This window comes from Plecotus auritus (assembly GCF_963455305.1).
Source record: "Plecotus auritus genome assembly, chromosome: X".
In the NCBI taxonomy this organism is placed as follows: domain Eukaryota; kingdom Metazoa; phylum Chordata; class Mammalia; order Chiroptera; family Vespertilionidae; genus Plecotus; species Plecotus auritus.
Window position 1 is genome coordinate 83,195,653 of NC_137784.1, and position 144,179 is coordinate 83,339,831.

At 38.1% G+C, this 144,179-nt stretch overlaps 1 protein-coding gene across 10 annotated transcripts; it reads right to left on the reverse strand.

The window, feature by feature from the left end:
* Window positions 1-12,032: 12,032 nt before the first annotated feature.
* On the reverse strand, window positions 12,033-109,409 carry RBM41 (RNA binding motif protein 41). Of its 10 annotated transcripts, none has more exons than XM_080653552.1 (9): window positions 109,360-109,409; window positions 106,681-106,797; window positions 105,921-106,113; window positions 105,426-105,630; window positions 102,987-103,058; window positions 46,977-47,380; window positions 21,091-21,238; window positions 19,094-19,274; window positions 12,033-12,535 (listed from the first exon to the last, which is right to left on the reverse strand). In XM_080653552.1, the coding sequence occupies exons 1-8, from the start codon at window positions 109,365-109,367 to the stop codon at window positions 19,108-19,110; spliced, it is 1,314 nt and encodes a 437-aa protein (XP_080509678.1). In that variant the 5' UTR covers window positions 109,368-109,409; the 3' UTR covers window positions 12,033-12,535; window positions 19,094-19,107. The 10 variants fall into 10 exon arrangements, with proteins under 10 accessions (XP_080509678.1, XP_080509681.1, XP_080509676.1 ...); XM_080653550.1 differs by lacking the exon at window positions 12,033-12,535 and adding an exon at window positions 12,941-14,118; XM_080653551.1 differs by lacking the exon at window positions 12,033-12,535 and adding an exon at window positions 16,856-16,998.
* Between the last annotated feature and the right edge of the window lie 34,770 nt (window positions 109,410-144,179).

A 144,179-nucleotide genomic window follows, 5' to 3' on the forward strand; every position in this document is an offset into this window, starting at 1 on the left:
AGAGGCTGCACCGGTGGGGTCCCTCGGCCTGGCTTGCAGGGATCAGGCTGAAACAGGCTCTCTGACATCCCCCGAGGGGTTCCAGATTGCAAGAAGGCACAGGCCAGGCTGGGGGACCCCATGGGCATGATCAGGGCCAGGGAGGAGCTGTGGGAGGGCTCCAGGGCGTGTCTGGCCTGTCTCACCCAGTCCGGATCAGCTGGACCCCCAGCAGCAAGCTAACCTACCTGTTGGAGCGTCTGCCCCCTGGTGGTCAGTGCACGTCATAGCGACTGATTGAATAGTCAAACCAATGGTCAGACACTTAGCATATTAGGCTTTTATTGTATAGGATAGTATTGGAAGGCCTAGCCATAGCGATCAGACAAGAAGAAGAAATAAAAGTCATCCAAATTGTAAAGGAGGAAGTAAAACGCTCATTATTCGAAGATGACATGATATTGTACACAGAAAACCCTAAAGACGCCACCAAAAAATACTAGCTTTAATAAATGAATTTGGCAATGTAGCAGGATACAAAATCAACACCCAAAACTCGATGCTTTTTTATACACCAATAATGAATTCTCAGAAAGAGAAACTAAACAAACAATCCCATTTTCCATTGCAAATAAATATTAAGATACTTAGGAAAAAACTTAACCGAGGAGGTAAAAGACTTGTACTCAGAAAACTACAGTACATTGAAAGAAGAGAAAGAGGAAGATATAAACAAGTGGAAGAATATACGGTGTTCACGGACTGGTAGAATTAACATCATTAAAATGTCCTTACTACCCAAGACAATCTACAGATTCAATGCAATCCCTATTAAAACACCAACAGTATATTTCACAGATCTAGAACAAATACTCCAAAAGTTTATATGGAACCAAAAAGACCCTGAACAGCTGTGGCAACCTTGAGAAAAAAAAGAGGAAAGTTGGATGAATCACAATGCCACATATCAAGTTATACTAGAAAGCCACTGTAATCAAAAATAGCCTGATAGTGGCACAAGAAACGGTATATAGATCAATGGAACAGAACAGAGAACCCAGAAATCGACCCAAGCCATTATGCTCAATTAATATTTGACAAAGGAGGCAAGAACATACAATGGAGTCAAGACAGTCTCTTCAATATAGGGTGCTGGGAAAATTGGATAGGTACATGCAAAAAAATGAAAGTCCACCAAGTTACACTATACACAAGGATAAACTCAAAATGGATAAAAGAATTTAATGTAAGTCGTGAAACCATAAAAATATTAGAAGAAACCATAGGCAGTCCAGCTGGCGTGGCTCAGTGTTTGAGCATCGACCTATCAACCAGGAGGTCATTGCTTGATTCCCAGTCAGAGCACATGCCTGCATTGCAGGCTCCATCTCCAATGTGGGGTGTGCAGGAAACAGCCAATCAATGATTCTCTCATCATTGATGTTTCTATCTCTTTCTCCATCTCCCTTCCTCTCTGAAATAGATAAAAACATATTTAAAAAAAAAGAAAACAAATAAAGGAAGAAACCATAGACAGCAAAATCCCAGACATCTCTTGTAGCAATATGTTTACTGATACATCTCATAGGGCAAAGGAAACTAAGGGGAAAATAAACAAATGTGACTACATAAAAATAAAAAGCTTCTGCACAGCAAAAGAAACCATCAACAAAATGAAAAGACAGCCCACTGCATGGAAGAACATATTTGCCAATGATTCATCCGATAAGGGGTTAATTTCCAAAATATATAGGGAACTCATACAACTTAACAAAAGGAAGATAAACAATCCAATTAAAAAATGGGCAAAGGACCTAAATAGACACTTAGACATACAAAAGGCTAAGTGACATATGAAAAAATGCTGGAAGTCTGAGAGATGCAAATTAAAATGACAATGAGGTATCACCTCACAGCTGTCAGAATGGCTATCATCAACAAATCAACAAATGAAGTGTTGATGAGGGTGTGGAGAAAAGGGAACCCTATTACACTTCTGGTGGGCATGCAGATTGGTGCAGCCACTGTGGAAAACAGTATGGAGTTTCCTGAAAAAAATAAAAATGGAACTCCCATTTGACCCAGTGATCCCACTCCTAGGAATATATCCTAAGAATCATGAAATGCCAATCGGAAAGAATATATGTGGTCCTATGTTCATAGTAGTGCAATTTACAATAGCTAAGATTTGAAACAGCCCATGTTCCCATTAGCAGATGAGTGGATTAAAAAAGCTGTGGTACATTTACATGATTACTACGCAGCTGTAAAAATGAAAGAACTCTTACTATTTGCAACAGTATATATTGATCTGGAGAGTATTATGCTAAGCGAAATAAGCCAGTCAAAGACAAGTATCACATGATCTCACTCCTATGTGGAATCTAATGAACAAAATAAACTGATGAACAAAATAGATCCAGAGACATAGAAGCATGGAACAGACTGTGGAATCTCAGAGGGAAGGCAGGGGTGGGTGGGTGGGAAAAGATCAACCAAAGAACTTGTATGCATATATGCATAACCCATGGACACAGACAACAGGGTGGTGAAGGCCTGGGTAGGGGGCAGGGGCAGGCTAGCAGAGATCAGTGGAGGAAAAAGAGGACATATATAATACTTTCAACAATAAAGATTTTTTTAAAAAGATGCTTATAATTTTAAAAAATAAAAATGTATTACCATGTAATTCATGCTATTCCTCTTTTGAGAACATACCCACCGAAATTTCAAGCAGTGCCCAGAAGACGTATTGGTACACATATTCATGGTGGTATTATTCATAATAGCTACTAGTAAAAAGTGGAAGCAATGTAAGCATCTATTGACAGATGAATGGATAAGTATAATCTGATATACACATACAGTGAAATATTACTCAGTTTTTAGAAAGGAAGGGATTTCTGACATATGCTAAAACATAGATGAAGCTTGGGTACATTATGCTAAATAAAATAAGCCAGTCAAAAAAGTCAAATACTGTACGATTCCACTTATAAGAGGTACTTAAAGTAGTCAAATCATATAGATGGAAAATAGAGTGGTAGTTGCTAGTGTTTATAGAGTCTCAATCTTGCAAGATAAAGAGTCCTAGACATGGATGGTGGTGATGTTCCACAACAACATGAATGTACTTAATACTACTTAACTGTACAGTACACTTAAAAATTGTTAAGATGGCAAATTTATGTTATTTGTGTTTTATCACAAAAAAAAAAAAAATGGGAGACAGGTTTGTTTGGCTCCATGATTGAGTATTGACCTTTGAACCAGGAGGTCACAGTTTGATTCCTGGTCAGGGCACATGCCCGGGAGACAGCTGGGATCAATAATTCTCTCTCATCATTGATATTTCTCTCTCTCCCTCTCCCTTCCTCTCTAAAATCAATAAAAGTATATATTTTTTAAAATAGCTGCTTAGGAGGCCACTCCAGTCTTGAGTGAATTTGGAATGCAAGGGCAAAACAAAGTCAAGTCCTTGAACTGATCCCTCAGGGAGCCACCAGGTGGGTCAAACACAAAACCATAACTCTTTGAGAACAAGGTCTGTATTACCCCCCATTGGCACCAGTAAGCTGGCAGTTCCACGGCTGTAGCTGAGTTGTTGATTTGGGGATGGCAGGCAGGAAAGTAAAAATGCCATAATACTCTCTTACTGAAACTCAGCAGCCCCCCCCCTTTTTTTTTAGGAAAGCAAGCAAGAATTTATTGACCTCAGCAAAAATATACTTAGGAGAGTGCAACAAGGAAGAGCATAGAAGAAGCAACAGGAGAGCCCTAGACTGAGCTGCCTTAGCTCACTGGCAAGTCAGAGAATAGGGGGCCTTGGAGACAGGTTCAGGGGGTTAGCATGGGATGAGCTGCCACTGCCCATTGCTCCCCTGGTTGCAAGTCTCATGGGGCCCCTTAGAGGCAAGGGGATATGTGCCGGGGGAGGGGGGAGGGAGAAGGGAAAGGGAATGACATGGGTGTGTTCCCTGGAGAGCATGCTGGGACCTTCATTTTCATGGGTTTTAAAGTCTGGACATTTAGGAAAGGTCTTTGGGTGGATCAATATAATATTCATTAGCTTTATGCTGATGTACCAAAATGAAATTTATTCTCTTAATTTGTCTGTCTTTGGATGTGGTTGGCAAATGGCTCTTAATTGGATTTCTATTATCTGTCTCCCTGAGTACTGTGATTGAAGCAATTTACCCACTGGTGGGGAGGAAGTGAAAACCATTTACTTTTTTTAAATTTAAATTCTTTATTGTTTAGTGTATTACATAAGTCTTCTTTTTCCCCCATTGACCTCTCCCCGGCTGCCCCCAACCACCAGCACATGCCCTCACCCCCCACCCCCCACAAATCTGTGTTCATTGGTTATGCTCATATGCATGCATACAAGTCCTTTGGTTGATCTCTTACCCCCTCACATTTACTCTTAAGTGTCCCTGGGTTAAGGAAGATAAGATTTACTAGGTGGCTACAAACCCCTATTTAACTATATGCCTTAGTTTCCCTATTTTGCTTGTCCTGGAATTTTCCTAGCCTCTTACTATTCTATAACATATCCCCCTCAGAGACTTCCACCCATAAAATCTTTTAGGGTTGATGAGGGCAGATGGTCTGTCTTTAGTAACTGCTTCCTGCTGATAATGGGTATGTTCCCTACCTACATTAGGGTATGGAAATCTCTCTCCCTGCCTGATCTAATGGGGACCAGGGAATGGGATTTGAGACTGAAATAGAGAGGCCATTGGTTGATTCTTCTAAAGTAGGGATGGGCTGGAATTCTGGAAGGGTCATCATTTTGACATGGAGTCTCACTTCAGGATATGGTGATGTAGAAAGTATATTGTGTAAACAAGTAATTATGCATTTAATAATGAGTATGTCTATGAAAACAGAAGACAAAACAATGGCTAATGAGCATTAAAAAATTATAAACCAGTTTCTGAGTCTGTAAGACTGTCAGTCGAGAAGGCTTAAAGTTTCTTTGCTGGAATGAAAGCAAGCAGTGACAATTTGACAGCATCAGATGCTCAGGTAAATTCTGTATGGTTGATATTATATCAGGAGTTTATAATAATTCCAAGTCAAAGGATGGAAGAAAAAATGAAACATTAGCTTGGAAGGTTGAAGACAACCAGAAGAATTAAGAAATCAGTTTAGTTTATAGGTAAAAATAAAATTTTAAACTTTGAAGACAACCAACTGCACTAGAGTCCAATATCCACATTTGGACATTGTGATTTCCATGGAAACACAATTTTTCTCCCTAAAATTACCTTCATTTTTTATCAAAGAGATTGCATTAAATCTAGTTTTAATCTGACCCAATTATTTGTATAAACACAATAAGAATAGTAACTGATTACATGGGCTTTAAAAAATCTGTTTTGCTAGAATTTCATTCACAAGAAATCTTCACATAGGGCACAGAAGCCAAGCCACACAGTTTTCATCCAGCTTTGCCTGCAATACCTATAGGTTTGGGTGAATTGCTCAAGTTCTTGAGGTCCCCAAACTGTCTTGAGGTTCTTTCTTTGGCATCTTCCAGGAAAGTAGCCTTCATCCCTTACCTGGAAAGACTGCCATGAAACGTGAATAAGCAAGGTACCAGGCCATTTTTTTCAAGGGACATTTATTGGCTTCAAAGTCAATCTTAATTCCGTAAGTCTTTTTGGTGACATCCAGAGTCCTGACATGTCTCCCTTGACCATGACATTCCAGTCAAAGACTTGGTTAATAAAACCACAATTGGGACCTGGTTTTATGTGTCCTATTATAAAGATAACAGATTCTTATTGGATTTATGCAAATAAACATATTGCCATGAAAATAATATTCACTCATTGCAAGTTGCTGAATTCTGGAGGGATTAGGTAGGGAGAAAACTATTAAATGTCTCAATATTGCTTATGAGGGTATAGCTTACCAAATTGCTTTAGAGAAAAACAACCAAGTTTCTTTATATCTGGAAAACAAAAGCTTGTGTTTTTTTTAAAAAAAATCAGCATTATTTTGAACAAAGTCTTAAGAATAATAATTATTCTCCATTCATATACACAAGACATTACATCAACAGTTTCAAATCCCCTTACAGACTTTCTGCAATAAAAAAGTCAAAAGCAGGCAAACTTAAAACTTGTCTAGCAATAAATGTTTTAGTATTTAATATCTAGATCTATTTTGATAAGATTTACCTTCCAGAGAATTGTATTTTTAAAAAATGGCCCAAATAAGAGTTCTTAGTGAAGTCCAGGTTTTTGCATTTCAAATGTTCTGGGACTTTGGTTTCATAAAGCCAAGTATCTACAACTCTCTTGAGATAAATAGGGGAGGTTTGGGGAAGGTAAAAGGAGTTGGTGGGCTTTGAATTGTTTCTGGAGGCACACCTCTGGCCTTGTGAAAACAAGAACAGTTTTTTAATATCTCATCAGGGAGGCCATGATTCCCCACCGAGGATTTTATATTGTGTTTAGACCAGATTACTGGTCTTTTCTTTTTTTTAAGGTTTGGGGGTGGAAAATTGTGCCCAGTTAGCCAAAATATAGGCCAGGGAACTTCCATCCTGCATAGAAGGGTAATTCCCCAGTTGGAGATTAGGAATTAGCTCAGCATCCTCAGGTCAATTTTAGAGCCTGGTATCCCAGCACTCGAGGGACAGAGTCTGATGTCTCAGTGGTCTAGCGGGGATGAGACCATGTAATCTCACCATAATCTCAGAGGATAGGAAGTCAAACCTTACTGGATGATGGTGTCTCCGCAGACCTGGTTGGGGTGGGATATGCCTAGGAATTCGGGAGCAGCAAGTCTGCTCAACCTAGGTAAAGGAGCAGAAAGGAAAAATAGAGCTTGTGTGTCCAGAGGAGAGAACAGAGTAAAGGAGTTTATAGGTAGAGGAGGGTTTTGATAAAATTCTCTTAACATAAATAAGGTACTAGCCAGTAAATGGAAGGACTAATGGTTTGAGGTAAATTTAGAGTGCCCTTCACCTCCTAGTTGTCTTGTACCTTGGACTTCTGCATAATATTTTATAGTCTGTGTGTCTCCTATTCATTTGATGATGTCTATGCCATTTCTGCTGAACCCCTCTAGGATCCACACTGACAGGGTGAACTCCTACTCTGAGAGGTCATACATTGTCCAGATTGTAGGATCACTGTGCCTGCCATAACCCATGATACTATAAAAATTCTACCACAGTACTTCCCTCCAAGTGCTATAGAGACTTGACCCTGTTAAACCCTGAGAGATTTTGTCGGTGATAATTAAAAAGATTTACCCAGTAGTCTGTCTGGCAGAGGACAGGTAGATTTCCCATTTTAGAGTTGGCTCATTAATATTATCTGCCCAGATCCTTTGGGGTTTCATGCAAAGTAAATGACTACATAGATGTAGAAGGCCTGCAGGGCTGAGTAGAAAAGTAGGTAATAAAGACCTTGGGGTTATATATATATTGATTTCAGAGAGGAAGAGTGAGAGATAGAAACATCAATGATGAGAGAGAATAATTGATCGGCTGCCCACTGCACGCCCCCTACTGGGGATGGAGCCTACAACTCTGGCATGTGCCCTTGACCAGAATTGAACCTCAGACCCTTCAGTTCGCAGGCTGATGCTCTATCTACTGAGCCAAACTGATTAGGACAAATTTCATATTTTTTAAAATATTCCTCTCTATGCTCTTTGGAGACTATATATATATTTTAATTGATTTCACAGAAGAAGGGAGAGGGAGAGAGAGATAGAAACATCAATGATGAGGGAGAATCATTGATCGGCTGCTTCCTACATGCCCTCTACTGGGGATCGAGCCCTCAACCCCGGGCATATGCCCTTGACTGGAATTGAACCTGGGACCCTTCAGTCCGAAGGTTGATGCTTTATCTACTGAGCCAAACCAGCTAGGGTGAGACTCAATTGTTAAAGAGACAAGAGTGAAAAGAGTCAATCCAATCATGGATTGTTCTATATACTACCCTTTATCTCTTTGCACACAATATGCCACAATTGCCTAATCCTCACAGCTTCCAACTACACGGTAACATTTAGTCTAGTCCAGTGGTCGGCAAACTTAGTCAACAGAGCGGCAAACCATGGCTCACGAGCCGCATGTGGCTCGCGAGCCGCAGTTTGCCAACCACTGTCCTAGAGTAAATAGAATTAGTAGTAAAGTTGGAGAAAAATGGGTGATTCTTGGTATATTTTTGCAGATTACCGCCAGGTAATCTCCAGGACTGCTTATGGATATATGTAGAAAGTGAGAGGAAGCTAGGAATGAAGAACATAATTAGAAATTGGATGGTAGTGCCATTTACTGATGAGGGAACGACTAGAAAAATGATGGGTTGGTGGAGGTAAATATTCAAGTCTTCTATTTTGAACATGTTTCATTTGAGATGGATTTAGACATTCTGGGGGCCTTGTTAGGGAGTCATTGTATATAGGAATCTGGAGCTCAATAGAAAGGTCTGAGCTGAAAATAAACAGTAGATTTAGAAGTCATAAGCCTATAGATAGTAAAGTTGTGAAACTAGATGACAGCTTTAAGGGAGAGTAAAGTCAGAAAAAAAACAGACTAGGAAGAAGGGAGTCCTGGGGTGCTTTAAGATTTAAAGAAGCAGAGAAGGAGACATAAAGGAGATTGAAAATCTATCAGTGAAGTAGGAAGGAAAATTATGGTGGTACAAAACTCAAGAGAATAGAGTGTTTAAAGAAAAGAAAGAGTGGTAAACTGCATTGAATGCAGCTGAGGAGTTGAGATAGAGTATAGGGACAGAGAAATTACCATTTCTTTGGGTAAAATTGGGGGTTACCAAAGACCCCATCAAAAGCAATGCCATATTAAAGCAGATTTAGGAGAAAAATACAAGTGGAGACAATAACAGAGTACTTTAAGAAATTTTGCTGTGAAGAGCAATAGCTTGATGGGAACATGAGGTTATGAAGTTTTAAAAAAATAAATAGGACATACTAGAACACATTTTTATGCTGGTGGAAATTACAGATTGGTGGTGCAGAGAGAAATCAGGGGACTGGAATCCAAAGTACAAATGAAGGGGATGGCCTTTGATAGGAGAAAGGATACTTTACCCATTATAATAACATAACATTTATTAAGTTTACTATGTACCAGGTAATATTCAAAATACCTTACATGTATTCATTTAATCCTCATAACAACCCTGTGAGGTAGATACTATTATTGTCCTTATTCACGTGAAAAATGAAAAGAAAAAAAAAACAAACAAAACAATAAAGAAAAACCCACAAGCTCTAGCTGGTTTGGCTCAGTGGATAGAGCATTGGCTTGTGAACTGAAGGGTCACAGTTTGATTCCCGTAATGGGCATGTACCTTGGTTGCAGGCTCAATCCCTGGCCCCTGTCAGGGCATGATATTTCTCTCTCTGTGTCTCTCCCCGTCCCTTCCACTCTCTCTAAAAAAATTAATAGAAAAATATCCTCAGGTGAGGATTAACAACAAAAAAGAATGCTAAAGTTAGTGAGGAAAAATATGATTAGAAACAGAATATTTGAATGGTCTCAATATATCTTCCTACAATATATTTATTATAAAGAAAACTAGTGGCCCGGTGCACAGATTCGTGCACATTGAAAGGAAATTAATTAGAAGAAATATTTTAATATCACTATTTGCCCTTTCTCTATAATAGAAGTGTCAGAGATGAAAGGAAATTAGTAAAATGTATATGAAAATATATAAATTGATTAATAAATAACAACATGATATAACATTTCTGAAATTTGATGTCATGAATTTTAGCTATTACTTTGCCAAATAAATCAAATTTATATATATAATTTAAAAGAGCATTCAGCTTAATATTATAAGCCCTGGCTACCAAGTTGGGACTGTTTTCAACTTTTTGCCAGCATTTTATATTATTTATAACTAGAGGCCCGATGCACAAAATTCGTGCAGGGTGTGTGTGTGTCCCTCAGCCCAGCCTGCACCCTCTCCAATCTGGGCCCCCTTAAGGGATGTCCGACTGCCCGTTTAGGCCACAATCCAGGACTGCTGGCTCCCAACTGTTCGCCTGCCTACCTGCCTGCCTGATTTCCCCTAACCGCTTCTGCCTGCCAGCATGATCACCCCCTAACCACTCCCCTGCCAGTTTGATCAACGCCTAACTGCTCCCTTGCTGGCCTGATTGCCCCTAACTGCCCTCCCCTGACAGCCTGGTCACTCCTAACTGCCCTCCCCTGCAGGCCTGGTTCACCCCAACTGCCCTCCCCTGCAGGGCTGGTCCCCCCCAACTGCCCTCCCCTGCAGGCCTAGGTCCCCCCAACTGTCCTCCCCTGCAGGCCTGGTTGCCCCCAACTGCCCTCCTCTGCCGGCCCGGTCACCCCTAACTGCCCTCCCCTGCAGGCCTGATCGCCCCCAACTGCCCTCCCCTGCTGGCCTGATCGCCCACAACTGCCCTCCCCTGGCAGCCATCTTGTGTGTTGGAGTGATGGTCAATTTGCATATGGATATCTGCCCATTTGGGGTTGCATGTCATGGTTATGACTAAATTGGGCTTGCCATAATCATTATAATTGCCATAGCATCCTGATATTGCTGCTGCATATTTCTGGGACTACCCTCAAAAGATGATGGAAGTATTATTATTTTACCAATCGACACAGCCGAAGGTGAAATCGCGCGACCCTGCAAGGAATTGGGCTCCTCCTCTCTGGTTCCGGGTTGCTTCACCCAAGAACCACTGCTGCCAAGTCACTGCAGCTTGGCAGTTCCAGTGTTGAGTGTCTGCCCCCTGGTGGTAAGTGCCCGTCATATGTACCGGCTGGTTGGACAGTCAGCCTTTTACCGTATATATATGTAGACAGTAACTTTACAGTGAAGAGGTACAGTAGACACAGCCTTAACCATGTGATAACCAAGGTTAACATCACCAGTACTAAGACATATCAGCAAGTACCTCCTTATATAATGCACTAAAAAGGGCACATCACTTCTGTGGTATTCTTACCTAAAATACATAACCTCAATCTAATTACAGAAAAACATCAAACCCTTATTTGGGACATTCTACAAAATAACAGACCAGTACTCTTCAAAATTTTCAAGGTCATCAAAGACAAAGACTGAACTGTCACAGGAATGAAATAAGGATACATGATGGCAAAATGCAATGTGTAATCCTGGGTTTGATCCTAAAATGATTTAACCACTATACTGTACACCTGAAACTAATAAAAAATAACACTGAATGTAAACTGTAATTAAAATAAAAATTAAAACAAAGTTTCCTGGATTTGGATCGTTAAAGGACATTAGTGGGACAAATGGAAAAATCAACTGTAAATTATACACTATTTTATCAATATTAATTTCCAGGTTTTGATAATTGTACTACTATATGAGATGCTAACATTAGGGAAGTTGGGTGAAGGATATATGGGAACTCTTACTTTTTTTTGTGACTTTTAAGAGTTCGTTGTCCTAATGTGTATGTTTTTTCTTAGCTTATCAGTAATTTATATTTCAGTTTCTATAAATGTTTTCATTTACCTACATTTTAATTGGATTGTTGACTTTTGTATATTAAGAAAATTATATACATAAATCCTGTGTGTAGCAAATTATTTTCCTCTTTCTGTTGATTTTTTAAATGGTAGGTTTGCGTGTGTGTGTGTGTGTGTGTGTGTTTATAGGGTGATTTTAACTGACGATTTCTGCTGACCTGTGGGCAGAAAATAAGAAATAGCCAAGTGGCCGAAACCGGTTTGGCTCAGAGGATAGAGCGTCGGCCTGCAGACTGAAGGGTCCCGGGTTCGATTCCGGTCAAGGGCATGTGCCTTGGTTGCGGGCACATCCCCAGTGTGGGGTGTGCAGGAGGCGGCTGATCGATGTCTCTCTCTCATCGATGTTTCTAGCTCTCTCTCACTCTCCCTTCCTCTCTGTAAAAAATCAATAAAATATATTAAAAAAAAAAAAAAAAAAAGAAATAGCCAAGTGGCTTTCAGTCTTCAACTGTAATCAAAAGACCACAGAATAGGAACATTATGTTATGGAAATGACTTTGAGAAACATTTTCCTTTCTCCATTAAAAACTACATTTATTTTAAAGTTTACATACAGTAAAATTCATCCTTTTTGGTATACAATTATATAAGTTTTGACAAATGCATACACTCAGGTAAATATAATCAAGATACAGAAAATTCCATTATTAAAACAAATTCCTTGTGCTACCATTTTGTAATCAGTTTCCCATTAACCCCTGGCAGCCACTGATTTTGTTTTTCCTACAGTTTTCTTTTCTAGCATATCATATAAATGGAATCAAACTGTAAGGAGCTTTTTAAGTTTGGTTCTTTTACTTAGCAAGATGCATTTGAGATTTGTCCAAGTTGTTGCATGTATTACTGTTCATCATAGTTTTTATTGCTGAGTAGGATTCCATTGAATGGATATACCAGTTTATATATGCACCAGTTGAGGTTCATCCTCCACTTTTATTTTCCTCCATTGTTAGTGGTCATAGATCTAGTAAAGGGCATAGGTGAGGTTTTCCATTCAATAGGAAGAAATTCCTCCTGAAAAGTCAAGGTTAGAAGTATGACCCTGTGTAACATGTGCAAGAGGTTATAACAGGATAACTTATTTCTGTCCCTTAAACTATATTTAAAATTGGAGATTTAATCCTAAGTGAGCAATATATCAAAGAAATAGAAGTTTGCCCTGAGTATAGCTAGATGATATCCTCAGAACAGGTCTGATAAATAGTCCGGAAGCCATCATTGGCAGAGTATTAAAAAAAAAACTTTTTTAAATAAAAAAAAATGCTGAAAATAGTAAAAAAATCACCTCAAACTATACCACTTAAAAAATTTCATAGTGCAAAAGTCCCCTTTCAGCCCATCCAATCCCACCTCTAAAAGATTTACCAGGTGTACCAGTTAATAATGCAGATTCTATAATCAAAGAAAACACGACAATTTCAAGAGAAACATCAAAATTGCTTTATTCAAAGTAATGTCCATCACTAGCTACACATTTCCCCATCTTTCAGGTAATCTGTAGATACCATCCCAATAGAACTTTTCTTGTTTTGAGGCAAACCATTCAGAGACCCAATTTTCCACTTCTTCATATGTTTTGAAGTGCTGCTCAGAAAGTGCATGTGTCATCGATTGGAACAAGTGGTAATCTGAAGGAGCAAGGTCTGGTGAATACAGCGGATGGGTTAATACTCCCAGGCAAGATCTTTTAACGTGTCTTTAACTGGTTTTGAAGTGTGTGATGGTGCATCATCATGAAGCAAAATTACTTTGCTGTGTCTTCTGGAACATTCTGGTCATTTCATGATCAAAGCATGGTTCAAATTGATTATTTGCTGTCAGTAGCTATTAGTATTAACGGTTTCACCTGGTTTTAGAAGCGCATAATACACCACACCTTCCTGATCCCACCAAATGCAGAGCATTGTCTTCTTTCCGAAGAGATTTGGCCTTGCAGTGGATGTTGATGGCTGACCTGGATCAACCCATGATTTTGTGCATTTGGGATTCTCAAAATAAATCCACTTTCATTGCCAGTCACAATTTGATGCAAAAAGACTTACTTTCATGCCGCTGAAGCAACATTTTACTGATGATTTTTCAGTTTTCCATTTGTCTTTCATTCAGTTGATGTGACACCCATTTTCCTTCCTTTAAAATCTTTCCCATTGCTTGTAAACCATCAAAATTGTTTGCTGAGCAATGTTTAATATTTCTGCAAGTTGTTTTTGACACACATCTTCATCCAATAATACTTGTAACTGTTTGTCTTCAAACTTTTTTGGTTGACCTGGAAGTTCTTTGTCTTTCACATAGAAATCATCACTTTTAAAGTGTTTACACCAGCGTTCACAAGAATCTTGAGATGAAGCATGTTCACCATAAGCTTCCCAAAGTATATAACTTTCAGCAGCACTTTTCTTCAAAATAAAGTAATGAACTAAAACTTCCTGCAAATGCTTTTTTTGGCATGAAATTTGACATTTTTAAGTGTAAAAATATCTCTGATGTTAACACCTTCAGCAAATTTGACAAATGAAGTTTTGAAGCTTGCTGTCAATACAACAAAATAGCATACATATCAAATCGCATATATATCAACATATGTGTAACTCCATCTATTGAAAAAAAAACAACAACGCATTATTAACCAGTACACCTGGTACAATTTGGTATGTATATTTCCAAGTTTTTCCCTAAATTTATTTAGAAATAGCTATATATACATATACTATATATACAAATTCTTTTGTTTACAAAAATGTATTCATATTATACAGTTGACCTTTGAACAATGTGGGAGTTAGGGGCACCAATATCCCACGCAGTCAGAAATCCAAATGTATGTAACTTTTGACTTCCCAGAAATCTAGTTGTCTCTGGGTATCCATGAGGGATTGGTTCCAGAACACACTGCAAATACTAAAATCCATGGATGCTCAGAAATAAAAAAAAATAAAAAATAAAAATCTGTGGATGCTAAAGTCCCATATATAAAATGGTGTAGATTAATGCATAGTCAGCCCTCTGCTTCCATGGACTCCCAACCACAGATAGAAACATCACAGGTATTTATTGAAAAAAAAAATCATGAACAAATGAACCTGCATAGTTAAAAGCCATGTTGTTTAAAGATCATCTGTACATATTTCTTGCTTTTTAACCTGATATAAAACCGTGGACACCATACAATTCAGAATGTATTCATAGAAATGCCCCATTATTTTAATGGCTGTATAGTATTCCATTAAATGGATATTCCATAATTTATTCATCCATTCTCTTACTGCTAGACATTTGGGTTGCATTCAATTTCTTTTTTGTGTGACTGAGATATAATTCACATACCACAAAATTTACCCATTTAAAGTTTACAATCATGGTTTGTAGTATATTCAGTATTGTACAATTGTCACTACAATCAATTTTAGAACATTTTCATCATCTAAAGAAATCTTACACTTCAGTTATCACTCCCAGTCCTAAGCAATCACTAATCCATTTTCTGTCTTTATATTTGCCAATTCTGGACACTTCATATACCAATAAATGGAATCATACATGTAGTCTTTGTTACTGTTAATTCATTCAGCATGTTTTCAGGTTTTTTCATGTTGTAGTACATATCAGTAGTGTTACTTTTTTGAAGAGTTTGTGAAGAATCTGTATTAATTCTTCTTTAATATTTACTAGAATTCATTTGAGAAGCAATTTGAGCCTGGCCTTTTCTTTGTATTTAAAAATATTACTAATTAACCTCTTTACTTGGTACAGGTCTTTTCAGATTTTTTTTCATTCGCTTCAGTAGTCTGGGTATTATATTTATTGGCAAATGATTATTCAGTGTTCCTTCATAATGTTTTATATTCCTATAAGGCTGGTATTAATGTTCCTCCTTAATTTCTGAGTCTAGTAATTTGGGCTTTCATTTTTTTCTGGTCAATCTAACAAAAGGTTTGTCACTTAAGCATTTTATAAAACCAATTTTGGTTTCATTGACTTTACTGTTTTTCTATTCTCCATTTATTTAAACATTTTTTTTCTTCCTTCTGCTTACTCTTAGTTTGCTCCTTTTTCCAGTGTCTTAAGGTATAAAGTGAGGTTAGTGATATGTGATCTTTTAAAAATATAGGCATTTGTACTTACAATTTTTAAAGTATTGCTTTAAGTGCATCCCAAAAGTCTTGGTATGTTGTGTATTCATTTTCATTCACCTCAAAAGATTTCCTAATTTCTCTTGTGATTTGTTCTTTAACCCAGTAGTCATGTTAAAGTGTGTTTAATTCATATTTTTGAGTTTTCTTTCTATTATTGATTTCTAGTTTCATTCTATGTGGTCAGAGAAATACTTTGTATGACTTCAGTCCACTTATATTTGAGGTTTGTTTTATGGTATATCCTGTAGATGTTTCATGTGCACTAGAGAAGAATATGCATTCTGCTCATGTTGGGTAAAGTATTCTACAGATCTCTTTAAGATATATATGACAGCATTTCTCAAGTTTTCTAATTTTTTGCGTATCTTCTGTATAGTTATTCTATTATTGAAAATGGGGTAGCAAACTCCGCAACTCTTATTTCAGATTTGTATATTTCTCCCTTTATTTAGTTCAGTTTTTGATTCATGTATTTTGGTGCTCTGTTGTTTGGTGCATACATATTTGTACTTTTCATATCTTTCTGATGTATTAATTCTTTTATCATTATAAGATGTCACTCATTATCTCTAGTAACAGTCATCATTTTAAAGTGCATTTTGCCTGATATTAGTATGGTCACTCCAGCTTTCTTATGGTTGCCGTTTGCCTGATATTTCTTTCTATCCTTTTACCTTTAATCTGTTTGTATCTCTGAATCTATATGTATGACTCTGATAAATTGCATACAGGTAAATCTTGTTACCCCCACCCCCAGGCTGACAATCTATGCCTTTTGACTGCATTTTTTAATCCATTCATAATTATTATTATTCATATAAGTGTATTTAGGATTGCAATTTTACTGTTTTCTATATGTCTCGTATTTTTGTTTTTCCATTTCTCCTTTTGCATTACTTTACATTGAAATTTTTCTAATGTAACATTTAAATTTTAAATATTTTCACTATGTATTTTCAGTTATTACCTTGGTTGCTCTAAGAATTACCATGCATATTCTAACTAAATTGTCTTCAGATATGTCCTAATTCCAATGAGATATAAAAAACTTATTCCTATATAAACCTACTCCATTTCCTACTTCTTTATGATATTATTGCTATATATATTATTTCTACATGTTATAAACATAATACATTGTTATAATTATTACTTAACATAATTTTATGTCTTTTAAAGAAGCAGAGAGAGAAGAAAGCAGAGCTAGTATATATTTATAGCTTTTTATATTAACCTTATTTCCCATTTTTTTGTTTTCTTCATTTGTTCCAGTGGATTTGAGTTACCATCTGGAGTCACTTCTTTAGTTCAATAGTTTTGCTTCCACCCACTTCCTTTGTTCTGTAATAGGCAAATATAATTTCATATGTTATAGGCCCCAAAATGCAACTACATACATACTGGTCTATAAAACTTTTCAATTAAAAGGAAAATTAACTTAAACTGGCTTTTATAATTACAGTAGAGGCCTGGTGCACAAAATTTGTGCACTCTGGGCGGGTCCCTCAGCCGGGCCTGCACCCTCTCACAGTCCAGAAGCCCTCGGGGGATGTCCGACTGACAGCTTAGGCTGACTCCTCAGGCCTAAGCTGGCAGTTGGACATCCTTAGTGCTGCCATGGAGGCGTGAGAGGCTCCCACCACCGCTGCTGCACTCACCAGCCATGAGCCCAGCTTCTGGCTGAGCGGTGTTCCCCCTGTGGGAGTGCACTGACCACCAGGGGGTAGTTCCTGTGTTGAGTGTCTGGCCCCTGGTGGTCAGTGTACATCATAGTGACCGGTCGTTCCATTGTTCAATTTGCATATTAGCCTTTTATTATATAGGATAATTAAATTTACCCATGTTATTTTTTGTATGTTTAGATTCAAATTACTGTCTGAGGTCACTTGCTTTCTACCTGAAGAACTTTCTTTACTATTTCCTATAAATCAGGTGTGCCAACAACAAATTCTCCATTTTTGATTACATGGGAATGTCTTTGTTTCATCATTTTTGAAAAATCGTTTTATTGGATGTAGGATTCTATATTGGCATATTTTTTCCTTTGAGCACTTTGAATATGTTATCCCACTGCCACCTCCATTGTTTCTGATGAGAAGCCAGCTGTTAATCTTATTGGCAATCCATTGAGTCATGTTTAATTTTTCTCATGTTGCTTCCAAGACTTTCTGTCTTTGTGTTTTAGCATTTTTATTATAATGTGTCTGTGGATTTCTTCTTGTTACCCTACTTGGAGTTCACTGAGATTCTTGGATGTGAAGATAATGCTTCTCATTAATTTGGGATGTTTACAGCCATTATTTATTAGAATATTTTTTTCTGTTTCTTTCTCTTCTCTTTTTTTTCTGGTACTCCCATTGCAAGTATGTTGGAGTACTTAATGATTGTATACTCTGTTCTTTTTTTTTTCCTGTTCTTCAGCGTGGATAATACCATCTCATTTAATTCTTACAACCCAATGAGGTAAGTAGTATTATTATCTTCATTTTATAGATGAGAAAACTGAGGCTCAGACTAAGTGACTTGTCAAGGTCATGGAGTGGTAAGTGTGGCTATGAAGTTCACAGGTGTGATTCCAAAGTTTGTACCACTTCCTCTATACCATACTGTCTTTCATTTCTCCAGCAACTATAAACAAACAAGTGGGGAATTTGGGAGTGGCCGCCTCTCTTCTAGAGAACTCTTTCTTCCCATATCCCTTTTAGTATTTTTTCTAGTATGTTCCTCTTTTAGAATGCATATACCTCATACCTAACATATATTAGATGCTTATTCGATGTTTATTGCTTGGGATTCAATGATTACTCAATAGTAGCTAGTTTAATGACCAGGGGAACATCACTATATAGATCTAGATGCTTTCATTAGAAAAATATATGGCTTTTTGAAGACACTGATAACTTAATAGAAAGAATTCATTAAATATGTGTACTGACATGTGTCTTAGATCCTACTGTTATTGCTGATATTTCTCATTTAACAGCATTTGTTGATGTTTAGGCCCGGGGCCTAGTCATTCATTTACTATGTGAATACAATTAGGGACAAATGGGCTCTAGTAAATAAATATTTCAACATTTAGTTTTTTAGTTCTGTATATAGGTGGCAGTCTTGGAAATAATGTTATCTCTAGGGATAAGTATTTAAGACCACAAATAAAGTATAAAGATTTAAAATATGCTTGGAAATAATCCTTTGTAATTTATCCTGAGAAAATGATACTCTTTGTACCCTACCCTTCACACTTGGTATCTTATTTGTCCTGTATAGTCTTTGATTATAAAAAATGTTTTCTACCAATTCTTTCCAAAAGCTAAAGGGATTATCTTAATTAGATTTTTCTTTCTCAGTTTCTCTTCAATTTCAAACACACTGTTATCTATATAGAAATCCTAGACCCAAGATTCTGATGCAAGAAAGACTTCCTGGGACTCACAATCTATATATCTTCTAGCTGCCACTGTTTTTTGTAGTGTTTTCTGTAGAAGACGATCTGAGAGAAGCAGCCTGGAGATCAGACTGTTGTTTTTTGTTCTTTCCGAATTCTATCACCAAAATTTTCCCATGTAGTTTATATCCATTTATTAGATGAAATGCTTGCCATGCTATCTCCTTATCTAAAAGAAAGAAAAAAAAATCAATTTACACAGGGTTTAATAATACAATTCTATTTCCAGTTTATTGTTTGTTTGTTTGTTTGTTTGCCTTGGAGTCAAATGTAGGCTACTAGGCCACATAGGTATTTGATTTTATTATCTTTTCCATAATCTCATATTTTTATAATTCAGCAAGATTAAACTAATGGCTAAAAATAATGACTAGAAAAACTTGAAGTGGCTGTTTTAGAGTGCCTCATAATTTAAAAATATAGATAAAGAAAAATCTAGATAGTGTGCAAAAGAAGGCTAAATTATAACTACTAATACACAAGTCTCTATCTTAGATAACAGATTATAGGTATTGTGAGAATTAAGTCATTTTCAAAATGGGTAACACAAATAAAAGAGGTTATCATGGTATCAAGGTCATTTTGCTTTTATCTTGTGATGGGAGAATGACTGTAGCAGCCATTATGGAGATAAATAAGTGTAATAAACCTTGTAAGTATGTGGAGATTTGCAGAGTAACAGTACATAGTGTACAGTAGTAGTATTCAACTTATGTGTCTCAGACCCTTGATGTGGGAAATCAGGAAGGAGTGCAATTATTGACTGGAGTCTGTGAAATCAAAAGTAGACAAGCAATATCTTTAGACTGAACCAATTTATGTATGTACTACAAATTTTAAAATGTGGATAGCTGCTATTATGATTAGTAAAACAGCTATCCATTTGAAAGTACTTAGTTTATAAAGCCTTTTTATTACATATTTTTCTCAATTAATTATCATATTAAGTTTAAAAAGGGTCCTCACACTTAAAAAGTCTAAAAACCACTACTGTAGAACATCCACAAACCTTCTACAAGATAGCAAAGATGGTACAAGACTAGTAGAGTTTGGAACTGCTCAAGTGTAAATTACTCGCCTGTGTATAGATTACTAGGCTGTTTATAAATGATGATAATTTAGAAATAATGAAAGGAAGAGCTAATAACCATCCTGCATCAAAAAAAAAAAAAAAAAAAGTCTGGTCTGTCAGAGAAACTGAAATTCCTGCATTATTTGCTCCCTTTAGATTAGGATACTGAAATCATGTATTAAGATGTAAACTAGTTATAAGAATATAACATCATCCCCTAATTATGAATTACTAGTGAATTAGCATATTACCTTATAGTTTCTTAATCCTAAAGGAATAGGGCATCAAGCAAGTGTAAGTGTTCTGATCAGAATCCAAAAAGTAATATAATTATAATGGACTACAAACATTATTGTGAGCAAGGGTAAAATAAATTTTTTAAAGGTAAAGTTAATTTTGCCCTGGCCGGTTTGGCTCAGTGGATAGAGCATTGGCCTGCGGACTGAAGGTTCCCAGGTTTGATTCCAGTCAAGGGCACATGCCCAGGTTGCAGGCTCGATCCCCGGTTGGGGGCGTGCAGGAGACAGCCGATCAATGATTCTCTGTCATCATTGATGTTTCTATCTCTCTCTCCCTCTCCTTTCCTCTCTGAAATCAATAAACATATTTTTTAAAAAAGGTAAAATTAATTTTGATAAAATGAGAAGAAAGTTTCAAGACTGGGGAAAATTGAAGACAACAGAGTAAGGTGGTCATGCACAGTCAATGGACGAGAGGAAGCACAGAAGGCAGGACAGAGGAATATTGAAAACATTTTGCTTAATTCTCTTCCATTCTTCCCATGTGCTTGTTTAAGCACATGCTTCTCATGTGTTATAGGTAAATCAAAGGACTGTATCTAAATTAGAAAGGGTACACATAGTCTCTAATGCTGATGCTACAACTGAGTAATTATCCAGATAAAGCTACTTACTGGGAAAGGTGATAAAAGCTTGCCCCCTCATTCGTCCAGTCATCATTCGGAATTGAATTGGAGGTCCTTTTTTCTCCTGGAACCGAGCGAACAATGATACAAGATCTCTTTCGGTCACCCGAGGGCTAAGGTTCTTCAGGTATAACACCTAATATAAATCGAAGATCAACAAAAATATCACATAAGGGAAATAAAGCAACTATTTCATTGTGGTTAGAATTCATTAGTTTTAGATAAAGATGGTAGATTGAACACATGCATCTAATTTCACTCTCTCCAGAAAAATCTCAAAAACTGTAGTATTAAAAACACACACACAACTCTACAAGATTAGGAAAAACAAGGAAAAGAAGCAATAGCAACAATATTCTGGAAGCTGGAAGCTTGGATAAGCATACTCAAGAAAACTGAATCTTCAATCAGCAGTGGGGAAAGCCAGAAACCAACCCAATCTACACCTAAGAATTCTCAAATAGTTCAGATATTGATAGTTGTAGGTATCTCTGGAGATGGATGTAAAGGCGGGGTTAAAATAAGGTGTTTGGTTGAAAGCTGTTTAAAAACCAACTAGACTTTAAAATATCCCACCTCCTCCACCCCCCTTACAATAATGCTGCTGGGTAAAGGCCACTCTCAATCCTGGTGAATACTGGAGGTTTATTATCTGAATATGGGGAATGCTAGATACAGTTGAAGGTGTGAATACTATTTCTGAAAGCAAGATAATTAAGATAAATACTTCATATTGAATACTGAGGATACCCCAGACAGTTTCCCCCATTTGGCTCCTACATTGCTGGTAGTATTCTCCCAAGCAGTAGTTTGTGTCCTCTCTGAAGAATTTGACTAGCCCCAAGAGGAAAGATCTAAAAATACTAATTTGGGATGGGGAATTTCTCTAACAAATGGACCAGCCAGATGACTTTAAAGTGAAGCTCATAGTCAACAAGAACCACTCATGTACTCAAAGCTTCTAATCTGTTTTTGGCTCCTACTCATAAATATGAGTATGGATCATCAGGCATCTGAGGAAAGACTCTAACATGAAAGACAGAGAACAGAACAAACAAACAGAAAGGAAAGCAAATAGGAGAAAACAGAGACCATGCAAAGAAAAAAATATCTTCAAAAATTATCACGAATACCCTCAGAGAAATAAGAGACACTATTCTATCTATTCAAGAACATTTAAAAAAGCTCTTTAACGTGATCCAAGTTAAACTCTTATTTGCTTAAAATAGATTGTTATAACTCTAAGAAACTTGTTAAAAGTTTAAGTAAGCCCGGACTGTAAGCATAAAGAAAATACCTATAGAAGATACACAAAAGAAAATGAGAGAGGAAAAAGAATATCACTACAAAAAAAAAAAAAAAAATCAATGAAACACTAAGGTAGACATTAAGAGAAAAAAAGAGGGATGAAAGAGTTACAAGACAGAAAACAACTAATAAATGGCAATAGGGAGTCCTTCCCTATCAATAATTACTTTACTTGTAAATGGGTTTAACTCCTTTGTCAAACACATACAGTGGCCAAATGAATAAAAAACAAGATCAATGTATGCTATCTAAAAGAAACTCACTTTAGATTTAAGGTCACATATAGGCTGAAAATTGGAAGGATAAAAAAATATTCATGCAAATGGTAACCAAAAGAGCAGGGATATCAGAAAAAAAATAGACTTTAAGTTAAAACTGTTGTAAGAGACAAAAAAAGGACATTATATGGTAACAGGGTCAATGCATCAGGAAGATATAATAATTATAAATATATATGCACCCAACATTCAGAACACTTAAATATATGAAGCAAACATTGAGAGAACTGAAGACAGAAAATAGCAACACAATACTATTAGATTTCAATATCTTGCTTTCAATAGCAGGAGGAAAACTAGAAAATTCACAAATATGTGCAAATTCAATAAATTACTTTATAAAAAACATATTTTCATCGACCTCAGAGAAGAAGGGAGTGGGAGAATCATTGATTGGCTGCCTCCAGCATGCCCCTACTGGGGATAGAGCCAGCAACCCAGGCATGTGCCCTTGACCAGAATCGAACCTGGGACCATTCAGTCCACAGGCCGACGCTCTATCCACTGAGCCAAACCAACGAGGGCTCAGTAAATTACTCTTGATTAACTAATATGTCAAAGAAAAAATTAAAAGTGAAATTAGAAAATATCTTGAGAAAGCCCAGCCTGTATGGTTCAGTGGTTGAGCATCGACCTATGAACCAGGAGGTCATGGTTCGATTCCGGGCAGGGCACATGCCCAGGTTGTGGGCTCTATCCCGTGTGGGGTGTGCAGGAGGCAACCAATCAATGTTTCTCTCTCATCATTGATGTTTCTATCTCTCCCTCTCCTCCCTCTCTGAAATCAACACACACACACACACACACACACACATACACACACACACACACAAAGAAAATATCGAGATTAAAAAATGAAACCATAATATAAAATGTGATATGTAGCAAGAGCAGTACTAAGAGGGAAGTTTATAGTGATAAATGCCTATATTTAAAAAGAAGCAAAGCCTCAAATGAACAACATTATACCTCAAGAAATTAGAAAAAGAACTAAGCCCAAAGTTAGCAGAAAAAAATAAAGTTTAGAGCAGAAATAAATAAAACATATATTAAAAAACAATTTTTAAAAATCAACTAAATTAAGTTAGTTTTTTAAAAAAGAGAATATTCTTTTAAAAATGTTTTATTGATTTTTAGAGAGATAGAAACATCAATGAGAAACGTCATCTATTGGCTGCCTCCTGCACGCTTCCTACTGGGAATTAAGCCTGCAACCCAGGCATATGCCCTGACCAGGAATCAAACTGGTGACCTCTTGGTTCCTGTGTTGACGTTCAACCATTGAGCAACACGGGCCGGGCAAGAGCTAGTTTTTTTTTTTTAATTATTTATTTATTTTAAAAAATATATTTTATTGATTTTACAGAGAGGAAGGGAGACGGAGAGTTAGAAACATTGATAAGAGAGAAATGTTGATCAGTTGCCTCCTGCACACCCCCTACTGGGGATCGAGCCTGAAACCAAGGTACATGCTCTTGGATCAGAATCAAACTTGGGACCCTTCAGTTCATGGCCTGATGCTCTATCCACTAAGCCAAACTGATCAGGACAAGAGCCAGTTTTTTTTTTTTGTTTTTTTTTAAATCAACAAAGTTGACTACCTTTAACAGTACTAAGAATAAAAAAGACTCAAATAAAATCAGAAATGAAAGAGGACACATTACAACTAATGCCATATATATAAAAAGGATTATAAAAGATTACTATGAAGAATTCTTTGCCAACACATTGGTTAAACTGGAAGATAATACTAGTAAGTTCCTGGAAACATACAACCTACACTAAGACTAAATTATATAGAAATAGAAAATGTGAACAGATTTATAACTAGTAATGAGATTGAATCAGTAATCAAAAACCTCCCAACAAAGAAAGCACCAGAACTAGATAGCTTCATGGGTGAACTCTATCAAACACTTAAAGAACTAATGCCAATCCTTCTCCAACTCTTCCAAAATATCAAAGAGGAGGAAACAATTCCAATCTAATTTTATGAGGCCAGCATTATCCTGATACCAAAAGCAGAAAAAGATATTACAAGAAAAGAAACCTACAGGACAATATCCCTGATCAATACAGATGTAAAAATCCTCAACATAAAATTAGTAAACTGGATTCAAAAGCACATTAAAAGGGTTTTACACCATGACCAAGGGGTGTTTATCTCTGGAACGTAAGGATGGTTCAACACATGAAAATCAATAATTGTGACACACCACATTAACAGAATGAGGAATAAAAATCACATGATCATATTAATTGATGCAGAAAAAGCATTGACAAATTCCATGATAAAAATGCTCAATTAATTAGGAATAGAAGGAATTTACCTTAACATAATAAAGGCCATATATGAAAAGGCCACAGCAAACCTCTTACTCAGCAGTGAAAAACTTAAATCTGATCCTCGAAGATTAGAAACAAGGCAAGGATGCCCACTCTTCTCACTTCTATTCAACATAGTATTACTAGAAGTCCTAGTGAGAGCAATTAGATAAGAATAAAATAAAAGGCAACCAAATTAGAAGTGAAGAAGTAAAATCATCTCTGTATAACATGATCCTATATGTGGAACACCCTAAAGACTTCATAATAAAACTGTTAAAAGTAATAAATTCAGTCAAGTTGCAGGATACAAAGTCAACATACAAAAATTTGATGCATTTTTTATTTTTTTATTTTATTTTTAAAAATATATTTTATTGATTTTTTCACAGACAGAGAGGAAGGGAGAGGGATAGAGAGTCAGAAACATCGATGAGAGAGAAACATCGATGAGCTGCCTCCTGCACACTCCCTACTGGGGATGTGCCCACAACCAAGGTACATGCCCTTGACCAGAATCGAACCAGGGACCCTTCAGTCCGCAGTCTCCCTCTCCCTTCCTCTCTGAAATCAATAAAAATATATTAAAAAAATACATATTGCCCAGCTGGCATGGCTCAGTGGTTGAGTGTCAACCTATGAACCAGGTCACGGTTCGATTCCTGGTCAGGGCACATGCCCAGGGTTGTGGGCTCAATCCCCAGTGGGGGGTTTGGGGGGCGGCATGCAGGAGGCAGCTAATCCATGATTATTTCTCATCATTGATGTTTCTATCTCTCTCCCTCTCCCTTCCTCTCTGACATCAATAAAAAAATATATATATATAAAAGACATACTGACCAGTATAACAGAATAGAGAGCCCAGAAATAAACCACACATTTATGGTAAATTGATCTTCAACAAGGGGGGCAAGAATACACAATAGGGAAATAATAGTCTCCTCAATAAATGGTGTTGGGAAAACTGTATATCCAGTGTAAAAGAATGAAATTGGATGCTATCTTATACCATAGACGAAAAAAATAATTCAAAATGGATTAAGGACTTGAAAATAAGACCTGAAACTCTAAAACTCCCAGGAGAAAACACATGGAAAAAGCTTATTGGCCTTGGCAATGATTTCTTGAATATGACATTAAAAGCACAAGGAACCAAAGCAAAAAAAAAGACAAATAGGATTATATCAATAAAAAACCTGTACAGCAAAGGAAACAATCAGCAAAGTGAAAAGGCAACCTATGGAAATGAGTAAATATATTTGCAAATCATATATCTGATAAAAGGTTAATATCGCTATATAAAGGTATCCTATAACTTAAACCCCCCAATTTTAAAAAAGGGCAAAAGTCCTAAATAGGCATTTCTTCAAAAAAGACATACAAATTGCCAATAGGTATACGAAAGGATGCTCAGCATCAGAGAAATGCAAATCAAAACTTCAATGGGATATCATCTCATGCCAGCAACAACGGCTATTATCATAAAAACAAAAGTGTTGGTGAGGATGTGAAGAAATTTTAAACCTTGTGCACTCTTGGTAGGAATGTAAATTGGTACAACCATTATGTAAAACAGTATGGAGGTTCCTCAAAAATAAAAATATAACTACCATATAATCCAGCAATCCCACTTCTGGGTTTTTAACCCAAAAGAACTGCAATCAGAATTGGGAAGAAATATCTGCATTCCCTTGTTCACTGCAGCATTACTCACAATAACAAAGACATGAAAACAACCTAAATATCCACTGAGAGATGAATAAAGTAAATATGGTGTATAAATACAACAGAATATTATTCAGCCTTACAAAATAAATGAATCTTGTCATTTGTTACAACATATATGAACTTGGAAGACATGCTAAATGAAATAAACAGAAGAACTAATACTATATGATCCCACTTATATCAGGAATCTAAAATAGTCAAAGTCACAGATATAGAGAGTAGAATTGTATTTACCAGGGGCTGGGATCATTAGAAAGGTATTCATCAATGGGAAGATAGTTTCACTTAAGCAAGATGAGTAAGTCCTATAGAACTAGAGTAGAGCATAATGCATATAGTTAACAATATTGTACTGAATACTTAAAAATTTGGTAAGAGACTAGATTTTATGTTTACTAGTAATGTTATCAAAAGAAAAAAGATGAAGGGAAGAAATCCTGGAGGTGATGATTAAGGTTAGGGCATTGTATATGGTGACAATTTCACAGTGTATATTTATGTTCAAATTCATCAAGATGCATACATTAACTATGTACAGCTTTTTTGTATGTCAATCATATATTGATTTAAAAAAGAAAGTAACCAAAGAGATGAAGGACTTGTACATTAAAAACCATGAAACATTGCTCAAAGAAATTAAAGACTGAAATAAATGCTTCCATGGACTGAACGACAATATTGGTAAAATGTCCACACTACCCAAAATGATCTATAGATTAATGCAATTCTTATCAAAACCAGAACAGTATTTTTTTAAATATTTTTTATTGTACAAAGTATTACATATATTAGTACATATATCTCCTTATTTTCCCCATCTCCCCTACCCCATCGCATGCCCTCATCCCCGCGCCCCCCCCCCCCCCAGTGTCTTGTGTCCATTGGTGTGCTTATATGCATGCATACAAGTCCTTTGGTTGATCTATTTCCCTCCCTACCCAACACTCCCCAGCCTTCCCAATGTAATTTGACAGTCTGTTCGGTGCTTTACTGCCTCTGTATCTTTTTATTCATCGGGTTATAATGTTCTTTATTTTCCATAAATGAGTGAGATCATGTGGTATTTTTCTTTCATTGCCTGGCTTATTTCACTTAACATAATGCTCTCCAGGTCCATCCATGCTGCTGCAAGTGGTAAGAATTCCTTCCTTATTATAGCAGCGTAGTATTCCATTGTGTAGATGTACCATAGTTTTCTAATCCACTCATCTGCTAATTGGCATTTATGCTGTTTACAAATCTTGGCTATGGTGAATTGTGCTGCTATGAATATAGGGGTGCATATATCCTTTCTGATTGGTGTTTCTAGTTTCTTGGGAAATATTCCTAGAAGTGGGATTACTGGGTCAAATGGGAGCTCCATTTTTTCATTTTTTGAGGAAACTCCATAATGTTCTCCACAGTGGCTGCAGCAGTCTGCATTCCCACCAGCAGTGCATGAGGGTTCCTTTATCTCCACATCCTTGCCAGCACTTGTCCTTTGTTGATTTGTTGATGATTGCCATTCTGACAGGTGTGAGATGGTACCGCATTGTCGTTTTGATTTGCATCTCTTGGATAATTAGTGACTTTGAGCATGTTTTCATATATTTCTTGGCCATCCTTCTGTCTTCTTTCGAAAGATTCTATTTAGGTTTGTTGCCCGTTTTTTTATTGGATCATTTATCTTCCTTTTATTAAGTTGTATAAAGTTGCCTGTAGATGGTGAGGATTAAACCTTGATCAGTGATAACATTTGTAAATATGTTCTCCCATACAGTGGGGTTTCTTGTTGTTTTGTTGATGGTTTCTTTTGCTGTGAAATAGCTTTTTATTTTGATGTAGTCCCATTTGTTTATTTTCTCTTTAGCTTCCATTGCCCTAGGAGTGGTATCAGTGAAGAAATTGCTTCGGCATATGTCTGAGATTTCTCTGCCTGTGGATTCCTGTAGTATTTTTATGGATTCCCATCTTATGTTTAAGTCCTGTATCCATTCTGAGTTTATTTTTGTTTATGGTGTAAGTTGGTGGTCTAGTTTCATTTTTTTGCATGTATCTGTCCCAATTTTCCCAACACCACTTATTGAAGAGACTGTCTTGACTCCATTGTATGTTCATGCCTCCTTTGTCAAATATTAATTGAGCATAGTGGTTTGGGTTGATATCTGGATTACCTATTCTATTCCATTGGTCTATATGTCTATTCTTGTGTCAGTACCAGGCTGTTTTGAGAACAGTGGTTTAGTAATCTTGATATCAGCTATTGAGATCCCACCTACTTTGTTCTTCTTTCTCAGGATTGCTGTGGCTATTCGGGGTCTTTTTTTATTCCAGATGAATTTTTGGAGAGTTCTTTCTAAGTCTGTGAAATATGCCGTTGGTATTTTAATGGGGAGTGCAGTGAATCTATAGATTGCTTTGGGTAGTATGGACATTTTAATGATGTTAATTCTACCAATCCATGAGCACGGTATGTTCTTCCATCTGTTTACATTTTCTTCGATCTCTTTTTTCACTGTCCTGTAGTTTTCCGAGTATAGGTCTTTTACCTACTTAGTTAAGTTTATTCCTAGGTATCTTAATTTTTTTTTTGGTGCGATGGTAAATGGGATTGCTTTTATAGTCTCTTTCTGTGAGTTCATTATTGGTGTATAGAAATGCCATATATTTCTTGATGTTAATTTTGTATCCTGCTGCATTGCTGAATTCATTTATTAAGTCTATTAGTTTTTTGATGGAGTCTTTCGGGTTTTTTACGTACAATAACATGTCATCTTCAGATAAGGACAGTATTACTTCTTCTTTTCCAATTTGGATGCCTTTTATTTCTTCTTCTTGTCTAATTGCAATGGCTAATATTTCCAGTACTATGTTGAACAGGAGTGGTGACAGTGGGCATCCCTGTCTTGTTCCTGTTTCTAGCGGAAATGGTTTTAGTTTTTGCCCATTGAGTATGATGTTAGCTGTGGATTTATCATATATGGCTTTTATTATGTTGAGATATGATCCTTCCATTCCCACCTTGTTGAGAGTTTTTATCAAAAAAGGGTGTTGGGTTTTGTGAAATGCTTTTTCTGCATCAATTGATATGACTATGTGATTTTTATCTCTCAATTTGTTTATGTGATGTATCACGTTTATTGATTTCTGGATATTGTACCATGCTTGCATTCCTGGGATAAAATCCTACTTGGTTATGGCGTATAATCTTTCTGATGTACTGCTGGATCAGATTTGCTAGAATTTTGTTGAGGATTTTGGCATCTATGTTCATGAGGGATATTGACCTATAATTCTCTTTCATTGTGTTGTCTTTATCTGGTTTTGGTATTAGGGTGATGCTGGCTTCATAGAAGGAGCTTGGAAGTGTTCCTTCCTCTTGAATTGTTTGAAATAGTCTGAGGAGGATAGGTTTTAGTTCTTCCTTGAATGTTTAGTAAAACTCTCCTGTGAAGCCGTTTGGCCCTGGGCTTTTGTTTGCTGGAAGAATTTTGATGACTGCTTCGATTTCTTCCATAGTTATTGGCCTATTGAGCTGTTTAGATTCATCCTGATTGAGTTTTGGAAGGTTGTATTTTTCTAGGAATATGTCCTTTTCCTCCAAGTTGTCCAGTTTGTTGGAATAGAGTTGTTCATAGTATTTTTTAACAATCCATTGTATTTCAGCGGGGTCTGTTGTTATTTCACCTCTTTCATTTCTGATCTTGTTTATTTGGGTCCTCTCTCTTTGCTTCTTGGTGAGCCTGGCTAGAGGTTCATCAATCTTGTTTATCCTTTCAAAGAACCAGCTCCTGGTTTTGTTGATCTTTTGTATGTTTTTTTGGTATCAATGTCGTTTATCTCTGCTATGATCTTTATTATTTCCTTCCTTCTGCTTACACTGGGCTTTTCTTGTTGCTCTCTTTCTAACTCTTTGAGTTGTAGGGTTAAGTAATTTATTACCATTGTTTCTTGTTTTTTGCAATAGGCTTGCAGAGCTATGAACTTCCTTCTCAAGACTCCTTTCGCTGTGTCCCATAGATTTTGGATGGTTGTGTTTTCATTCTCATTTGTTGCCATGATGTTTTTTATTTCTTCCTTGATCTCTCTGGTAACCCAGTCATTGTTTAATAGCATGCTGTTTAGTCTCCACGGGTTTGATTTCTTTGGATTGTTTTTATTGTAGTTGATTTCCAGTTTTATGCCACTGTGATCTGAGAAGATGCTTGATATGATTTATATCTTCTTGAATTTGAAGAGACTTTGCCTATGACCCAACTTATGGTCTATCTTTGAAAATGACCCATGTGCACTTGAGAAGATTGTATATTCTGTGGCTTTGGGGTGAACTGTTCTGAAGATGTCAATTAATTTCATCTGGTCTAGTGAGTCATTTAGGGTTGATGTTTCTTTGCTGATTTTTTGTTTAGAGGGTTTGTGCAATGGTCATAGTGGGGTATTAAAGTCTCCTACTATGATTGTATTGCTGTCAATCTCTCCTTTGATATCCCCCAGGAGTTTTTTTTATGTATTTGGGTGCTCCTGTATTGTGTGCGTATGTTTACCAGAGTTATTTCTTCTTGTTGGATTGCTCCCTTTAGTATTATGAAGTGGCCTTCCTTATCTCTTGTCATGTCCTTCACTTTGAGATATAATTTGTCAGATATAAGTATTGCTACTCCAGCTTTTTTTTCATTTCCATTCGCCTGAAAAACCTTTTTCCATCCCTTCAACCTCAGTCTGTGTGTGTCTTTTTTTCTGAGGTGGGTTTCTTGTAGACAGCAGATATATGGGTCATGTTTTCTTATCCAATCCATTACCCCATGTCTTTTTTTTTGTTGTTGTTAAATATACTTTATTAATTTTTTACAGAGAGGAAGAGAGAGGAGAGGGATAGAGAGCCAGAAACATCGATGAGAGAGAAACATCGATCAGCTGCCTCCTGCACACCTCCTACTGGGGATGTGCCCGCAACCAAGGTACGTGCCCTTGACCGGAATCGAACCCGGGACCTTTCAGTCCGCAGGCCGACGCTCTATCCACTGAGCCAAACCGGTTTCGGCTACCCCATGTCTTTTGATTGGGGCATTTAATCCATTTACATTTAAAGTTATTATTGATAGGTACCTATTTGTAGCCATTTTTATTTTTTACCCCTGTGTTCCTTCTTCGCTTCCTATCTTTTTTTTTTACAGCAGACCCTTTAGCAGTTCTTGCATTGCTGGTTTGGTGGTAATAAATTCCCTTAGTCCTTTTTTGTCTGTGAAGCTCCTGATTTCACCTTCAATTTTGATTGATAGCCTTGCTGGGTACAGTATTCTTGGATTCAGACCCTTCCTTTGCATGACTTTGTATATTTCATTCCATTCCCTTCTGGCCTGATGAGTTTCTGTTGAGAAATCAGTTGCTAGTCTGACAGTGGTTCCTTTGTAGGTAACTTTCTGTCTCTCTCTGGCTGCTTTTAAGATTCTTACTTTGTCTTTGGTGTTTGCCAATTTAATTATAATGTGCCTTGGCGTCGGTCTTTTGGGGTTCATTTTGCATGGGACTCTGTGAGCTTCTTGGATTTGTGTGGGTTTTTTATTCTCTATATCAGTGAAGTTTTCTGTCATTATTTCTTCAAACAGGTTTTCTATTCCTTGCTCAGTTTCCTCTCCTTCTGGAACCCCTGTCATGCGGATGTTGTTTTGTCTCGTGTTGTCCCAAAGTTCCCTTAGGCTCTCCTCCTGCTTTTTAATTTTTTTTTTTTCTAGAAGCTGCTCTACTTGGGTCTTTTTTCCTACCTTGTCTTCTAGCTCACTGGTGTGGTCCTCTGATTCTTCTAGTCTACTCTTGATGCTTTCTATTGAGTTCTTTACAGCAGCGAAGTCATTTTTCATTTCTTCTTGGTTCTTCTTCATTTCCTCTTGGTTCTTACACATATTGTCGAATTAGTCTTCCATTCTTTTCAGCCACCTTATGACCATTTCTCTGAATTCTTTCTCTGTCAGGTTGCTTGTCTCCATTTTGTTTACTTCCTTTTCTGGTGATGCCTGCTTTTCTTTCATATACGGGCTGTTTCTTTGTCTCCCCATGGTCTCTCTTCTCCGCGTGTCTGGTTATGTAGTTCTCTCTCTCCTGCGTTGATTTAAAGCCACAAAGTACAACACAACCAGGTACAACTCACAAGGCACTGAACAGAAATATATTCACGATAATAATAACCCCAAATAAAGGTGACCACCAGAGAAAGGCAAATTAGAGGATAGGAGAGAAATAAGAGAGAGAGAGAAAAAAAGAGTGCAATAATGAAATTGGGAAAAGGAAAAAAAAAGTAAGAGAGAAAAGAAAGAGAATAAGAAAGAAGAGGGGAACAAACTATATACATGGGGAGAAAACTCCAATAGAACAGCCACTAATCCCAACAAATTACAGCAACAAGTACCTGGAGATGAATACAAACTACAAACAACAACTAATATCAAGTGAGGCAAGGGAAAACAGAAGCAAAAAACCAACAAAAACAATACAAACAAAAAAAATAAGCAAAACAAGCATAAAAAATCGATATAATCAACAATCAAGCAAACAACAACAAAAGGACAGAGAGAAAAACAATTTTTTGGATAGTGAAGACAGAGAAGAGAGAGGTGTGTATGGACTTGGAGCAGGGGGATTGGAAATTAGATATATAAGTAGGGTGCAATTTTAATAGGGGGTAAAAAGAAAGAATAGGGAAAATCTAAAGTAGGAAAATGGTAAGAGAAACAGGACAACAAAAGGGGAAAAGTTAGGAAGAGAGTGATGGAATAAAGGTAAAGTTGAGATAGAGTAAAATGATACTAAAGGAATGATGAAAATAGAATGTAGAACACTAATCCCAAAGTAAAATAAAGAGAAAATAAAATGACACTTTTTTTAAAAAAAAGGTAAAATAGTAGTAGTAATATAACTGATTGAAAATAAAAATGTAATAATTAAAAGGTAAAATCAAGTGACGAAAAAAGAAAAAAAATAGTTTCTTAAGTAAAAGATGAAAGAAATAAAAAATAAAAATAAAAATGTGCAGTAGTGAAGGTCATTCACTTCTTCTACTGTTCTGTTTGGCATGCCTGTTTCCTAGTCAGGACAGTATTGCAGTTTCCTGCATTCCACTGCTCCTCAGTATTGTAAGCCAGTCCTGATTTTTAAGCAGGCAGTGTGTCTTAATTTCTTGTATTCCTTTATTTGTCTTTACACAAGAGTCAATTTGTGATTCAACCCCTGGGTGGCAGTGTTTCTGGATTGACCTCCGGGTCTATAGGTCCTCTCTAGCCAGTGCTTAGATCCTGCTTTCCCTGTGGCAGTCAATACCGGTTTGTGGGAGTGGGTTGCCCCAGAGCTGGTTCTCTGATGGTTATTCCCTGATCTGATCCTCAGGTTCCAGAAAACAACTTTCTCCTCCAGTCTCTTAGGCTGTCCCCAATTAGGTGATCCTATGTATTGGGCTATGTATTGGGCTTAGTAATCAGAAGCAAGGATTTAAAGAGGAAAAGGAAAAAAAAAAAAGAGCCAGCATAATTGTGGGAACTCCAGGGCTGCGCGCAAGTCTTTGCAGTCTTTTTTCCCCCCTTGGGTCTAAGCAGCTGGCACACTTTTAAAATTTTTAGGCTGTCCTTTTGCGTCAGATCAAAATGGGTTGCTTTTTAGAGTTCCCTTCTGTTAGCAGCTCTGAGGACCCCCTTCCACATTCTCGGATCACACCAGCCCCAACAACCACGGATTTTCCTAGGCGCAGATGTCCCCCAGTCCTCCAGCTCCCGCAGTGCGCGTTTCTCTCTCCTGCCAGGACTAGAGACCTCACCTTATCCCAGGCGAAATCTGACCTTTCCATGGTGGAGTGTAGAGCTCCTCTCAATCCATGTGTTTGAGCCAATTGGGGACCGGTGTTCTGGGCTTCACAGTTGTTCCGTGGGTGCCACAGTTGTAGATTTTCAGGCTTCCGATAACATTCACTTTCTCCTTCAAGATGGTGTGGTCTCCGCGTCTGAGCCGGTCACTCCGGGAGGGAACCCAGCAGCAGTGGGGGCTGCCTGGTCAGGGGAGCCCCGTCCAGCAGTCCCCCACCATCTCCTGGAGTATAGCTGTCCCTCAACCCACCAACAAACACTCCCCGTGCGACCCTCAACTGTTCTGTCTATCTGCTCCGGGACAAGGCTCGGGACACCTCTGTCTATTCCGCCCCCATTTTTTCGATCAAACCCCAACAGTATTTTTATTGAAATAGGAAAAAAAATCCTACAAGTCATATGGAACTACAAGAAACCCCAAATAGCTAAAGCAATCCTGAGAAATGAAAACTGGATGCCTCACACTTTTTCATTTCAAAACATATACAAATCTACCAAAACAGTATGATACTGGCATAAAGGCAGACATATTGTCCAATGCACCAGAGGGCTCAGAAATAAATCCACAAGTATACTAGTATAGTCAACTGGTTGACAAGAGGGGAGGGCAAGAAACACAATGGAGAAAGGACAGTCCCTTCAACAAATGGTGTTGGGAAACACTGATATCCATATGTAAAAGAATAAAATTGGACTCTCATACAGAAAAATCAACTCAAAATGGGTTAAACATAAGAACCGAAACTCTAAAACTCCCAAGAAAACCTAGAGGGAAAGATCCATGACCCTGATTTCTTGGATAGTGCATTAGAAGCATAGGTAACAAAAGCAAAAATAAAGTGAGACTACATTAATCAAAATGCTTCTGCACAGCAAAGGAAATAGTCAGCAAAGTGAAAAGGCAACCTACAGAATGGGAGAAAATATATGGAAACCATCTATCTGATTAGAGGTTAATATCTAAAATATATAAGAATCTCCTACAACTCAATAGCAAAAAAACCACTCGTTTTTTAAAAATGGGCAAAATATACATTTTCTCAAAGAACACATGCAGAAAGTATGTGTTGAAAAGGATGTAACGAAATTGGAACCCTTGTGCATTGTTGGTAGAAATATAAAATGGTGAAGCCTCTATGGAGAACAGTATGGAGGTTCCTCAAGAAATTAAAACTGGAACTACCATATGATCCAGCAATGCTACTTCTGGGTACTTATTCAAAAGAATTAAAATCAGGATCTCTAAGAGATATCTGAATTCACATGTTCATTGCAGCACTGTTCACAATAGCCAAGAGATAGATATAACCTAAATGCCCATCATGGATGGATAAAGAAAATGTGGAATATTATTCAGTCAGAAAAAGGAAATCTTGTCATACACAACATGAATGAATTTTGAGGGCATTATGTTAAGTGCAATAAGCCAGTCACAACAGGGATAATACTGAATGATATCACTTGCGGCATCTGCAGTAGTCAAACTCATCAAAGCAGAAACTAGAATGGTAGTTGCCAGTGGCTGTGGGAAGAGGAAAAGGAGGAGTTATTGTTCATTGGGTATAAAGTTCAGTCATGCAAGATGACTAAGTTCTAGAGATCTGTTGTACAGCATTGTGCCTACAGTTAAGAATATTGTAATGTACACTTAAAATCTTGTTAAGATGGTAGGTCTCAGGTTATGTGTATTTTACTAAAATCAAAAAAAGGTGGGGGGAAAAAAAGAGATCTCTATATTTACTAGCATAAGTTATATCCTATAGTATTTTGAAGTTACTTGAGAAGAATTCAGAAAGGAGCAGCAAAAGCAAAGAGCTAGAAAATAGAGCCCACTTAAATTACTTAACCACTGAAATGTATGAATAAATATATTAAACATTGTAATAAGCAGATTTTTTTTTATTTCTCGAAGTCTTTAGAAGCTGACTATCCACATATTTAGCATTTAATTATACTTTTATCTTAGACAAGGACATAGAATAATTGATTTGTGGTTCACTTAAGTAATTTTAGGTGATCTAGAGCAGTGGTCGGCAAACTCTTTAGTCAACAGAGCCAAATATCAACAGTACAACAATTGAAATTTCTTTTGAGAGCCAAATTTCTTAAACTTAAACTTCTTCTAACGCCACTTCTTCAAAATAGACTTGCCCAGGCCGTGGTATTTTGTGGAAGAGCCACACTCAAGGGGCTAAAGAGCCGCATGTGGCTCGTGAGCCGCAGTTTGCCGACCACGGATCTAGAGTTTTGGTTCTGAAATACTTATCATGAAAACATCATAAAATTAATTGACTAGCCCAGCCAGCATGGCTCAGTATTTGAGCATCAACCTATAAATCAGGAGGTCACGGTTTGATTCCTGATCAGGGCACATGCCTGAGTTGCGAGCTCGATCCCCGGTGTAGCACGTGCAGGAGGCAGCCAATCAATGATTCTATCTCATTGATGTTTCTATCTCTTTCCCTCTCCCTTCCTCTCTGAAATCAATAAAAATATATTTTAAAACAAGCTTTAAAAAAATTAAATGACCATAGAAAGGGGTATGTGAAATATATGGCAAGTTTCTCACCAAGTAGAAAGATCCACACTAAGATTGTTCCCTTTGATATGAACCTTTTTAAAAAATTAAGATGACTTCTGGTCAAGGTGGCTCGGTCACTTCTTGCTTGGCTGCATCTTCTCTGCTCCAAAAACATACATACATACATACGTACATACATATACACACACAGGTATGTACATATCTACAAAATACATATATATTCATATATATGCATATATAAAAAGATAAAAACAAAGATACAGCTAGGTTCGAAGACAAGATAAACATTTCTGGGAAACAGAAAAACAAACTCCAAGTGATAATAGAGAATGAGTCTCTGGTATTCCTCTGCAATACATGGTATTGTTTTGTATTTTTAAAACTTTATATAAATGGTATTATACTATATACATTCTTTTTCAGCTACCTGTTTAAATTAAAAAAAAATAGTTTATTTTTTAGAACAGAAAAACTTACACATTTACAAAAAAACTGAGACGCTAGTACAAAGAGTTCCCATATACCCCACACCCAGTTTCCCCTGTTATTATTGTACATTACTATGGTACACTGTTAAAACAAATAAATGTTGATACATTATCATTTGAAGTCCGTATTTATTTAGATTTCCTTAGTTTTTCCTTAATGTTCTTTTTCGGTTCCAGGATCCCATCCAGGATACCGCAGTACATTTCGTTTTCATGTGTCTTCAGGCTCCTCTTGGCTGTGGCAGTTAGTCAGACTTTGTTTTTAATGATCTTTACAGCTTTAAGGAAAATTGATGAGGTCCTTTGTAGGATGGCCCACTACTATAATTTTTCTGTGGTTTTTTCATGGTTAGATTGGGGTTAGGATTATTAGGAAAAAGATCACAGACGAAAAGTACAACTTTGATCATCTTACAAGCATACCTACACACTATCAACATGATTTATGATTATTGATGTTGGCCTTGATAACCTGGCTGAGGGAGTTTTAGGTTTCTATTCTGTAATGCTACTTTTTTTTCCTGCCTTCCCATACTGTACTTTTTGGAAAGAAGTCACTATAAGTAGCTCAAAACGAATTAGTGGGGAGTTATGCTCTCCACTCCTTGAGGTGGAGCATCTACAAAATTTTTAAGAATTTTTGTGCATAGGATTTTTGTCTCCTCTCTCCAATTTATCAACTTAACAGTTCTATTTATTATCAGTATGGACTCATAGATATTTATTCTATACTTTGGGATATAGTCCAATACTAATTTACTTAGTTTATTACAGAAATTGTTCCAACTTTGGTCATTGGAAACTCTTTCAGTTGGCTCCTGTTCTTCTTTGACAATGTTTTTATGTTGCTGTTTTTAGCACTTCCTTATTCCCTGGCACTTCAAAATGCCCAGGGCTCATCTTGTGTATTTCCTACCCCCAGTACTAGAATCAGCCATTTTTCTAAGGAGCCCTGGTTACTTTTATTAGAGAATGGTATTTAAAAACAAAGATCTGGGTTCTGAACATGCTTGTTACTACTGGAGTATCACTTCATTTAGATCCTCTCAGCTGACAGAAAAAATTACGTTTAATGCTAACCTGTATCTATAAATAATTCTATATGTAATCATCCATATATTAAGTTAAACATGAGTTCATACTGATGTCTCCAACTATAAACCATTACCACATGGATCATTTTATTTTTTAATTAATTAATTTATTTTTAAATATATTTTATTGATTTTTTACAGAGAGGAAGGGAGAGGGATAGAGAGTTAGAAACATCGATGAGAGAGAAACATTGACCAGCTGCCTCCTGCACACTCCCTACTAGGGATGTGCCCGCAACCAAGGTACATGCCCTTGACCGGAATCGAACCTGGGACCCTTCAGTCTGCAGGCCGACGCTCTATCCACTGAGCCAAACCAGTTAGGGCAACATGGATCATTTTAGTTTTCTCCCTTTGCTTATCTATAAATTCCAAGGGTGAGAAACCTGGCTCCCACCATCTACCATTCATTTACTTAATTGCTCAATTTCATTATAAATGTATATCAATATCAGAATTGGTAACCTGTACCCTCATGTTACAAAATCTTATCATCTAGGGTACAGTGATTATGTACTGTTCTGTTTACCTCTCTGTTGCTTCCACATTCCACACATTTCCAAAGATACTTAGGCCAGCACCCTTTCCCCCATAGCTTCATATATTTGTAACAGATTCTCTTGTCACAATCTGCATTTTTTCCTAAGGTTCTCTAACCTCCTAAATGATTTTAAAAATATTTGTATACATCAAAGGTCATTCTTCATGCTGTACAGTATTATGGGTTTTGACAAATGAATATCTTGTATCCAGTATTACATTATCATAAAGAATAATTTTACTGCCCTAAAAATCCTCTGTCTCTGTACTTCATCTATTCCTCTCTCCCCCATGTCCCCCAAACTCCTGGCAATCATCCATCATTTACTGTTGCTATAGTTTTGTGTTTACTGAAATGTCATATAACTGGAATCATACAATATGCAGTCTTTTCATATTGGCTTCTTTCACATACTAAAATGCATTTATAGTTCCTCTATGTCTTATTATAGTTTGACAGCTCATTTCCTTTTATTGCTGAGTTATATTCCATTGTATAGATGTAGCACAGGTGAATGGAAACAGAAGAACATCTTGATTGCAAGTTTTTGGTAATTATGAATAAAACTGCTATGAACATTCACATGCTGGGTTTTGTATAAATATAGGTTTTCAAGTCAATTGCAGTAAATAACTAGAAGCGCAATTACTGGATCATATGGTAAAACAATGTTTCACTTTGTCAGAGGCTGTCAAACTAACTTCCAAAGAGATTGTGTTATTTTGTATTCTCACCAGCAATGAATAAGAGTGCCTGTTGCTCAGCATCCTCAAGAGCATTTGGTACTGTCAATTTTATTGTGATTTTTAGCCATTTTAATAGGTGTATAATGGCATCTCATTATTGTTTTATTTTGCAGTTTCCTGATGACAAATGATGGTGAGCTCCTTTGTATATGCTTATTTGACATGTAAATACCTTCTTTTGGGAGGTGTCTGTTCTTTTGCCCATTTTTAATTGGGTAGTTCATCTTATTACTGTTGAGTTTTAGCAGTTCTTTTTTATATTTTGGATACATGTCCTTGACTAGACATATGTTTTGAGAATATTTTCTTTCGTCTGTGGCATATTTTTTTCTCTTAAAAGTATCTTTCACATAGAAGTTTATATTTTTAATGAAGTCTGATTTATCAAACTTTTTCTCTCATAAATAATGTTTTTGGTTGTATCTATAAATACATCATCAAACACAAGGCCACTTAGATTTTTCTCCTGTTTTCTTCTAGAAGTTTTATGGTATTGTTTTACATTTGTATCTACAATCTATTTTATAGAGTTAATTTTTTTGAAGATTGCAAAATCTGTGTCTAGATTCATTTTTTTAAATGCTGATATCCAGTTGTTGCAGCACAATTTGATGAAAAGACTATCCTTCCTCCATTTAATTGCCTTTGTTCCCTTGTCAAAGATCAGTTCACTATATTGGTGTGAGTCTGGTATGTCTGTAGTCTTTATTCTGCCCAACTGATCTTGTATCTTTTTTTCATCTACACTGGATTACTTGATTACAGTAAGTTTTAAAGTTGAGTAGTGTCAGTTCTTAAACTTTGTTGTTCTTTAGTACTGTATTAGATATTCTGGGCCTTTCCATTTCCTAGAAACTTAGAATCAATGTGTCTGCATCCACAAAATAGCTTGCTGGGATTTTGGTGAGATTGCAAAATCTACATATCAATTTGGGAAAATTGACATCTTAACAATATTAAGTTGTCCAATCCATTAACACAGGACATCTCTGCATTTATTTAGATCCTTTTAAAAATCTATGTTTTTATTGTTTTTTAGATAGAGAGGAAGAGAGAGGGAGATAGAAACATCAGTGAGAGAGAAACATCAATAGGCTGCCTTCTGCACACCCCCTCCTGGGGATCAAGCCAGTGAACCCGGCATGTGCCCTGATTGGGAATCAAACAGGGAACCTCTTGGTCCATGGGATGACGCTCAATCCATTGAGCCACACCGGCTGGGCTTATTTAGATTTTTAATTTTTCAGCAGGGTTTTATAATTTTCTGCATATAGATCCTGTACAAATTTTGTTAGATTTATACCTAATTATTTCACTATATTTGGTGCTATTGTAAATAGTGTTGTTTGTATTTCGATATCAATGGTTCATTTCTTGGTTTGCAGGAAAACAATAGACTTTTATATATAAACCTTGTATCCTCCAAGTAGACTATACTTACTTATTAGTTACAGAAGTTGTTTTAGGTTTATTGTTTGGGATTTTTAATTTAGACATACATGTCATCTATGAACAAAGACAGTTTTATATTTTCCTTTCCAATATGTGTGCTTTTTATTTCCTTTTCTTATTTTATTTTACTAGCTAGCATTTCCATACAATATTTTAAAAAATAGGAAGAGGAGATATCTATTCCATGTTTCTGATCAAAGGGGAACACATCCAGTTTCTCATCATTAAGTATGATGTTAGCTGTAGGGTTTGTAGACATTCTTTTCCAAGTTGAGGATGTTCCTCTCTATTCCTAGTTTGCTGGGAGATTTTTTTCATTAATGGGTATTGAATTTTGCCAAGTACTTTTTCTACAGCAATTGAAATAATGACATGATTATTTTTCTTTAGTCTGTTGATGTGGTATATTAACTAAGTTTCAACTGTTGAACCAGCCTTGGATACCTGGAATAAATCCCACTTGTTCATAATATAGAATTCTTTTGATTTAGTGTTGGATTTCATATCCTATTATTTTGATTTTTAAATAAAAGTATCTCAATCAACTATTATGATTTTCCTAATATTTATGATTTTTACATTTATGCTCATGAGAGAGACTGGTCTGTATTATTTTTTTAAAATTGTAATATCTTCATCTGGTTTTGGTATTAAGATAATGCTGGCCCTCATAAAATGAATCAGAAAATGTTCTCTTCGCTTCTATTTTCTGGGAAAGATTATAGAGAATGAGTATCATTTTATATGATTTCATTTTCACCCCTCTAGTAGCATATCAATTAGACTTCTATTTATAATTTTTAGTGGTTGCCCTAGAGTTTGCAATATACATTTATAACTAATCTAAGTCCACTCTCAGTTAACACTATACCAGTTCACAGGTAGTACAGATACCTTATAATAGTATACTAAATACTAATTCCTCCCTCCTATACTTTATAACATTCCTGCCATTCATTTCACTTATCTATATGCTATAATTACCTAAAAACCATGCTATTATTATTTTGAAGTTATTTTTTAGATCACTTAAAATAAAAAATAAAAAATTTTACCTTCAGATATTCCATTTTTATGGTCTTCCTTTCCTTATAGGGATCTGATTTTCTAACCCAGTGGTCAGCAAACTCATTAGTCATAACAGAGCGGCAAACCGTGGCTCGCGAGCTGCAGTTTGCTGACCACTGTTCTAACCTATATCATTTTCCTTCTCTCTGAAGAACTTAAATTTTTTTTCTTGCAAGGCAGGTTTACTGGCAACAAATTCCCTGTTTTTGTTTGTCTGATAAAATCTTTATTTTTCCTTCACTTTTGAAGGATACTTTTGCTGGATACAGAACACTAGGTAGGTGGGGTTCTCCCCCCGACCCCCAATACTTTAAATATTAAATATTTCACACCACTGTCTTCTTGTTTGCATGGTTTCTGATGAGAAATCCAATGCAATTGTTATCTTTCTTTCTCTATAGACTAAGTGGTTTTCTTCTGGCTGTTTTCAAGATTTTCTCTGTCTTCTGTATTTGAACATGATATGCTTAGGTGTTTTTTGTCTTGGTAGTTATCCTGCTTGGTGTTCTATGCTCAAATCCTGTATCAGTGGTCTGGTATCAGTCATTAATTTTGGAAAATTCTCAGCCATCATTACTTCAAAAATTTCTTCTGTTCCTTTTTCTCTTATCCTTCTGGTATTCCAATGATGTGTATGTTACACCTTTTAAAATTGTCCCATAGTTCTTGGACATTCTGTTCCATTTTTTAAGTCTTTTTTCTCTTCACATTTTAGTCTGGGTTGTTTGTACTGACATGTCTTCAAGCTTACTGATTCTTTCCTTGGCCATACCAAGTATACTAATGAGCCTATCAAAGTGTTATTCCTATAATAGTGCTTTTTATTTCTACCATCTCCTTTCAATTACTTCTTTGAATTTCTATTTCTGTTTACTTGATCTACCTGTTTTTGCATATTGTGTACTATTTCTAATAGACTCTTTAGCATTTAATTATAATTATGTTAAATTCCATAAATGTAATCATTCCAAAACTTGAGCCATATCTGACTTTGGTTCTGATGCTTGTTTTGTCTCTTGAAACTGTTTTTTCTTTTACTATGCCTTACAATTTCTTCTATGTTGAGAGTCAAACATGATGTATAACATAATAGGAACTGAGGTAAACAGGCTGTTAGTGTGATTTTTTTTGTTAAATCTTGCCAGGTGTTGGGCTGTGTTTAATGTTTACTCTAGTTGTAGGTGTCACAGGTTTCAATTTCTTGTAATGTCCTTGTTTTTGTCTCCCATGTTTTCTCTGGGTATCCCTGAAAACTTCTTAAATAGAGTCTGAGCCTTGCAGGTTTTTCAGCTATACCATAGTTATTATCCTAAAGCCTTATTGAGGTGGTGGTAAGGTATAGGGTAAGGGAAACATTCTGAAATCCTATAATTAAGCCTCAGTCTTTCAATGTGCTTGTGTCCCTAGACTGTAATCTTCAAAAGTGTTTCACAGCTTTCTTTTTCTCTCTCTCTTCTGATGAGAAATCCAATGCAATTGTTATCTTTGTTTCTCTACAGACAAAGCGGTTTCCTTCTGGCTGTTTTCAAGATTTTCTCTGTCTTCTGTATTTGAACATGATATGCTTAGGTGGGACAGGAAGACTAGAGGGGCCTGAAGTAAGATGATTTCCCTTCTCCCACAGTGGAGAAGGCTTTGGTAAAATTGTTTCACATGTTGGATAGTCCTTTGTTAGGTAGAAGCTCTGGGTGTATTTCAAAATGATTACTTTTCTGCTCCCCATGCCAGGAACAGATTTTTTTCCTTGGCTCTTCAACTTGAGAACCTAGTGGGGTTCCTGGAGGTATTTATTGACTAATTTCAGAGGTACCATGGCTACCATATATGGTGCTTCTATGAATACTATCTGATTTATTACTAGCCAAGAACAGATTTTTTTCTTGGCTCTTCAAATTGAGAAACTGTTATGTTCAAACACGAATCTACACTCTGACTCAAGCAATTTGTCAAAGTTACCACTTAAGTATTCCTACCAGTTTATGGCTCCTGTGGCTTTCCGCTCCTAATAAGTAGATCTGGGCTGTGATCCTCTTTAATTGCCTGCTCTCCAAATTTCAGGGTTGCAGTTTGCTCTGTGAATTCAATTCTCTGATGGGTCCAAGAAAAAGTCATTGATTTAGTTTGTTCCGCCATTTTTCTTGTAAGACACGAGTGACAACTTCCAAGCACTTTGTATGTTGAAGCTGAAACCAGAAGTCTGCAACTGGCTTTTTCATTCACATTATGTTTGTGAGCTGCATTCACATTGATACCTGTTGTTATATTTTATTCATTTTTCTCTACTGTACAGTATGCTACTTTATGACTATACCATGCTTTATCCATTTTCCTGCTGATGAACATGTATGCTGTTTACAAATAATGTTATAATGAGCATCCTAATGTGCATATGTAAGAATTCTTCTAGGATAGACACCTAGGAGTGGGACTGCTGATTTATACTGTATGAGCATCTTCCATTTTACTAGATATTGCCCCAATGTTCTTGAAAGTGGTTGTACTCATTTATATTCAGCCAGAAGTATATTAGTGTTCTTAGTGCTCCAGATGTTCACCAACACTTGGCATTGTCATGTCTTTATGCCAACATCCTGAGTGTTAATGTTATCTCATTATAGTTTTATTTTGCATTTCTTTGATTACTAATGAGACTTCGTAAGTTAATTGGCTATTCCTGTTCTCTCCTCTGTGAATTGCCTATTCATATCTTCTGACCACTTTTATTAGGTTGTTTGGAATTTTTCTTATTGATTTATAGGAAGGAATGTCCTTAAAGTGACTCCAAAAATGAAACCATCAAGTAAAATACTGATGATATGATTACATTAAAATGAAAGGCTTCTGTTTAACATAAGACATTAGAAGCAATGTTGAAGTGATAAGCCACTCACTGAAATAATATATTTGCTAAATAAAGAAAAAGTTTATATTCAGAATTTTAAAATAATCTCTATAAATAATATGAAAAACTAAACAACCAAATAATGGGTAAAAAGGAACAGGTAAGTCACAGAAGGTTCCTAAAAGAATGGTAAATGCATGAATATATACATAATTTCACTGGAAATCAGGAACATGCAAATTAAAACAATGAGATACCTTTCAAATGTATTAAGACTGGCAAAAATAAAGTCTAATACTACAAAGTCTTGGCAAGAATGTGGAAGAGATCTCTGAAATATTGCTCACGGAGTTGAAGATATACATATCCTATATAGCACAGCAATTCCACTCCTAGGTATGTAATCTACGATAGTGGTTCTTAAAATGTCTCTCAGCAGCAAAAGCACCTCCTGGGAACTTGTTGGACATGCAAATTCTCAGGCCCTACTTCAAATCTACTGAATAAAAAATTCTGGGGACAGAGCCCAGCAATCTTTATTTTAACAAGCCTGCCAGGTGATAATCTAACATTTGATAATCACTACAACAAAGCAATATTTTTCCAATGTTTTGGACTAAGATCTATAGGAAGACATACATTCTTGTCCCACACATGTCTATCCCCCCTTCTCTAATGTGCGTGTACATACATACGTAAAACAAAACCTTCAATAAACAGTAATTATTCTTACTCTATAAAACACCCATTGATATTTTCTATTCTATTCTGTTTCATCTCCTTAAAAAGCTGCTGATTGTGACCTACTAATTGTACAATAATGTTTGTTGCAGAATTGAAAAGAAAAAATCTTCAGGAGAATGGACAAATGAATTATACTATATTTCTACAATGGAATACATAGTTCCTTATAGCATTAGAAATAAATTTCAAAATATTATGTATATTGAGTTTAAAAAGGAAGTTATAGAAAGGTATGTAGAGCATGATTTTATCTATAGTTTAAAAATGTGTAAAACTATATGTTGTTTATTAATATATAGCTATGTAGTAAGAATATAAAAAGATTATTTACAAGTTTACTTAGATATTTGCTAATTTCTCAAGACTTAGAGGGCCTGTGCTTTCACTTTGCTCTTAACTACCAACATCTTAAGTCATATGTAATATGAAAGCCAGGTAGAGCATTCTGAAGAGAAAACGCACGTGAGAATAGCAAGCCTACTCACAACCAGGAGGTCAACTGTTTACTGAGTACTTCCAAAGGCACCATGGCTACCAGATATGGAGGTTCTATGAATACTACCTGATTTATTACTAGCCTAAGAAATTGGAGGTTACTTTCCCTTCAATTCAGGTCTTTTAGTAGGTTTGGACTACAGTCTCTTCAAGATTTCTTTAAAATTCTATGGGTACCTTAGGACCTTAGAAATGCACAAGGAACATCACAAGAAATATGCTACTTATATAGTATGCAGAGAAAGAATAGTGAAGGACAAGGAAAAACATAATCACTATGCCTATGTCATAATTCTTTGGTATACTAGTAATTAAAGTGAATTTAAAAGTATTACTTTAGTTAGAGGTAAATTAAAATGAAAACAACCCATGTTTTTTGTCTTGGTTTAGCCTATACCTTGTTTGGCTCCCCTGGATTATATGAAGAAAACATAGGAATTTTTCGGATCTCTTCCTCTGACAAACGATTTCTCTGGATCTCATCTTCTGGGACAAATTCTATTGGCTGCGTCAGCTTCTTAGGCCCAGTCCAACACTGCTCAGGTGAATTATCAATAACTTTTGCCACATGGAGACTGGGACCTTTACCCTGTGCTGCCTGTTCTCCCTTGTCCTGGAGTAATGGCGGGTTCTCAGCTGTGTCACTATCTCCCACTGATGTAGCTGAGACCAGTGAGTGGGAAGCAAAGGGTTCACCTCTCATAAGTTGGAACTCTTCAAGACGTTTTTTCATTATCATCTCTTGGTAAAAATTTTCCAGGTTGTTCATGGGATCACCTTTGTTCTTCTTTTGGGGTTCATCTGGATTAAGACAAAGAGATAGGGAAGTTCTACAAAGCCTACCAATACAACCTTTGACAATTTAATTAAAATTAAATCTTCTATCTCAGATTTAGAAACTCTGCTGGGGCAGGTGTTTACAACCTGCAACAAGTGATAATAGTATATAGCTATTTTATTACAGTGCATCTCAAGCAAGGCTGGAACTATGGTGAAGCAAGTGAGGCCCTTGGGGTACAAAACTTAAAGAGGTGCTCACTCTCAGGGTCATGCAAGTACATGCACTTAACTGATAAGGACATTTAAAAATGTAACCAGTATAGCATTATCACACTTCACAAAATTAATAATTTCTTAATATAATCTAATACCAAGTTCATATTGAAGTGGTCCTGGTTATCACAAAGATATCTTTTTACACTTGGTTGTTTAAACCAGCCTTTGGCTATTACATCTCTTAAGCCTCTTTTATTTTAAAATAGTACCCCTTCCTTCCCACCCCTCCAATCCATTTTTTACTCCATCCCATTGATTTATTAGAAGAACCATATTTGTTCACAGAACAAATAAATTTGATTGTTTTTCATGGTATTAATTTCTTCCTTAATCCCCTCCATTTCTTACAAACTGGCAGCTAACTATAGAGCTATTCTATCTAATACAGTATCCATTGGCCACACAAACCTATTCAAATTAATATTTTAAATGTTAGTTCCTCAGTTAAACTAGTCATATTTTGAATGCTCAACAGCCACCTGTGGCTAGTGGATACTATATTGGGCAAAAAAAGATAGAGACCACTTACAATATTATACAAGTTACACTGGGCAGTGCTGATCTAGAGGTTTGATTAGATTCAGGTTTCATATTTTTAGGCAAGAATCCTCCATAGATGGCTGTATACTTCCTATTACATCACAAGGCGCATAATATTTGGTGGTCCCATTTTTAGTGATGCTAAAATTGATCAGTGTGTTCAGGTGGTATTAGTCGGATCCCTCCATTATGAAGTTTTCTCTTTCATCTTTTACCTAATGGGTTTTACATCCAGTGATGACTACTGTCTAGATCTATTAATTTATTAAGAGTTGTGAAATGGAGCTCCCCTAATTCCACTATTTCTTTGTGTTTATTATTTAGAATTCTCTAATAAACTTACCGTCATCAACTAGTTTCCCTATATACAGTTCATACAGGAAAGGCAGGATAAATGCACTATTTCCCCCATTATTTACCACTATGAGAGTAATGAGTTGGTACCTTACAAATGTCCAGTGGTGACCAATGATTATTTTTAGTATAATTGTGAGATTGTGTATTCTTATTATATTTTATGTGTTTCAATTAAATATAGTCATTATTCTTTTTAGTGGTCAAATTATCCCACTTAGAACCAGTAGAAGTCCTTTCAAATTGACTACTATAGTGCTTTTCAGTTTTCTGGCACAGCAAGATATCCCAAGCTCATATTGCACATTTTCTGATTCAAACCTAGACTATTTTTCCAAGGACCCCTGGCTCCTTTTAATGGGAAATAGTATTTTAAGAGTATAATTTGTTGCTAGGTGTGTTCATTGCTGTTAAGTTGTTATTGCTTCTAGACATTTTCAGTGGACAAAACCAGGAAATTTTTTTAAAGAGAAAAAGAAATCATACTGGTATTTCCACTTCAAATGTAAGATTATAAGGTTTTTACTCAAACTTTTTGATTTTAGACTTGTATATCTCTTTTCACATATGCATAAAATATTGTCTTTTAATATTAACAACATTATTTATTTGCTTATTCTTATGTTGTATTTATAGAATTTTTAAATGTCAATAACAATACTAATATGACTATCAACAATGAAACTACTGAATAGAGATTTACATCTCTATGCAGTTATTTTTATAATATATCCCATTAGGAATGTACAAATATTGTCTTAAAGTCATTTAAAGTAATTGTTTCTTCTGTATTTTTATGCTACCAACTTTTTTTATAGTTTAGATTCATTTGCTTCAGGTTGTTCATGAATTTTAGGGATGGATGGTTCCCTTTTTTATTTTAAATTATGCAAAAACATTTAAATAGTTCTAGAGTAAAAACTGTGTTATACAGTACCTTCACAGAAGTTTCACTTCCATCTCTGTCCCCTTCATCCCTTCTTTTCCTTCCCCATAAATAATTGATTCTTCCCCATCCATTGATTCTTTTTTGAAAATATAAGCAAATAAGCATACACACATATATGTGTGCATATATATAAGTATATATATATACTCCCAAAAATGTATATACACATTTTGAATAATTATAAAGGCAGTATTTATTAAAATACATTTCATTTTCAAAACTGAGCTATCAGTTGTTAAAGTATGTATACATTTTTGGGACACACACTATAATTCATTAGTTATACCTCTCTCCTACATAAACAGTAACTTACTATACACTATTGACAACTTACATTTATAAAATTTCTAAAATTGATTTTAGAGAAAGGGAGATAGAGAGAGAGAAACTTGGATTTGTTGCCTCCTGCATGTGCCCTGACGGGATCAAACCCCCAACCTGGGTATGTATTCTGACCGGAAATTGAACCTGCCATTTTTGGTGTACAGGATGACGCTCCAACAACTTGAGCCACACTGGCCAGTGCACAACTTATTTTTTTTGCACTTAATAATATATACTTTAGGTAACTCCCTGTTAATATATAAAGCTCTTTCCCTTTCTTCTGATAGCTGTATAATACTCCACTGTGTGGATGTACCATAGTTTATTCAACTATTCCCTACTGATGCACACTGATATTGTATCTTAGTCTTATTTGCTGTTATGAATAATGCCATGAAAAACAACCTTGTGCATATAGGATTTTGTATTTTTCCAGTACACTGTTGAAGTAGATTAAAAGAGGTGGTTTTGATGAGACAAAGGATCAAATGTGTATGTAACTTTTCTCTATACTGCTAAATTCCACATTGTAGAAATTGTGCTATTCTGCATTTATACCAGCAAGGTATAAGAATACGTATGGAAGGCTTCTTAAGTTCCCCAAGGCACTAACTATTAAAGAAAAATATTGACAAATTCAACTACATTAAAATAAAAACTTCTGTTCATCAAAAATATCATAAAGACATAGAAAAGTCTCAGAATGGGAAAAGATATTTGCACAGAAAAAGCTGATAAAGAACACAACCATTAGGAAAATGGGCAAAAGATTGAAAAGGCACCTCACAAAAGATAAAATACACATAGCTAATAAATATATAGAAAATTAGTCAACCATAATAGAATTCAGGGAAATGCTAATTAAGAAAATACTGAAAGAAAACTGCCATATTGGCAAAAAATTAAAAAGAATGTCAATATCACATATCCGTGAGATTGTAAAGCATATGAAATCCTCAGACATTGCTGATAGGAATGTGCAACCATATTGTAAACCACTATAACATTATTTACTAATGTGCAATATATGCTCATAACATGACCCATCAATTTCACTCCTACATATTTACACTAGAAAAATTTGGGTATATGGGTACCAGGATACAACAATAACAATGGATAGATCACTGGTATATATACAATGGCCTGAAACTAGCAAAAATATAAGCGTCCATTTAAGAAGAATCAATTATTAAACTGTAGTAAGATTATATAATGAAATACTACATTCCAATGAAAGTGAACATGAAGGGGGTAAAAATGGGAGATATCTGTAATACTATCAACAATAAAAAATATACTTTAAAAAAGTGAACAAATTTCAGCTACATATGACTAAGTAGATGAAATACCCTAATGTATACACTCAAAATATATATTTATTCAGTGACTATTATGATCCAGCAATTATTCTAGCTTTTTGATACATCCATAAATAAAACAAAGATTTCTGCCTTCAGAGAGCTATGTAAATTATATTAGAAGGCTATGTGAGACGATTATGAGTGCTTTGAAAAAGAAAAAAATACAGCAGTATAAAGGATAGAAGTGCTAAGAGATGGTAGTATTAGTGGTTGCAATTTTAATATTGGACTGGGTTGGTCTCATTGAGAGGGTACATTTAAGAGAAGACAATGAAAGTGAGGGAAGCTACATGTTGATATTAGAGTGAGGGTCCCAAGTATGTCTCAAAAAATTTAAAAAGTCTGAAATCATACAATGTGTTTCTCTAACCACAAACAAATCACATTTAGAGAAACACTACTGAAAGAAATCTGGGAAAACACAAATATTTGAAAATTAGACAACACACTTCAAAATAACCCATAGGTCAAATAATTCACAAAGGAAATTTAAAAATATTTTGTATTAAATGAAAATGAAAACCCAAATTTATGGATGTAGCTAAAAGAGTACACAGAGAGAAATTTGTAGCTTTAAACACCTATATAAAAAAAATGACAGTTTCTAAACTGGCAGCAGCATAAGTGGGAAGCTACACTGACACTCTCCCAGGAGCAAACTGGAAATACAACTAAAATACAGTAAAACCACTCTGAAATCAACTTAAGACTAGCTGGAGAGAACCCTGATAACCAAGGATGGAAAATGGAGACCACATAGAGACTGGTAGAAGTGTGGAGGTGTGAAAGGGCTGGCCAGGATCCCACAGACAGCAGATGAAGATCTGGAGGCATATCTCAGTAGTGGGGGGTTCCCACTGAGAACTCTGGAGTCTAAACCCCAAGCTGGGCTCCCCAAAACAGTGCCCACAGAATAAATGGCTGTGAAAAGCAACAGGGTTGCTGTCCGCCAGTGAGAGAGGGCTGGAAATGCAGGAACCCTGTTAAAGGGCCAACACACAAAATTTTATGTGCAGCCACTCTCCTTGGGTTCCAGTGAAGAAGGGCAGAGTGGACTGCAGCTGTATGAGCAGAAGTCAGGATTGGGGACTCTGGGATTGGAGCTCAGAGGGCAGCCACCCTGATTTCCTGTGCTGAGTCATTCCCTCCAGCTGTGGAGGAAATCTTTCTCCTAAAGACCTTTGCCAGCCAGGTGGTTTTTGCCTGGGGGGGATGGAAGTTGCCCCACCCTGTTGGAAGACCTCTTGTCCCACCCTATGGTTTATAACCTGAGGGTAATTAAGTCTGAGTGTCAATAGGACTGCAGACAGAGGCAGGTGTCTAGAGGCCAGGAGTCTTTGCCTGATCTCCTTTTGGGCTAGAGGCTAGGAAAAGCAAATCTTGGTGCACATCTTGTTATTTTCCAAAGGCACCCAGTCCCAGCAGAGGGAGCCACAAGCTGTAGATTGCTGTTAGCTCCCAACAGGATACTCAGGGCCAGTCACAAACAGTGTCTGACACTGTCCTGCACTAGGGTTTGGGACTCCTATCAGATCTACTTAATACACAGACACAAACCCAAACAGGTAGCCAAAATGGAGAGACAAAAAATCAACAAGAACAAGAGAATTCTCCAGAAGAAGAGCTAAATGAAATGGAGAAAGAAATTTATTAGACATAGAGTTCAGAATAAGGATGGCAAAGATGCTCAACAGCATGAGAAAAAGATATAGTAATTTTGAAGAATGACATAGCACTAATAAAGAACACAGCAGATTCGGGGAAGCAGAGGATTGGATCAGTGAATTAGAAGACAAGGTAGGGAAAATTACTCAATCAGAGAACCAAAAAGAAAAACAAAACAAAACAGGAGGACACTTAAGGGAGCTGTGAGACAATATGAAAGTAACAATATTTGCATAATAGGTGTGCCAGAAGTGAGCAAGGGATAGAGAACATGTTTGAAGAAATAATGGCAGAAAACTTCCCTAAACTGATGAAGGGATAGGTCACGCAAGTTCAGGAGGCACAGAAAGTCCAAGGCAAGAAAACCCAAACAGGCTCACACCCAGACACATCATAATTACAATTACAAAAATTAAAGACAAAGACAGAATTTTAAAGGCAGCAAGAGAAAAGAAATTTGTTACCTACAAAGGAGCTCCCATTAGGCTATCATCAGTGTTCTCATCAGAAACTCTACAGGCCAGAAGGGAATGGCATGAAGTATCCAAGGAGATGAAAAGCAAGGATCTGAAACCAAGATTTCTATATCCAGCAAGACCATCATTCAAAATAGATGGTGAAATAAAGAGCTTCCCAGAAAAAAAAAAAAAGGCTAAGGGAGTTTATCACCACAAAACCAGCACTGCAAGAAATGCTAAAGGGACTGCTGTAATGAGAAGAAGAAATATATAGAGAGAAGCGTAGGAATAGGGAATTAAAATGGCAATAAATAAGATCCTATCAATAATAAACTTGAATGTAAATAGATTAAATGCCCCAATCAAAAGATATAGGGTAGCTAAATGGATACAAAAACATACCCAATTATATGCTGTCTACAAGAGATCCACCTCAGAACAAAAGACTTACACTGGATGAGAATGAAGGGATGGGGAAAAAAAGGTGGGGTAGCAATACCCAAAACAGACTTAAAAATGAAGGCCATTACAATAGACAATAAAGATCACTACATAACACTAAAGGGATTGATCCAACAAGAGCAAATAACCCTGGTAAACATATATGCAAACAATACAGGAGCACCTAAATATATGAAAAATACTTCTAGAAGATTTTAAGGGAGAGACCTAAACAATACAGTAATAGTGGGGGAATTTAACACTTCACTGGATAGAACTTGCAGACAAAAAACTAATGAGGAAAAAGAGACTCTAAATGACACACTGGATCAAGTGGATTTAATTGACATTTACAGAACACTTCACCCCAAAGCTGCAGAATATACATTCTTCTCAAGTACTCATGGGTCATGCTCAAAGATAGACCACATGTTAGAACACAAAACTAGTCTCTACAAGTTGAAGAAGATTTAAATAATTATCAAGCATCTTCTCAGATCACAAAGCAATGAAATTTGAAATCAACTACAGTAAAAACACTAAAAAAACATTTAAACACATGGAGACTAAAGAGCATGTTATTAAACAATGAGTGAGTTACTAATGAGATTAAGAAATCAAATACTTCCTGAAAACAAATGAAAATGAACACACAACAACCCAAAATCTATAGGACACAGCAAAAGCATTCCTGAGAGGGAAGTTTGTAGCACTATAGGCCTACCCCAAGAAACAAGAAAAATTAATGCTAAATGATTTAACTCCACAACTTAAAGAATTAGAAAGAGAACAACAAAAAAAGCCCAGAGTAAGTAGGAGGAAAGAGATAATAAAAATTAGAGCATAAACAAATGACATAGAGGTTAAAAAACAACAACAATACAAAAAAAATCAATGAAACCAAGAGCTGGTTCTCTGAAAAGATAAACAAGATTGAGGAACCGGTAGCCAGAGTCGTCAAGAAACAAAGGGAGAGGACCCAAATAAGCAAAATCAGAAACAAAATCGGTGAAGTAACAACTGACCCCACAGAAATACAAAGGAATGAAAGAAAATACTATGACTTAATATATGTCAACAAGCTGGACAATGGGGATGAAATGGGCAAATTCCTAAATAAAACCCACAACAAACCTACAATCTTCCTAAACTGAATCAGGAAGAATCAGAAAACCTGAATAGGCCAATTACAACTGATGAAATAGAAGCAGTAATCAAAAAACCCCCAGCAAACAAAAGCTCTGGTCCAGAAGGATTCACAGGGGAATTTTACCAAACATTCAAAGAACAACTAATACCTATCATTCGCAAACCATTCCAAAAAATCCAAGAGGAAGGAACTCCTCCAACCTCTTTTTATGAAGCCAGCATTATCCTAATTCCAAATCCAGAAAAGAAAGAGAACTGCAGGCCATTATCCATGATGAACATAGATGCTAAAATCCTGAACAAAATATTAGCAATTCGGATACAGCAATATATTAAAAAGATCATACACTATGAACAAGTGGGATTTATTCCAGGGATGCAAGGCTGATACAATATTTGCAAATCAATAAATGTGATACATCATATAAACAAATTGAAAGACAAAAATTACATGATCATATCAGTAGATGCAGAAAAAGCATTTGACAAAATCCAAAACCCATTTTTGAGAAATCATATTTCAACATAATAAAGGCCATATATAACAAAACTACAGCCAACATCATACTCAGTGGGCAAAAACTAAAACCATTTCCCCTAAGACAGTGGTCGGCAAACTCATTAGTCAACAGAGCCAAATATCAACAGTACAACGATTGAAATTTCTTTTGAGAGCCAGATTTTTTAAACTTAAACTTCTTCTAACGCCACTTCTTCAAAATAGACTCGCCCAGGCTGTGGTATTTTGTGGAAGAGCCACACTCAAGGGGCCAAAGAGCCGCATGTGGCTCATGAGCCACAGTTTGCTGACCACAGCCCTAAGAACAGGAACAAGACAGGGATGTCTGATTTTATCACTCTTATACAACATAGTACTGGAAGTCCTACCCACAATGATTGGACAAGAAGAGATAAAAGGCATCCAAATTGGAAAGGAGGAAGTAAAACTGTCATTATTCACAGATGACATAATATTATACATAGAAAACCCTCAAGACTCCACCAAAAAACCCACTAGATTTAATAAATGATTTTGGCAAAGTAGCAGGATACCAAATTAATATCCAGAAATCAATGGCATTTTTATACACCAATAATGAATTCTCAGAAAGAGAAACTAAACAAAAAACCCATTTACCATTGCAACAAAAAAATTAATATACATAGGAATAAACTTAACCAAGGGCATAAAAGCCGTGTACTTGGAAAACTACAGGACATTGAAAAAAGAGATAGAGAAAGATATAAACTTGTGGAAGAATATACCGTGCTCATAGATTGGTTGAAATAACATCATTAAAATGTCCATACTATCCAAAGCAATCTACAGATTCAATGCAATCCCTACTAAATTACCAAAGTAATATTTCACAGATCTAGAACAAATACTCCAAAAATTTATATGGAACCAAAAAGGACCCCAAATAGCTGCAGCAATCTTGAGAAAGGAGAACAAAGTTGGAGGAGTCACAATACCAGATGTCAAGGCACACTGCAAAAGCCACTGTAATCAAACCCATACAAGAACAGACATACAGATGAATGGAACAGAACCGAGGCCACAAAAATCTACCAAAGCCATTATGCTCTATTAATATTTGACAAAGGAGGCAAGGGCATACAATGGAGTCAAGATGCTCTCTTCAAAAAATGGTGTTGGGAAAATTGGACAGATATATGCAAAAAAAATGAAACTACACCACCAACTTACACCATATGCAAGAATAAACTCAAAATACATAAAAGACTTAAGTATAAGTGATGAAACCATAAAAATTCTATAAGAAACCATAGGCAGCAAAATCTCATAGGAATGTGTTGTCTGATACAAATCCTAGGGCAAGTGAAGCAAAGGGTATATAAACAAATGGGATTACATCAAAATAAAAAGCTTCTGCACAGTAAACAAACCATCAACAAAACAACAAGAAAGCCCACTGCATGGGAGAACATATTTGACAATGTTATCTCCGATAAAGGTTTAACCTCCAACATTTACAGGGAACTCATACAATTTAACAAAAGGAAGATAAACAATCCAATCAAAAAATAGGCGAAGGACCTAAATAGACACTTTCCGAAAGAGGACATACAGAAGGTGGAGAGATATATGAAAACATGCTCAAAGTCACTAATCATCCGAGAGATGAAAATCAAAACGACAATGAGGTATTACCTCATACCTATCAGAATTGCTACCATCAACAAATCAACAAATGACAAGTGCTGGGAGGATGTGAAGAAAAAGGAACCCTCGTGCACTGCTGGTGGGAATGCAGACTGGTGCAGCCACTGTGGAGAACAGTATGGAGTTTCCTGGAAATATTAAATATGGAACTGCCATTTGACTCGCGTTCCCACTTCTAGGAATATATCCTAAGAGACCTGAAACACTAATCAGAAAGAATTTATGCACCCCTATGTTGACAGCAGCGCAACTTATGAGAGCTAAGATCTGGAAACAGCCCAAATGCCCATAAAAAAGCTGTGGTATATTTACACCATGGAATACTATGCAGCAGTGAAAAAGAAAGGATGTCTTAGCCTTTGAGCCAACATGGAGGGACCTGCAGAGTATTATGCTAAGCAAAAAAGCCAGTCAAAGGAATACAAGTAGCATATGATCTCACTCATATGTGGAATCTAATGAACAAAATAAATTGAGGAACAAAAGAGACCCAGAGACATAGAAGCATGGAACAGACTGTGGAATCTGGGAGGAAAGGTGGAGGTGGGTGGGTGGGTGGCCAGAAATTAACCAAAAAACTTGCATGCACATATGTATAACCCATGAACACCGACAATAGGGTGGTGATGGTCTGGGGTGGGGGACGGGGGTGGGCTTGAAGGGGTCAATGGGGGAAAAATGGGGACATATGTAATACTTTCAACAATAAAGATTTAATTTAAATAATGGATAATAATGACTTCAAACTTATAATAGGAGCTTGCAACATAAAAGTAGAAAAAGCAAACTAAACATAATACAAGCAGAAGGAAGAAAATAATAAAGATTAGGGAATAAACTAGCACAATAGAAAACTGAAAAATCAATGAAACCAAAAGCTGGTTCTTTGAAAAGGTTATCAAAATGGCAACCCCTTAGCTAGACCAACCAAGTAAATAAGACAGAAGACAAAAATGACCAAAACAAAGAACTAAAGAGGAAACATCACTACTGAATGTATAGACATGGAAAAAAATTTTAAGATCTACACTAATAAAAGAGTAAGATGCAAATTGACTGTACCTTCACGATGCCCACCAGCCAATTAGGAGTATGTAAATTAACCCAACAAAGATGGTGGGCTAATTTGCATATGCAGGCACCAAGCGGCCGAGGGCAGGGCGGGACACAGGCATTCTGCACCACCCCCAGCCTCTGGGCAGTGTGGGAAGGCAGAAAGGCGGCTCCAGGCTGGAGCGGAAAGGTGGCGCCGGCAGCCAGGGGAAGGAAGGCCCATTCTTGCACAAATCTTCATGCATCGGACCTTTAGTAATATTATAAATAACTTTAGGCCAACCAATTAGCTTAGATCAGTGGTCAGCAAACTCATTAGTCAACAGAGTGGCAAATCGTGGTTCGCAAGCCACATGTGGCTCGCGAGCCGTGGTTTGCCGACCACTGGCTTAGATGAATGAACAAATTCAAAGATTCCAATTACCAAAGCAAACTCAAGAAGAAAGAGAATAACTGAAGAAACTTATAATAAGTAGTAAAGAGGTTGAATTAGTAATCAACAAATAGCCCACAAAGAATAGTCCAGGTCCAAGTGTCTTTATTAACGAATTCTACCAAATATTTAAAAAAATAATATCAATCCTACACAAACACTCAAGAGAACAGAGGAGGAGAGAATATTTTCCAACTTATTCTATGAGGTCAGTATTAGACAGAAGCCCAAGCTGAATAAAGAGATATCGGAAGCAAAGGAAACCACAAATCAATATTCATCATGAACATAGACACAAGAATCTCTAATAAAATATTTGCAAGCCTAATCCATCAACATATAAAAATTATACACATATAAATAGGATTTATCCCAGGAGTGAAATATTGGCTTACCATCTAAAAATCAATGAATATAATATAATATAATATAATATAATATAATATAATATATTAATATATTAAAACCTTAAACCATGTGATCAACACAATAGGTGCAAAAAAAGCAATAAGCAAAATCCAACACTCACTCATGGTTAAAAACACACACACACACAAAACAATCACCCTCAAGTAACTAGATCAGGGGTGGGCAAAGTTTTTGACTCGAGGGCCACAATGGGTTCTTAAACTGGACTGGAGGGCCAGAACAAAAGCATGGATGGAGTGTTTGTGTGAACTAATATAAATTCAAAGTAAAGGAGCGGAGGGGAGAGCAAGAGAACCAGATAGAACAGCCGGATCCGGCCCGCGGGCCGTAGTTTGCCCAAGGCTGAACTAGATATAGAAGGGAACATCCTCAATCTGCATATGGTAAGCTGAATATAATGCCTCTTCCCACCCCCCACCAAAGATGTCTACTTCCTAATCCCTGGGATCAGTAAAAAATATTAATGGCAAAAGGGACTCTGCAGATGTGATTAAGATACAGCTCTTGAGATAGGGGAATTATCCTGCATTATGTAGATAGGCCTTTTGGCCTAAGTGACCGACCATCTGTCCATCCAACTGATCGGCCTGTACATATGACGTGCACTGGCAATTAAAAATAAACGTTGACTCGCGTATGCATGATACATTTAAAGCTCTTGCTTGTGCCAAAGAGCATGTGATGTTGAAGTTAAAGTTGTAAATACTTCATCACAAGGGAAATTAGTCAAGCACTCTGAAAGTGTTTTTACTCTTCATGTGGTATATAGGGAGATATTAGAATAAGTTTAATCAATTTATCAGTCATTGTTTTTATCAATGTTGTTTTTATATCATGTTTTTGTTGTTTTTATATCATGTTGTTATTGTTTATTTATTAATCAATTTACATATTATTTTCATATACATTTTACTAATTTTCTTTCATCTCTGACACTTCTATTATAGAGAAAGAATGAGTAGTGATATTAAAATATTCCTTCTAATTAATTTCCTTTCAATGTGTATGAATCCGTGCACTGGGCCACTAGTGTAATTATAATGGTCCTTATAAAAAGGCGGCAGGAGGGTCAGGGACAGAGTATAGGAGATGTAGTGATAGAAGTAGAAGTTGAAATAATGTGAAAAAGGGGCCATGAGCTAATGAACGCTGGTAGATTCTAGAAGCTGGCAAAGGTTCCTCTGGAGCAGTGGTCACCAACTGGTGGTCCACAGACCACTGGTGGTCTGTAAGGTCCGAAAGGTTGGCAACCGCTGTCTTAGAAAACTCCAGAACAAATGCACAACTTGATGTTAGAACTGTTGGCCTCTGGAACAGTAAGAAAAAAAATGTGCTGTAAGCCACTAAGCTTACGATAACAAGTTACAGCACCCACAGGAAAGTAATATAATGCTGATGTGGCTCAATAGTTAAGTATTGACCTATGAACCAGGAGGTCACGGTTTGATTCCTGATCAGGGCATATGCCTGGGTTGTGGGCTTGACCCCCAGTGTGGGGCATGCAGGAGGCAGCAGATCAATGATTCTCTCTCATCATTGATGTTTCTATCTCTCTTTTCCTCTCTGAAATCAATAAAAATACATTGAAAAACAAACATAAAAAACAAAAACTAATGTTTTCCCCCTAAGACTGGGAACAAGACAAGGATGTTCACTCTCACCACTTTCATTCAACATTGTACTGAAGGTTCTAGACAGTGCAAATAGACAAAAAAGACTTCCAGATTGCAAAGGAAGGGTAAAACTATCTTTAGAGGCAACATGATTATCTGTATAGAAAATCCTAAGATATCTACAACAGAACTACTAAGATTAATCAGTTTAGTCACAGAATATAAGATCGATATAAAATAATCAACTTAATTTCTATATACTTTTATGCACCAATCAGAAAATGAAATAATAAAACAGTACTTAATAAATAAAGAAATAAAAAAAGAAAACAGTACTATTCACAGAAGCATAAAATGAAAAAAACATTTAAACATTTAGAAATTAATAAAAGTGTAATATTTATAAACTGAAAACTATATAAAACATTCCTGAAACAAATTATAGATCTAAATATTCATGGATTAGGACAAGCATGTCAAACTTTAAATAAACGAGGCATGCGGCCTTTGACATGCTTGGATTAGAATATTCAATATTATTAAAATGTCAATTTTCCCCAAATTGAATTACAAAGTTAACATAAATTTTATCAAATTCTAGCAGGCTTCTTTGTAGAAAAATTAACAAGCTGCTTCTTCTAAAATTTACATGGAAATGCAAAGGACCTAGAATAATCAAAGCAATTTTGAAGAAAAGGAACAAAGTTGGAAAAGTTACACTACTGAATTTCAAAGCTTACTATAAAGATAAAGAGATTCAGAACATAAGGATAGGTATATAGATCAATGAAGCCAAAATAATGTCCAAAAATAAACCCTTACCTTTATGGTCAATTGATTTTCCACAAAGGTGCCAAGACAATTCAATGGGAAAATAATAGTCTTTACAATAAATTGTGCTAGGACAACTGGATATCCATTTACAAAAATACGAACTTGGGCCCTTTATCTCACACACAAAAATTAACCCAAAATGGATAATATATCTGATTTTAAGATCTAAAACTACAAACATTCTAGAAGAAAATAAAGGATGTCATTCTGAACTTGAATTCAGCCCAAGATTTCTTAGCTATGATACCAAAAGCGCAAGTCATAAAAAAACAAATTGATAAATTTAACTTCATTTAAATTAGAAACATTTGTGCTTTAACCAGTAAGAAAATAAGGCCCTGGCCAGGTAGCTCAGTTGGTTAGAGCTTCATCTTGATACCCCAAGGCTGCGGTTCAATTCCTGGTCAGGGCACATACAAGAATCAACCAATGAATGCATAAATAATGGGAATAACAAATTTCTGCCTCTCTCTCTCTAAAATCAATAATTTTTCAATTGAAATAAAAAGACAAACTACAGACTGAAACAAAATATTTAAAATCATATTCTATCTTATAAAGGCCTTATATTCAGAATACTAGAGGCCCAGTGCACGAAATTCGTGCACAGGGGTGTGTGTCCCTCAGCCCAGCCTGCACTCTCTCCAATATGGGACCCCTCGAGGGATGTCCGACTGCCCGTTTAGGCCCGATCCCGGTAGGCAGTCGGACATCCCTCTCACAATCCAGGACTGCTGGGTCCCAACTGCTGCCTTCCTGATTGCCCTTAACCGCTTCTGCCTGCCAGCCTGATCACCCCCTAACCACTCCCTTGCCAGCCTGATGCCTAAATGCTCCCCTGCCAGACTGATTGACCCAAACTGCCCTCCCCTGTAGGCCTGATCACCCGTAACTGCGCTCCCCTGCAGGCCTGGTCCCCCCCAACTGCTCTCCCCTGCAGGCCTGGGTCCCTCCCAACTGCCTTCCCTGCAGGCCTGGTCGCCCCCAACTTCCCTCCTCTGCCAGCCTGGTCACCCCTAACTGCCCTCCCCTGCAGGCTTGATCACCCCCAACTGCCCTCCCTTGCATGCCTGGTCCCTCCCAACTGCCCTCCCCTGCTGGCCATCTTGTGTCCACATGGGGGCAGCCATCTTGTGTGTTGGAGTGATGGTCAATCTGCATATTACTCTTTTATTAGATAGGATAGAGGCCTGGTGCACGGGTGGGGGCCAGCTGGTTTGCCCTGAAGGGTGTCCCGGATCAGGGTGGGGGTTCCCTTGGGGCATGGGGCGGCCTGGGCGAGGGGCCTGTGGTGGTTTGCAGGCCTGCCATGCCCCCACAGCGACCCAAGCGGAGGCCCTGGTATCTGGGATTTATTTATCTTCTACAATTGAAACTTTGTAGCCTTGAGTGGAGCCAAGCCTCCTGCTTGCTCCGTGGCCGCAGCCATTTTTGTTGGGATTTATTTATCTTCCATAATTGAAACTTTGTACCCTTGAGTGGAGACCAAGGCAGGCCAGGGCTGCGGGAGCTTGGCTCCCTCCATCTCGGAGGGCAACTCAAGCCTCCTGCTCTCTCCAGCTCCGTGGCTGCCGCCATTTTTGTTGGGATTTATTTATCTTCTATAATTGAAACTTTGTAGCCTTAAGTGGAGGCCTGGGCGGCCAGGGTATGCGGAAAGCTTGGCTTCCTCCATTGCCAGGGAAACCCAAGCTTCCTGCTCACTCTGTGGCTGCAGCCATCTTGGTTGGGTTAATTTGCATACTCACTCCTGATTGGCTGGTGGGCGTGGCTTGTGGGTGTAGTGGAGTGATGGTTAATTTACATATTACTCTTTTATTAGATAGGATATAAAGAACTCTTACCACTCAATTATAAGAAAACAACCCAATAAAAATTGGTAAAATACTTGTCTAGAACATTTAATCAAAGAAGACATATGAATCACTAATGCAAAAATGAAAAAACATTCAAGATTATTTGTTATTATAGAAATTCAAATTACAACCACAATGAGATATCAGCACATACCCACTAGAATGGCTGCAATTTTAAAAAGGCAATAACAAGTATTGCCAAAGATGCAGAGAAGTAGGAGTGCTCATACATTGCTCTTGAGAAAGTAAAATGGTGTGACCACATTGGAGAATAGTTTGGCAGTTACTCAAAAGATTATACAGAGAGTTACCAGATGGCTCAGAAATTCCATTCACTCAAGAGAAATGATCATAGCACTATTCATTATAGTAAAAAATTGGAAACAACACAAATGTCATCAAAGTGGTGAAGGGTTAAACAAAATGTGGTATATCTATACAACAGAAACTAGTTAGTAATAAAAAGCACTGAATTGCTGATACATGCTAAAATATGAACAAACTTCAAACACAGTATGTTACCTGAAAGAATCCAGATTCCAATGGAAGATTTCATTTATATGAAATATCTAGAAACAACAAATTTATAGACAGAAGGCTTGGGGTAGATGTGGGAGTGATTTACTGCAAATAGGCTCAAGGATATTTTGTAGAGTGATGCAGATGTCCTAAAATTGAATTGAATTATTCAATAAAATAAATATCACCTAATTGAATACTTACAACAGGTGAAGTTCATCATATGTAAATTATATGCCTCAATAAAGCTGTTTAAAAATTAAGAAAAAACTAGTCTCACAAAATGTTAGAAGTAACAGAAAATAGAGAAAATACAGTAAAAGACATTAAAGAAATAGTTAAATGAATAAAAATATATACTGTACTCACATCTAAAGATTTGAAGATTCATATTGCAAATATGTCATTGATTTAGGTACTTGATGGAATCTCTATATCTATCTATCTATCCATCTATCTATAGAGACAGAAATTTTACAAGCTGATTCTAAAATTTTCATGAAAAGCAAAATGTTCAAAATAGACAAAACAACTTTGAAGAGCAAGGTAGAAGAAATTGTTCTTGTGTTGTACCAGATAGCAAAACATTTAAGAAGCTAAACTGTGTGATATTGATTTTGCAATAGCCAAAAAAGACCAAAGGAACAAAAGAGAGAACCAAGGAAAACATCCATGCATATATGAACATCTGACATATGATAGAGCTGGCAATATAATAACAGTGCAGGGAAAACAATTTCAATATATGGTGTTGGAATAAAGGATTATTTACATGAAAAATAATCTAAAATGCCACTTCATATCATGCACATAAATCAATTCCAAGTGGATTAAAGATTTACATGTGAAGGAAAAAACAAAGTTTTTAGAAAAAGAACAGTATCTTCCTGAGCTTATGTAGGGAAGGATTTATTAATCATAGTACAAAAAGCACTAAGTAGAAAGAAAAATTAATAAATTTTATTACATAAAAATGAGGAAATTTTATTCATCAAAAGACACCATAAAGGCAGTGAAATGATTAACCACATAAAAGAAAGACATTTTCAATACATATAACCAACAAAGAGAAAATATCCACAATAATAAAGAAGTTGTACAAATTTATAAGAAATACATGTAAGATTAGAGAAGAAATTTGAAGACAGAATATTTAGGACATAAAACCAGAATACTTTCCTAGCTCCCTCTTCTTTGTAGCTGTACTGAAGGCAAGTAGCAATTACTGAGATCTGTCATATCCAAAAGCTTTGGGGCTAAGCTACTGCTTTGATACATACCAAAGTGACCTCTGAACCAAGACTGCATCTTGACACAGATACAAACAGATGAAAAGATATTCAGGCAGGAAACAGACATTTCCACATTTGCTAAATGGGCAAAAGAATTAAGTAGCCATTTCATAAAGGAGGCTATCCAAATTGTCAATAAATATTTGACAATGTTTCCAACCTCATTAGATATCAAGAAAATGAAATTAAAACCACAATGAAGCAAACAATATAGACTTGGACTCCTGAAAAATATGAATGTCCTGAAAGACAGACAGGCACACACACACACACACACACACACACACACACACACACACTCACACACAGGAACAAGCACTTTGATCTGGAGAGTTCTCAGCTAATGTGCTCTGGAAACAGCCAGTTGGTATGGCTGGACAAAACTTTCACTTAAGAGATTAGGTATATGACTCATGGATCCAATTAACCATATCAGTAGAAGCCAGGAATGGAGAGAGAAAGGGCTATCCAGAAAGGATCTGTAGAAAACACTCATATCTAATGTTTTGAAATCTTGACATACACGAGAGACTGACAAGGTTTTTAAGAATTGTATAGCAGCCCAGCCGGCGAGGCTCAGTAGTTGAACATTGACCTATGAACCAGGAGGTCACAGTTCAATTCCAGTTAAGGCACATGCCCAGGTTGTGGGCTTGATCCCCAGTGTGGGGCATGCAGGAGGCAGCCAATCAATGATCTATCTCTCACTCCCTCTCTCTTCCTCTCTGAAATCAATAAGAGTATTTAAAAAAAGAATTTTCTAGCACCAGAAAGAGTGCCAGCCTGGTAAGAAAGTGAAAGAGACAGGACAAAGGGAAGGAATGGTGACTCTAAGGGCAAAGCTACAGATGCAAAAACTAGATAGGATGGGAGGCTAAAAAGGTGGGGCTGTTCCAGAGGGCCCAGATAGTGAGACAACCCTTGGGGCCAGAGGACAGACTACTGAGCCCAGAGCATTTTTCTTAGGCCTTGAAACCTAATGGAATTTGCAATGCTGGGATGCTAACTTGCTTTAGACCAGTAACCTCTTTATTCCTTCCTTTTTTTTTTTTACCTTTTCAAAATGGGGATACCTATCCCATGCCAGTCTCACCATTGTATTTTGGAAATAGATATCTTGTGTAGTTACACAGGTGTCTGGACACAGAGAAATTTTAACTTCAGATGGGACATACTCAGAGCCTCACAAACACCTGATTTAGATTATTTAAATAAAGAGAGTTGGGACTTTTTGAGTTGATATTTAGATGAGACTTGGGACTTAGATTTGATGCTGGAATAGGTTAAAACATTTGGGGACATTGTGATGGGGTGAATGTATTTTGCGTGTGAGATGGATATGAGATTGTACTGGATGGACTAGCATACTCTCAAAATTAATATCCATCCAAAGCCTCATGATGTGACTTTATAGGGTCTTTTTAGATGTAGTTAGTTAAAATGAGGTCATACTGGATTAAGTTGGTCCTAAATCCAAGACTAATTCCATATAATAAAAGGCTAATACGCAAATTGACCAAACAGTGGAACACCTGGTCGCTATGACATGCACTGACTACCAGGGGGCAGACGCTCAACGCAGGAGCTGCCCCCTGGTGGTCAGTGCGCTCCCACAGGGGAGTGCCGCTCAGACAGAAGCCAGGCTCACAGCTGGCAAGCGCAGTGGAGGTGGTGGAAGCTTCTCCTGCCTCCGTGGCAGCACTAAGGATGTCTGACTGTCGGCAGTCGGACCTAAGCCGTCAGTTGCACATCCCCCATGAGCTCCTGGACTGCAAGAGGGCACAGGCCAGGCTGAGGGACCTCCCCCAAGTACACGGATTTCGTGGACCAGGCCTCTAGTGTCCTTATAAGAAGGCCATTAGAAGACAGAGACACAGATCCACAAGGAGACTGCTACATGATGACAAAAGCAGAGACAGGAATGATACATCTATAATGCCAAGGAATGCTGGCAACCACCAGAAGCCAAGAGACAAGGAATGATCTTCTACAGCCTTCAGAAAAAGCATGGCTCTGCCAACACCTTGATTTTAAACTTTTAGCCACCATGAGAGGATAAATTTCTGTTGTTCTAAGCCACTAGACTTCTAGTAATTTGTTATGGCAACCCTAGAAAAATAATATAGAAAACTCTTCCAAGAAATTTTGTTGTAGAGAGAAGGAAAAATTTTTCATACACATAATATAAATGAATCTAAAAAATATGGTGAGTTAAAGAAGCCTTACAAAAGAATATAGAATGTATGTATAGTTCTAGTTATCTAAGTTCTAAAACAGGCAAAACTAACCTACAGTAAAAAAAATTAAAACACTAGTTGCATCAGAGAGGGAATTACTGAGAAGTATTATGGAACTTTCTGGAGTGATAGACATCCTTGTGTTGACAGAGGTTACGTTACACAGATGCAGTGGTGTGCTGGAGATGGGTCAACAATTTATACATCTCCTGCCAACTTCATGTTCAGTGATAACACGCTGGTTGCTTGAAATCAGCCATGGTAGAGTATGCAAACCACAGAAATTGGCAAATGATACAAATCATAAGCCTTTTTCTTTCTGAAGAGCTGGGTGTTAAACATTTACCAACACATCACTACAAAGATGCACACATTCGTCAAAAGTCAACAAATGAACATAAGATTTATGCATTTCATTGCATGCAAATTTTACATCAAAGAAAAAGTAAATATTTAATTCTAACTAACAATATGCATATTAAGTATTTAGGGAGAGCACATATTTGAGTTGATTATTTTAAATACATCAATAAAGTAAGATAGATTATAATAGAGGGATAGATAGATACGTGATAAAGTAAAATATTAATGGTTGAATCTAGTCAATTACCTAATAGATGCTTGTGATAAAATTCTTTCAGCTTCTGTCTTTGAAAATTTTCATTAAAGATTAGAAAAAAAATTTCCCATTTGGTTATCAAAATATTTACATATGTACTAATTTAATTCTGTCTTTTTAGGGCTTCAATTTTTACATTGCATTTTTTAAACCAATTGCTACTTATGGTATATAGTGAAGGGAGATAATCTAAATGTATTATTTACTCAAGTAGCTAAACAATTGAAGGGCATTTAAAAAAATTTTTAAAGAGAGTTCATAATAGGAATATGTACATCATGGAAACTGGCAAATAGTGCAAATCATGTTAAAATCCTAAAAAAAAAAGAAGCAATACTGTAGATAACTGGTTGAGGTCCCCACAGGAGAGAAGAGGAATAGGATGTAGCACAAAGGTATAAAGATTAACTTTAGGCAGGAAAGTTGTCCCTAGCACTGAGCTGAGATGAAAACAAAAAAAGAAAAAAAGAAAAAGTTAGGATGCAGAAGTTAGCACAGTGTCAGGAAGAAGTGGATGAAGGTTCTTGCCGATTGGAATGTTTCCTTTGAAGCAGAAAGGAAGATTATCTGTTAAAAAAGAAAAGAAAAGAAACAGTAGAATAGAAAGGAGTAATGAAGAGCTAAAACAGTACCTGTAAAGGGATAAAACAGACCACTTACTAGGGACTAGGACAGCTGTGGGCAAACTACGGCCCGCGGGCCGAATCCGGCACGTTTGGCTGTTCTATCCGGCCCGTGGAGCCAAAAGAGCGGATGGTTCTCTTGCACTCCCCTCCGCTCCTTCACCAGCAGCAGTGTTAACATGGCAACGTCAGGAAACACGGCCGCAGCTCCTTCTTCTGAGTGGGCGGATTTATATCCGCCCATTCAGTAGAAGGAACAACCTCTCAATCTTCCAGAGGCTCCTTGTAATGCCCGCGGACGCGTCCCCCGACATCACCCTGGGAATGCGGAGACACGTTATCGTTATCGTGGTGATGTAGGGAGACACGCCCCTGGAGAGCACAGTATCAGAGCATTAGCTAAAAAGGAGACCAACAACACTGTTCCCACTGAAGTTGATGTTTTAAAGACCAAAAACCTTTCAACCCAGTCTACATTGCCATCTACATCTACGTCCCGGGCATAATTTGGAAGTTGCACTAAAAAAATGTTTAATTGACTGTTTACACATTTTGTTCTTTTCTATTTGTTTTAGTTTTAAATTATTTTATTATATTTAAGTTTAATTTGAAAGGCTTTTGTACCTTTCCTTTGTTAGGCAATTTTATTTTGTCTTTGCCATCTTCAATATAAGGTATGTTATTGTGCTATGATTCCTCCATTTTTTGAAGTTTCAAATTATAATAATTAGTGTTTACATTCTTCTTGTTAAAATGTTTGAAATGAATAAAACTATTGAAATAAAAAAAAGACCGTACCCTTTTATGTAATGATGTTTACTTTGAATTTATATTAGTTCACACAAACACTCCATCCATGCTTTTGTTCCGGCCCTCCGGTCCAGTTTAAGAACCCATTGTGGCCCTCGAGTCAAAAAGTTTGCCCACCCCTGGACTAGGAGAAATACTGCTGAATAAGGAAGAAGGCTCTAGACCAGTGGTTCTCAACCTTTCTAATGCCGCGACCCTTTAATACAGTTCCTCATGTTGTGGTGACCCCCAACCATAAAATTATTTTCGTTGCTATTTCATAACTGTAATTTTGCTACTGTTAATGAATCATAATGTAAATATCTGTGTTTTCTGATGGTCTTAGGTGACCCTGCTAGCGGTTCTCTACCCACAGGTTGAGAACCGCTGCTGTAGAGCCTAAGACCATCGGAAAACACAGATATTTACATTACGATTCATTAACAGTAGCAAAATTACAGTTATGAAATAGCAATGAAAATAATTTTATGGTTGGGGGTCACCACAACATGAGGAACTGTATTAAAGGGTCGCGGCATTAGAAAGGTTGAGAACCATTGCTCTAGACCAGTGGTTGGCAAACTCATTAGTCAACAGAGTCAAATATCAACAGTGCAACGATTGATATTTCTTTTGAGAGCCAAATTTTTTAAACTTAAACTTCTTCTAATGCCACTTTTTCAAAATAGACTCGCCCAGGCTGTGGTATTTTGTGGAAGAGCCACACTCAAGGGGCCAAAGAGCCGCATGTGGCTCATGAGCCGCAGTTTGCCGACCACGGCTCTAGACAATACTAGAGATGAGAAACTAGTGGAGGCACTAATCAACAAAGTTTTATGATTTTTCTCTAGTAGTGTTCAACAGCCATCATGCAGAAATAAAGAAGGCAATTATTTGGATTGATTCAGAGTTGAGGCTTTGCTGGGTGGGTATGATTCAAAGACAAGAAAGCAAGGGGAATGATTCACTGGCAAGAGCATGGGTAAATAATGGATGTTAGAATCTAAGTGAGATGTGAAAAGAAAAGGAGACAAGAAGGAAATGACATATTGGGAGAAAAGAAAAAGGTCAAGGAATTAGAGATTTTGACAGGGTTGAAAAGATGGTATAAAAGGTAAGAGAATTGTGAGAGCCAGAAAGATTAGGAAAAGGTTATGGTCAGAGAGTAATATACTGGAGTTTAAAATTTCAAAGCAAGTACATTTCTAGAGATAATGCATTATTGTTTTCCCACAGATGGTTAGAAAATAGAAAATGTTACCCCCCAAAAAAGAAATTATCTCAAGATATAGTAAAATCACATTTAATAAACCAAAAAAAACTTTTTGAATCACATATACAAGTGCCATGATCAGTATCACAGACTAACATGTAAGAACAGATCCGAATTAAGTCCTAGCATGGCCACTTAATAATTGACTTTGAGAAAGTCAGTTATTCGCTCACAAACTTAATTTTGTTATCTGTAAAATAGGTATAATACCGCCACTACCTCATAGGGCTCAAATAAGTTAATGTGCAAAATGCTTAGCACAAGGACTGGTACAAATAAGCCCGCAAAAATTATTAGCTATTAAGACTTCTGTTTCTGGATAAGATGAAGTAAGTACACTTCGCCCTGTCTCTCTCACCAAATACAGTAATTAAACCTAGAGAGAATACACGGAGCATTTGAAGACTGTGAAAAGTATATAGTAGCAGGTAGAATAGGTAAGAAGCCCAGAATTTGAAATAAGAAAGAACCCATGCACAGACACTGTATAATCAAATTGCTGAAAAGTAAACAGAAAGAGTAAAAAGAGACAAATTAATTGGTAAAGGATAGTTTTTTCAACTAAAGGTGCCAGGACAATTGGACATCCATATGCAAAGAGATTAACGTAACCCAAACCCTACACCAAACATATAATTCAGAAATTAATTAAAAATGGTTGATTGACCTAAACGTGTGAGTTAAAAGTATAAATTTGCTAGATGAACACATATGAGAAAATCTTTCTGACCTTGGGTTAGAAATAAAGCTTAGTTACAGGGTCAAAAGCAGAAATCAAAAAATAAATTAGAAAGTTAGACTTCATCAAAATCACCAACTTTTAAGCTTCACCTCCAGAGAGGTGACATCAGTGAAAACAGCAGAGTAAGGATCCCATAAAACTCTCTCCTCCATAAAAGCAATAATAACACTGGCAGAAACTGTCAGAACCAACTTTTTCAGAACTCAAAATTGACCAAAGGCTTGCAGCAATCCGGGGAACATTTATTCAAGAAAAATTTAAGAACATTTATTGCTGAGCTGAATCTCAGTAAGAATAATACGTTTTGTGGCATTTTAACATGGTGTTTCTCATCCTTTTCTCCAAGGTCTGTGATAACCCTGAAAACCAACAACACCAAATCACAGTGAAAACCAGCAGCCTGGAAGCCACTGGAGAAGGAAGAACAGGGTTGAAGCTCCCTAAATGAGCCATTCTCAGAGTTTTCATTACTTGACATGTCTACTGATTCTGTGTAAGATCCCACAGGCAATACTGTTTTTATTTAACCTGACTCAAAGCTAACTCAGTGCCAATAGCCTTTTCTCCCACAACTTTTGTGAAAAACAATCAGAGGCACTTGTTGAATTTTACAGCTATCTGAAGTGGTGAAGTTGGGGCAAATAATAGGCTAGCCCAAAAGCTGAAAAAGAAATCCTGAGGAATTAAATGTCCTTGAGGAGCTCTGAAAAGCTCCGAAGTTATTTCTAGGAAACCAGAAGGCCACACACGTGCATAATAGGCTGTCCACATGGCCAGAGCTTTGTGAATATTCAGGAAAGATCTGAAAAAGCCCTCAGCTCTTAGCTCTGACTAATCTTGAATCTCTGAGTAAATAGGAAGTGAAGGCTAAAATGAAATTGTAAACTGCCTGGCTGATGGTTGAAGATATCCTCAGCTTGCACACAAAATCCCTCAGTACTAGATACTCCTGCAATAATGGGAAAAGTTCTAGACATAATAAAAACATTGTGCTAAGTTAATAAAGGCCACATATTATATGATTCCACTTATATGAAATGTCCAAAATAGGCAAATCCATAAGGCAGGTAGTAGATTAGTGGTTGCCTAGGTTGGGAGCAGAAACAGGAACTGAGAACATTCTGCAGAGTGATGAAAATGTTCTAAAACTGGATTGTGGTGATGGTTGATAAACTCTGTAAATTTACTACAAATCACTGAGTTGTACCTTTAAAATGAGTGAGCTTTATGGTATGTAAATGATAACTATATAAAGAAGTAAAAAGAAATGATCCAACAACATTCTATAAAGAAAGTTACTTTTGCAACAAGATGAGGAAGTTATTCAAGAAAAAAAGCTGAGTCTCAGTAAGAATAGAAATATTTGTTGTACTCCAACTTTCCATAATCCCATTCCCTCTCTCCAGCTTTGCAGTAGCCTTATAAACCAATAATCCATAACTATGGTAGTTGTACAAAAAAAAACCAAAAAAACAAAAAAACAAAAAAACAGCAGAATAATCAATGCTAGAGAAAGCAGAGCAATTCTGGAGCTTTCCAAAACTCCATCCTAGGAGAAGTGTCACTGTTTGATCTGCCTAGCACTTTAATGAAAAGCTATCTTCTGAGGGCTTGTTTTTTGACTCGGTTCACATCTCACTCTGTGATAACATCTCATCCCTAAGGCATTTGTCAAAAACTAGTCAATGGATATTGTTTAATATTGCAGCTGCTTGAGATGGCATTACTAGTTGGGGTAAGAAGAGTGTGACAAAAAACTTTTAAAAGAAAACATAGGAAATGAGCATCATACTTTCTCATTTCACAAAAGACTACAAAAATACAGCAATTAAAACAGTATGGTACTGGCTTAAAGATAGACATACAGATCAGTGGAACAGAACAGAGAGTCCAGAAATAAACCACATATTTATGATCAACTGATCTTTGACAAGGGTGCCAGGAATACACAATAGGGAAAGGACAGTCCTTTCAACAAATGGTGCTGGGAAAACTAGATATCCATATGTAAAAGAATGAAATTGGAACCCAATCTGACACCATTCACAAAAATCAATTCAAAACTGATTAAAGACTGGAGATCCAAGATGGCTGCTGATAGGACGGCATCCTGCAAGAGAGTGTGTGAGTGAAAGAACGAAAGAAGAGTGCGTGGATGTGCGGGGAGTGTCTGTATTTGTGAGTGAGGGACAGTTATATTCCAAGGAATTGTTAGGGACTGCTGGACTGGGCTCGACTGGCAGGGCAGCCTCTACTACTGCTGAAATCTCTCCCAGAGCGGCTGGCTCTGCCACGGAGACTGTGCCATCTTGAAGGGGAGAGTGACAGTGAACTGAATTCCAGCCTTACCTTCAACCGGGGACCTTGGATACCTCCCGGGACCCTACAACCACAACCCCCAGGGACGAGCTGCCTCAGCTGCGAACCCAGGAACACCAAGACTCCAGCCTCTCTGACCATGGGCACCTAGAAAGTCTGTCCAGAAGGAGACAAAGTGACGTGAATACACAGACAAACTCTGTGCCTTCTCACAGAGCAGGTAGCCTTAGCCAGGCTCACCAAACGAAAAAAACAATCCCATGGTACAATATCCACAAATCAATAAATATGATATATCACATAAACTTAGCAAAGAGAGAGGACCTAAAAAATCAAAATCAGAAATTAAAGGAGTGAACTAAACTGACCCCACAGATATACAAATGATTATGAAAAAATACTATGAACAACTATATTCCAACAAAATGGACAATCTAGATGAAATGGACAGATTCTTAGAAAAATACAAGCTCCCAAAACTCTATCAGGAAGAATCGAAATACCTGAATAGGCCAGTAACTACCAAAGAAATTGAAGCAGTGATCAAAATCTTCCAGCAAACAAAAGCCCTGGTCCAGATGGCTTTAGAGGGGAGTTCTACCAAGCATTCAAAGAAGAACTAAAACCTATCCTCCTCAGACTACTGCAAAAAATTCAAGAGGAAGGCACACTTCCAAGCTCCTTCTATGAAGCCAGAATTACCCTAATCCCAAAACCAGATAAAGACACCACAAAAAAAGAGAACTGCAGGCCAATATCCTTGATGAACATAGATGCCAAAATCCTCAACAAAATTCTAGCAAATCGGACTCAGTATTACTTTATATATATTTTTAAAATATATTTATTTTTTACAGAGAGGAAAAAAGAGGGATAGAGAGTTAGAAACATTGATGACAGAGAAACATCGCTTCAGCTGTCTCTTGCACACTCCCTACTGGGGATGTGCCCACAACCAAGGTACATGCCCTTGACCGGAATCGAACCTGGGACCCTTCAGTCCGCAGGCCAATGATCTATCCACTGAGCCAAACCGGTCAGGGCTCAGTATCACTTTAGAAAGATCATACACCCTGACCAAGTGGGATTTATTCCAGGGATGCAAGGATGGTACAATATCCACAAATCAATAAATATGATATATCACATAAACTGAGAGACAAAAATCACATAATCATATCAATCAATGCAGAAAAAGCATTTGACAAAATCCAACACCCTTTCTTGACAAAAACTCTCAGCAAAGTGGGAATAGAGGGATCATACCTCCACATAATAAAAGCCTTATATGACAAACCTACAGCCAACATCATACTCAATGGGCAAAAACTAAACTCATTTCCCCTAAGAACAGGAACAAGATAGGAATGCCCACTTTCACCACTGCTTTTCAATATAGTATTGCAAGTGCTAGCCATAACGATCAGACAAGAAGAAGAAATAAAAGGCATCCAAATTGGAAAAGAAGTAAAACTGTCCTTATTCGGAGATGACATGATACTATACATAGAAAACCCCAAAGACTCCATCAAAAAACTAGTAGACCTAATAAATGAATTTGGCAATGTAGCAGGATACAAAATTAATGCCCAGAAATCTATGGCCTTTTTATACACCAATAATGAACTCACAAAAAGAGAAACAAAAAAAAAAAAACAATCCCATTTACCATTACACAAAAAAAAATTAAGATACCTAGGAATAAACTTAACTACGGACGTAAAAGACCTGTACTCACAAAACTTCAGGATATTGAAAAAAGACATAGAGGAAGACATAAACAAATGGAAGAACACATCATGTTCATGGATTGGTAGAATCAACATCATTAAAATGTCCATACTACCCAAAGCAATCTACAGATTCAATGCAATCCCCATTAAAATACCAACAGCATATTTCAAAGATCTAGAACAAACTCTCCAAAAATTCATCTGGAATATAAAACAGACGCCGAATAGCCACAGCAATCCTGAGAAAGAAGAACAAAGTTGGAGGGATCACAATACCCAATATCAAGCTGTATTACCAAGCCACGGTTCTCAAAACTGCCTGGTACTGGCACAAGAACAGACATATAGACCAATGGAACAGAAAAGAGAATCCAGAAATTGACCGAATCCATTATGCTCAATTAATATTTGACAAAGGAGGCAAGAGCATACAATGAAGTCCAACAGTCTCTTTAATAAATGGTGCTGGGAAATTTGGACAGATACACGCAAAAAAATGAAACTAGATCACCAACTTACACCATACACAAAAACAAACTCAAAATGGATAAAGGACTTGAATGTAAGATGGGAAACCATAAAAATCCTACAAGACTCCATAGGCACCAAAACAGCAGACATATGTCGCAGTAATATCTTTACAGACCCAGCTCCTAGGGCAATGGAAACTACGGAGAAAATAAACAAATGGGACTACATCAAAATAAAAAGCTTCTGCACAGCAAAAGAAGCCATCAACAAAACAACAAGAAAGCCCACTGCATGGGAGAAATATTTGCCAATGATATTTCCCATAAGAGCTTAATCTCCAACATTTACAGAGAACTCACAACTTAACAAAAGGAAGATAAAGAACCCAATCAAAACATGGTCAAAGGCTGTAAACAGACACTTTTCGAAAGAGGACATACAGAAGGCGGAGAGACATATGAAAACATGCCCAAAGTCACTAATCATCCGAGAGATGCAAATCAAAACAGCAATGATGTACCATCTAACACCTGTCAGAATGGCTATCATCAACAAATCAACAACAAGTGCTGGCGAGGATGTAGAGAAAAAGGAACCCTCCTGCACTGCTGGTGGGAATGCAGTCTGGTGCAGCCACTGTGGAAAACAGTATGGAGTTTCCTTATAAAGATAAAAATTGAACTCCCATTTGACCCAGTAATCCCATTCCTAGGACTATATCCCAAGAAACCAGAAACACCAATCAGAAAGGATATATGCACCCCTATGTTCATAGCAGCACAATTTACAATAGCTAGGATTTGGAAACAGCCTAAGTGCCCATCAGCAGATGAGTGGATTAAAAAACTGTGGTACATCTACACCAGGCGTCCTCAAACTACGGCCCGCGGGCCACATCGGCCCGCCGGGTGCCGCTGCCTGTCCTGCTTAGCAGTCGACTCATCCCGGTCCTGCAGTGTGCATAGGAATTTGTTCATAGTTTTTTTTTTAAACTATAGTCTGGCCCTCCAACAGTCTGAGGGACAGTGAACTGGCCCCCTGTTTAAAAAGTTTGAGGACCCCTGATCTACACAATGGAATACTATGCTGCTATAAAAAAGGAGGAACTTTTAACATTTGCAACAACATGGATGGAACTGGAGAACATTATGCTAAGGGAAATAAGTCAGTTAGAGAAAGATAAATATATGATCTCACTCATATGTGGGATATAATGATCAACATAATTTGATGAACAAGAATAGATCCATCTAAATCAGCTGTGGGCAAACTACGGCCCGCGGGCCGGATCCGGCCCGTGGAGCCGAAAGAGTGGAGGGTTCTCTTGCTCTTCCCTCCGCTCCTTCACCAGCAGCAGTGTTAACATGGCAACGTCGGGAAACACGGCCGCAGCTCCTTCTTCTGAGTGGGCGGATTTTTTTTTTTTTTATATATTTTATTGATTTTTTTACAGAGAGGAAGAGAGGAAGAGGAAGGGAGAGGGATAGAGAGTTAGAAACATCGATGAGAGAGAAACATCGATCAGCTGCCTCCTGCACGCCCCCTACTGGGGATGTGCCCGCAACCAAGGTACATGCCCTTGACTGGAATCGAACCTGGGACCCTTGATTCCGCAGGCCGACGCTCTATCCACTGAGCCAAACCGGTTTTGGCTGAGTGGGCGGATTTATATCCGCCCATTCAGTAGAAGGAACAACCTCTCAATCTTCCAGAGGCTCCTTGTAATGCCCGCGGACGCGTCCCCCGACATCACCCTGGGAATGCGGAGACACGTTATCGTTATCGTGGTGATGTAGGGAGACACGCCCCTGGAGAGCACAGTATCAGAGCATTAGCTAAAAAGGAGACCAACAACACTGTTCCCACTGAAGTTGATGTTTTAAAGACCAAAAACCTTTCAACCCAGTCTACATTGCCATCTACATCTACGTCCCGGGCATAATTTGGAAGTTGCACTAAAAAAATGTTTAATTGACTGTTTACACATTTTGTTCTTTTCTATTTGTTTTAGTTTTAAATTATTTTATTATATTTAAGTTTAATTTGAAAGGCTTTTGTACCTTTCCTTTGTTAGGCAATTTTATTTTGCCTTTGCCATCTTCAATATAAGGTATGTTATTGTGCTATGATTCCTCCATTTTTTGAAGTTTCAAATTATAATAATTAGTGTTTACATTCTTCTTGTTAAAATGTTTGAAATGAATAAAACTATTGAAATAAAAAAAAAGACCGTACCCTTTTATGTAATGATGTTTACTTTGAATTTATATTAGTTCACACAAACACTCCATCCATGCTTTTGTTCCGGCCCTCTAGTCCAGTTTAAGAACCCATTGTGGCCCTCGAGTCAAAAAGTTTGCCCACCCCTGATCTAGATACAAATGGTAGGGGAGGGGGGGTTAGAGAGCAACCAAAGGACTTGTATGCATGCATATTAGCATAATCAATGGACACAGACACTGGGGCAGTGGGGGCTTGCCCGGGTGGGAATGGCTGGCGGGGAGTGGGGGGGTCAATTGGGGAAAAAGGAGACATATGTAATTAAAAATAAGCCCTGAAACTCTAAAGCTCCTGGAAGAAAACATAGAGGAAAAGGACTCTTGACACTGGTATTGGCAATGATTTCTTGGATATAACCCCAAAAGCACAAGCAACAAAAGCAAAAACAGATAAGTAGGACTACATTAAATTAAAAAGTTTCTGCATAGCAAAAGAGACAAATAATAGAGTAAAAAGGCAACCTATAGAATGGGGTAAAATATTTGGAAACAATTTATCTGATAAGGAGTTAACATCCAAAACAACAAGGAAACTCTTACAGTTCAATGGCATAAATACAAAATCTGATCAAAAAATGGGCAAAGTATGTGAATAGATGTTTCTCCATAGAAGATATATAAATAACCAACAGGTATATGAAAAGATGTTCAGCATCACTAATCATCAGGGAAATGCAAATCAAAACCACAATGAGATTATGGTGTGACTATTAAAGGAAGTGTAGGCAAGGATCTGGAAAAACTGGAACACTTGTACACATTTGGTGGGAATGTATAATGGCGAGACTGCTACAGAAAACAGTATGAAAGTTCCATAGAGGATTAAAAACAAAAATACCATAGTAATCTTAGTAATAAGATTGATAAAGCAATCTTATTACTAAGCATTTATCCAAAAGACTTAAGAAATCTCATTCACATATTCATTGCAGCACTGTTCACAACAGTCAAGATGTGGAAATAACTTAATGTACATAGATGGATGAACAAAGAAAATTTGGTATATACATGTATTAGATATTATTCAACCTTAAAAAATAAGTTAATCCTGCTATGTGACAACATAGATGAACCTTGAGGACATTATCCTAAGTGAAATAACCCAGTCAGAAAGAGAAGGATACTGTATGATACAACATATGAGGTAGAAAAATAATCCCACACAAAGAAGCAGAAAGTATAATGCTGGTTACCAGGGGTTGAGGGAAAGGGGAAATAGAGAATTATTATCCAGTGGTTATAAATTTTCAGTTATATAAGTTCTAGAGATCTGCTGTACAATATTGTACTTATAGTTTACAATGTTGTATTATACACTTAAAATTTGTTAACAGGTAAATCTCATGTTAAGTTCTTACCACAATTTTATAAAAGAAACAATAATAGAAAATGAGATGTCCATAGCAATCTTTGAAAAGTTTAGACATATATTTCTGAGACTCTAGAACAGCCGTGGGCAAACTACAGCCCGCGGGCCGGATCCGGCCCGTTCGGCTGTTCTATACGGCCTGCGGAGCCGAAAGAGCGGAGGGTTCTCTTGCTCTCCCCTCCGCTCCTTTACTTTGAATTTATATTAGTTCACACAAACACTCCATCCAAGCTTTTGTTCCAGCCCTCCGGTCCAGTTTAAGAACCCATTGTGGCCCTCGAGTCAAAAAGTTTGCCCACCCCTGCTCTAGAAGGTAATGAATGTGTGCAGGGCTATGTGTATGCCCAGGAAAGTTAGGGCCTGAGAAGTCACTAATTTCTCATTTCTGGATGACCTTGAGGCTCTCAACAAGCAGAAAGTAAAGTCTAAGGAACAGCTGCAAACTATCTGCACTGAAAGAGTGACCACACACACAAACACACACACATACACACATACACACACACACCCATGACAAAGGCTGGTAGGTTTTTGGTTCAAGGCATTTAAGGAAAACTCACTCCAAGCAGACCACTATGCTAACTGAACAGAGACTTTGGTGGCTGCACATGAGAAAGAATTCAAAATTTACAAAATTGGCCCAGTAAAGTCATTAAACAAACAGCAACAACAAACCCTGGATGGGGGTAATTGGTTGATTCTCAAAGTTGTCACATTATATTATTTTAAACTAGTGCCCCGGTGCACAGATGCATGCACATTGAAATAAAATTAATTAGAAGGTGGCCGGTGGGGTGGGACTGGGCGAGATGGGCCAGACATGCCCTGGAGCCAACCTCCTGCTCGCTCCCCCCCCCCCACCCCAGGCTGGCTGGCAGCACCTGGGGCAGCGTCTGCAGAGTGAGCTGGGTCCCTGTGGCAGGTGGGGTCCCTCGGACTGACCTGCGGGGATTGGGCCGAAACAACATCCCCTAAGGGGTCCCAGATTGCGAGAGGGCAGTTCTTGGGTGATGCACCCTGGAATTGGGCTCTCTCTTCTCTGGTTCTGGGTGCGTCACCCGAGAACCACAGCTGCCAAGTCACCGCAGCTCAGCAGCTCCTGCATTGAGCGTCTGCCACCTTGGTGGTCAGTGCACGTCATAGCTATTGGTCAAAGTGTCTATCCCCTGGTGGTCATTGAGCATCATAACTACTGGTCGGATGGTTGGACAGTCAGATGTCTAATTTGAAACAAAAATTTTAAGACCGTTACAAACTATATGTGTCCCTCTTCCTCAAAATTCATTTGTTGAAACTCTACCCTCAAATGATGGTAATAGGGGGTGGGTTCATTTTAGAGGTAATTAGGATTGGATGAGGTCATGAGGGTGGATCCCTGGAGAAATGGGATTAGTACCCTGATAAGAGTCATTAGAGAGAGCTTGCTGCTCTCTGCTCTCTGCCATGTTAGGATCCAATAACAAGTCAGCAGTGTGCAACCTGGAAGAGGGCTCTCACCAGAACCTGATCATGCTGGAACCGTAATCTCAGACTTCTAGCCTCTAGAACTGTGAGAAATAAGCCTCTGTTTTTAATAAGTCACTCTATGGTACTTTGCTAAAACAGCCTGAGCTAAAAAGTAGACACTGGAAAAAAAAAAAAAAAAAAGGAAAGTATGGGCCCAGACATAGGAAATTGAACAAAACTATCCTGAGGAAGCACATTTGACTTTTTAGGCAAAACTTTAAATCAGTTATTATAAGTTCTTCAAACAATCAAAGGAAATCATGTATAAAGAACTAAAAGAATGTTTCAAAATGCCTTGCCAAATAGGGAATAAAAATAAAAAGAAAGAAATTATAATAAAGAACCAAATAGAAATTCTGGAGTTGTAAAGTACAGAAACTAAAATTAAAAAAAAAAATACACTGGAGAGTCTCAATAGAAGATCTGAGCTGACAGAAGAATCAGCAAACTTTGAGATGGGTTGATGACCTCATCTAAGAAAGACTACTTAATCTGAGTAGTGGGGGAAAAAAATAATGATGAAAAAACAACAGAGTCTCAGAAACCTATGGGAGACCATTGAGCATACAAGCATATGATACATAAGGGAAATCTCAGAAGAGGAGAGGAAGGGGGCAAAAAGAATATTTAAAGAATTAATGGCTGAAAGCTTCCCCAAATTGATGGAAAAAATTAATTTACACATCATAGAACCTCTACAGACTTCAAGTAAGATAAACGCAAAGAGATTTACTTTAAATCTGTCCAAAGAGACACTTAGACATGTAGCCAAATTGTCAAAAGAGACAGATGAAGAACAAATCTTAAAAGCAGAAAGAGATACAAAACTCATCATTGACAAGGAATCCTAAGATTAACAGCTAACTCCTCATCAGGAACTACAGGGATTAAAAGGCAGTGAAATGACATATTTGATATGCTGAAAGAAAAAATTACCAGCCAAAAATTGAATGTCCAGCCAAAAAGCTATATTTTAAAAATAAATGATAATTTAAAACACTCCAAGATAAAAAACAGAGATATCATCCCTAAAACACCTGACCTATGAGAAAAACTATAGAGAGTTCTTCAGGCTGAAATAAAAGGATACTATACAGTAACTCAAATACACACAAAGAAAAAGGATTACTAAAGTTGACTACAGGATTCTCAAAATGGCGGGAGACTAAGTGGAAGCTACATAGACACTCTCCCAACATAAAACTGGAAATAATAACTAAAATAGAGAACAACCACTCTGAAATTAACTGAAGACTAGCTGGAGAGAATCCTGATAACCAAGGATGGAAACTGGAGACCGCATAGAGATTGATAGTGTGAAGACGCGAAAGGGCTGGCCAGGCTCCCACAGACAGCAGGTGAAGACTGGAGGGATATTTCAGCTGTGGAGGGTTCCACCTGAGAACTCTGGGGTCTAAACCCAAAGTTGGGCTCCCCAGCACAGAGCACAAGAACTGAGAAAGGTGCCTACATAACATTTGGCTGTGAAAAGCAACAGAGTTGCTGTCAGCCATCCTGAGACAGCTGGAAATGCAGGAACCCTCTTAAAGGGCCAACACATAAAATTTCACATGCAGCCGCTCACTGTGGGTTCCAGCAGAAGGAGGGCAGAGTGGACTGCAGCTGTGTGAGCAGAAGCCAGGATTGGAGGCTCTGGGGTTGGAGCTCGGAGGGCAGCCACCCCGATTTCCTATGCTGAGTCATTCCCTCTGGCTGTAGAGGACGTTTTTCTCCTAAAGACCTTTGCCAACCAGGTGGTTTTTGCCTGGGGGGAAGGAAGTTACCCCACCCCGTTGGAAGACCTCTTGCCCACCCTGTGGTTGATAGCCTGAGGCTAATCAAGTTTGATTATCAATGGAACTGCAGGCAGAGGCTGGTGTCTGGAGGCTTGGAGTCTTTGCCTGATCTAATCTGGGGCCAGAGGCTACAAAAAGCAGTCTCTGGTGGACATCTTGGTCCTTTCCAAAGGCACCCGGCCCCAGCAGAGGGAGCTACAAGCTGTGGATTCAGATAGCTCCAAACAGGACACTCAGGGCCAGTCACAAACAGTGTCTGACATTGTCCTGCACTAGAGATTGAGACTCCTAGCAGATCTTCCTAATACACAGACACAAACCCAAAGAGGTAGCCAAAATGGAGAGACAAAAAAAAAAGCCCCAACCGAAAGAACAAGAGAATTCTCCAGAAGAAGAACTAAATGAAATAGAGAAAGAAATTTATTAGACACAGAATTCAGAATAAGGATGGCAAAGATGCTCAACAGCATGAGAAGATATAGTAATTATGAAAAATGACATAGCATTAATAAAGAACACAGTGGGAGGAATACACAGCAGATTAGGAGAAGCCAGGGATCGCATCAGTGAATTAGAAGACAGGGTAGGAAAAAATCACTCAATGAGAAAACAAAAAACAAAAAACAAAAACAAAAAACAAAAAAAAGAAAGAAAGGAAGGACACTAAGGGAGTTGTGGGACAATATGAAATGTAACAATATTTGCATAATAGGTGTGCCAGAAGGTGAAAAAAGTGAGCAAGGGATAGAGAACATGTCTGAAGAAATAATGGCAGAAAACTTCCCTGAGGAAGCACGTTTGATTGTTCCCCAACCTGGTGAAGGAAAAAGTCACACAAGTACAGGAGGCACAGAAAGTCCCAAGCAAGAAGAACCCAAATAGGCCCACACCTAGACACATCATAATTAAAATGCCATAATTAAAAAACAAAACAAAAAAACACACAAAAAACAGAGAATCTTAAAGGCAGCAAAAAGAAAAAAGCAATTTGTTAATTATAAAGGAGCTCCCATAAGGCTGTCAGTTGATTTTTCATCAGAAACTCCACAGACCAAAAGGAAATGGAATGGAATACTCAAGGCAACAAAAAGCAGGGATCAGAAACCAAGATTACTATATCCAGCCAGGCTATCATTCTAAACAGATGGTGAAATAAAGAGTTTCCTAGACAAAAAAAAAAGGTCATAGGAGTTTATCGCCACCAAACCAGCACCACAAGAAATGCTAAAGGGACTGTTGTAATGAGAAGAAGAAAGAGAAAGAGAAAGAGACAGAGAGAGAGAGAGAGAGAGAGAGAGAAACATGGGCATACAGAATTAAAGTGGCAACAAATAAGTACCTATCAATAATAACCTTAAATTTAAATGGATTAAATGCTCTAATCAAAAGATATAGAGTAGCTGAATGGATACAAAAACATGACCCAATATATGCTATCTACAAGAGACCCACCTCAGAACAAAAGACTCACACAAGATGAGAGTAGGGATGGAAAAAATTTTCCAGGCAAATGGAAAAAAAAAAAAAAAAAAGCTGGGGTAGCAATACTCATATGTGACAAAACAGACTTCAAAATGAGGGCCATCACAAGAGATAATAAAGGTCACTACATCATACTAAAGGGATCCATCCAACAATTGTATATAACCTTGGTGAACATATATGCACTAAATATAGGAGCACCTAAATATATTAAAAAACTTCTAGCCCTAGCCAGTTTGGCTCAGTGGACAAAGCCTCAGCCCGCAGACTGAAGGGTCCCAGGTTCGATTCTGGTCATGGGCATGTACCTTGGTTGCAGGCTCCCAGGCCTGGGGTTGGGGTGTGTGCAGGAGGCAACCAATTGATGTGTCTCCCTAACATCGATGTTTCTCTTTGATTCTCTCTCTCCCTTCCATTCTCTCTCTCTAAAAAAAAAAAAAAATCAATGGAAAAATAGCCTCAGGTGAGGATTAACAGAAAATACACACACACACACACACACACACACACACACACACGTAGAAGATTTTAAGGGAGAGACCTACAGCAATACATTCATAGGGGACTTTTAACACCCTGCTGATGTCACTGGATATCAAGACAAAAACTTAACAAGGAAACAGAGACTCCAAATGACACACTAGATCAGGTGAATTTAATTGACACATATAGAACATTTCACCCCAAAGCTGCCGAATGTACATTCTTCTCAAGTACACATGAGTCATTCTCAAAGAAAGACCACACATATTAGGACACAACACAAGTCTCTACAAGTTGAAGAAGCTTGAAATCATATCAAGCATTTTCTCAGATCACAAAGGAACAAAATTAGAAATCAACTACAGTAAAAACATTAAAACACATGGAGGCTACATAGCATGTTATTAAATTACTAGAGGCCCGATGCACAAAATTCGTGCATGGGTGGGGGAGGTCCCCTCAGCCCAGCCTGCACCCTCTCCAATCCAGAACCCCTTGGGAGATGCCCCCGGGATCAGGCCTAAACCGGAAGTCAGACATCCCTCTCACAATCCAGGACTGCTGGCTCCTAACTGCTCACCTGCCTGCCTGCCTGATAGCCCCTAACTGCCCCCCTGCCGCCAGCCTGATCACCCCTAACTGCCTCTGCCTGCCGGGCTGGTCACCCCCAACTTCCCCCCTCTGCTGGCCTGGTCGCCCCATGCAGTCTTCTGTTTGGTCATTTGGTCGCCCCTCACTGCCCCCCTCTGCCAGCCTGGTCGCCCCACACAGCCTGCAGTTCAGTTGTTGGTTGCCCCTCACTAACACCCCTGCCAACCTTGTCACCCCACGCAGCCTGCTGTTCAGTCGTTACTATGAGGGCATCCTGACCAATTTGCATATTACCCTTTTATTAGTATAGATGAATAGATTATTAATGAGATCAAGAAAGAAATAAAAAACATCCTGGAAACAAATGAAAATGATCACACAACAACCCAAAATCTATGGGACACAGTGAAAGCAGTCCTGAGAGGGAAGTTATAAAGCACTACAGGCCTACTTCAAGAAACAAGAAAAATTAATAATAAACTATATAACCGTACAACTTAAAGAATTAGAAAGAGAACAACAAGAAAAGCCCAAAATAGGTAGAAGGAAGGAAATAATAAAGATTAGAGCATAGCCGAAACCGGTTTGGCTCAGTGGATAGAGCGTTGGCCTGCGGACTGAAGGGTCCCGGGTTCGATTCCGGTCAAGGGCATGTACCTTGGTTGCAGGCACATTCCACAGTAGGAGGTGTGCAGGAGGCAGCTGATCGATGTTTCTCTCCCATCGATGTTTCTAGCTCTCTATCCCTCTCCCTTCCTCTCTGTAAAAAATATCAATAAAATATATTAAAAAAAAAGATTAGAGCATAAATAAATGTCATAGGGGCTAAAAAACATATTTAAAAAATCAATGAAAGCAAGAGCTGGTTCTTTGAAAAGGTAAACCATATTGATAAACTGTTGGCCAGACTCATCAAGAAACAAAGAGAGAGGACCCAAATAAGCAAAATCAGAAACAAAAGAGGTGAAGTAATAAGTGACACCACAGAAATACAAAGGAATATAAGAAAATACTATGAACAACTGCATGCCAATAAGCTGGTCAATGTGGATGAAATGGACAAATTCCCCAAAATAATACAATCTTCCAAAACTAAATCAGGAAGAATCAGAAAACCTGAATAGGCCAATAACCACCGATGAAATAGAAGCAGTAATAAAAAAAACACACACAAAAAAAAAACACCCCAGCAAACAAAAACTATGGTCCAGACGAATTCACAGGGGAGTTCTCTAACCTCTTTTTATGGGGCCAGCATTATCCTAATTCCAAAACCAGATAAAGACACTACAAAAAAAGAGAACTATAGGCCAATATCCCTGATCAACACAGATGCTAAAATACTCAAAAAATATTAGCAAATCAGATCCAGTAATATATTAAAAAGATCATACACCATGACTAAACAGGATCTATTCCAGAGGTTCAAAGCTGGTACAATATTCACAAATAAATAACTGTGCTACATCAAGTAAACAAATTGAAAGACAAAAATCACATGATAATATCAATTTGTGCAGAAAAAAGCATTTTTAGAAAAAAACACAACACCTATTTTTCATAAAACCTCTCAGCAAATTGGAATAGAAGGATCATATCTCAACATAATAAAGGCCATATATAACAAACCTACAGCCGACATCATACTCAATGTGCAAAATTAAAACCATTTCCCCTAAGAACAGGAACAAGACAGGATGTCTGCTTTCACCACAGTCATTAAATGTAGTACTGGAAATCCTAGCCACAGCAATCAGACAATAAGAAAAAACAGAAGGCATCCAAATTGGAAAGGAGGAAGTACAACTGTCATTATTTGCAGATGACACAATGCTGTACAAAGAAAACCCTAAAGATTCCACCAAAATCTACTACAGTTAGTAAAGGAATTCAGCCATGTAGCTGTATACAAAATTAACACTCAGAAATCAATGGCATTTTTATGTACCAATAATGAATTCTCAGAAAGGGAAAAGAAAGAAACAACCCCATTGACCATTGCAACAAAAAAATTAAGATACCCAGGAATAAACTAGACCAAGGATATAAAAGCCTTGTACTTGGAAAATTACAGGGTGTTGAAAATAGAGATAGAGGACAGTTAAATCCGGCAGGAGGAGCAGGGGCTGGCAGACCAGGCTCTCTTGGATAGGGAGAGACTACCACTGCTGTGGGAACTCCCCGGACTGCGGGACTCGGGCAGGGAGCCCACACCATTTTGAAGGGGAGATTGGCCTCTTCTAGGAACTCATCAGCACCACCACCCAGACAGGCCATGGACAATGCCCATGACACGGCAGCCACTCCAGCCAAAATGCTGCTGCCCCACCCGCAGACACGCGGACCCTGGGACCTCCACCTCCAAAGGTGCACCACTCCCGCAATAGTAAGTGCGACTTCACCCTCCCAGACCTCCAGACAGCACAGTCACACGCATGTTTCCAGTGCGCAGGCCTCCAGGGCACACCACTCCACAGGCCACCCTTGGGAGCCACTGTGAGCCCCCACTGGGTGTGATTTTGTACAGACAAGGGTGCACTGCCCTGCAGTAGAAATTCTGAATTCACTCTTCCTGAATAACTGCCCACAGACACTCCACCTGCGCAACTTCAGTGCCAGGGCCCCTCAGAGTGCGTCAGAGCTCTGCACCGGCAAACACACTTCCACAGTCGTGCATTTCCAGCAAGCAGGCCCCCTGAGCACATCGATCCACAGGGCGCTCTTGGGAGCCGCTGTGAGCCCCCGCTGGGTGCAATCTTGGACAAACAGGTATGCACTCCCCTGGCAGTAGAAATTCTGAATTCACTCATCTTGGATACCTGCCCATAGACACCTCTATTGCACAGTTTCAGTGCCAGGGTCCTTCAGAGTGCTTTAGCGTGTTGCACTGGCAAACGTATCGCAGGTGCCCCTGTGAGTTGCCACTGGGAGTGAGCATATCCAATCACAGACGCAGCAGCAAAAACTGAGTCTTCCCACCCCAGAGCTGCAGAACTCTGGACACTACAGTCACGCACTTTTCCAGCGTGCAGGCCTCCCAAGCACACTGCTCCATAGGCAGCCCTTGGGTGCCACTGTGAGCCCCGCTGGATGCGCACTTATACAAACAGGGGCACATTGCTGGGCTGTAGAAAATCTGAATTCCCTCTTCTGGGATACCTGGCCAAAACACTGCAATAGCGAGGCTTCAGCGCCAGGGACCTTCATAGTGCATCAGTACACCCTGCTGGCAAACGCACCACTGGTGCCACTGTGAGATGCCACTGGGAGTGCATGTATCCAACCATGGAGGCAGCAGCAAAAGCTGAGTCTGCCCACCCCAAAACTACAGAATCCTGGACACCACAGTCACACCATTCCAGAGCACAGGCCTCCTGAACCCCACCACCCCAACAGAAAGCTCCTGGGTGTCACTGTGAGTCCCCGCTGGGCATGCGCGATTTCAACCAAGGGCACAAGATAGCAAAAAATGGGACACACCCCTCCACGGTTGCTGACTTCTAGACACCACAGTTGTGCCTTTCCAGCTTGCAGGCCTACAAAAAGAGAACACCAATAGCTCAAGTAGGGAGCTACGCTAGATTACCAAGCCAGGAGACCTGGGAAATCACACCAGTAGCACCATCCCCAAAAGAACCTGGGTAGCAAAACAATCAGATCTAAAATTAAATCGTTACAGCAAAACATGGGAAGACAAAAAAAGCAATCCCCAAAGGAAGAAAAAGAGGAATCACCAGAAAGGGAGTTAAATGAAATTGAGGCAAGTAACTTCTCAGAGAAAGAACTCAGAGTAATGGTTATAAGGATGCTCAAACGGCTGGATGACAAATACACACAACTCAATAACAAATACACACAACTCAACGAGAATTATAAGGAGCTGAATGAGAATGTCACCAACATGAAAAGGAACCAAGAGGAAATGAAGAATGACATAGCTGCAATAAAGAACACAATGGAAGGCTTAAACAGTAGACTAGAAAGGCTGAGGACCGCATCAGCAAATCAGAAGACAAGGCAGGAAAACACACACAAACACAGTGGCAACTGGAAAGAAGACTTAAAAAGCAAGAGAAGAGCCTAAGGGAGCTTTGGGACAACACAAAACAAAACAACATTCGCATAATAGGAGTAACAGAAGGAGAGGAATAGAAGCAAGGAATAGAAAACCTGTTTGAAGAAATAATGACACAAAACTTCCCTGATATTGGCAAGAAAAAAACTATGCAAGTCCAGGAAGCACATAGAGTCCCAAAGAAGATGAACCCCAAAAGACCGACACCAAGACACATCATAATTCATTGGCAAACACCAACGACAAAGTAAGAATCTTAAAGACTGCCAGAGAGAGACAGAAAGTTAGCTACAAGGGATCTCCTATTAGAATATCAACTGATTTCTCAACAGAAACACACCAGGCCAGAAAGGAATGGAATGAAATATACAAAATGATGCAAAGCAAGGGACTGAATCCAAGAATACTGTACCCAGCAAGGCTATCATTCAAAATTGAAGGTGGAATCAGGAGCTTCACAGACAAAAAAGGGCTAAGAGAGTTTATTACCACCAAGCCAGCAATTTAAGAAATGCTAAAGGGACTGCTGTAAAAAGACAAAACAGAAAGGCAAGAAGAAACACAAACATTAAGAAAAAAAAAATGACGGCAAACAAGTACTTATCAATAATAACATTAAATGGAAATGGACTAAATGCTCCAATCATAAGACACAGTGTAGCTGAATGGATAAGAAAACATGACCCATATATTTTCTGTCTTCAAGAGAACCACCTCAGAAAAAAGGATTCACACAGACTGAGAGTGAAGGGATGGAAAAACATTTTTCAGGCAAATGGAAATGAGAAAAAAGCTGGGGTTGCAATACTTATATCTGACAAAATAGACCTCAAAGTAAAGGCCATAATAAGAGATAAGGAAGGCCACTACATAATACTAAAGGGAGCAATTCAACAAGAAGATAAAACTCTGGTAAACATATATGCACCCAATACAGGAGCACCCAAATACATAAAACAACTTCTGGAGGATATCAAGGGAGAGATTGATAGAAACACAGTCATTGTAGGGGACTTTAATACCCAACTGACACCACTGGATAAATCCTCTAAACAAAAAATCAAAAAGAAGCAGCAATCCTAAATGAATCACTAGATCAGATGGACTTAATTGACATCTTCAGAATATTTCACCCCAAAGCTACAGAATATACATTCTTCTCCAGTGCACACAAGACATTTTCAAAGATAGACCACATATTGGGTCATAGGCAAAGTCTCTTCAAATTCAAGAAGATAGAAATCATAACAAGCATCTTCTCAGATCACAATGGTATAAAACTAGAAATCAACTACTATAAAAACAATAAAAACAAACAAACATTTGGAGGCTAACTAGCATGCTATTCAACAATGATTGAGTTACCAAAGAGATCAAAGAAGAAATAAAAAGCATCCTGGAAACAAATGACAATGAAAACACAACAATCCAAAATCTAGGAGACACAGTTAAAGCAGTCCAGAGAGGGAAGTTCATAGCTCTACAAGCTTACCTCAAAAAACAAGAAAAAATGGTAATAAAATTATCTAATCTTGCAACTTAAAGAATTAGAAAGACAGCAACAAGAAAAGCCCACAGTATCCAGAAAGAAGGAAATAATAAAGACCAGAGCAGAAATAAATGACATAGAGACAAAAAAAAAAACAAAAAAAAAAACAAAAAAAACAACAAAAAAAAAAACCCACAAAAAAAAACCAATACAAAAGATCAATGAAATCAAGAGCTGGTTCTTTGAAAGGATAAATCAGATTGATGAACCTCCAGCCAGGCTCCTCAAGAAGCAAAGAGAGAGGACCCCAATATACAAAATCAGATGAAAGAGGTGAAGTAACAACTGACCCCACTGATATACAAAGGAATGTAAAAAAAATACTACGAAAAGTCTACTCCAACAAACTGGACAACCTCGACGAAATGGACACATTCCTAGAAAAACACAAGCTTCCAAAACTCAATCAGGAAGAATTAAAAAACCTGAATAGGCCAATAGCTACTGATGAAATTGAAACAGTAATCAAAAAGCTTCCAGCAAACAAAAGCCCTGGACCAATGGCTTCACAGGGGAGTTTTACTGAACATTCAAAGAAGAACTAAAACCAATCATTCTCAGACTATTCCAAAAAATTCAAGAGGAAAGCACACTTCCAAGCTCTTTCTATGAAGCCAGCATTACCCTAATCCCAAAACCAGATAAAGACACCACAAACAAAGAGAATTACAGGCCAATATCCCTGATGAACACAGATGCTAAAATCCCCAACAAAATTCTAGCAAACTGGATCTAGCATTGCATTAGAAAGATCATACACCATGACCAAGTGGGATTTGTTACATGGATGCAAGGCTGGTACAATATCCGCAAATCAATAAATGTGATACATCACATAAACAAATTGAGAGACAAAAAAAATCACATAATCATATCAATTGATGCAGAAAAGGCATTTGACAAAGTCCAACACCCTTTTCTGATAAAAATGCTCAGCAAGGTGGGAATAGAAGGATCATACCTCAACATAATAAAAGCCTTATACGACAAACCTACAGCCAGCATCATACTCAATGGGCAAAAACTAAAACCATTTCCCTTAAGAACAGGAACAAGACAGGGATGCCCACTCTCACCACTCCTGTTCAATATAGTACTGGAAGTATTAGCCAACCAATCAGACAAGAAGAAGAAATAAAAGGCATCTAAATTGGAAAAACAGAAGCAAAATTGTCATTATTCGCAGATGACATGATACTGTACATAGAAAACCCTAAAGACTCCATCAAAAATTATTAGACTTAATTAATGAATTCGGCAATGAAGCAGGATAAAAAATTAACGCCACGAAATCTATGGCATTTCTATACACCAATAGTGAACTTACAGAAAGAGAGACTAAAAAAGCAATCCCATTTACCACAGCACCAAAAAAATTAAAATACCTAGGAATAAACTTAACTAAGGAGGTAAAAGACCTATATGCGGAAAACTACAGGATATTGAAAAAAGAGATAGAGAAAGACATAAACAGATGAAAGAACATACCGTGTTCATGGATTGGTAGAATCAACATAATTAAAATGTCCATACTACCCAAAGCAATCTAAAGATTCAATGCACTCCCCATTAAAATACCAAAAGCATATTTCACAGATCTAGACAGAACTCTCCAAAAATTTATCTGGAATAAAAAACAAACAAAAAGAAAGAAAGAAACAAACAAACAAAAAAAACCCGAATAGCTGCAGCTGCAGAGATCCTGAGAGAGAAGAACAAAGTAGGAGGGATCTCAATACCAGATATCAAGATGTATTACAAAGCCACTGTTCTCAAAACTGCCTGGTATTGGCACAAGAACAGACATATAGACCAATGGAATAGAATAGAGAACCCAGAAATCGACCCAAACCACTATGCCTAATTAATATTTGACAAAGGAGGCGTGAACATACAATGGAGTCAAGACAGTCACTTCAATAAATGGTGTTGGGAAAATTGGTCAGACACATGCAAAAAAATGAAACTAGATCACCAACTTATACCATACACAAATATAAACTCAAAATGGATCAAGGACTTAAATATAAGATGGGAAACCATAAAAATATTAGAGGAATCCACAGGCAGCAAAATCTCAGACATATGACAAAGCAAGTTCTTCACTGATACTGCTCCTAAGGCAATGGAAACTAAAGAGAAAATTAACAAATGGGACTACATCAAAATAAAAAGCTTCTGCACAGCAAAAGAAACACCATCAACAAAACAACAAGAAAACCTACTGCAAGGTAGAACAGATATCTCCGATAAGGGTTTAATCTCCAACATTTACAGGGAACTCATACAACTTAACAAAAGGAAGACAAACAACCCAATCAAAAAATGGACAATGGACCTAAATAGACACTTTTCGAAAGAAGACATAAGGAAGGCCAAGAGACATATGAAAACATGCTCAAAGTCACTAATCATCCAAGAGATGCAAATCAAAACAACAATGCAGTACCATCTCACACCTGTCAGAATGGCTATCATCAACAAATCAACAAATGACAAGTGCTGGAGAGAATGCGGAGAAAAAGGAACTCTCGTGCACTGTTGGTGGGAATGCAGACTGGTGCAGCCACTGTGGAAGACAATACGGAGTTCCTTCAAAAAACTAAAAATGGAACTTCCATTTGATCCAGTGATCCCACTTCTAGGAATATATCCCAAGAAAACAGAAACACCAATCAAAAAGGATATATGCACCCCTATGTTCATAGCAGCACAATTTATAATAGCTAAGATTTGGAAACAGCCTAAGTGCCCATCAGCAGATGAGTGGATTAAAAAACTGTGGTACATCTACACAACAGAATACTATGTTGCTGTAAAAAGGAAGGAACTCCTACCATTTGCAACAGCATGGATGGAACTGGGAGCATTATGCTAAGTGAAATAAGTCAGTCAGAGAACGATAAATATCACATGATCTCACTCATTTGTGGATTATAATGAACAACATAAACCGATGAACAAAAACAGATCTAGAGACAGAGAAGCATCGTTCAGATGCTCAAACCTCAGAGGGAAGGTAGGGGAGGGTGGGGGTAAAGGGGAGAGATCAACCAAAGCACTTGTATGCATGCATATAAGCCTAACCAATGGACACAGACACCAGGGGGGGTGAGGGCATAAGTGGGGGAGGTGGGGGGCAATGGGGGATAAGGACACATTTGTAATACCTTAATCAATAAAGAAAAAAATGGGGGGAAAAGAAAATAGAGATAGAGGAAGATATAAACAAGTGGAACAATATACCTTGTTCATGGACTGGTAGAATTAACATCATTAAAAGGTCCATACTACCCAAAGCAATCTACAAATTTAATGCAATTCCTTTTAAAATACCACCAGCATATTTCTCAGATCTAGAACAATACTCCAAAAACTGATATGGAACCAATAAAGACCCCAAATAACCACAGCAATCTTGAGAAAGAAGAAGAAACTTGGGGGGATCACAATACCAGATATCAAAGTATACTACAAAGCTATTGTAATCAAAACAGGCTGGTACTGGCACAAGAAAAGGCATATACATTAATGGAACAGAACAGAACAGAGACCTCAGAAATAGACCCAAGCCATTACACTCAATATTTGACAAAAGGAGGCAAGAACATACAACAGAATAAAGACAACCTCTTCTATAAATGGTGTTGGGAAAATTAGACAGATACATGCAAAAAAAAATGAAACTAGACCACCAATTTATACTGTACACAATAATAAACTCAAAATATATAAAAGACTTAAACATAAGCTATGAAACCATAAAAATCCTGGAAGAAACCACAGGCAGCAAAATCTCAGACATCTCTCAAAATATGTTTGTGGATATATCACCTAGGGCAGTGGTTGGCAAACTGAGGCTCGCGAGCCACATGTGTCTCTTTGGCCCCTTGAGTTTTTAGCAAAGGCCAGCTTAGGAGTACCCTAATTAAGTTAATAACAATGTACCTACCTATATGCAATGTACCTGCTCCAGTGGTCGGCAAACTCATTAGTCAACAGAGCCAAATATCAACAGTACAACGATTGAAATTTCTTTTGAGAGCCAAATTTTTTAAACTTAAACTTCTTCTAACGCCACTTCTTCAAAATAGACTCGCCCAGGCCGTGGTATTTTGTGGAAGAGCCACACTCAAGGGGCCAAAGAGCCGCATGTGGCTCGCGAGTCGCAGTTTGCCAACCATGGTCCTAGGGCAAAGGAAACTAAGGAGAAAATAAATGGAACTACATCAACATAAAAAGCTTCTGTACAGCCAAAGAAACCATCAACAAAATGAAAAGGGAGCCCACTGCATGGGAGAACATATTTTCCAATGATTCACCCGATAAGGGGTTAATTTCCAATATATATAGGGAACTCATACAACTTAACAAAAGGAAGACAAACTATCCAATTAAAAAATGGAATGGGTAAAGGACCTAAATAGACACTTCTCCAAAGCGGACATAACAGATGGCCAAGAGATATATGCAAAAATGGTGGAAGTCACTGATCATCAGAGAGATGCAAATTAAAATGACAATGAGGTATCACCTCATACCTGTCAGAATGTCTACCATCAACAAATCAACAAATGACAAGTGCTGGTGAGAATGTGGAGAAAAGGGAACCTTAGTACACTGCTGGTGGGAATGCAGCCTAGTGCAGTTTCCTCAAAAAATTAAATATGGATCTGCCATTTGATCCAGTGATCCCACTTCTAGGAATAAAGAGACCCAAAACACCAATCAGAAAGAAAGTATGCACCCCTATGTTCATAGCAGCACAATTTATAATAGCTAAGATCTGTAAACAGCCCAAGTGCCCATCAGTAGATGAGTGGATAAAAAAGCTGTGATACAGTTACACCATGGAATACTATGCAGCAGTGAAAAAGAAGCATTTCTTACCCTTTGAGACAGCATGGAGGGACCTGGAGAGTATCATGCTAAGCTAAATAAGCCAGTTTGAAAAAGACAAGTACCACATGATCTCACTCATATGTGGAATCTACTGAACAAAATAAACCGAGGAACAAAATAGATCTAGAGATATCGAAGCATGGAACAAGACTGTGAAATCTCAGAGGAAAGGTGGGTGGGTGTTTGAGAAGAGATCAACCAAAGAATTTATATGCATATATGCATAACCCATCTACACAGACAATAGGGTGGTGAAGGCCTGGGGTAGGGGACGGGGTGAGCTAGAAGGGGTCTATGGGAGAAAAAAGGGGACATGTAATACTTTCAACAATAAAGATTTAATTAAAAAAAGAAATATGTCTTTTGAAATTCAAAAACAAGTAAAAATAAAGTTGACTACATAAGTAAACATACTAGTAAAAGGCAGTATAAATGTTTTTTTTTTATTGATTTCAGAGGAAGGGAGAGGGAGATAGAAAAATCAATGAGAGAGAATCATTGATCAGCTGCCTCCTGCATGCCCCCTACTGGGGATCAAGCCCAAAACCTGGGAATGTGCACTTGACTGAAACTGAACACAGGACCCTTCAGTCCATAGGCTGACACTCTATCCATTGAGCCAAACCAGCTAGGCCTAAATGTTTTTGTCTTTGTAACTATTTTTCTTGTCCTATCTGACTTATAACAGCATAAAGCAATAATTATAAAAATGTTGATGAGCTTAAAATATATAAAGATGCAATTTGTATGAGAATAATAGCACAGGGGAGGAAGAAGAGAACAGATCTAAACAACAACAAAGTTTTTGAATATTATTGGAATTAAGTTTTATTAATGCAAACTAACTTAAGCTAAGATGTTAATTATAATCCCCAGGGCAACTACTAAGAGGTTAACTTTTAAAATAGTAAAAGAAGCAGCAACATAATCAAAATGGTATACACAGAATATCTATTTAACATTAAAGAATAAACGGAGTAAGAGAAAAACAAACAAAAAAAAATACAAGACATACAAAAACACAAAATGGCAGATTTTGTAAAGCCTACTTTATAAACTAATTCCAATACAAAAAAATATATATAAATGAAGTAAACATTCTACTCAACTGAACAATATCCTACCTAGGAAACATAATCTAAAAAGGAAACATAATCTAACTATTTGCTGTCTACAATTCAGATTTTTTTTAAAAGGTTGGAAGTAAAATGATGGACCAAAGCTATTTAATGAAAAAAAAAAAAGAATTAAAGTAGAGCAGGGTATAAGAATTTTGAGTATTCTCTCATTTTTCCTTGTTAAGTCTAGCTTAAGAATTGTGAATTTTGTTGCTCTTTCCAAAAAAACAAAAACAAAAACAAAAACAAAAACAAAAAAAACCTTTGGTTTGTTGGTTTTCTCTATTTTTACAATTCTCTATTTCACTTATTTTGCCTCTAACCTTTACTAGTATTATTTCTTTCCTTCAGCTTGATATGAGTTTAGTTTGCTCTTCTTTTTGTAGTTTATTTTTTATTTTATTAAGACTTTATTTTCTTAGAGAAGTTATTGGTTCACGGCAAAATTGAAGGGAAGGTACAGAAATTTCCTACACAGTCCCCTGTCCCTACACATGCAGTCTCACCCATTATCAATATCTTCCATTAGAGTGGTATATTTGTTACAAATATACTATGCTGGCACATCATAATTCACCCAGCCCATAATTTACATTATGGTTCACTCTTGGTGTTGTACATTTTTATAGGTTTGGCCAAATTTTTATAGCTTCTTAAGATAGAAGTTTTGGTTAGTAATTTGAGATCTTTCTTTTTTACTAATATGGGCATTTTCACCTTTTAAATATCCCCTTAAAATACTGCTTTTACTGCATTTCATAAGTTATAATATGTTAAGTTTGTTTTTATTCATTTCAAAGTGTTTTCTAATGCCCCTTGTGACTTTATTGATCAACTGGTTATTCAGTAGTGCTATTTAATTGCCACATATTTTTAGATTTCTTAATTTCCTTCTATTATTTTTTTTTTTAGAGAGAGGGGAAGGGAGAGAGAGAAGGAGAGGGAGAAACACTGATTGGTTGCCTCCCATATGCATCCCAACCAGGGATCGAACCTGCAACCTAGGTATGTGCCCTGACTGGGAATCGAACTCGCAATCTTTTGGTGTACAGGATGATGCTTCAACTGAGCCACAGTGGCCAGGGCAATGTCCTTCTATTATTGATTTCTAATTTCATTCCACTGTGAATGAAGTGGTTAGAGTGGACATTCTTGTCTTATTCCTGATATTGGGGGAAATTTTCAATCTTCCACCATTAATTATGATGCTCATTATTAATATAAACATATAGCCAGATTTCTGATAAAAATGCAAAGGCAAGTAAATGGAGAAAGAATACTCTTTTCAACTAGTGCTAGAACAATTGGATATACATAGGCAAAAAAGTAATAGCCTATCTAATAAAAGAGTAATATGTAAATTAACCACCACTCCGCTACACCCACAAGCCACGCCCACAAGCCAATCAGGAACGAATATGCAAATAAACACAACCAAGATGGCTACGGCCACAGAGAGCAGGAGGGAGGCTTGGGTTTCCCCGGCAATGGAGGAAGCCAAGCTTTCTGCCTGCCCTTGCCGGCCTAGGCCTCCACTCAAGGCTACAAAGTTTCAATGATAGAAGATACATAAACCCAAACAGAAATGGCGGCAGCCATGGAGCAAGCAGCAGGCTTGGCTCCGCTCCAGGCTACAAAGTTTCAATTGTAGAAGATAAATAAACCCCAGATACCAGGGCCTCCACTTGGGTCGCCGGGGGGCATGGCAGCCTGCAAACCACCACAGGCCCCTCACCCAGGCCGCCCCACGCCCCAAGGGAACCCCCACCCTGATCCGGGACACCCTTCAGGGCAAACCAGCTGGCCCCCACCCACGCACCAGGCCTCTATCCTATCTAATAAAAGAGTAATGTGCAGATTGACCATCACTCCAACACACAAGATGGCTGCCCCCATGTGGTCAAAGGTCCTGCCCCCATGTGGACACAAGATGGCCACCACAAGATGGCCAGCAGGGGAGGGCAGTTGGGAGGGACCAGGCATGCAAGGGAGGGCAGTTGGGGGTGATCAAGCCTGCAGGGGAGGGCAGTTAGGGGTGACCAGGCTGGCAGAGGAGGGAAGTTGGGGGCGACCAGGCCTGCAGGGAAGGGCAGTTGGGAGGGGCCCAGTCCTGCAGGGGAGAGCAGTTGGGGGGGACCAGGCCTGCAGGGGAGGGCAGTTAGGGGTGACCAGGCCTGCAGAGGAGGGCAGTTAGGGGTGACCAGGCCTGCAGGGGAGGGCAGTTAGGGAAAACAGGCTGGCAGGGGAGCAGTTAGGCATCAATCAGGCTGGCAGGGGAGTGGTTAGGGGGTGATCAGGCTGGCAGGCAGAAGCGGTTAGGGGCAATCAGGAAGGCAGGCAGGCGAGCAGTTGGGAGCCATCAGTCCTGGATTGTGAGAGGGATGTCCGACTGCCCGTTTAGGCCCAATCCCACTGGGATCGGGCTTAAACGGGCAGTTGGACATCCCTCAAGGGGTCCCAGATTGGAGAGGGTGCAGGCTGGGCTGAGGGACACCTCCCCCCTCCCCCATGCACAAATTTCGTGCACCAGGCCTCTAGCACAACTATAAAACTGTTAGAAGAAAACAAAGGGAAAAATATTTTTCGTAATCTGGTATTAGAAAAAGAGTTCTTAGGCATGTGAAAAACAAACCATGATCCATGAGAGAAAAAATTTGATAAACTGGAATGTATCAAAATTTAAAATATTTGCTGAGGCAAAAAAAGTTGTACACTGAAAACTACAGAATGTTGCTGAGAGAAATTAAAAACACAAATAAATGTAAAGACATCCCATGTTCATGGATTGAACACTTAATATCGTTAAGATATCAATATTATCCAAAGTGATCTATAGGTTCAATATAATCTCTACCAAAACCCCAATGACAATTTTTGCAGAAATAGGAAAAGCTATCCTAAAATTTGTATGTATTTCAAGGGACCACAAATAGTGAAAACAATTTTTAATAAGAACAAAATTATTGATTTAAAATCTACAGTAATTAAAACAGTGTGGCACTGGCATAAAGCCAGAAATATGAACCAATGGAATAGAATGGAGAACCTCTCATATTAATGGTCAAATGATTCTCAGAGAGGGTGCTAAGTCCATTTAATGGGGAAAGACAGTCTTCAAAAAGTAGTACTAGAAAAACTAAATACCAACATTTTAAAAATGAATTTGGACCCCAATACCATACACAAAAAGTAACTCAAAATGGACTAAAGACCTAAATGTAAGAGTTAAAAATATAGAACTCTCAGAAGATAATATAGGAGAAAAGCTTTATGACATTAGATTTGGCAGTGATTTACTGGATACGACAGCAAAAACACAAGTAACAAAAGAAAAAATTGAGAAACTGGACTTCATAAAAAATAAAAACTTTTGTGCATCAGAGGATACTATCAACAGAGAGAGAAGGCAACCCAAGGAATTGGAGAAAATATAGGCAAATCATAAATCTGATAAAGGATCAATGTCCAGAATATATAAAGAACGCCTACAACCCAACAACAAATAAACAAACAACCTATTTAAAAAATAGCAAAGGACTTAGACATTTCTCCAAAGATATACAAATGTCCAAAAAGCACATGAAAAGATGACCCACATCACTAGTCATTAGGGAAATGCAAAACAAAACTCTAAGGAACCCAGCTGGTGTGGCTCAATGGTTGAGCATCGACCTATGAACCAGGAGGTCATAGTTCAATTCCTGGTCAGGGCACATGCCTGGGTTGTGGGCTTGATCCCTGGTGGGTGGTGTGCAGGAGGCGGCCAATCAATGATTGTCTCTCATCATTGATGTTTCTATCTTTCTCTCCCTCTCCTTTCCTCTCTGAAATCAATAAAACTATATTTTTAAAAAACTATAAGGAAATACCACTTCACACACATTAGGATGGCTAGTCTAAAAAAATATAAAAGAAAGTAAGTGTTGGATAGGGTATAGAGAAACTAGAATCCTTGTACATTGCTGGTGGGAAGGTAAAATGATATAGCCTCTATGGAAACCAGTGGTGATTACTCAAAAGATTAAATAAACATAGAATTATAGTATGATCCAACAATTCTACTTCTGGGTATTTACTCAACAGAATGGAGAGCAGCGACTTCAACAGATACTTATACATCCAGGTTCATAGCAGCATTATTCACAATAGTCAAAAGGTAGAAGCAAAACAAGTGTCTATTGACAGATGAATGGATTAAAAAACGTAGTGTATCCATACAATGGATTATTATTCAGCCTTAAAAAAGAAGGAAATTCTGACATATGCTACAACATGAATAACCTTGAGGACATTATGCAAAGTGAAAAAAGGACAAATACTGTATAATCCCACTTACATGAGGTACCTAGTGTAGTCAATTCATAGAGACAGAAAGAACAGTGGTTGCCAGGGGCTAAGGAGAGGGGAGAAAGGAGAGTTAGTGTTTAATGGGTACACAGTTTCAGTTTTAGAAGATGAAAAAGTTGTATAGATGGATAGTGGTGATGGTTGCACAACAATGTGAATATACTTAATGCCACAGAACTGAACACTTAAAAAATGGTTAAAACAGTCCATTTTAGTAAGGTATATTTTACCATAACAAAAATTTTGTTCTATAGAAGATAGTGTTAAAAGAATGAAAAGACATACTACATATTGGGATAAAATATTTGCAAATCAGATATACAACAAAGAATTGTGTTTAGAATATATAAAGAACTCTCACAAGTCATCAGGAAGAAAACAAACAACCCAATTAAAAAACAGCCAAAGATTTGAACAGACATGTCAGCAAACAGGATATAAGGATGGCAAATAAGCATATGAAAAGATGTTCAACATCATTAGTCACTAAGGAAATGCAAATTAAAACTACAATGAGATACCACTTCACAGCTAATAGAATAACTAAAATAAGTACCAACAATACCAAATGCTGACAAAGATGCAGAACAACTGGAACTCTCATACATTGCTGGTGGGAATGCAAAATGATTCAGCCACTCTGGAAAATGGTTTGGCAGGTTCTTATAAAGTTAAACAAACACTTACCATATGACCCAGTAATCCCACTCCTAGATATTTTACCTTGGAGAAATAAAAATTTTATGTTCACACAAAAACCTGTACAAGAATGTTCATATCAGTATTATTCATAATCACCATAACCTGAAAACAGCTCAAATACACTTCAATGGGAGAATGGATAAACAAACTTTGGAACATCCATACAATGGAACACTACTCAGCAAAATGAATGAACTATTGATACACACAACTTGAAGTAATTTCAAAGGCATTATGCTGAATGAAAGAAGCTACTCTCAAAAGATTACATATCTTGTGATTCCATTTGCATGACATTCTCTAAAAGACAAAACTACAGTGATGGAAAACAGATCAGTGATTGCCAGAGATTATGGGTGGAGTTGGGGGTGACTACCAATGGTCAATATGAAGAAGTTTTAGGGTGATGGAGCTGTTCTTTATCCTGACTGTGGTAATGATTACATGAATCTACATGATTAACATGCTTTACAATTCACAGAATAGTACACCCCCCAAAAAATCATTGTTAAGTTCATTTAAAAAATAAAAGAAAATATTAGCTATTATATCATCATCATCATCAATATTTATACTTTACTGAATAATAAAAATATTCAGAATTACTTGTGAAATAAGATGTAAAAAATATTAAGGTTGTTTTACGTCTGGTACAATAACTTAAAGGTATAGGGAAAAACCCAACAACACTAAATGTAATAAAAGCTTTACAACTTCTAGCTCCTCTCTTTAATATTCTATATCAGAATAATATGCTCCCTCTGGATAATTTCCTATAAACATTGTCATATATCGGATATGGAATTAAATAAGCACTCAACTTAGAAGTCTGGGACCCTAGGTTACATTCCTAAATCTAACACTGTAAGAAAACTCTGAACTTGCCTTTTGTGCCTAATTTTATCTTCCTCTTCATTGAGGTCATGTACTTGTCTGCACTTGTCTTTTTGTGGTATGCTGTGAAGGTTTAAAGCAAGGAGTTTCAAAGATAGGAAACAGAACAGATTCATATACTACCCACCCACCCCCAAATACCAGGCACTGCTCTGATTCACATGTATTACCTCAATCTTCTGAACAATCCTACTATAGAGCTACTATTAATATTGTCACTTTACAAACAAAGGAACTGAAGGAGAGAGTGGTAACTTGCCCAAAATCTTATAGCACCAGAATAAGTGGGGCATCAGAATTTTCCCATGAGTCTGCCTCCAGGAATCTGCCTCTAGAACAGGGGTGGGCAAACTTTTTGACTCGAGGGCCACAATGGGTTCTTAAACTGGACCGGAGGGCCGGAACAAAAGCATGGATGGAGTGTTTGTGTGAACTAATATAAATTCAAAGTAAAGGAGCGGAGGGGAGAGCAAGAGAACCCTCCGCTCTTTCGGCTCTGCTGGCCGGATAGAACAGCCGAACGGGCCAAATCCGGCCCGCGGGCTGTAGTTTGCCCACGGCTGCTCTAGAACCTATGTCCTTAATCAGTATGTATTAATGCCTTTCTACAAAAGGCTATTCATTTGTTCTTTTCCTTCCTTCACCACAGCTCTTCCATGTCTATGGTATCTAACAAATCATTCACTCATTGTCATGGCTTTACTTCTGATCTAAGCATAGATGATTCCTAATTCTATAGATCTAGTTCTGACCTCTCCCTTGAGCTTCACTGTTGCATTTCTAACTGCCTCCTCAATATCTGCATTAATGAACCTGCCATTCTCACTAATTCAACATGTTCAAAATCAAACTCATTATTTTCCTTAAAATTTCCCCATAAAAGCTTTCTTAATTTTGACAATTAAGTCACACTGTAAGAAACATCTGAATTACCTTTGATACACTTTTCTCTATTGACTGTCCTCCTTCAGCCTCAGTCAACAAGTTTTACCAATTCTTACCTTGTAATGTCTCTTACAATCATATCTACCTCTTTCTAATTCCACTGCCATCATTCTAGTCCATATCTTCATGTCTAAGGACTGTATTACCTCCTAAATCAGTGGTCAGCAAACTGCGGCTCGCGAGCCACATGCAGTTTGCCGCTCTGTTGCCTAATGAGTTTGCCGACCACTGACCTAGACTCTCGATTCCAATAATTACAGGCTGTTGTTGTTCCTTGTGATTAAGCCCTTATCCCAGTGGTCGGCAACCTCATTAGTCAACAGAGCGGCAAACCGCTGTCTTAAATCATTTCCCCTGCTTCCATCTCTTCCACTTTCTCATCATAGAGGGTGGGGCAAAAGTAGGTTTATATGGAAAATAATGCAATACTTAATAAATAATAATACAAGAATAAATTGTGTTTTACATATTAACAACTGTAAACCTACTTTTGGTCACCAGATTAATCATTTTCAAATACTGCTTTTCTCATGTTACTCCTGGTTCAAAACCTTTAACCATATCCAAACTAACTAACTGAATAACTAACTCTGTATAGGTCTATAATGTCTACCACAGAAAGGTAAAAAATTTAGCTACCTTGTCTCTCACAACATCCCCGAACACACCATAGTGCTCACAACATCTGCTGTGATGCCTTTCCCTCTCCGCCCTAAAGAATATAGTATTAAAAGAACATTTAAATCTTACCTCCGAGAGGCCTTCTTCAGTCATGCCAAATGCACAGTAGCCTTTTCCTCCTCTGAACTCCTATAGCACTTAACAACTGTATCTAGCATTGTTAGTAAAATGTCCTGTTTCTCTCAAACCAGACTGTAATTGGCTTAAAGTTGGGAACTACTTCTTAAACTTCTGTGCACCTTACACAGTACCTAGCAAAACTTATCTGTTACACTCATTCTTTCTGGTTAAGACACAGACCATTTCTCTATATATTTTGTGCTAATTTATAGTTCAGTCTAAAAACTTTTACAATCTAGCCTCACCTATCTTTCTAGTGTCATCTCCTGTAATTAATTCCCTGCCAAGACCTATACTGCCTGCCACACTGGCCTTTTCATTGTTCCCAGGTCCTTTCACAATCCTGTTCCTATTCACTTATTATCTGTAATGTCCTCTCCACCTTGTTAACCTGACAAATCTCTGTTAACCCATCAGGACTTAGTAGAAATGTCAACTCCTGACTACCCCAACTAGACTTGATGCTCTATGTTCTGTGCTCCCTCAGCATTTTATTCACACGTCTACAAATAGCAATTGAATTGCAACTAACTCTGAACATATTTGTCTCTCTCACACATTCCTCAAGAGTAGTGAAAGTTTGTCTTTCCCCTATCCACTTCACTAACTCTTTATATTTAATGCGCTAATGGTAAATCTCTCTCTTAGTGAAAGAACACATCAACGTTAGTGGTGATCACATACCTTGGTAATAAAGAGCCTTAAGGAAGGAGTGACGATCAGCACCCTGAAATAAAGATTTTTCTATTTCCATTTCTCGCCGGGTCAGCTGTTTGCTCTTTGCAAATCTCTGTGGCAGGCAAAGGATGCGCTGACGCTCCGAGATCCTTTCTTCAATATCTTGAAGGCAGTTCTGTATTGCTTCAGGGGTTGCCCTCAGTCTCGTCCTCTGAAATCAGAGAAATGAGAGGGCATATATCATAGAGGACATACCCTGAAAGGGATGGTCTGATACTTAAAGTAAGAGCAATGATGATCAGGGTCCAGAATGAGCATTTATAGATGTGGTAGCTAAACAGTCAAGGGATAGCTTTTCTTTTCCCAAGGTCCCTGTCCTAGGAATCAAAGAAGATTCAGATACAAAGCTTAGTTTTGTGAGAATTAAAAATAAAAAGGTTCTCAGCGCCAAATGAAGAGATATTGCTCTGCATTTTCCAGAAAAAAAATTGCCCCACTCACCTTTTCACCTGAAACATGGCTCTTCCAGATCAAGATTTCTGTTTCATTGAGCCCTAGTTCCCTGAGAGCAGCAGTTTCCTGGTCCTTCTCATGCAATGTTTGGAACTGGGACAAAGTCATAGTTCCAGCTGCTTCCTTCCCAAAGGGCTTGTACATAGTACCAGGAGCAAAACTCTCTTTCTTAGACACACATCTGCAAACCAAGAATGAAGAGAGTAAGAACATCTTCAAATTACAATTCACAGAAATAGGGCTTACCATTAAAAGAGGCACAATGAAACTCATCGGCAATTTCTCTCTCATGTCCTACTTCTAGGCTGAAGTGCCACTGTAACAATATGGAACTCCACCAATAGTCCCCTCATTCAGGACAAATGACTGAATCAAATATTTAATTATTGAGTATCTACCATACATCAGACACTGTGCTGGGTATTGAGGATTTAACAGTTAAAAAGATAAATATGGTTTCTGCTTTTGTGGAAGAACAGTAGGAGAGGCAAGTAAACAGGCAATGATAATATTGGATTGTAAGTGCTATGTATGTTAAGGGAAGACATAGGAAAGATACTTAACATAGATGTAGTAGAATATGGGAGGATTTGCAGAGGAAGAGACATAGAAGCAAAACCCTGCCTAATATGTAGAAGTTTGCCAAGGAAAGGGGGGTGGGAGAGGAGTGTTGTATCCAGGCTTTAAAAGGGGTCACCTGGAGGTGAAGGTCTATGATACTCTACCTGTTTGCAAAATCAATACTTACTCCTCAATGGAGACAGAGGTGTCAAGCTGATGCTGAAGGAGGCTTTTCAGCTGCCTCTCCCCTTCTGTTTCTAACTCTTCCAGGACATGATCATCACTTTTCACACAGCTGTTTACCCTAGAGTAGATATAGGGATACATACAGAGAGCAGAAGAGATAGTGAAACCTCAAAATCGATTCTTTACCTATATTATCTACCTTTAGTGATCACATTTGTTCAAAGACCCTTCTCCAACAATCCGTTGCACTTTATATTCATTCCATAAACATTTATTAAATACCAACTTACACACAACACATTGTAAAGTACTGATGGAGTCAGAGGTATTCATAGTCCCTATCCTCAAAGAGTTTGCAATTTATTTAGGGAGAGGAAATATATATGTGTGTATGTATTGTGTGCATGTGCCTGGCAAGGAGGGCAGTAAGGGAGGAGAGAGGAGAATGACAATACAAAGAAGCATATGCCAAATTAGTAGGAGTTCACAAAAGAAAGAAATAACTGGGAGTTAGGAGGGTAAATGAAGACTTCTTAAACTGGCATTTAAAGGACTGGGTATGATGAAAGGAAGAAGAGGGACAGCAAATATGAGATGTTCTAGGGGTTAACGAGAAGTTCAATTTAGCTGACATTCAACTATGGGATAACTGGGGGATAATCTTGGAGGGGTAATTAGACTCAGATCTTGAGTGACCTTAAATACACCAACTAAGGGGCCTGGATCTTAATGTATAGGTATTAGAAAGTAATTTATTAGGCAGTTAAGTGGCATGGTACAAGTGATGCTTTAGGAAAAAGAATGCGGTTATAACATGCCTTATGGATTAGTAGGGGTAAAAGATAACCTCCAAATTTCAAACTGAGAGAACAATGGTACCAATGAAGGAAAGAGGAAGCTCCAGATGAAATAGTTTGGGAAAAAGGAACATCAGTATTGTTTTAGCCATGTTGAGTCAACTACCTATTACAATGGAAACACCAGGAATATTCAAAGACATATTGAGTCTGAGGTGACAGTATAAGTGATACTGGCTAAAACGAAAGTGAGATACGAGAGAAATGTCACACAGATAAATATTAGGCTGAACATGGAAATATCAAGTCATCTGTAGTGTCAGAATCTGGAGCTGTGAAAAGGAGATCTCCAAAGGAAAAAGCATAGAAACAAATGTGAAAGAGGTCATAACATTTTATAGCCTAGGCCTAGGCACTACTGTGCAGAAATCTAGGTAATGCTAACATGAGCCAACTAACCATAAATAACTTAAAACACTTACTAGAGTATAAAGAAATAGCAGAATTATTTAAGTAGGCAACAACAGATTATAAAAGACAAAAAAAAATGAGCTAACTCCATGAGGAAAATAAATATTAAAATACCTTATAAAATAGTCTTTTATTATTGGGGCAGGCCCAGGGTTTTAAAAATTCCTTTTAAGTATCTTAATTTTTATTTATTATTTAGAATTCAGAAAGTTTTTGCTAAGTTTAAAGTGGCTTTGAAATATATAAACCATAGCTAAATACTCAAAATGTTGAGTGAAAAAAGCAAGTCACAGAAAAATGTATACAAATGTGTCCATTTATATAAAGTTGAAAAATGGATAGAACAAGCAATATTTTGTTTAGGGATAAAGTCATAAGTCATAAAGCTATTTTTTTTTAAAAAGAAAGGGAATGATAAGCACAAAATTCTGGATAATGGTCCCCCGAGGAGGGAAGAGGAGAAGTAATCTGGGAGGGGGACACTGGGGTCTTCAAAGTACTGGTAATGTTCCAGGTCTAAAGCTTGTAGTGGGTATGAGTCTACTATTATTTTTTAAACTTTATATATACATTATTTTGCATGTATCATTAGAAACATTTTTTTAAAGTCATTTTGAAGCAGGGAAAATCAGAACCAGTTTCTTAAAAGATGCAGAAACTAACAATGCAAGACAGCATAGTATCAGTATGAATTGTAAAAACACATCACTATTCCAGAGCGATTATTCTACTTGCAGAGTGAATACAAAACTAATTTTAGAATCCTTAGAAAAGGCTTGTGGACTAATTGGGAAGCTCAGGCTTTCAACAATGACCGGCCAAGTTAAAGCTGCCATTTCCTGCAGAACCAGTAGGGGGAACTGCTCGCACCAGTGCCTTTCTTTTCCTATGACATTGAATCGGTTTTGCCTTCTAAATTTGTAGAAACAAAGTATGACTTACTTTAAGATTTGAAAACGTTATATGCCCGCGTTTTCTTTAATACACAAACCCTGCAAATAAAGGCGCCTACCCAGGTCCCCTTTCTGAGGACAGGGTGGAGGTAGGGGGAGGAGCTGGCCTGGGTTTCTCCGGCACGAGGCATTAGTCGGCCAAGACTCTTTCACCTGGGGGGGTCCATCTGCAATAGGAAGAAGCCACAGCATGTGTCCGGCTCCCGTGGCCCTCGCTGGGGCTTAGATGCCTGGGCTGGAAGGGCATTTCTGTGGGAACCAGCAGCGGTGGCGGCCCTTCCTGAACTTCGCCCAGCAGGCCTGCCTAGCCAGTCTCCTCTGCTCCCTCTTTTGTCTTCCCTCTCACACGAAACCGCATCCCGAGAACGTGACATACCCCCCACACAAAGTAATAAAAGCCACTTTAAGTTAAAAGGTAAAACAGAGTTCCCTTCGCAGTCTGTTCAGACAAGCCCTTACCTCTTCATGTTTCCACAGGCCCTTTTCTCTAACTTAGATCAACAGGCCTCGGACTTCAAGTCCCAGAAATCTGCGCGGCCAACTCTGAGGGGATTGTGGTGGAGTGCGGGGCTCTGGGAATTGTAGTAGTGCAGAGCTAAAGAAACGGAAAGAGAAAGTAATTAATATATGGAGTAACTGGTATGTTGTAAATTGTTCAAGTATTTCTCTTAAATTTCTTTTAGAGGTTAAAGGCAACACCCAAAATATCCAGCTCATAAACTTAGAAGTAACCTTCGACTTCTTGACCCTCTCATTCGGTATCACCAAATCCTGGCGCCCCCAATTTCCCTCTAACGTGTCCTTACTAGCCCGCTTCTGCTTCCAAGGACTTATCCCGCCTACCTGCTGTTTCCAGTGGAGCCTCTGGTCAGTCCTGTGTAACCACAATAATCAGACACAAGTTTGACATCACTTGCGCTAATGGTTCTCCTCTATCTGTAACAGAGGCTTAAAAGACATGTACTTCTGGAGAATCAGAAATCCATATGTATTCAGGCCCGTGAACGTTTTATTAATTATGGTGAATCAAGAAAGGGATACAGCATAGTGGTTAAGAGCATGGGCTCTTAGTTCCCAGAAATGGAAATACTGATGTTCTTAAGTATATGAAAAAAAAAAGATGTTTAATCTAACCTACAAGATGGAAATTTCAAAGTACACTGACTGTGAAACAACTGACCTATAATCCTCAAAACCATCAAGTTAATAAAAAACATGAAAAGTCTGAGAAACTGTCACAGCCAAACGAACCAAGAGACATGGTGATGATTAAATGCAATGTGGTATCTTGAATCAGAAGAAGGGCCCTAGGTAAAAACAAAGGAAATATGAATAAACTTGCACTTTACTTAATAATAAGGTTCACGAATTGTGACAAATATACCAGTTATGTTAAGATGTTAACATTACGGGAAACTGAGTGGAGGTATATGGAACTCTGTAATGTGCAACTTTTCTGTTCAAAAATAAAGTTTATTTTTAAAACGCACACTATAGTATCATTTTTTACCTACCAGATTGGTAAACATCCATAAGTTTGAGAACGCACTTGTTTTGTTGAGATCATGGGGAAACAGGCACTCTTAATACATTGCTAGTAGAAATGTAAATTGGTACAACCTTTGTGGAAGGCAATTGAAATCATAAATGCTCATTCCCTTTAGCATAGCAATTGATTGTGTATGAATGGTATCCTCAATGTTATGTAGTCTCTTATATATATTTGAGAAACTTAAATATACATGAATTTGATACATCCATTCAATGGAAAACTGTTACCAGTCTCAAAGATGACCAAGTTCTATATGGAGAACTGGATGGTGAGGGACAAGAGTGGGAAAAACTCTTCAATCTATATATATTTTTGTACCCTTTGAATTTTGAACTACATGATTATATTACCTAACCAACCATTTTTTAAAAATTGAATGGAATAATTTTTATATCACAAAAAGCCGAAGAAAAATGGGTTTGGGGTGGGGTCACACTGTATTTCTCAGTTCCCACAGTTATTGACAGTATAGCATAGTAGTCAATCTGGATTTTAACGTTTGCTTTGTCAAGTTACAAGACTATGTGAGTTTTAGTAAGTTTCTTTACTGCTATAGGCCGGTTTCCTCATCTGGAAAATGGGGATACTACCTCAGAATAGAGTGACTATAAAGTAATATACAAAAGTATGGTTTTAAAATCACTTGACAGGATGGCCATCGATGAATAAATATTCCAATACGTTATCCAATAGGTTCAGATGTATTCAAACTAGCTGTATTGCCATGGTCAACTTAGAAGATAAAACCAAAGAGCAGCTTCTGAAAGACATTGTACTTCCTTTATTTTTTTATTTTTTATTTATTTTTATTTTTTTTTATTAAGGTATTATATGTGTACATATCTTACCATTGCCCCCCACCCCACTCCCATACATGCCTCACCCCCCAATGTTTTGCATCCGTTGGTTACTCTTATATACATGCATATAAGTCCTTCAGTTGATCTCTTATTTCCCCCACCTCTCCCTAACCTTACTGCTGTAATTTGACAGTCTGTTTGATGCCTTACTGCCTCTGTATCTATCTTTTTGTTCATCAGTTTATAATGTTTTTCATTATTCCCAAATAAGTGAGATCATGTGGTAATTTTCTTTCATTGACTGGCTTATTTCACTTAGCATTATGTTCTCTAATTCCATCCAGGTGCCTACAAATGGTAGTAATTCCTTCTTTTTTATGGCAGCATAGTATTCCATTGTGTAGATGTACCATAGTTTTCTGATCCAGTCATCTGCTGATGGGCACTTAGGCTGTTTCCAAATCTTAGCTATGGTAAATTGTGCTGCTATGAACATAGGGGTGCATATATCCTTTCTGATTGGTGTTTCTAGTTTCTTAGGATATATTCCCAGGAGTGGGATTACTGGGTCAAATGGGAGTTCCATTTTCAGTTTTTTGAGGAAACTCCATACTGTTCTCCACAGTGGCTGCACCAGTCTGCATTGCCACCAGCAGTGCACGAGGGTTCCTTTTTCTCCGCATCCTCGCCAACACTTGTCGTTTGTTGATTTGTTGATGATAGCCATTCTGACAGGTGTGAGATGGTATCGCATTGTCATTTTGATTTGCATCTCTCGGATAATTAGTGACTTTGAGCATGTTTTCATGTGTCTCTTGGCCCTCCTTCTGTCTTCTTTCGAAAAGATTCTATTTAGGTCTGTTGCCCATTTTTTTTATTGGATCATTTATCTTCCTTTTATTAAGTTGTATAAGCTGCCTGTAGATGTTGGAGATTAAACCTTTATCAGTGATAACATTTGCAAATATGTTCTCCCATACAGTGGGGTTTCTTGATGTTTTGTTGATGGTTTCTTTTGCTGTGAAAAAGCTTTTTATTTTGATGTAGTCCCATTTGTTTATTTTCTCTTTGGCTTCCATTGCCCTAGGGGCAGTATCAGTGAAAAAGTTCGTTTGGCATATGTCTGAGATTTTGCTGCCTGTGGATTCCTCCAGTATTTTTATGGTTTCCCGTCTTATATTTAAGTCCTGTACCCATTTTGAGTTTATTTTTGTGTATGGTGTAAGTTGGTGATCTAGTTTCATTTTTTTGCATGTATCTGTCCAATTTTCCCAACACCATTTATTAAAGAGACTGTCTTGACTCCATTGTATGCTCATGCCTCCTTTGTCAAATATTAAATGCGCATATTGGTTTGGGTCGATATCTGGATTCTCTATTCTGTTCCATTGATCTATATGTCTGTTCTTGTGCCAGTACCAGGCTGTTTTGAGGACAGTGGCTTTGTAATACAGCTTGAAATCTGGTATTGAGATCCCTCCTACTTTATTCTTCTTTCTCAGGATTGCTGTGGCTATTCGGGGTCTTTTTTGATTCCAGATGAATTTTTGGAGAGTTCTTTCTAAGTCTGTGAAATACGCCGTTGGTATTTTAATGGGGAGTGCATTGAATCTATAGATTGCTTTGGGTAGTATGGACATATTAATGATGTTGATTCTACCAATCCATGAACATGGTATGTTCTTCCATCTGTTTACATCTTCCTCTATCTCTTTTTTCATTGTCCTGTAGTTTTCCACATATAGGTCTTTTACCTCCTTGGTTAGGTTTATTCCTAAGTATCTTAATTTTTTTCGTGCGATGGAAAAATGGGATTGCTTTTTTAGTCTCTCTTTCTGTAAGTTCACTGTTGGTGTATAGAAATGCCATAGATTTCTTGGTGTTAATTTTGTATCCTGCTACATTGCCGAATTCATTTATTAAGTCTGTTAGTTTTTTGATGGAGTCTTTCAGGTTTTTTATGTACAATATCATGTCATCTGCAAATAAGGACAGCTTTACTTCTTCTTTTCCAATTTGGATGCATTTATTTCTTCTTCTTGTCTAATTGCAGTGGCTAATACTTCCAGTACTATGTCAAACAGGAGTGGTGAGAGTGGGCATCCCTGTCTTGTTCCTGTTCTTAGGGGAAATGGTTTTAGTTTTTGCCCATTGAGTATGATGTTAGCTGTGGGTTTATCATATATAGCTTTTATTATGTTGAGGTATGATCCTTCTATTCCCACCTTGTTGAGAGTTTTTATCAAGAAAGGGTGTTGGATTTTGTCAAATGCTTTTTCTGCATCAATTGATATGACTATGTGATTTTTATCTCTCAATTTGTTTATGTGATGTATCACATTTATTGATTTGCGGATATTGAACCATCTTTGCATTCCTGGGATAAACTCTACTTGGTCATGGTGTATGATCTTTCTGATGTACTGCTGGATCCTATTTGCTAGAATTTTATTGAGGATTTTGGCATCTACATTCATGAGGGATATTGGCCTGTAATTCTCCTTCATTGTGTTGTCTTTATCTGGTTTTGGTATTAGGGTGATGCTGGCTTCATAGAAGGAGCTTGGAAGTGTTCCTTCCTCTTGAATTTTTTGGAATAGTCTGAGGAGGATAGGTTTTAGTTCTTCCATGAATGTTTGGTAGAACTCTCCTGTGAAGCCGTCTGGCCCCGGGCTTTTGTTTGCCGGAAGCTCTTTGATGACTGCTTCAATTTCTTCCATAGTTACTGGCATGTTGAGCTGTTTAGATTCTTCCTGATTGAGTTTTGGAAGGTTATATTTTTCTAGGAATATGTCCATTTCCTCCAGGTTGTCCAGTTTGTTGGAATAGTGTTGTTCGTAGTATTTTTTAACAATCCTTTGTATTTCGGCAGGATCTGTTGTTATTTCACCTCTTTCATTTCTGATCTTGTTTATTTGGGTCCTCTCTCTTTGCTTCTTGGTGAGCCTGTTTAGAGGTTCATCAATCTTGTTTATCCTTTCAAAGAACCAGCTCTTGGTTTTGTTGATCTTTTGTATTGTTTCTTTGGTCTCTATGTCATTTATCTGTGCTCTGATCTTTATTATTTCCTTCCTTCTGCTTACACTGGGATTTTCTTGTTGCTCTTTTTCTAACTCTTTGAGTTGTTGGGTTAGGTAATTTATTACCCCTGTTTCTTGTTTTTTGCAGTAGGCTTGTAGAGCTATGAACTTCCCTCTCAAGACTGCTTTCGCTGTGTCCCATAGATTTTGGATTGTAGTGTTTTCATTGTCATTTGTTGTCATGATGTTTTTTATTTCTTCTTTGATCACTCTGGTAACCCAGTCATGGTTTAATAGCATGCTGTTTAGCCTCCATGTGTTTGATTTCTTTGGGTTGTTTTTATTGTAGTTGATTTCCAGTTTTATGCCACTGTGGTCTGAGAAGATGCTTGATATAATTTCTATCCTCTTGAATTTGAAGAGACTTTGCCTATGTCCCAACATATGGTCTATCTTTGAAAATGACCCATGTGCACTTGAGAAGAATGTATATTCTGTGTCTTTGGGTGAAATGTTCTGAAGATGTCAATTAATTCCATCTGGTCTAGTGAGTCATTTAGGATTGATGTTTCTTTGCTGATGTTTTGTTTAGAGGATTTGTCCAATGGTGATAGTGGGGTATTAAAGTCTCCTACTATGATTGTATTGCTGTCAATCTCTCCCTTGATATCCTCCAGGAGTTTTTTTATGTATTTGGGTGCTCCTGTATTGGGTGCATATATGTTTACCAGAGTTATTTCTTCTTGTTGGATTGCTCCCTTTAGTATTATGAAATGGCCTTCCTTATCTCTTGTTATGTCCTTCAGTTTGAGATCTAATTTGTCAGAAATAAGTATTGCTACCCCAGCTTTTTTTTCAGTTCCATTTGCCTGGAAAACCTTTTTCCATCCCTTCACCCTCAGTCTGTGTGCGTCTTTTTTTCTGAGGTGGGTTTCTTGTAGACAGCAGATATATGGGTCGTGTTTTCTTATCCAATCCGTTACCCTATGTCTTTTAATTGGGGCATTTAATCCATTTACATTTAAAGTTATTATTGATAGGTACTTATTTGTCGCCATTCATATTCTTTACCCCTGTGTTACTTCTTCGCTTCCTGTTTCTTTCTTTCTTTTTTTTTTTTTTTTTTTTTTACAGCAGACCCTTTAGCATTTCTTGCATTGCTGGTTTGGTGGTAATAAATTCCCTTAGTCCTTTTTTGTCTGTGAAGCTCCTGATTTCACCTTCAATTTTGATTGATAGCCTTGCTGGGTACAGTATTCTTGGATTCAGACCCTTCCTTTGCATGACTTTGTATATTTCATTCCATTCCCTTCTGGCCTGATGAGTTTCTGTTGAGAAATCAGTTGCTAGTCTGATGGGGGTTCCTTTGTATGTAACTTTCTGTCTCTCTCTTGCTGCTTTTAAGATTCTTACTTTGTCGTTGGTGTTTGCCAATTTAATTATAATGTGCCTTGGCGTCGGTCTTTTGGGGTTCATTTTGCTTGGCACTCTGTGAGCTTCTTGGATTTGTGTGGGTTTTTTCTTCCCTATATCAGGGAAATTTTCGGTCATTATTTCTTCAAACAGGTTTTCTATTCCTTCCTCAGCTTCCTTTCCTTCTGGAACCCCTATTATGCAGATGTTGTTTTGTTTCGTGTTGTCCCAAAGTTCCCTTAGACTCTCCTCCTGCCTTTTAATTTTTTTTTCTAGAAGTTGCTCTACTTGGGTATTTTTTTCCATCTTGTCTTCTAGCTCACTGATGCGGTCCTCTGCTTCTTCTAGTCTACTCTTGATGCTTTCTATTGAGTTCTTTACAGCAGCGATGTCATTTTTCATTTCTTCTTGGTTCTTCTTCATTTCCTCTTGGTTCTTGCTCATATTGTCGAATTTGTCTTCCATTCTTTTCAGCCACCTTATGACCATTTCTCTGAATTCTTTTTCTGGAAGGTTGCTTGCCTCCATTTCGTTTACTTCCTTTTCTGGTGATGCCTGCTTTTCTTTCATATGCAGGCTGCTTCTTTGTCTCCCCATGGTCTCTCTTCTCTGGGTGTCTGGTTATGTAGTTCTCTCTCTCCTGGGTTGATTTAAAGGCACAAACTACAGCACTACCAGGTACAACTCACAAGGCATTGAACAGGAATGTATTCACGATATTAATAACCTCCAATATAGGTGACCACCAGAGAAAGGCAAATTAGGTGATAGGAGAGAAAGAAGAAGAGGAAAAAAGAAAGAAAGAAAGAAAGAAAGAAAAAAGGAGTGTGAAAATGAAATTGGGAAAAGGGAAAGTAAAGAGAAAAAAAAAAAGTAAGAGAGACAAGAAATTGACTAAGAGAGAAAGGGGAACAGACTATATATATTGGGGATAAAACTCCAATAGAACAATCACTAATCCCAGCAAATGCCAGCAACAAGTGCCTGGGGATTAGTACAAACTACAACACCAACTAATATGGAGTGAGGCAAGGGAAAGCTGAAGCACAAAACAAACAAAAAAATAAACAAAAGAAGAATAAGCAGAACAATCTCACAAAAAAGCATAAAAATTCGATATAATCTACATTTAAGCAAACAACAACAAAAGGACAGAGAGAAGGACAAGTTTATGGATAGCTCAGACAGTGAAGGGAGAGGTGTATGTGGACTTGGAGCAGGGGATTGGAGATTAGATATGTAAGTAGGGTGAAATTTTAACAGAAAGAATAGGGAAAATCTAAAGCAGTAAAAGGGTAAGATAAACAGGACACTGAAAAGGGGGAGGTTAGGAAGAGAGTGATGGCCTAAAGGTAGAGTTGAGATAGAGTAAAACGATGCTAAAGGAAAGATAAAAATAGAATGTAGAACCCTAATGCCAAAATAAAATGAAGAGAAAATAAAATGACACTTTAAAAAAAAAAGATAAAATAGCAGTAGTAATAATACGGATTGAAAATAAAAATGTAATAATTAAAAAGGTAAAATCAAGTGATGAAAAAAGAAAAAAAGTTTCTTGATTAAAAGATGCAAAAAATGAAAATAAAAAAAATTAAAAAAATTAAAAAATAAAAGGTAAAAATAAGATGTGAAGTAGTGAAGGTCATTCACTTCCTCTGTTTTTCTGTTTGGCACACCTGTTTCTCAGTCCAGACAGTATTGCAGTTCCCTGCGATCCACTGCTCTTCAGTGTTGTAAGCCAGTCCTGATTTTAAGCAGGCGGTGTGTCTTAATTTCTCGTATTCCTTTATTTTTGATTACACAAGAGTCAATTTGTGATTCAGCCCTGGGTGGCAGTGTTTCTGGATTGACTTCCAGGTCTATCTATGGCCTCTCTAGGCAGTGTTAGAGCCTTCTTTCCCTGTGGCACTCAATACCGGTTTGTGGGAGTGGGCTGCCTCAGAGCTGGCTCTCCGATGGTCACTCCCTGCTCCGATCCCCAGGTTCCAGAAAAACAACTTTCCCCTGCAGTCTCCCAGGGTGTCCCCAACTGGGTGATCCTATGTATTGGGCTTAGTAATCAGAAGCAAGAATTTCAAGAGGAAAAAGCCCAGTTGTGCAAACTCCGGGACTGCGCGTAAGCCCAGGCACCCAGGGAACGCAGGGGCTGCGCGTAAGTCTGGACTGCCTGAAATTCTTAGGGTGTCCCTGCACATCAGATCAAAATGGGTTGCTTTTTAGAGTGCCCTTCTCTTAGCAGCTCTCAGGACCCCTTTCCACAATCACAGATCACGCCAGCCCCTACAGCCACGGATTTTTCTAGGCACAGACTTCCCTGGTCCTCCAGTTCCCGCAAAAAGCGCGTTCCTCTCTCCCGCCGGGACCAGAGACCTCACCTTATCCCAGGCGAAATCTGACCTTTCCGTGGTGGAGTGTAGAGCTCCTCTGAACCCGTGTGTTTGTGCCAATTGGGGAGCATTGTTCTGGGGCTCGCAGTCGTTCCTTGGGTGCCGCAGTTGTGGATTCTCAGGCTTCCGATAAGCTCCACTTTCCGGATCAAGATGGCGCAGACTCCGCGTCCAAGCCCTCAGCTCCGGGAGGGGACCCAGCCGCAGTTGGTACTTCCAGGTCAGGGGAACCCCGTTTAGCAGTCCCCCACCTCCTTCTGGAATTCAGCTGTCTCCCAACCAGCCAACAAACACTCCTTGTGCGACCCTCAGCTGTTCTTTCTTTCTGCTCCGGGACAAGGCTCAGAACACGTCTGTCTATTCCGCCGCCATTATTCCCTCCCAAGACATTGTACTTTCTATCCTGAGAATTACTAATAGATCAAAAATCTCATGGGAAGTATTAGTGTGGGTTACATCATAGCCTACACCAAGTAAATCCCATATGGTGGTGGGGCTGAATTCTGCCGCTCAACCAAAATGTCTAATTGAGAAATTAATCAATAAGGAAATGGAAAAATACACCAAGATTGCTAGTGTGTTTATTCCTTGGGAAGGTGGCAAAGGGTGAAACAAAACTACACTAACCACCACATCAGACTTGTATATAACTTCTAATACACACTACATTACAAATGCACTAAGTGGGATGGGTGGAGAATGAATGGTGAAAAAGATATATTCAGATAGGCTGAAATTGCAACTGGTTAGCAAGGTCATAAGAAAGTACCCTATGTGCCTGCATATGTAGCCAGCCCAAGTGGTAGGTACCAAGGGACAAACATTCAGAAAATTACACCAGGTGGAACACCAGGTTATTTCTAGCTCTGCCAAACTTACTAACTGTGGAATAATAGCTGTTCTGTTTCCCATGGCACCCCTTTCCCTATTTTGAAAGAATAGCAGACAGTATATAAAAAGCTTTGATATTTCTAGATGTTATTCATAGGCATAGAGATATTAGTATGAGGTCATTTCACCCCAAGAAGAATTTATGACTAACTGAAAAATATGCCTCATTTGCCTTTCTGACAATTTAATAAGCTTAGTTTAATTAAGCCAGAAGCTCCTCCTTAAAATAGACATATTTTCAGGATTTGTTCTTTTTGAGCGCTTTGTTCATAGCACACTTCTGATGAATACATTATGAAGCAATTTCCAGATATGGAAGAAGATGCTAAAACCAAAAATCTTTTCTTTTTTTTTTTTTAAATAAATCTTTATTCAGATTATTACAATTATTTCTCCTTTTTCCCCCCATAGCTCCCCTCCACCCATTTCCCACCCCACCTTCTGCCCTTACCTCCCCCCCACTGTCCTCATCCATAGGTGTATGATTTTTGTCCATTCTCTTCATGAACCCCCCATACCCTTTTCCCCCTGAGAATTATCAGTCCACTCCCTTTATATGCCCCTGATTCTATTATATTCACCAGATTATTGTGTTCCTCAGGTTTTTAATTCACTTGATTTTTAGGTTCGCTTGTTGATAGATATGTATTTGTTGTTCATAATTTTTTTCTTTACTTTTTTCTTCTTCCTCTTCTTTAAGAATACCTTTCAGCATTTCATATAATACTGGTTTGGTGGTGATGAACTCCTTCAGCTTTTTCTTATCTGTGAAGCTCTTTATCTGCCCTTCAATTCTGAATGATAGCTTTGCTGGGTAGAGTAATCTTGGTTGTAGGTTCTTGCTATTCATCACATTGAAAATTTCTTGCCACTCCCGTCTGGCCTGCATAGTTTCTGTTGAGAAGTCAGCTGACAGTCGTATGGGTGCTCCCTTGTAGGTAATTAACTGTTTTTCTCTTGCTGCTTTTAATATTCTCTCTTTGTCTTTTGCTCTTGGCATTTTAATTATGATGTGTCTTGGTGTGGTCCTCTTTGGATTCCTTTTGTTTGGGGTTCTGTGGGCTTCCTGGACTTGTAAGTCTATTTCTTTCACCAGGTGGGGGAAGTTTTCGGTGATTATTTCTTCAAATAGGTTTTCAGTATCTTGCTCTCTCTCTTCTTCTGGCACCCCCATAATTCTGATGTTGGTACGCTTGAAGTTGTCCCAGAGTCTTCTTACATTATCTTCAACTTTTTGGATTTTTTTTTTTTTGCTTTTTGCTTTTTCGGTTGAGTGTTTTTTGCTTCTTTGTATTTCACTTCTTTGACTTGATTCTTGGGTTCCTCTATTCTGTTTCTGGGTCTCTGTATAATATTTTTTATTTCAGTCAGTGTATGTTTAATTTCTAGTTGGTCCTTTTTCATATCTTCGAGGGTCTCGTTATATTTATCGGCCTTTTCTAGGATATTCTTAAAAAGTCTTATAACCGTGGTTTTGAATTCTGTATCCAGTCGTTTGTTTTCCTCCATTTCTTTCGTTTGTGATCTGATTCTTTGACCCCGCATTTTCACTGATTCTCTGAGTTGGTAAGGTAGATATTTGTGCTAGGTTTCCAATATGGCCCAGTGGGTCGGCCTCCCCAGTTAACCTGAGGTGGACACTCTTGGTGCACCCCTTTGTGGACTGTGTGTACAGCCTTGTTGTAATTAAGTCTTGATTGTTGTTGGTATCACTGGGAAGAATTGACCTCCAGGCCAGTTGGCTGTAGGGATCAGCTGTGTCTATGCTGGGAGAAGTTCGGTGCTGGAGACAGCCTTATAGGATTAGACTTGCCAAATTGCAATAGGCTCTGTGCTCAGCTTGGATGGGGTGGAGTCTCAGTCTTGGCTTCCTGTCAGCCTTGCCCTTGCGCGCATGTGCGCTTTCAGTCCTCCGCCTTCCCCGGCTCCCGAGTCTCCGCCCAAGAGTCCAGACTCCCCCCACAAGAGCGTGGGTCCCCAGGGGCTCGCCTGGAACTGGGGTTCACTGCAGTCAGAACTGGGGCTCAGTGCATTCAGGAGCCTCTGACTCCCTTCCACTAGGGAAAGCCTGTGGCAACCTCCGCAGCCTTTGTGCGCACTGGCCCGCGCGCGCCTTCAGACTTCTGCTTTTCCCAGCTCGAGTCTCCGCCCGAGAGTCCAGACTCCCCCCCTAAGAGCGTGGGTCCCCAGGGGTTCGCCCGGAACTGGGGTTCAGTGCAGTCAGAACTGGGGTTCAGTGCAGTCGGAGGCTTCCTTCCCCCTTCCGCCAGAGAAAGTCAGCCAGGCTCTCAGCCGCCCTTCCTCTCTGCGCGCACAAAGACCCTTTGCCGTACCTCCAATTCTCTGTGAGCTTTTCTTTTTCCTTCTAGTTGTAGAATTTTCACTCAGCCAGCTTTCCTGTGGTTCTGGATGGTGTCCGTTCTGTCTTTTAGTTGTAGTTTTGAAATTGTTGTGTGAGGCAGCAGTTTAGGTGTTTACCTATGCCGCCATCTTGGTTTTTCCGGATTTTCCCAAAAATCTTTTCTTGAAGAAGGATAGGATCACTCATCTAATATGAGATAGCATAAATGCTGTTATAGAGAACAAATATAGCATCTTTTTCAAAAAACAAAAAAGTAGTCAAGCACTGGGAAAGTGTAAACACGACAAATTAAAAAATTCTCCTTCAGAGAAACCAAGATGGCGGCATAGGTAAGCACCTAAACTGCTGCCTCGCACAACAATTTCAAAACTACAACTAAAAGACAGAACGGACACCATCCAGAACCACAGGAAAGCTGGCTGAGTGAAAATTCTACAACTAGAAGGAAAGAGAAAAGCTCACAGAGAATTGGAGGTATGGCAAAGGGTCTTTGTGCGCGCAGAGAGGAGGGGCGGCTGAGAGCCTGGCTGACTTTCTCTGGCGGAAGAGGGAAGGAAGCCCCCAACCGCACTGAACCCCAGTTCCAGGCGAGCCCCTGGGGACCCACACTCTTATGGGGGGAATCTGGGCTCTCGGGCGGAGACTCGGGAGCCGGGGAAGGCAGAGGTCTGAAGGCATGCGCATGCGCGCAAGGGCAAGGCTGACTGGAAGCCAAGACTGTCTGCTCCGCCCTGAGACTCCACCCTATCCAAGCTGAGCACAGAGGCTATCGCAATTTGGCAAGTCTAATCCTATAAGGCTGTCTCCAGCACCGAACTTCTCCCAGCATAGACACAGCTGATCCTTACAACCAACTGGCCTGGAGGTCAATTCCTCCCAGTGATACCAACAACAATCAAGACTTAATTACAACAAGGCTGTACACACAGTTCACAAAGGGGTGCACCAAGAGTGTCCACCTCAGGTTAACTGGGGAGGCCGACCCACTGGGCCATATAGGAAACCTAGCACACAAATCTACCCTACCAACTCAGGGAAGTAGTGAAAATGCGGGGTCAAAGAAACAGATCACAAATGAAAGAAATGGAGGAAAACAAACGACTGGATATAGAATTCAAAATCACGGTTATAAGGCTTTTCAAGAATATCCTAGAAAAGGCCGATAAATATAACGAGACCCTCGAAGATATGAAAAAGGACCAACTAGAAATTAAACATACACTGACTGAAATAAAAAATATTATACAGAGACCCAAAAACAGACTAGCGGAACACAAGAGTCAAGTCAAAGAATTGAAATACAAAGAAGCAAAAAACACTCAACCGAAAAAGCAAAAAGAAAAAAAAAATCCAAAAAGTTGAAGATAGCATAAGGAGCCTCTGGGACAACTTCAAGCGTACCAACATCAGAATTATGGGGGTGCCAGAAGAAGAGAGAGAGCAAGATACTGAAAACCTATTTGAAGAAATAATGACAGAAAACTTCCCCCACCTGGTGAAAGAAATAGACTTACAAGTCCAGGAAGCCCACAGAACCCCAAACAAAAGGAACCCAAAGAGGACCACACCAAGACACATCATAATTAAAATGCCAAGAGCAAAAGACAAAGAGAGAATATTAAAAGCAGCAAGAGAAAAACAGTTAGTAACTTACAAGGGAGTACCCATACGATTGTCAGCTGATTTCTCAACAGAAACTATGCAGTGGCAAGAAATTTTCAATGTGATGAATAGCAAGAACCTACAACCAAGATTACTCTACCCAGCAAAGCTATCATTCAGAATTGAAGGGCAGATAAAGAGCTTCACAGATAAGAAAAAGCTAAAGGAGTTCATCACCACCAAACCCGTATTATATGAAATGCTGAAAGGTATTCTTAAAGAAGAGGAAGAAGAAAAAAGTAAAGATAAAAATTATGAACAACAAATACATATCTATCAACAAGTGAACCTAAAAATCAAGTGAATTAAAAACCTGAGGAACAGAATAATCTGGTGAATATAATAGAATCAGGGGCATATAAAGGGAGTGGACTGATAATTCTCAGGGGGAAAGGGGTATGGGGAGTTCAGGAAGAGACTGGACAAAAATCATACACCTATGGATGAGGACAGTGGTGGGGAGGTAAGGGCAGAAGGTGGGGTGGGAACCGGGTGGAGGGGAGCTATGGGGGGGGGGGGGAAGGAGAAACAATTGTAATAATCTGAATAAAGATTTATTTAAAAAAATAAATTAATAAAAAATTCTCCTTCATATAATTTTAGCTGGTCTTTAACAATAATTACGAGGGTCTCAAGATTTCAGCACCTTACATAAATGCTGCCTTAAAATTAATGGCAAAAATAGGTTATTTCTCATCTTTTAATTAATATTTGTTCAACAGTGTCATGTTGAACCAGAGTCAAGAGAAACCTTAAAGATAATTTAGTCTAAGGCTCCATATTCCAAACAGTACCAGTAAATTTTGCATTGTTACTGTATTAAACTAGAAGCCACTTGCTATCCACTGTCCTCTTCTATGTCCTGGAAAAAAACAGAACTCCCAGTACAAAGTCAATAGGAGTACTGTAGCCTCTTCTTTCTTTATTTTACTAAGGAACTTTATAGTAAGCACTTACTGGTAGTGAAAAGACAAAAGAATCACAAAACTTTGAAGAAATGAAAAGTCATTTCTTTCAGTTGGGAAAAACTTAACATGGTCCAACTTTTTCATGTTATAGAGAAAATATAATGTTCAAATGAAATTGTCTAGTTAATTAAGAAGCAACAAGACAAAACGCAGTATTTCCTCCAATACTGAATGTGGAACTTAATTTATGAACAGACTATTTTACTGGAGTTGGCTCTCCAAAAACAATACTAAAATGCTTTTATCTAGGGTATAATAGCATGTAATAATACTGGACTCAAAAATTAAAATAACTCGTTTATACCCAAAAGCACTTTACCCACAGAAATCATCCACAAAATTAAATAGTGTCTAGATTATTTTCATATTTTATATTTTTGAGTGGGAACAAAAAGTTACCTAATAAGAAGCTGCTAATTTGAAAAGTTTGGGTAGGAAAAAAAGAGGCTATGTACGTTCTGATATTTAGTTTACTCATAAGGTGATGAAAATCACTACTACTCATTTGAAAAATATTTTCTTCCCTTAATATGTACCCCTCAGGATGGTCATGTACATTCAGTACAACAGAAATTCAGCTCAGTAATTCTAGAAAACTAAGCACTAGCCACTAAAAAACTTCCAAGAAGCTTATTTCGGTGTTATACTTTTATTTTTTAGATTATCAACATTATTTGTGACTTAGGTCAAACATGAAACACAAGAGATCAGATTATTCTCAAGCTAAGAACAAGGCTTTTTTCTTGAAAAACAAATGAACAAATACACAAAAGAATAACTATGAATCACATGCTAAAACCAAGTAAAACACCAGCATAACTGTACATAAAAAATAAACAAATTGCCTGAACCTTAGCCTTTCAAAAATAACCTAATTCAAGTCCCAAATCCACTCTAACTCTTCCTTCCATCTCAGATTTTCTATAGCACACTTTCTGTGACTCACCACACACTCCCTTGTATTGTCTATATTATTTTTATATAGATAGGTATTAATTATATCTCAAGCTAGATAGTAACTTCCCTTGAAGAGAGAGACTTTACAGTATATATTACTACTTCACAACAGGCACCCAAAGACTAGCTGGCATTTATTTTTTGGCAAGTATTTGTCTATGATACTGTTTTTTTCTTCCTCCAAGAGTTTATTTTTTGGTAAATGGCAGGAAAATTTGTTTTTCTACAAGGAAAACCTGCTTCTAAATGATACTTTGAAAATTTTGATATACATTTTTTAAGATACACAAAAATAATGGAGAAGTGGGAATAACAGATTAGGTACTGTAACTTTATAAAGACTTGCCTAAATCAAGAAGCAGCATACACATATCTAATTTATGCAAACTAAAATTTTATATAAACAGCACTATACTGTATACTGGATATATTACCTAATTATAAAAGAGTCAACATCTAATAGGCTGCTTCCTAGACAAAAGGGTTAATATAGCTTTGATTTGCTAGTACTAAAAGCCAAACTACAGTATAATTCTCAATAGTACAATATTTAAATAGAAAAAAAAACACCCTAAACACATACATACTTTATTGCAACCAAAAATTATATACCTATTGTAACTACTACTACATTTAATGTCATCAAAATTTGTAGATAATGTATAAACCAAAAATAACACGCTGAAGATATGGTCATTCAATTAAAAGCCATCCTGACATTGTGTTCTTGCTCCTTGTGAAGACGATCCTGGAAAACCTGTGCTACCTCTTCTGCCTTCCTTTGCAGCATGCCTAAAGGGGGTAAACGTCATGCATCATTACTCTGAGACCAAAAAAAAATACCAGGAACATAACTTACATCATCCCTTCAACATATGATTTATGAAACTTTACATATTGTTTTTTACAGCTCTAAGTATTATAAAATTACAGAAAAGTATTTGTCTATCTGTTTGGAAACTATAAAAACAGTAGACAAGACTGTTCTAGATTTGCTCTCCCTAGCTTTCCAGCATATAGCAATCTACTTGACATTTATGTTTTGTTGAAGAAATGTGTTAACTGCTTTTTTACACATTATAGCCTAAAAGTGCCATACATGTGGTCATTAAATTGAGGGTATAGATTTTTGTAGGTCTTTGGTGGCCTATAAGCAAATTAATACACTGAATATATTCACATTTCTACTCCCTTCTAATGATTTCTTTAACTTGGTGGTCCTTAAATTTTCTTAGGGGCAGAGCAACACAAATACCATTAATTTTACCATGTAAAACAGCAACTTCTTGTAGTAAAATAAGCTTTAGAAGTAAGCATGATAATCTGAATTTTTCTTTTAACGTGCACAAATAAACTTGGCCATTTGTTTTAGTATTCAATAATGCTCATTAGTTGATAAGCAATAACTGGTGTCAAAGATTTAAGAAAAACTTTATAAGGGAAAAACTAAAGATTTGAATCAATATACTTTAAGTTTATTTAGCCAATAAGAAAAGCCCAAACGTTATTCAGTTTTTAAAGTATAATAATTCATCCTATCTTATAGGCACTGTAAGATCACACTTTATGAACAAGTTATTTAAATAATGGTTGGCTAGAAAAACAACATACATTGAGCCTGGCAAAATACTTCACCTTTTTGTAGTAATAACTAATTGCAGGATGAAAGTTTTCTCCCTATATATAACATTTCTCAATGTGATAGTAATGTAAATGAACACTATAACAAACCATTAACTTGAGGCCAAAAGAATCAACATATTAAATGCAAAGCAGTACATTTTATAAAAATTTTAAGAATCAATAAAATATCAAGAAACACAAATCAGCATTAAGTTAGCTTTACTATAAACATTTTGTCATGTCTTCAAATTGAATTCCGATGACTATTTCTGTATTAACATACTTCAAATTTTTTAGGAATTTCATTCTTTAAGGGCAAAAACTGCACGTAGGCAATTAACTACCTTGAGTGCTAGTCCAATGATAGGTTTCAGTGATTAGTTCCTGCAGGCCTACTAAATTATATATCATTACTATAAGTTGAATGCTAGTAAATAGTTAAAATTTGGAGGGGAAATATACCATACAGATTTTGACATTATCTATACTAATAAAAGGGTAACCTGCTAATTAGACCGGGTCGACTGGACATCTTCCGGTCATCCGGACATATTCTGGTTGTCCGGTTCTTCTTCCGGACAAAGCCACAGTGGTGGGGGCCGAGGCAGAGGTGATTAGGGACGATCAGGCCGGCAGGGGAGGGCAGTTAGGGGCGATCAGGCTGGCAGGGGAGGGTGGTTAGGGGCGATCAGGCCGGCAGGGGAGGGCGGTTAGGGGTGATCAGGCAGGCAGGCAGAGTGGTTAGGGGTGATCAGGCAGGCAGGCAGGTGAGCAGTTAGGAGCCAGTGGTCCCAGATTGCGAGAGGGATGTCCAACTGCTGGTTTAGGCCCGATCCTGTGGGTAGTCGGACATCCCCCGAGGGGTCCTGGATTGGAGAGGGAGCAGGCCGAGCTGTGGGACCCCCTCCCTCCTGTACATGAATTTTGTGCACCAGGCCTCTAGTTAAAACATAATTGTACTGAGCAATATAAAAATGAAATTAAGAAAATAATTCCATCCCCAATAGCATCAAAAAATTAAAACACTTAGTAATAAATGTACCAAATGAAGTATGAGCTCCATACTTAAAACTACAGGATATTGCTAAAAGAAACAAAAGACGAACTAAATAAAGAGATATTCCATGTTCATGGATGGAAATACTCAATAATGTTGAGATGGCAGTTCTCCACAAATTGATCTAGAAATTCAATGTCATCCCTGTGAAAATTCCAACAGGCTATTTTTTTGTAGAAAGAGACAAGATTTAAAATTTACATGGAAAAGCAAAGGACCCAGAATAGCCAAACAATATTGAAAAAAGAAGAATAAATTGCAGGAATTGCCCTACCCAATTTTCAAATTTACTAATAAAGCTACAGTAATTGAGACAGTGTGGTATTGACATAGTATAGACAGGGAGATCAATGGGACAGAAAGAAAATCCAGAAATAAAAACCTTGTATTTATCGTCAGTTTATTTTTGACAAAGATGCCAAGGCAATTTAATGGAAGAAAGCAGATTTTTCCAACAAATGATGTGGAGAAAACTGGATATCTACATACAAATGAAGTTGAACCCCTACCTCTAACTATGCACAAAAATCAACAGGGTAGATTATTGATCTAAAAGTAAGAGCTAAAACTATATGTGAAAAATAAAACACATGTCAATCAACTAATAAATGAATAAACAAAATGTAGTCCAGTCCATACATTGGAATGCTACACAGCAGTAAGAAGGTATAAAGTACTAAAACATGTTACAACATAGATGGACCTTGAAAACATTAAGCCAGACACAAAAGGCCATATATCATATGATTCAATTCATATAATCTCTCCAGAAAAGGCAAATCTATAATGACAGAAAGTAGATTAGTGGTTGTCTGGGGTTATGGGTATAAATAGCAATTAACCACAAGCAGGCAAGAGCAAACTTTCTGAGGTAATAGAAATGTTCTAAACTGGATTGTGTGATGTTTGCATAGCTCTATAGCTTGAATTAAACTGCTATTGGTTCAGATGGCATATTTGTGTTTTTAAAATACAGGTGGAGTAAATGTAGGTTTACAGTTGTGAGTATGCAAAACAGAGCTTATTCTTGTATTATTATCTATTAATTACTGTATGATTTTCTTTCTTTTTTAAAATTTCTTTATTGATTAAGGTATTACATATGTGTCCTTAACCCCCCATTTTCCCCCAACCCCCCACTCATGGCCTCACCCCCCTGTTGTCTGTGTCCATTGGTTAGGCTTATATGCATGCATACAAGTCCTTTGGTTGATCTCTCCCCCTAACCCCCAACCTCCCTTACCTGCCCTCTGAGGTTTGACGGTCTGATCGATGTTTCTCTGTCTCTGGATCTGTTTTTGTTCATCAGTTTATGTTGTTCATTAAATTCCATAAATGAGTGAGATCATGTGATATTTATCTTTCTCTGACTGGCTTATTTCACTTAGCATAATGCTCTCCAGTTCCATCCATGCTGTTGCAAATGGTAAGAACTCCTTTTTTACTGCAGCGTAGTATTCCATTGTGTAGATGTACCACAGTTTTTTAATCCACTCATCTGCTGATGGGCACTTAGGCTGTTTCCAAATCTTAGCTATGGTGAATTGTGCTGCTATGAACATAGAGGTGCATATATCCTTTCTAATTGGTGTTTCTAGTTTCTTGGGATATATTATTCCTAGAAGTGGGATCACTGGGTCAAATGGGAGTTCCATTTTTAGTTTTTTGAGGAAACTCCATACTGTTCTCCAGAGTGGCTGCACCAGTATGCATTCCCACCAGCAGTGCACGAGGGTTCCTTTTTCTCCGCATCCTTGCCAGTGCTTGTCATTTGTTGACTTGTTGATGATAGCCATCCTGACGGGAGTGAGATGGTATGTAATTGTTGTTTTGATTTGCATCTCTCTGATGATTAGTGACTTTGAGCATGTTTTCATATGTCTCTTGGCCTTCCTTATGTCTTCTTTCGAAAAGTGTCTATTTAGGTCCGTTGCCCATTTTTTGATCTACTGTATGATTTTCTATACAAACAACTGTAAATCTACTTTTCCCTCACTTATTGTTCTTAAAAATTACTTCCTTCCCTGAAAAAACAACACTCAGGTAAAACTGCTTCTAGCCAGCCCCAAATGTTTTCTTTACCTTAGCCTACTTGCAAATACTTCAGGTAAAGATTAAAAGACTTTCACAAAGTTATAAAAATAACTTTGGTCATGAAAGAAAAACATAGTGCCCAGATGGCATGGTTCAGTGTTTGAGTGTTGACCTATGAACCAGGAGGTCACAGTTTGATTCCTGGTCAGGGTACATACCTGGGTTGCGGGTTCAATCCCCAGTGTGGGGTGTGCAGGAGGCAGCCGATCAATGATTCTCTCTCATCATTGATGTTTCTATCTCTTTCTCCCTTTCCCTTCCTCTCTGAAAGCAATACAAAAAATATTTTAAAAAAAAGAAAAACAGAAAACATAGTGTTCTAGCTCAATTATTTTTAATTATACATATATTATTAGATGATATTAAATTCACTAAACAATGTAGTATACACACCTCTTATTCTCCTCCTAGAAAAAAAAATGATTGGATCAGTAAGAGAAAAAAACATCTTGACAAAATTGGCCAAAAGATACAAATAGGCAACTTAGAAAATGAAATATGAATTGTTTATAAACTTTTTTTTAAAAACCCAAGTTCATTAGTAACCAGAGGAATGCAATTAAACAGGGAATAATTATTTTCACCTATAAACTTTAGCAAGGAATGATAAAGATGGTAATGCTGGTAGTAATGATTATAGAAGTATAGTAGTGGAAAGAGTACAGAAAAAAAAAAGATACCCTAATGAATTTGTGGTGAAAATATAAATTGGTATAACGTACTTGACGGAATTATAAATCAAAAGGCTTAAAGAACAACGTTACTCCTAATTCAGCATTTGAACTTATACAATTTTTCCTATATCCCAATAACTATATATTTACCCTAAAACATAGCTACATCTACACTCACAGTAGCACAATTTAAAATAGCAAAAAGTTGAAAGCCAATACCTAACAATTAACCAATACCTAATAATGAGATAATAGTTAAATAACCTATGGTTTATCCATATAATAAAGAAATTAGCGGCCAAGAAAATGTAGAATATTAAATAGCATGGAATGCTATTCACGTATATCATTCTATTAGCCATGTCTCTCTTTTTCCATCAAAAACTGAGTACAGTGTGTTGTGTACATAACAGGGGACACATTTTTAAAAAGTATATTGGTCCTCAAGTTCATGTCAGACATTGTTAAGTTCTGAAGATACAGAAATAACTAAGATATAATCTCTATCATCAAGAAGCTCAAATTCCAGTAAGGGAGAGAGACATGTAAGTATATAACTGCAATATCTATAATAATAAAAGCATAATATGCTAATTAGACAGGACACCCTTCTGGATGACCTTCTGGATGAAGCCAGGGATGTGAGGGAAGCCCAGGTCCCAGTTGCCTGCCGGCGGCAGCCGGAGGGAAGCCCGGGTCTCAGGTGCCAGAAGGAAGCTGGTGCCAGCAGCTGGGGGAAGGAAGGCCTACTCTTACACAAATTTCATGCATTGGGCCTCTAGTTGTATAATAAATGCTGACAGGCCTCTATCTCAAATGTGGATAAACAGTCTGTGGATTTCAAGTACCAGGATTCTATGTGGCAGACTCTTAACTGATTGTGGTGGAGTGGTGGCTCTGGGAATTGTAGTAGCACAGAGCTAATGTACTTACTAGGATTGAATAATGGGTATATTGTAAGTTGTAAATTGTTCAAGTTTTTAAAAAATTTCAGAGGTTAAAGGAAACACCCAAAATATCCATCTCATAAACTTCTTGACTCTCTCCTCCATTATCACTAAAAGCCAAAACTAAGACTAGTATCTTCTGAGTACCTTCTAAGAGTATGTTTTCTTTTACAGTGCACCTATTTATTGATGCAATGAAAATCCTAATATATAAAAAGCCAGGGGCCATCACAACCGAAACAACTGGACAGATGACCAAACAGCAGGCTGCGTGGGGTGACAAGGCCGGCAGGGGGGTTAGTGAAGGACAGCCAAATGACTGAAAAGCTGGCTGCGTGGGGTGACCAGATCAGCAGGGGGTTAGTGAAGGATGACCATATGACTGAACAGCAGGCTACATGGGGCGACTAGGCCGGCAGGGGGATTAGTGAGAGATGACCAAACAATTTAACAGCAGGCTGCATGGGGCGACCAGGCTGGCAGGGGGGGCAGTTGGGGGCAACCAGGTCAGTGGGGGGGGCAGTTGGAGGCAACCAGGCCGGCAGGGGGGCAGTTGGGGGTAACCAGGCTGGCAGGGGGGGCAGTAAGGGGCGACCAGGCTGGCAGGGGTGGGGGCAGTTAGGGGAGACCAGGCCAGCAGCAGGGAGCAGTTAGAGGCGATCAGGCTGGCAGGCAGGTGAGCAGTTAGGTGCCATTGGTCCCGGATTGTGAGAGGGATGTTCGACTGCCGGTTTAGGCCTGATCTCCAGGATTGGGCCTAAACCGGCAGTCGGACATCCCCCGAGGGGTCCCAGATTGGAGAGGGTGCAGGCTGGGCTGAGGGGACCCCCCCTCCCCCGTGCACAAATTTCATGCACTGGGCCTCTAGTTTTAAATAAAAAGTATCATGCTGAGCTAATAATGGGCACCAGAGCATAATGTTATTTGTTGTCCCTTCCAACACTGAAATGCTCAAAATAAGTTAGGCCTATCTGAATCCTTTATGGGGAGATTTCATTGGTGAAATACTACCTGGCCATTTTACCTATGAGGGGGCCATTGAACACTGGGTCCAAAAACAGCATTTTAGTTTTTAGTTACTAATAGGAAAAAATGCTTTGGAGAAATATCTGTATATCTCAAAAACAATATAAATTCTGCTATTTGAGAGTGATTTAAGTCATGTTACACATAATTCATCTAAGAGGCCCTCCAGCTTGAATAAATGCATTTGGGCACAAAATGCACATAAGTAGGATTAGTAAAATATCTAATTTTTCAGATGTATTCAGTGTTTCAAATCTGGATTTACATATAGTAGAAAATGATGTTTGGGAAGTGGAGCTCTAAGAATATTAAATATCATTCACTCTTTCCTAAAAGGAGCTGAAGACTTTATCATTTTTAATTTTAATATCCTAATGTAACCTACAAGAAAAATTTCAGAATAAAGGAACAATGGTGTGACAATGAATCTATTTTGTAAAGGGGATCAGAGATGAGCAGGTAGCTCATTAAATAATGGAAAGTCATAAGACACATTTCAATTAACTGCAATTGTGAGAAGCAAGTGAGTACTTGTCTCTGTTGAGCCTAAGAGACCTTTAAAGGATCTCTTTGTGTATTGTCACTTCTCTGTCAGATCAAGAAAATTCACCTCTCAAATGTCTGAAGTGGTACGTTATACTCCAGAACACAAGAGATGACATCACCAATCAACCAATGTCACGAAAGTTTTCCAAAGAATTTCAGAAAAAGGGGAGGGCCTGGCCATCATGGCTCAGTGGTTGAACTTTGACCTATGGACTCCCAGTCAAGGCACATGCCCAGGTTGTGGGCTCGATCCCCAATAGGGGGTGTGCAGGAGGACAATCGATGATTCTCTCTCATCATTGATGTTTCTATCTCTGTCTCCCTTCCTCTCTCTGAAATCAATAAAAGCATTAAAAAAGTAACAAAGAGAGAGGATCCAAATAAATAAAATCAGAAATGAAAGAGGCCAAATAACAACTGACACCACATAAATCCAAAGATTGTAAGAAAATATTATGAATAGCTACATGCCAACAAGCTAGACAATGTGGATGAAATGGACAAATTCCTAGAAAAATACAATCTTCCAAAACTGAATAAGGAAGAATCAGAAAACCTAAACAGGCCAATCATAACTGATGAAATTGAAGCAGTAATTTAAAAAAAAAAATTCCCAGCAAACAAAAGCTCTGATACGGACTGCTTCAGGGGAGTTTTACCAAATACTCAAAGAAGAACTAACACCTAACCTCCTCAAACTATTCCAAAAAATCCAAGAGGAAGGAATACCTACAAGCTCTTTCCAAGAGGCCAGCATTATAATTCCAAAACCAGATACACTACAAAGAAAGAGAATTATAGGCCAATATCCTTGATGAACATAGATGCTAAAATTCTCAACAAATTATTAGCAAATCAGATCCAGCGATACATTAACAAGATCATACACTATGACCAAGTGGGATTTATTCCAGGGATGCAAGGCTGGCACAATATTCACAAATCAATAAATGTGATACATCACAGAAACAAATTAAAAGACAAAAAAATCACATGATCATATCAATAGATGCAGAAAGAGCATTCTACAAAATCCAACACCCATTATCGATAAAAACACTCAGCAAAGTAGGAATAGAGAAAATCATACCTCAAAATAATATGACATATATGACAAACCTACAAGCAACATCAATGGGAAAACACTGAAACCATTTCCCCTAAGAACAGGAACAAGATAGGGATGTCCTCTTTCACAACTCTTATTCAACATAATACTGGAAGTCCTAGCCACAGCAACCAGACAAGAAGAAATAAAAGACATCCAAATTGGAAAGATGAAATAAAACCCTCATTATTCACAGATGACATGATACATAGAAAACCCAAAAGACTCCACCAAAAACCTACCAGATTTAATAAATGATTTTGGCAATGTAGTAGGATACAAAATTAACACACAGAAATCATTGGTATTACAACAATAATGGACTCTCAGAAAGAGAAATTCAAAAGCAATCCCATTTACCATTCCAATAAAAAATTAAGATATTTAGGAATAAACTTAACCAAGGAGGTAAAAAACCTGTACTTGGAAAACTACAGGAAGTCAGGAAAAAAAGATAGAGGAAGATATAAACAAGTGGAAGATTACACCGTGTTCATGGATTACTAGAATTAACATAATTGAAATGTCTATACTACCCAAAGCAATCTACAGATTCAATTCAATCCTTATTAAAATACCAACAGCATATTTCACAGATCTAGAAAAGGACTCCAAAAATTCATGTGGAACCAAAAAAGACCCCGAATAGCCACAGCAATCTTGAGAAAGAAAAACAAAGGTGGGGGAATCACAAGACCAGATATCAAGTTTATTACAAAGCCACTGTAATCAGAACAGCCTGGTACTGGCACAAAAATAGACATACAGATCAATGGAACAGAACAGAGGACCCAGAATTCGACCCAATACATTATGCTCAATCAATATTTGACAAAGGAGGCAAGAGCATACAGTGGAGTAAAGATAATATCTTTAATAAATGTTGTTGGGAAAATTGGACAGGTACATGCAAAAAAATTAAATTAGACCACCGACTTCTACCATACACAAGGATAAACTTAAAATGGCAAAATAATTAACTGGAAGTCGTGAAACCATAAAAATCATAGAAGAAACCATAGGCAGCAAAATCTCACACATCTCTCACAACAATATGTTTGCTGATACATCTCCTAGGGAAAGAGACTAAGGAGAAAATAAACAAATGGGACTACATCAAAATAAAAGGCTGCTGCATATCAAAAGAAAACATCAACAAAATGAAAAGGGAGCCCACTGCATGGGAGAACATATTTTCCCATGATATATCTGATAAAGGTTTAATCTCCAAAATATATAGGGAACTCATACAACTTAACAAAAGGAACATAAACAATTAAAAATGGGCAAAAGACCTAAATAGATACTTCTCCAAAGTGAACATACAAATAGCCAAGAGATACATGAAAAAACGCTCAAAGTCACTGATCATCAGAGAGATGCAAATTAAAATGACAATGAGGTGTATCACATCACACTTGTCAGAATGGCTACCATCAACAAATCAAGAAATGACAAGCACTGGCAAGGATGTGGACAAAAAGGAACCCTAGTGCACAGCTGGTAGGAAGGCAGACTGGTGCAGCCACTATGGAAAACAGTATGGAGTTGCCTAAAAAAATTAGATATGGAACTGCCATTTGACCCCATGATTCCACTTCTAGGAATATATCCTAAGAGACTGGAAACACCAATCAGAAAGAATGTATGCACTCCTATGTTCATAGCAGCACAATTTACAATAGCTAAGATCTGGCAACAGCCCAGGTGCCCACTAGTAGATGAGCAGATAAAAAAGCTGTGGTACATTTACACCATGGAATACTATGCAGCAGTGAAAAAGAAGGATGTCTTATCCTTTGAGACAGCATGGAAGGACCTGGAGAGTATTATGCTAAGCAAAATAAGCCAGTCAGAGAAAAGCAAGTATCACGTGATCTCTCCTAAGTGGAATCTAATGAACAAAATGAATTGATGAACAAAATAGATCCAGAGACATAGAAGCATGGAAAAGACTGTAGAATCTCAGAGGGAAGGTGGTGGTGGGTGAGTGGTAAGAGATCAACCAAAGAACTTATATGCATATATGCATAACTCATGGACACAGGCAATGGTGTGGTAAAGGCCTTGGGTGGTGGATGGGAGCGGGTTAGAAGGGGTCAATGGGGAAAAAGGGAGACATATATAATACTTTCAACAATAAAGATAAATTTAAATAATAAATAAATAAATAAATAAATAAATAAATAAATAAAATAAGAAACCAAAAATGGGAGGTAAAAGAAACCACCTCAATCAGTAAATCAGATTCTATTCTAGAAGATGAAAGAGGAAGAAAGCACTTTAATTGGAATTCAAAGCCATTTTTTGGTATCTCAGTATTAGATAGTTTTCAGATATAAGAGGGCTGAAAGCATCTATATATAAAAGGCTAATATGCTAAGTGTTCATCCCACTGGTAGCTGTGACATGCACTGACCACCAGGGGGCAGACGCTCAATGCAGGAGTGACTTGGCAGTGGCAGTTTTCTGGTAATGCACCCCGAAACCAGAGAGGAGGGAGCCCTATTCTTTGCGGGGCTGTGCGATTCCACCCTCGGCCGAGGGTTATGTTGTTGCTGGGGCACTGTCAGCCCCAAATCTGGTTTACTGTACACCTGCGTTTGCATTCCACACCCTGTACAAAAGCAACTTTGCAGAGTGGCCTCTTGCACTCTGGGACCCCTTGGGAGATGTCAGAGAGCCAGTTTTGGCCCAATCCCCGCAGGCCAGGCAGAGGGATCCCATCTGCCAGAGGGACCCTGCTCACTCTGCAGATGCCCTTTGAGCCACGGCACCACCCCAGGTACAGCCTGCCAGGGAGGGACCGTGGGAGGTTGGCTCCAAGGTGTGTCCAGCCTGTCTCTCCCAGTCCCGCCCCATCCCACCGGCCACTTTCTAATTAATTTCCTTTCAATGTGCACGAATCCGTGCACTGGGTCACTAGGGTAATTAATAATATATTTTAAAGCATGTCTTATCTGGGCCACAGCTACTTAAATAAAATACAGCATGGGGACTATAGTTAACTAGAGGCCCAGTGCATGAAATTCATGCACTTGGGGGGGGGGTCCCTCAGCCTGGCCTGCGCCCTCTAGCAGTCTGGAAGCCCTAGGGGGATGTCCAACTGACGGCTTAGGCCTGCTCCCTAAGCCATCAGTCGGATATCCTTAGCACTGCCATGGAATGCCATTCAGTCAATTTGCACATTAGCCTTTTATTATATAGGATAATACTGTAATGTGTGTTAAAAATAGCCAAGAGAGTAGATCTTAAAAGTTCTCATCACAAGAAAAAATCTGTAGCTGTATAAGGTGACAGATGTCAACCAGACTTATTGTGGTGATCATTTTGCAATACATACAAATATTCAATGATTGTGTTGTATACCTGAAGCTAATGTAATGTTATATGTGAAATATGCCTCAATTAAAAAGAAAATTAAAAATACCCAATCCTAAAAAATCAGATTTAAAATCATTACCTTAAACAACAAACACTGACATTGGGTAAAAATGAAGTATGATTATGACATAGCACAAAAAGGTGCTCCTCTAAACTGGTCTTGAAGACATTTTATCCAAGAGTTAATTAGATCACACTGGATGACTAAGAATGTCCTACGTCAAAATAATATTAATAATAATGTGTTCATAGACCAGTATTAATGAAACTATATTTTGGAAATATCACAGAATTCCCTATGGCATTTTAGTTAATCTAAGGATTCTTTTCTGCCCTGAATAGCAGTTGAAATGTAGTGAGCAGCTATTAAATAATTATGGGGTTCTAACCCATTAAAGGCTGCAATAATCATGGATGAAATATACTTTAGTTGTGAAGCTTTAAGACACTTCATGAAAGAAGCAAAATGCCATAAAAATACTAAAGGAACTTTCAGATAATGACAAGTATAAGATTTTCCACTGCCCATCACTTTATTGTGAAGTTTGGTAAATATTAATGGATATAACAATGGTTTGGTATATGAAAAAACAAAAAATGCTTATCTTTCACCCGCCCCTCCCCCTCTAAAAGAAGTAGTTCCATATATTTAAAATGAGTAACAAAATTGGCTTAGATCAATTGCCAACTCTATAATAAGTGGTCCCAGAAGAGCTGGAGTTGCTGCAGTCTCAGTGACTGCCAACTCAGAAGACAGATATGTGACTGCAGCATTGCCTTCAAGCCAATCTGGAAATAATTCAAATTTTTAGGAAGAGAAAGAGAAAGATAAGAGAGGGAACTGGTATTTGACTAGAATTACTATAATTCTCAGTTGTCCATACTAATCAGGAGAAAAAGGAGCATACACAATGTTAAACAATAGATAAATATCAAATTTGAAAATTGGTCAATACTGGCATATGTTCAGATACTTCCTAATTTAATACTCATCTCTGATCCTTTTCTAGATCAGTCCCATCACAGTCAGTTCTATATAGGTTAGAGCAGTGGTCGGCAAACCGCGGCTCGTGAGCCACATGCGGCTCGCAAGCCGCGGTTTGCCACTCTGTTGACAAATGAGTTTGCCGACCACTGTCATATATTACCCTTTACCTCTTTGCACACAATATGCCACAATTGCCTAATCCTCACAACTTCCAACTACACGGTAACATTTAGTCTAGTCCAGTGGTCGGCAAACTCATTAGTCAACAGAGCGGCAAACCATGGCTCACGAGCTGCGGTTTGCCGACCACTGCTATTGGCATAACAGTTGCTATGTTTTATAATAGAAAAAAACCTGTATGAATGTTAAAGATTTCCTAATAAAGAAGTAATATGCAAATTGACTGTCACTCCAACACACAAGATGGCTGCCCCCATGTGGTCAAATATGGCCACCACAAGATGGCCAGCAGGGAAGGGCAGTTGTGGGCGATCAGGCCTGCAGGGGAGGGCAGTTAGGGGTGACCGGGCCGGCAGAGGAGGGCAGTTGGGGGGGACCCAGCCCTGCAGGGGAGGGCAGTTAGGGGTGATCAGGCCGGCAGAGGAGGGCAGTTGGGGGTGACCAGGCCTGCAGGGGAGGGCAGTTAGGGGCAACCAGGCCTGCAGGGGAGGGCAGTTGGGAGGGACCAGGCCTGCAGGGGATGGCAGTTGGAGGGGACCAGGCCTGCAGGGGAGGGCAGTTGGAGGGGACTGGGCCTACATGGGAGGGCAGTTAGCGGTGACTGGGCCGGCAGGGGAGGGCAGTTAGGGGTGACCAGGCCTGCAGGGGAGGGCAGCTGGGGTGACCAGGCCTGTAAGGAGGGCAGTTGGGGGAGACAAGGCTGGTAGGGGAGGGCAGTTAGGGGTGATCAGGCCAGCAGGGGAGGGCAATGGGGCCGGCAGGAGAGCAGTTAGGCATCGATCATGTGGGCAGGGGAGTGGTTACCGGATGATCAGGCTGGCAGGCAGAAGCGGTTAGGGGAAATCAGGCAGGCAGGCTGGCGAGCGGTTGGGAGCCAGCAGTCCTGGATTGTGAGAGCGTGTAGGCTGCACTGAGGGACATCCCCCCTCCGTGCATGAATTTCGTGCACCGAGCCTCTAGTTCAATCATAAAAACATTACTCAGAAACCTTTTAAAATATAGATTTCAAGCCCTAGCAGGTTTGGCTCAGTGGATAGAGTATCAGCCTGCCAACCGAAGGGTCCCAGGTTCGATTTCTGTCAAGGTCACCTTGGTTGCAGGCTCAATCCCTGACCCAGGACCTGGTCAGGGTGTGTGAAGGAGGCAACCAATCCATGTGTTTCTCTCACATTGATGTTTCTCTCTGTCTTTCCCTCTCTCTAAAAATCAATGGAAAAATATCCTTGGGTGAGGATTGAAAAAACCCCACAGATTTCAACTTTAAAATCTTTTAAAAACATATACAAGTTAGAGATTTCTCTTTAGTAAAAAATATTTCTATTGTTAAAGTAATACATGTATTAACCTTTCTATAACTATTATTTGGATGTAATTAAATAGACTCATTGAGAAGTTTAACCTTAACGCTTCTCAGTCTATAGAGCATTTCACCAGACTTGATCCCAGAAGGAAGGAAATAATAATGATCAGAGCAGAGATAAATGACATAGAGATCAAAAAACAATACAAAAGATCAACAAAACCAAGAGCTGGTTCTTTGAAAGGATAAACAAGAATGATGAACCTGTAGCCAGGCTCACCAAGAAGCAAAGAGAGAGGACCCAAATAAACAAAATCAGAAATGAAAGAGGTGAAGTAACAACCGAACCCACAGAAATATAAACGATTATAAAAAAAATACTATGAACAACTCTATTCCAACAAAATGGACAACCTAGATGAAATGGATATATTCTTAGAAAAATACAAGCTCCCAAAACTCAACCAAGAATAAAAAAAAAAAAAAAAAAAAATCCTGAAAAGGCCAATAACTATGGAAGAAATTGAAGCAGCGATCAAAATCTTCCAGCAAACAAAAGTCCTGTTCCAGATGGCTTTACAGGGGAGTTCTACCAAGCATTCCAAGAAGAGCTAAAACCTATCCTCCTCAGACTACGCCAAAAAGTTCAAGAAGAACGCACACTTCCAAGCTCTTTCTATGAAGCCAGCATTACCCTAATCCCAAAACCAGATAAAGAAACCACAAAAAAAGAGAACTACAGGCCAGTATCCTTGATGAACATAGATGCTAAAACCCTCAACAAAATTCTAGTAAATCAGATTCAGCAATACATTAGAAAGATCATACACCATGGCCAAGTGGGATTTTTCCGGGGATGCAAGGATGGTACAATATCCACAAATCAATAAATGTGATACATCACATAAACAAACTAAGAGACAAAAATCACATAATCATATTAATTGATGCAGAAAAAGCATTTGACAAAATCCAACACCCTTTCTTGACAAAAACTCTCAGCAAAGTGAGAATAGAGGGATCATACTTCAACATAATAAAAGCCCTATTCGAAAACCTACAGCCAACATCATACTCAATGGGCAAAAACTAAATCCATTTCCCCTATGAACAGGAACAAGACAAGGACGCCCACTTTCACCACTCCTTTTCGACATAGTAATAGAAGTACTAGCCATAGCGCTCAGACAAGAAGAAGAAATAAAAAGCATCCAAATTGGAAAAGAAGTAAAAATGCCCTTAGTCACAGATGACATGATACTATACATAGAACACCCCAAAGACTCCATCAAAAAATTACTAGACCTAATGAATTAATTTGGCAATATAGCAGGATACAAAACCAACACCCAGAAATCTATGGCCTTTTTATACACCAATAATGAACTCACAGAAAGAGAAATGAAAAAAACAATCCCATTTACCATTGCACCAAAAAAATTAAGATACCTAGGAATAAACTTAACTAAGGATATAAAACACCTGCACTCAGAAAACTATAGGACATTGAAATAAGAAGTAGAGGAAGCCATAAACAAATGGAAGAACATACCATGTTCATGGATTGGTAGAATCAACATCATTAAAATGTCCAACTACCTAAAGTAATCTATATCCGAAACTGGTTTGGCTCGGTGGATAGAGTATCGGTTTGCAGACTGAAGGTCCCAGGTTCATTTCCGGTCAAGGGCATGTACCTTGGTTGCGGGCACATCCCCAGTGGGGGGTGTGCAGGAGGCAGCTGATCTATGTTTCTCTCTCATCGATGTTTCTAACTCTCTATCCCTCTCCCTTCCTCTCTGTAAAAAATCAATAAAATATATTTTAAAAATAAAGTAATCTATAGATTCAATGCAATACCTACTAAAATACCAATGGCATATTTCAAAGATCGAGAACAAACTCTCCAAAAATACATCTGGAAGAAAAAAAAGATCCCGAATAGCCACAGCTATCCGGAGAAAGAAGAACAAAGTTGGAGGGATCACAATACCAGACATCAAGCTATATTACCAAGCCTCACTTCTCAAAACTGCCTGGCACTGGCACAAGAACTGACATATAGACCAAAGAAACAGAATAGCGAACCCAGAAATTGACCCAGGCCATTAATATTTGACAAAGGAGGCCAGAGCATACAGTGGAGTCAAAACAGTCTCTTTAATAAATGGTGCTGGGAAATTTGGTCAGATACATGCAAAAAAATGAAACTAGATCACCAACTTACACCATACACAAAAACAAACTCAAAATGGATAAAGGACTTGAATATAAGATGGGAAACCATAAAAATCCTACAAGACTCCATAGGCAGCAAAATTGCAGACATATGTCATAGCAATATATTTACAGACACAGATTCTAGGGCAAGAGAGACTAAGGAGAAAATAAACAAATGGGACTACATCAAAATAAAAAGCTTCGGCACAGCAAAAGAAACCATCAACAAAACAACAAGAAAGCCCACTGCATGGGAGAACATATTTGCCAATGGTACCTGAGATAAGGGTTTAATATCCAACATTTACAGAGAACCCATACAACTTAACAAAAGGAAGATAAACAATCCAATCAAAAAATGGGCAAAGGACCTAAATAGATACTTTTCGAAAGAGGACATTCAGAAAGCCAAGGGAAATATGAAAATATGCTCAAAGTCACTAATCATCGAGACATGCAAATCAAAACAACAATGAGGTACCACCTCACACCTGTCAGAATGGCTATCATCAACAAATCAACAAATAACAAGTGCTGGCGAGAATGTGGAGAAAAAGGAACCCTCCTTCACTGCTGGTGGGAATGCAGACTGGTGCAGCCACTGTGGAAAATAGTATGGCATTTCCTCAAAAATTTAAAAAATGGAACTGCCATTTGACCCAGTAATACCACTTCTAGGGATATAGCCCAACAAAACAGAAATACCAATCAGAAAGGATATATGCACCCCTATGTTCATAGCAGTACAATTTACAATAACTAAGATTTGGAAACAGCCTAAATGCCTATCAGCAGATGAGTGGATTAGAAAACTATGGTAAATCTACACAATGGAATACTACACTGCTATAAAAAAAGAAGGAATTCTTTCCATTTGCAGCAGCATGGATGGAACTGGAGAGCATTATGCTAAGTGAAATAAGCCAGTCAGTGAAAGAAAAATACCACATGATCTCACTCATTTATGGATAATAAAGAACATTATAACCTGATGAATAAAAAGATAGATACAGAGGCAGTAAAGCATGGAACAGACTGTCAAATTACAGTGGGAAGGCTGGTTGAGGGTTGTGTTTGAGGGGTGGTAAGAGATCAACCGAAGCACTTGTGTGCATGCATATAAACATAACCAATGGATGCAAGACACTGGGGGGTGAGGTGGGGGTGAGGGCATGTGCCTGGGGGTAGGGGAGGCCGGGGGAAGGTCAATGGGAAAAAAAAGGAGACATATGTACTACTATTTGTAATACTTTAAACAATAAAAAAAAATGATCAAAGGCCCAGAAAAAAAAAGCAAAATAAACAACCACCAACCCCCCAAAAAGAAATACCACTCATAGAGCATAATTAAACCCTGCCATTCTTCATTACTTGCTCATGTCATTTCCTGATATGAAAGGGAATGGTTCCCTGTTTGAGAACAGCATCGGCCTGCGTACTCAGGGGTCCCGGGTTTGGTTCTGGTCAAGGGCATGTACCTTGGTTGCAGGCGCATACCCAGTGGGGAGTGTGCAGGAGGCAGCTGATCAATGTTTCTCTCTCATCAATGTTTCTAACTCTCTATCCCTCTCCCTTCCTCTCTGTAAAAAATCAATAAAATATATTTAAAAAAAATAAAAAGAATTACCAGGCCTTTTTTCATTCTTCAGCATGGCCTACCTGTCTCAGTTGTCTCTATAAGGAGATCTCTCTGCCTCTCCAACTCAATTGAATTTTTAGCATAAAAGTAACTCCTCGTAATTACTCTCTGTTATCTTACTCTTTTTACCCTGTGTTGACTGAGAACCTAACACTTATACCCCACCCAATGTACTACCATGATCATACCCTCATCTTCTACTGTTAGGTACATGATTAACATTTATTTTTATATCCAGTGATGCCCACAATAGAATTATTTTAGAACATACCAGTAGAAAGAATGCTGTTCTAGTAATTAGGAAATTTTGATTCTCATCCTAGCTCTGCCTCTAATTAGTTGTGTGTTCTTAGAAAAGTCATTTAACCTCTCTGGGAAACAGGTGTTTTTTTTTTTAATTTATAGAAAATAAGCTCTTTGCAGAACTAACAATCTTAATTTTATTATTAAGAAAACACTGCTTGAGAGCCTTGAGATTTCA

Coding starts and splice junctions, on each gene's coding strand:
- RBM41 (XM_080653547.1), bottom strand. Junction 47,381..101,388: donor GACTACACTAGGTACCTCAT/GTAAGTGGGATT, acceptor GTCTTAATCCAG/ATGAACCCCAAAAGAAGAAC. Junction 21,239..46,976: donor ATCCAGGGGAGCCAAACAAG/GTATAGGCTAAA, acceptor GATTTATATTAG/GTGTTATACCTGAAGAACCT.